Raw genomic sequence first — 137945 nt, 5'->3', positions numbered from 1 at the left:
GGTGATGATAATGGTGGTGATGATGATAGTGATGGTGATTATGATTATAATGATGGTGATGATGATAATGGTGGCGATGATAATGGTGGTGATGATGTTGGTGATGATGATGGTGGTGATGATGATAGTGATGGTAATGATGGTGGTGATTATGATAGTGATGGAGATGATGATAGTGATGGTGATGATAATGGTGGTGATGATGATTGTGATGGTGATGATAATGATAGTGATGGTGATGATGATAATGGTGGTGGTAATGGTGGTGATGATGTTGGTGATGATGGTGGTGATGATGATAGTGATAGTGATGATAGTGATGGTGATGATGATAGTGATGGTGATGATGGTGGTGATAATGATAGTGATGGTGATGATGATAGTGATGGTGATGATAATGGTGGTGATGATAATGATGATAGTGATGGTGATGATGGTGGTGATGATGATAGTGATGGTGATGATGATAATGATGGTGATGATAATGGTGGTGATGATAATGGTGGTGATGATGGTGATGATGATAGCCATGGTGATAATTATAATGATGGTGATGATGATAATGATGGTGATGATAATGGTGATGATAGTGATGGTGATGATGTTGGTGATGATGATAATGATGGTGATGATGGTGGTGATGATGATAGTGATGGTGATGATGGTGGTGATGATGATAGTGATGTTGATGATGGTGGTGATGATTATAATGGTGGTGGTGATGATGATAGTGATGGTGATGATGGTGGTGATTATTATGATAGTGATGTTGGTGATGATAATGGTGGTGATTATGATAGTGATGGTGATGATAGTGATGGTGATGATAATGGTGGTGATGATGATAGTGATGGTGATGATGTTGGTGATAATGATAGTGATGGTGATGATGGTGGTGATGATAGTGATGGTGATGATGATAATGGTGGTGATGGTGATAGTGATGGTGATGATAATGGTGGTGATGATGATAGTGATGGTGATGATGGTGGTGATTATGATAGTGATGGTGATGATAGTGATGGTGATGATAATGGTGGTGATGATGATAGTGATGGTGATGATGTTGGTGATGATGCATTGATGGTGATGATAGTGATGGTGATGATGGTGGTGATGATGATAGTGATGGTGATGATGGTGGTGATGATAGTGATGGTGATGATAATGGTGGTGATAGTGATTGTGATGATGATGATAGTGATGGTGATGATGATCATCGAGGTGATGATAATGGTGGTGATGATGATAGTGATGATGTTGGTGATGATGATAATGATGGTGATGATGGTGGTGATTATGAGAGTGATGGTGATGATGAAAATGGTGGTGATGATAATGGTGGTGATGATCATGATAGTGATGGTAATGATGTTAGTGATGATAATGATGGTGATGATGGTGGTGATTATGATAGTGATGGTGATGATGAAAATGGTGATGATCATGATAGTGTTGGTGATGATAGTGGTGATTATGATGGTGATGATAATAGTGATGGTGATGATAATGGTGGTGATGATGATAGTGATGGTGATTATGATTATAATGATGGTGATGATGATAATGGTGGCGATGATAATGGTGGTGATGATGTTGGTGATGATGATGGTGGTGATGATGGTAGTGATAGTGATGATGATAGTGATGGTGATGATGATAGTGATGGTGATGATGGTTTTGATTATGATAATGATGGCGATGATGATAGTGATGGTGATGATGATAATGGTGGTGATGATAATGATGATAGTGATGGTGATGATGGTGGTGATGATGATAGTGATGGTGATGATGATAATGATGGTGATGGTGATGATGATAATGATGGTGATGATAATGGTGATGATGATAGTGATGGTGATGGTGTTGGTGATGATGATAATGATGGTGATGATGGTGGTGATGATGATAGTGATGGTGATGATGGTGGTGATGATGATAGTGATAGTGATGATGGTGGTGATGATGATAATGGTGGTTGTGATGATGATGATAATGATGGTGATGATGGTGGTGATTATGATAGTTATGTTGATGATAATGGTGGTGATTATGATAGTGATGGTCATGATAGTGATGGTGATGATAATGGTGGTGGTTATGATGATAGTGATGGTGATGATGATAGTGATGGTGATGATGGTGGTGAAGATAGTGATGGTGATAATGGTGGTGATGATGATAGTGATGGTGATGATAATGGTGGTGATGATGATAGTGATGGTGATGATGTTAGTGATGATGATAGTGATGGTCATGATAGTGATGGTGATGATGGTGGTGATGATGATAGTGATGGTAATGATGGTGGTGATTATGATAGTGATGGTGATGATAGTGATGGTGATGATAATGGTGGTGATGATGATAGTGATGGTGATGATGATGATAGTGATGGTGATGATGATAATGGTGGTGGTGGTGGTAATGGTGGTGATGATGTTGGTGATGATGGTGGTGATGATGATAGTGATAGTGATGATAGTGATGGTGATGATGATAGTGATGGTGATGGTGGTGATTATGATAGTGATGGTGATGATGATAGTGATGGTGATGATAATGGTGGTGATGATAATGATGATAGTGATGGTGATGATGGTGGTGATGATGATAGTGATGGTGATGATGATGATGATGGTGATGATAATGGTGGTGATGATAGTGATGGTGGTGATGATGGTGGTGATGATAGTAATGGTGATTATTATAATGATGGTGATGATGATAATGATGGTGATGATAATGGTGATGATGAGAGTGATGGTGATGATGTTGGTGATGATGATAATGATGGTGATGATGGTGGTGGTGATGATAGTGATTGTGATGATGCTGTTGATGATGATAGTGATGTTGATGATGGTGGTGATGATGATAATGGTGGTGGTGATGATGATAGTGATGGTGATGATGGTGGTGATTATGATAGTTATGTTGATGATAATGGTGGTGATTATGATAGTGATGGTGATGATTGTTGTGATGATGATAGTTATGGTGATGATGATTATAGTGAGGGTAATGATAATGGTGGTGATGATGATAGTGATGGTGATGATGTTGGTGATGATGATCGTGATGGTGATTATAGTGATGGTGATGATGGTGGTAATGATGATAGTGATGGTGATCATGGTGGTGATTATGATAGTGATGGTGATGATGATTGTGATGGTGATGATAATGTTTATGATGACAGTGATGGTGATGATAGTGATGGTGATGATGGTGGTGATGATAGTGATGGTGATGATGGTGGTGATGATGATAATAATGGTGATGATGGTGGTGGTGATGTTGGTGATGATGATAGTGATGGTGATGATGGTGGTGATGATGTTAGTGATGGTGATGATGGTGGTGATGATGATAGTGATGGTGATGATGATAATGGTGGTGATGATAATGGTGGTGATGTTGATGATGATTGTTATGGTGATGATGATAATGGTGGTGATGATGATGGTGGTGATGATGATAGAGATGGTGATGATGTTTGTGATGATGATAGTGATGGTGATGATGGTGGTGGTGGTGGTGATGATGATAGTGATGGTGATGATAATGGTGGTGATGATGATAGTGATGATAATAATGGTGGTGATGATAGTGATGGTGATGATAATGGTGGTGATGATGATAGTGATGGTGATGATGTTGGTGATGATGATAGTGATGGTCATGATAGTGATGGTGATGATGATAGTGATGATGATAATGGTGGTGATGATAATGATGATAGTGATGGTGATGATGGTGGTGATGATGATAGTGATGGTGATGATGATAATGATGGTGATGATAATGGTGGTGATGATGTTAGTGATGATGGTGGTGATGATGATAGTGATGGTGATTATGATAGTGATGGTGATGATGATTGTGATGGTGATTATAATGGTTATGATGACAGTGATGGTGATGATAGTGATGGTGATGATGGTGGTGATGATAGTGATGGTGATGATGGTGGTGATGATGATAATAATGGTGATGATGGTGGTGGTGATTATGACAGTGATGATGATGATGAAAATGGTGGTGATGATAATGGTGGTGATGATGATAATGTTGGTGATGATGATAGTGATGGTGATGATGGTGGTGATGATGATAGTGATGGTGATGATGGTGGTGATGATGATAGTGATGGTGATGATGATAATGGTGGTGATGATAATGGTGGTGATGATGATGATTGTTATGGTGATGATGATAATGGTGGTGATGATGATGGTGGTGGTGATGATGATAGTGATGGTGATGATGATAATGGTGGTGATGATGATAGTGATGGTGATAATGGTGGTGATGATGATAGTGATGGTGATGATAATGGTGGTGATGATGATAGTGATGGGGATGATGTTGGTGATGATGATAGTGATGGTCATGATAGTGATGGTGATGATGGTGGTGATGATGATAGTGATGGTGATGATGGTGGTGATTATGATAGTGATGGTGATGATGATAATGATGATGATAATGGTGGTGATGATAATGATGATAGTGATGGTGATGATGGTGGTGATGATGATAGTGATGGTGATGATGATAATGGTGGCGATGATAATGGTGGTGATGATGTTGGTGATGATGATGGTGGTGATGATGGTAGTGATAGTGATGATGATAGTGATGGTGATGATGATAGTGATGGTGATGATGGTTTTGATTATGATAATGATGGCGATGATGATAGTGAAGGTGATGATGATAATGGTGGTGATGATAATGATGATAGTGATGGTGATGATGGTGGTGATGATGATAGTGATGGTGATGATGATAATGATGGTGATGATGATAATGATGGTGATGATAATGGTGATGATGATAGTGATGGTGATGGTGTTGGTGATGATGATAATGATGGTGATGATGGTGGTGATGATGATAGTGATGGTGATGATGGTGGTGATGATGATAGTGATAGTGATGATGGTGGTGATGATGATAATGGTGGTTGTGATGATGATGATAATGATGGTGATGATGGTGGTGATTATGATAGTTATGTTGATGATGATAATGGTGGTGATTATGATAGTGATGGTCATGATAGTGATGGTGATGATAATGGTGGTGGTGATGATGATAGTGATGGTGATGATGATAGTGATGGTGATGATGGTGGTGAAGATAGTGATGGTGATAATGGTGGTGATGATGATAGTGATGGTGATGATAATGGTGGTGATGATGATAGTGATGGTGATGATGTTGGTGATGATGATAGTGATGGTCATGATAGTGATGGTGATGATGGTGGTGATGATGATAGTGATGGTAATGATGGTAGTGATTATGATAGTGATTGGTGATGATAGTGATGGTGATGATAATGGTGGTGATGATGATAGTGATGGTGATGATGATGATAGTGATGGTGATGATGATAATGGTGGTGGTAATGGTGGTGATGATGTTGGTGATGATGGTGGTGATGATGATAGTGATAGTGATGATAGTGATGGTGATGATGATAGTGATGGTGATGGTGGTGATTATGATAGTGATGGTGATGATGATAGTGATGGTGATGATAATGGTGGTGATGATAATGATGATAGTGATGGTGATGATGGTGGTGATGATGATAGTGATGGTGATGATGATAATGATGGTGATGATAATGGTGGTGATGATAGTGATGGTGGTGATGATGGTGATGATGATAGTGATGGTGATTATTATAATGATGGTGATGATGATAATGATGGTGATGATAATGGTGATGATGAGAGTGATGGTGATGATGTTGGTGATGATGATAATGATGGTGATGATGGTGGTGGTGATGATAGTGATTGTGATGATGCTGTTGATGATGATAGTGATGTTGATGATGGTGGTGATGATGATAGTGATAGTGATGATGATAGTGATGGTGATGATGAGTGATGGTGATGATGGTGGTGATTATGATAGCGATGGTGATGATGATAGTGATGGTGATGATGATAATGGTGGTGATGATAATGATGATAGTGATGGTGATGATGGTGGTGATGATGATAGTGATGGTGATGATGATAATGATGGTGATGATAATGGTGGTGATGATAATGGTGGTGATGATGGTGATGATGATAGTGATGGTGATGATGATAATGATGGTGATGATAATGATGTTGATGACAATGGTGATGATGATAGTGATGGTGATGATGTTGGTGATGATGATATGATGGTGATGATGGTGGTGATAATGATAGTGATGGTGATGATGGTGGTGATGATGATAGTGATGGTGATGATGGTAGTGAAGATGATAATGGTGGTGGTGATGATGATAGTGATGGTGATGATATTGGTGATTATGATAGTGATGTTGATGATGATAATGGTTGTGATTATGATAGTGATGGTGATGATAGTGATGGTGATGATAATGGTGGTGTTGATATGATGTTGATGATGTTGGTGATGATGATAGTGATGGTGATGATGGTGGTGATGATGTTGGTGATGATGTTGGTGATGATGATAGTGATGGTGATGGTAATGGTGGTGATGATGATAGTGATGGTGATGTTAGTGATGATGATAGTGATGGTGATGATAGTGATGGTGATGATGGTGTTGATGATGATAGTGATGGTGATCATGGTGGTGATTATGATAGTGATGGTGATGATGATAGTGATGATAATGGTGGTGATGATGATAGTGATGGTGATGATGTTGGTGATGATGACAGTGATGGTGATGATACTGATGGTGATGATGGTGGTGATGATGATAGTGATGATGGTGGTGATGATAGTGATGGTGATGATGATAATTATGGTGATGATGATAGTGATGATGATAGTGATGGTGATGATGATAATGGTGGTGATGATAATGGTGGTGATGATGATAGTGATGGTGATAATTATAATGATGGTGATGATGATGATAATGATGGTGATGATAATGGTGATGATGAGAGTGATGGTGATGATGTTGGTGATGATGATAATGATGGTGATGATGGTGGTGGTGATGATAGTGATTGTGATGATGCTGGTGATGATGATAGTGATGTTGATGATGGTGGTGATGATGATAATGGTGGTGGTGATGATGATAGTGATGGTGATGATGGTGGTGATTATTATAGCTATGTTGATGATGATAATGGTGGTGATTATGATAGTGATGGTGATGATTGTGGTGATGATGATAGTTATGGTGATGATGATTATAGTGAGGGTAATGATAATGGTGGTGATGATGATAGTGATGGTGATGATGTTGGTGATGATGATCGTGATGGTGATGATAGTGATGGTGATGATGGTGGTAATGATGATAGTGATGGTGATCTTGGTGGTGATTATGATAGTGATGGTGATGATGATTGTGATGGTGATGATAATGGTTATGATGACAGTGATGGTGATGATAGTGATGGTGATGATGGTGGTGATGATAGTGATGGTGATGATGGTGGTGATGATGATAATAATGGTGATGATGGTGGTGGTGATTATGACAGTGATGGTGATGATGAAAATGGTGGTGATGATAATGGTGGTGATGATGATGGTGATGATGTTGGTGATGATGATAGTGATGGTGATGATGGTGGTGATGATGATAGTGATGGTGATAATGGTGGTGATGATGATGATAGCGATGGTGATGATGATAATGGTGATGATGATAGTGATGATGATGATAGTGATGGTGATGATGATAATGGTGGTGATGATGATGGTGGTGATGATGATAGTGATGGTGGTGATGTTGGTGATGATGAAAATGGTGGTGATCATGATCGTGATGGTGATGATGGTGGTGATGATGATAGTGATGGTGATAGATGGTGGTGATGATAGTGATGGTGATGATGATAATGGTGGTGATGATGATAGTGATGGTGATGAATGTGGTGATGATGATAGTGATGATGGTGGTGATGATGATAGTGATAGTGATGATAGTGATGGTGATGATGATAGTGATGGTGATGATGGTGGTGATAATGATAGTGATGGTGATGATGATAGTGATGGTGATGATAATGGTGGTGATGATAATGATGATAGTGATGGTGATGATGGTGGTGATGATGATAGTGATGGTGATGATGATAATGATGGTGATGATAATGGTGGTGATGATAATGGTGGTGATGATGGTGATAGTCATGGTGATAATTATAATGATGGTGATGATGATAATGATGGTGATGATAATGGTGATGATAGTGATGGTGATGATGTTGGTGATGATGATAATGATGGTGATGATGGTGGTGATGATGATAGTGATGGTGATGATGGTGGTGATGATGATAGTGATGTTGATGATGGTGGTGATGATTATAATGGTGGTGGTGATGATGATAGTGATGGTGATGATGGTGGTGATTATTATGATAGTGATGTTGGTGATGATATTGGTGGTGATTATGATAGTGATGGTGATGATAGTGATGGTGATGATAATGGTGGTGATGATGATAGTGATGGTGATGTTGTTGGTGATATTGATAGTGATGGTGATGATGGTGGTGATGATAGTGATGGTGATGATGATAATGGTGGTGATGGTGATAGTGATGGTGATGATAATGGTGGTGATGATGATAGTGATGGTGATGATGGTGGTGATTATGATAGTGATGGTGATGATAGTGATGGTGATGATAATGGTGGTGATGATGATAGTGATGGTGATGATGTTGGTGATTGATGACATTGATGGTGATGATAGTGATGGTGATGATGGTGGTGATGATGATAGTGATGGTGATGATGGTGGTGATGATAGTGATGGTGATGATAATGGTGGTGATAGTGATTGTGATGATGATGATAGTGATGGTGATGATGATATTCGAGGTGATGATAATGGTGGTGATGATGATAGTGATGATGTTGGTGATGATGATAATGATGGTGATGATGGTGGTGATTATGATAGTGATGGTGATGATGAAAATGGTGGTGATGATAATGGTGGTGATGATCATGATAGTGATGGTAATGATGTTAGTGATGATAATGATGGTGATGATGGTGGTGATTATGATAGTGATGGTGATGATGAAAATGGTGATGATCATGATAGTGTTGGTGATGATAGTGGTGATTATGATGGTGATGATAATAGTGATGGTGATGATAATGGTGGTGATGATGATAGTGATGGTGATTATGATTATAATGATGGTGATGATGATAATGGTGGCGATGATGATAATGATGGTGATGGTGATGATGATAATGATGGTGATGATAATGGTGATGATGATAGTGATGGTGATGGTAGTGATAGTGATGATGATAGTGATGGTGATGATGATAGTGATGGTGATGATGGTTTTGATTATGATAATGATGGCGATGATGATAGTGATGGTGATGATGATAATGGTGGTGATGATAATGATGATAGTGATGGTGATGATGGTGGTGATGATGATAGTGATGGTGATGATGATAATGATGGTGATGATGATAATGATGGTGATGATAATGGTGATGATGATAGTGATGGTGATGGTGTTGGTGATGATGATAATGATGGTGATGATGGTGGTGATGATGATAGTGATGGTGATGATGGTGGTGATGATGATAGTGATAGTGATGATGGTGGTGATGATGATAATGGTGGTTGTGATGATGATGATGATAATGATGGTGATGATGCTGGTGATTATGATAGTTATGTTGATGATAATGGTGGTGATTATGATAGTGATGGTCATGATAGTGATGGTGATGATAATGGTGGTGGTGATGATGATAGTGATGGTGATGATGATAGTGATGGTGATGATGGTGGTGAAGATAGTGATGGTGATAATGGTGGTGATGATGATAGTGATGGTGATGATAATGGTGGTGATGATGATAGTGATGGTGATGATGTTAGTGATGATGATAGTGATGGTCATGATAGTGATGGTGATGATGGTGGTGATGATGATAGTGATGGTAATGATGGTGGTGATTATGATAGTGATGGTGATGATAGTGATGGTGATGTAATGGTGGTGATGATGATAGTGATGGTGATGATGATGATAGTGATGGTGATGATGATAATGGTGGTGGTGGTAATGGTGGTGATGATGTTGGTGATGATGGTGGTGATGATGATAGTGATAGTGATGATAGTGATGGTGATGATGATAGTGATGGTGATGGTGGTGATTATGATAGTGATGGTGATGATGATAGTGATGGTGATGATAATGGTGGTGATGATAATGATGATAGTGATGGTGATGATGGTGGTGATGATGATAGTGATGGTGATGATGATAATGATGGTGATGATAATGGTGGTGATGATAGTGATGGTGGTGATGATGGTGGTGATGATAGTAATGGTGATTATTATAATGATGGTGATGATGATAATGATGGTGATGATAATGGTGATGATGAGAGTGATGGTGATGATGTTGGTGATGATGATAATGATGGTGATGATGGTGGTGGTGATGATAGTGATTGTGATGATGCTGTTGATGATGATAGTGATGTTGATGATGGTGGTGATGATGATAATGGTGGTGGTGATGATGATAGTGATGGTGATGATGGTGGTGATTATGATAGTTATGTTGATGATAATGGTGGTGATTATGATAGTGATGGTGATGATTGTTGTGATGATGATAGTTATGGTGATGATGATTATAGTGAGGGTAATGATAATGGTGGTGATGATGATAGTGATGGTGATGATGTTGGTGATGATGATCGTGATGGTGATTATAGTGATGGTGATGATGGTGGTAATGATGATAGTGATGGTGATCATGGTGGTGATTATGATAGTGATGGTGATGATGATTGTGATGGTGATGATAATGTTTATGATGACAGTGATGGTGATGATAGTGATGGTGATGATGGTGGTGATGATAGTGATGGTGATGATGGTGGTGATGATGATAATAATGGTGATGATGGTGGTGGTGATTATGACAGTGATGGTGATGATGAAAATGGTGGTGATGATAATGGTGGTGATGATGATGGTGATGATGTTGGTGATGATGATAGTGATGGTGATGATGGTGGTGATGATGTTAGTGATGGTGATGATGGTGGTGATGATGATAGTGATGGTGATGATGATAATGGTGGTGATGATAATGGTGGTGATGATGATGATGATTGTTATGGTGATGATGATAATGGTGGTGATGATGATGGTGGTGATGATGATAGAGATGGTGATGATGTTTGTGATGATGATAGTGATGGTGATGATGGTGGTGGTGGTGGTGGTGATGATGATAGTGATGGTGATGATAATGGTGGTGATGATGATAGTGATGATGATAATGGTGGTGATGATAGTGATGGTGATGATAATGGTGGTGATGATGATAGTGATGGTGATGATGTTGGTGATGATGATAGTGATGGTCATGATAGTGATGGTGATGATGGTGGTGATGATGATAGTGATGGTGATGATGGTGGTGATTATGATAGTGATGGTGATGATGATAGTGATGATGATAATGGTGGTGATGATAATGATGATAGTGATGGTGATGATGGTGGTGATGATGATAGTGATGGTGATGATGATAATGATGGTGATGATAATGGTGGTGATGATGTTAGTGATGATGGTGGTGATGATGATAGTGATGGTGATTATGATAGTGATGGTGATGATGATTGTGATGGTGATTATAATGGTTATGATGACAGTGATGGTGATGATAGTGATGGTGATGATGGTGGTGATGATAGTGATGGTGATGATGGTGGTGATGATGATAATAATGGTGATGATGGTGGTGGTGATTATGACAGTGATGGTGATGATGAAAATGGTGGTGATGATAATGGTGGTGATGATGATAATGTTGGTGATGATGATAGTGATGGTGATGATGGTGGTGATGATGATAGTGATGGTGATGATGGTGGTGATGATGATAGTGATGGTGATGATGATAATGGTGGTGATGATAATGGTGGTGATGATGATGATTGTTATGGTGATGATGATAATGGTGGTGATGATGATGGTGGTGGTGATGATGATAGTGATGGTGATGATGATAATGGTGGTGATGATGATAGTGATGGGGATGATGTTCGTGATGATGATAGTGATGGTCATGATAGTGATGGTGATGATGGTGGTGATGATGATAGTGATGGTGATGATGGTGGTGATTATGATAGTGATGGTGATGATGATAATGATGATGATAATGGTGGTGATGATAATGATGATAGTGATGGTGATGATGGTGGTGATGATGATAGTGATTGTGATGATGATAATGGTGGCGATGATAATGGTGGTGATGATGTTGGTGATGATGATGGTGGTGATGATGGTAGTGATAGTGATGATGATAGTGATGGTGATGATGATAGTGATGGTGATGATGGTTTTGATTATGATAATGATGGCGATGATGATAGTGAAGGTGATGATGATAATGGTGGTGATGATGATAGTGATGGTGATGATGATAATGATGGTGATGATGATAATGATGGTGATGATAATGGTGATGATGATAGTGATGGTGATGGTGTTGGTGATGATGATAATGATGGTGATGATGGTGGTGATGATGATAGTGATGGTGATGATGGTGGTGATGATGATAGTGATAGTGATGATGGTGGTGATGATGATAATGGTGGTTGTGATGATGATGATAATGATGGTGATGATGGTGGTGATTATGATAGTTATGTTGATGATGATAATGGTGGTGATTATGATAGTGATGGTCATGATAGTGATGGTGATGATAATGGTGGTGGTGATGATGATAGTGATGGTGATGATGATAGTGATGGTGATGATGGTGGTGAAGATAGTGATGGTGATAATGGTGGTGATGATGATAGTGATGGTGATGATAATGGTGGTGATGATGATAGTGATGGTGATGATGTTGGTGATGATGATAGTGATGGTCATGATAGTGATGGTGATGATGGTGGTGATGATGATAGTGATGGTAATGATGGTAGTGATTATGATAGTGATGGTGATGATAGTGATGGTGATGATAATGGTGGTGATGATGATAGTGATGGTGATGATGATGATAGTGATGGTGATGATGATAATGGTGGTGGTAATGGTGGTGATGATGTTGGTGATGATGGTGGTGATGATGATAGTGATAGTGATGATAGTGATGGTGATGATGATAGTGATGGTGATGGTGGTGATTATGATAGTGATGGTGATGATGATAGTGATGGTGATGATAATGGTGGTGATGATAATGATGATAGTGATGGTGATGATGGTGGTGATGATGATAGTGATGGTGATGATGATAATGATGGTGATGATAATGGTGGTGATGATAGTGATGGTGGTGATGATGGTGATGATGATAGTGATGGTGATTATTATAATGATGGTGATGATGATAATGATGGTGATGATAATGGTGATGATGAGAGTGATGGTGATGATGTTGGTGATGATGATAATGATGGTGATGATGGTGGTGGTGATGATAGTGATTGTGATGATGCTGTTGATGATGATAGTGATGTTGATGATGGTGGTGATGATGATAGTGATAGTGATGATGATAGTGATGGTGATGATGAGTGATGGTGATGATGGTGGTGATTATGATAGCGATGGTGATGATGATAGTGATGGTGATGATGATAATGGTGGTGATGATAATGATGATAGTGATGGTGATGATGGTGGTGATGATGATAGTGATGGTGATGATGATAATGATGGTGATGATAATGGTGGTGATGATAATGGTGGTGATGATGGTGATGATGATAGTGATGGTGATGATGATAATGATGGTGATGATAATGATGTTGATGACAATGGTGATGATGATAGTGATGGTGATGATGTTGGTGATGATGATAATGATGGTGATGATGGTGGTGATAATGATAGTGATGGTGATGATGGTGGTGATGATGATAGTGATGGTGATGATGGTAGTGAAGATGATAATGGTGGTGGTGATGATGATAGTGATGGTGATGATATTGGTGATTATGATAGTGATGTTGATGATGATAATGGTTGTGATTATGATAGTGATGGTGATGATAGTGATGGTGATGATAATGGTGGTGTTGATAGTGATGTTGATGATGTTGGTGATGATGATAGTGATGGTGATGATGGTGGTGATGATGATGGTGATGATGTTGGTGATGATGATAGTGATGGTGATGGTAATGGTGGTGATGATGATAGTGATGGTGATGTTAGTGATGATGATAGTGATGGTGATGATAGTGATGGTGATGATGGTGTTGATGATGATAGTGATGGTGATCATGGTGGTGATTATGATAGTGATGGTGATGATGATAGTGATGATAATGGTGGTGATGATGATAGTGATGGTGATGATGTTGGTGATGATGACAGTGATGGTGATGCTACTGATGGTGATGATGGTGGTGATGATGATAGTGATGATGGTGGTGATGATAGTGATGGTGATGATGATAATTATGGTGATGATGATAGTGATGATGATAGTGATTGTGATGATGATAATGGTGGTGATGATAATGGTGGTGATGATGATAGTGATGGTGATAATTATAATGATGGTGATGATGATGATAATGATGGTGATGATAATGGTGATGATGAGAGTGATGGTGATGATGTTGGTGATGATGATAATGATGGTGATGATGGTGGTGGTGATGATAGTGATTGTGATGATGCTGGTGATGATGATAGTGATGTTGATGATGGTGGTGATGATGATAATGGTGGTGGTGATGATGATAGTGATGGTGATGATGGTGGTGATTATTATAGCTATGTTGATGATGATAATGGTGGTGATTATGATAGTGATGGTGATGATTGTGGTGATGATGATAGTTATGGTGATGATGATTATAGTGAGGGTAATGATAATGGTGGTGATGATGATAGTGATGGTGATGATGTTGGTGATGATGATCGTGATGGTGATGATAGTGATGGTGATGATGGTGGTAATGATGATAGTGATGGTGATCTTGGTGGTGATTATGATAGTGATGGTGATGATGATTGTGATGGTGATGATAATGGTTATGATGACAGTGATGGTGATGATAGTGATGGTGATGATGGTGGTGATGATAGTGATGGTGATGATGGTGGTGATGATGATAATAATGGTGATGATGGTGGTGGTGATTATGACAGTGATGGTGATGATGAAAATGGTGGTGATGATAATGGTGGTGATGATGATGGTGATGATGTTGGTGATGATGATAGTGATGGTGATGATGGTGGTGATGATGATAGTGATGGTGATAATGGTGGTGATGATGATGATAGCGATGGTGATGATGATAATGGTGATGATGATAGTGATGATGATGATAGTGATGGTGATGATGATAATGGTGGTGATGATAATGGTGGTGATGATGATAGTGATGGTGGTGATGTTGGTGATGATGAAAATGGTGGTGATCATGATCGTGATGGTGATGATGGTGGTGATGATGATAGTGATGGTGATAGATGGTGGTGATGATAGTGATGGTGATGATGATAATGGTGGTGATGATGATAGTGATGGTGATGAATGTGGTGATGATGATAGTGATGATGGTGGTGATGATGATAGCGATGGTGATGATGATAATGGTGATGATGATAGTGATGATGATGATAGTGATGGTGATGATGATAATGGTGGTGATGATAATGGTGGTGATGATGATAGTGATGGTGGTGATGTTGGTGATGATGAAAATGGTGGTGATCATGATTGTGATGGTGATGATGGTGGTGATGATGATAGTGATGGTGATAGATGGTGGTGATGATAGTGATGGTGATGATGATAATGGTGGTGATGATGAGAGTGATGGTGATGAATGTGGTGATGATGATAGTGATGGTGATCATGATGATGATAGTCAGGGTAATGATAATGGTGGTGATGATGATAGTGATGGTGATGATGTTGGTGATGATGATCGTGATGGTGATGATAGTGATGGTGATGATGGTGGTGATGGTCATGATAGTGATGGTGATGATGGTGGTGATTATGATAGTGATGGTGATGATGATAGTGATGGTGATGCTAATGGTGGTGATGATGATAGTGATGATGTTGGTGATGATGACAGTGATGGTGATGATGTTGGTGATAATGATAATGATGGTGATGGTGGTGATGATTATGATAGTGATGGTGATGATGATGATAGTGATGGTGATGATGATAATGGTGGTGATGATAATGGTGGTGATGATGATAGTGATGGTGATGATATTGGTGAAAATTATAATGATGGTGATGATGGTGGTGGTGATTATGATAGTGATGGTGAGGATGATAATGGTGGTGATGATAATGATGGTGGTGATGATGATAGTGGTTATGATAGTGGTGGTGATAATGGCGATGGTGATGATGATGGTGATGATGATAGTGGTGGTGATGATGACGAAGGTGATGGTGATGGTGATGATAATGGTGGTCGTGACGATGACGATGGGTCTCTGTTAGTCTCTGTGTATCTCTATGGGTCTATGTATCTCTTTCGGTCTCTATGTATCTCTATGGGTCTCTGTTAGTCGCTGTGTGTCTCTATGGGGTCTATGTATCTCTATGGGTCTCTATTAGTTGCTGTGTATCTCTATGTGGTCTATGTATCTCTATGGGTCTCTATGTATCTCTATGGGTCTCTGTTAGTCTCTGTGTATCTCTATGGGGTCTATGTATCTCTATGGGTCTCTATGTGTCTCTATGGGTCTCTGTTAGTCGCTGTGTATCTCTATGGGGTCTATGTATCTCTATGGATCTCTATGTATCTCTATGAATCTCTGTTAGTCTCTGTGTATCTCTATGGGGTCGATGTCTCTGTATGGGTCTCTATGTATCTCTATGGGTCTCTGTTAGTCGCTGTGCATCTCTATGGGGTCTATGTATCTCTATGGGTCTCTATGTATCTCTATGAGTCTCTGTTAGTCTCTGTGTATCTCTATGGGGTCGATATATCTCTATTGGTCTCTATGTTTCTCTATGGGTCTCTGTTAGTCTCTGTGTATCTCTTTGGGGATTATGCATCTCTATGGGTCTCTATCTATTTCTTTGGGTCTCTGTTAGTCTCTGTGCATCTCTATGGGGTCTATGTATCTCTATGGGTCTCTTTTTATCTCTATGGGTCTATGTTAGTCGCTGTGTATCTCTATGGGTCTGTATGGGTCTATGCATCTCAATGGGTCTATGCTAGTCGCTTTGTATCTCTATGTATCTCTATGGGTCTCTACATATCTCTTTGGGTCTCTGTTAGTCGCTGTGTATCTCTATGGGGTTTATGTATCTCTTTGGGTCTCTATATATCTCTATGGGTCTATGTTAGTCTCTGTGTATCTCTATGGGGTCTATGTATCTCTATGGGTCTCTATATATCTCTATGGATCTCTGTTAGTCTCTGTGTATCTCTATGGGGTCTATGTATCTCTGTGGGTCTCGACGTATCTCTATGGGTCTATGTTAGTCGCCGTGTATCTCTATGGGTCTGTATGGGTCTATATATCTCAATGGGTCTATGTTAGTCGCTGTGTATCTCTATGTATCTCTATGGGTCTCTACGTATCTCTTTGGGTCTATGTTAGTCGCTGTGTATCTCTATGTATCTCTATGGGTCTATGTTAGTCTCTATGTATCTCTATGGGTCTATGTTGGTCTCTGTGTATCTCTATGCGTCTCTATGTATCTCTATGGGTCTCTACATATATCTATGTTAGTCGCTGTGCATCTCTATGTATCTCTATGCATCTCTCTGTATCTCTATTGGTCTCTACGTATCTCTATGGGTCTGTGTTAGTTGCTGTGTATCTCTATGCATCTCTATGCATCTCTATGTATCTCTATGCGTCTCTATGTATCTCTATGGGTCTATATATCTCTATGGGTCTATGTTAGTCGCTGTGTATCTCTATGTATCTCTATGGGTCTCTACGTATCTCTTTGGGTCTATGTTAGTCGCTGTGTATCTCTATGGGTCTATGCTAGTCTCTATGTATCTCTATGGGTCTATGTTAGTCTCTATGTATCTCTATGCGTCTCTATGTATCTCTATGGGTCTCTACGTATCTCTATGTGTCTATGTTAGTCGCTGTGTATCTCTATGTATCTCTATGCGTCTCTCTGTATCTCTATGGGTCTCTACGTATCTCTATGTGTCTGTGTTAGTCGCTGTGTATCTCTATGTATCTCTATGCGTCTCTATGTATCTCTATGGGTCTCTACGTATCTCTATGGGTCTGTGTTAGTCGCTGTGTATCTCTATGTATCTCTATGGGTCTCTACGTATCTCTATGTGTCTATGTTAGTCGCTGTGTATCTCTATGTATCTCTATGGGTCTCTACTTATCTCTATGGGTCTATGTTAGTCGCTGTGTATCTCTATGGGGTCTATGTATCTCTATGGGTCTCTACGTATCTCTATGGGTCTGTGTTAGTCGCTGTCTATCTCTACGGGGTCGATATATCTCTATGGGTCTCTATGTATCTCTATGGGTCTATGTTAGTCGCTGTGTATCTCTATGGGTCTGTATGGGTCTATGTATTTCTATGGGTCTATGTTGGTCTCTGTGTATCTCTATGCGTCTCTATGTATCTCTATGGGTCTCTACATATCTCTATGGGGTCTATGTATCTCTATGGGTCTCTACGTATCTCTATGTGTCTATGTTAGTCGCTGTGTATCTCTATGTATCTCTATGCGTCTCTCTGTATCTCTATGGGTCTCTACGTATCTCTATGGGTCTGTGTTAGTCGCTGTGTATCTCTACGGGGTCTGTGTATCTCTGTGGAATGTAAAAGTGGCATCACAGTTCTCAGTGAGTTCTAACGTGTGGGAGAAAGATAGTGTTCCAGACGGACGCAGCAGCAGCAGCATCTGAAAATGCCATGCGATGATTCTGCTGCTGATGATAATGCTGCTGATAATGCTGATGATAATGCTGATGATGATGCTGCTGATGATGACGCTGATGATAATGCTGATGATGCTGCTGATAATGATGATGCTGATAATACTGCTGATGATGCTGCTGATACTGATGATGCTGCTGCTGATGATGCTGATGATGACGCTGCTGCTGATCATGCTGATGATGACGATGATGCTGCTGATGACGATTGTTCGGCGGTTAGCAGCTGTTGTGGGTAGAAACGTGACGCCAGGCTTCTCTCTGGAGGCAACGCGTTCATTGATGTAACGACAACCATAACGACTGCGATAGCCGTGACACTCACCGCAACATTACGGGGTACCGCCCCGTCACCCGACAGCCTAAGGGAGGTACATCTTCCCTTCTAGCGTGCCCCTACAAACTCCGGGCTTGGCTCTCATGGGTCACTCTGCTACGGGAGCTAAGAGAGGCTAACCCGACCCGACCTATAGCCAGGTTGCTGGTCCCACCACCGGTCCACTAGAACCCGGCTGTGACAAGAGCCTCTGTTGAGGGTACTCAGGTTGCTGGTTCCACCACCGGTCCGCTACATCCCGGCTGTGACCAGAACCTCGGTTGAAGGTACCCAGGGTACTGGTCCCAACCAGTGGTTCGCTACAACCTGGCTGTGACCAGAACCTCGGTTGAGGGTACTCAGGTTGCTGGTCTCAACCACTGGTTCACTACATCCCGGCTGTGACAAGAGCCTCTGTTGAGGGTACTCAGGTTGCTGGTTCCACCACCGGTCCGCTACATCCCGGCTGTGACCAGAACCTCGGTTGAGGGTACTCAGGTTGCTGGTTCCACCCGCTGGTCCGCTATAACCCGGCTTTGACAAGCGCCTCGGTTGAGGGTACCCAGGGTACTGGTCCCAACCAGTGGTTCGCTACAACCCGGCTGTGACCAGAGCCTCGGTTGAGGGTACTCAGGTTGCTGGTCTCAACCACTGGTTCACTACATCCCGGCTGTGACCAGAACCTCGGTTGAGGGTACCCAGGGTACTGGTCCCACCACCCGCTGGTCCGCTAGAACCCGGCTGTGACCAGAACCTCGGTTGAAGGTACTCAGGTTGCTGGTTCCACCCGCTGGTTCACTACATCCCGGCTGTGACCAGAACCTCGGTGCTGGTATCGTCTTCAGGCGTCTTCAGGTCTTGAGTGGACGAACTCTGCCGGTCCCGTTGAGAGGGCCGGCTTTTATACACAAGTTGGGGATTGCCCCGCCCCTAACCACGCCTTCTCCAGAACCTTCCAGAAGTCTCTGGAAGGGTCTGGGATGAACCGTTGGGCCCTATCCCCCAGCCCCCACCCCTGGGGGGTCTGGGGTCTCCACCCCCCCGGTCACGGGGTACCCGGGAGGGGGAGGGGGGAGGTTTACCGCAGGTCAACCACTTACAACTCCCGCTCACTCTCTCGGCTGCCCCCTATCGGCCTGTGAGGGTGGTGACCATAAGAATACCCACAATGCCTTGGTAAACAGCCATGAGGTCACTAACAGCACTTGCCTCGAAAGGCTGCGTGTGTGTGTTCACGTGTGTGTGTGTTCACGCGTGTGTGTGTTCACGTGTGTGTGTTCGTGTGTGTGTGTCTGTGTTCACGTGTGTGCGTGTCCGGCAAAACGACCCCCTACCTCCTCGTGAGTTGCGGACAGTAACGCTGTGGTGAGCAATGCCGTGGGGAGAGCGACAATTTCAATTCGCCATTCCCCTTATGGTGATTGTAGTCACCACAGTGGCCAAACGGGGGCTCTGAATGGGTGCGAGGGGCTGGTAACACCTCCACCTTGAATTAATTTACCACTAAACCACGAATTAAAATATCAAACGAAGCTTGTGCTGGAGGCCCCGGGGGGACAGGCATCTATGACGTCTCCTGGCCAAACACCAATTGGCGGAGCCAGGAGATTGAATCTCTACCCTCGGGGTTCCTCCAGAAACAGCAAAAAGCCACTTCGTGTGGCCACGTGGAGTGTTTCGAACGCTCGCTGCGGAGGAGAGGCTGCCACTCCTCTGTCGGGAGCTGGACCATTACTGCCTGGATCTCTGTGGCATTCAGGAGATCCGGTGGACCGGCTCTAGCTCCTGCCACCATGAGGGGTGGACAGTCCTCTACTCGGGGCAGCAGACTGCCAAACAACAGGGAGTGGCTCTTCTTTTGAACAAAAGAATGAGGGGGGCGTGGGAGCGTGGCAGTGAGGTGTGGGAAGCTGTAAGCCCCAGGCTACTTTGGGTTCGCCTTCCCATCTACCAGAGGCGAGGATTGGTGGTCGTGGTTACTTATGCCCCCACCGAAGATGAACATCCGTGGAGGGATGCAGGCAAGGCCGATGAGTCAGATGCCTTCTATGACCTCCTGTCACAGGTGCTGGCTAAAGTGGCCCCTCAGGATAGTCATCCTGTTGGGTGACTTCAATGCCCGAGCTGGTCATGATGCTGGCATCTGGTCTGGAGTGATTGGAGGGCATGGGCCAGATCAGCTCAATAACAACGGTAGGAGGCTGCTAGATTTTTGTGCAGCCCATGGGCTTGCAATTACCAACACACTGTTCCGGCATCAGCACAACCACGCAACATCATGGATGCATGCCGGGTCCAAGCAAGAACATCAGCTGGACTACAAAGTGACAGACCAGCGGATGTGGGCCTATGTCCTTAACACCAGGACCTACCGTGGAGCTGATCTGCCCACTGACTATCCGCTTGTCATCTGTAAGATGCGCCTGCCATTCTTCCACTCCGGTGGTGGGTGTACACCCAGGACTCCATTCAAACCCACAGTGGTCTGGTCTCAACTAGCTGATGAAAGTTGCAAGCTAGAATTTCATCATTACTTGCGGCTGGGGTTGGCATCGTCCCCCACTCCTCCTGATGTCGAGGGGAAATGGGCGAGGTTTAAGACTGTGGCTCATGCAGCTGGAATGGCTGCGTTTGGTATACGGTCCAGACCTCCCCAGAGACCCTGGCTTACAGAGGCGTTCAGGATGGTTGAGAAAAAGCGACAGACCCACTCTCATCGTCTACAGAATCCCACGTCAGAGAATGAGGAGGCTATCCGCAGCCTTCGCTCGGAGGTTTGGAGAGCCGTGAGGCGCTGCAATGATGGGTGGTGGTCGCGGATTGCTGAGGAGATGGAATCTGCCTCAGTGGCCCGCAATCACAAAATCTCTATTTAACTTCATTAAAAAAGTAACCTGCAGAACCACGCCGATTACCATCATTAGGGGAAAGAACGGTGATCCAATCTTCGTCCTCCTGGTGGAGAGGAAATCCCTCAGCCTGGAAAACATCATGGGGCAAAGTGGGGATGACCCTGCTGAGGCTGCGGTGCCTCAAATATTGGAGGAAGAAGTCGCCCCCTTTGAGTGACTGGCTGAGGTGCCATCTGTTGAGGAAGTACTGAAGGCGATCCAGAGTCTGAAACCAGGAAAAGGCACCGGGCAGAGATGATCTCCCAAGCGAAATGCTCAGGGAGGGTCGTTTGTGCACAGACTGCCCTATATGACATCATAACAACAATCTGGACCACTGGACGGGTTCCACAGGATTGGAAGGATGCCCTGGTGGTCCCCCTCTTTAAGAAGGGGGACCGCACAGACTGTAACAACTACAAGGACATCTCACTTCTCAGCGTGCTGGGCTAAACGAGCGCGGTACGGGCTAGAGAGGAGATGGAGTGATGTGATACAGGAGGACGTGGAGCTGAGTGGACTTGCCGATGACTGGTACCAGCGGTGTCAAGATCGGCCTCTGTGGAGGAGGCTCGTGAAGGACGCTGCTACTGGGCAGTTGGAGGCAGTCGCCCTCCAACAACAACAACGGAGGGCGGAGGAGCGACGCTCACAACAACGAGCGGAGCGCCGGGTGGCTAAAGCACAGCAAGTTGGCACAGTAGGGGGCATAGGTGGTGCATCAGCCAGTCAGTCGACCGTGGCACCTGGGTCTATCCCGTGACCTCCTGCCAGCGGGCGTTCGACACTTCACGTGGCCTCAAGGTGCACATGGCCTGGCACAAGCGTAGCGTGGTGACGTCACCGCCACTTAGTGGCGAATGGCGGTTGTTGTGTGCACGTGTGTGTGTGTTCACGTGTGTGTGTGTGTGTGCACGTGTGTGTGTAAATCTATATGTACCCTAGAAATAGCTGACTGCATCACCCTCTCATCTTAAGTGATTAAATACAGGACAGAGGAGTGTGTGTGTACGCGTGTGTGTGTGTAGGCGTGTGTGTGTGTAGGCCTGTGTGTGTGTGTGTACACGTGTGTGTGTGTACACGTGTGTGTGTGTAGGCGTGTGTGTGTGTAGGCCTGTGTGTGTGTGTAGGCGTGTGTGTGTGTAGGCCTGTGTGTGTGTACACGTGTGTGTGTGTAGGCGTGTGTGTGTGTAGGCGTGTGTGTGTGTACGCGTGTGTGTGTGTAGGCGTGTGTGTAGGCGCGTGTGTGTGTGTAGGCGTGTGTGTGTGTAGGCGGGTGTGTGTGTAGGCGGGTGTGTGTGTAGGCGTGTGTGTGTGTAGGCGTGTGTGTGTGTGTAGGCGTGTGTGTGTGTAGGCGTGTCTGTGTGCTGGCCACCCACCCCATCGTGTGCCACAGTGCCGGTAGCCTTCATAGGTGCTCGCTAACAGCACTTGCCCCAAGTCTGTTAGAGGCTACACGGGGGATCTTTGTCTGTGTATAGGCGCTGCTACTCGCTACTAACAGCACTTGCCCCAAGTATGTTAAAGGCTACACGGGGGATCTTTGTCTGTGTATAAGCGCTGCTACTTGCTACTAACAGCACTTGCCCCTACAGTCTGTTAGAGGTTACACGGGGGATCTTTGTCTTTGTACGTTGATTTTGATGATCTCATTTTACAAGAGTGAGTGGGTGAGATGGTGACCGAGGGATTGAAAGAGTGGGTGAGTTGGTGAGATGGTGGATGAGTGAGTGAGTGGATGAGTGGGTGAGTGAGATAGTGGGCTAGTAAATGAGTGGATGAGCGAATGAGTGTGTGAGTTGGTGAGATGGATGGTGGGTGGGTGAGTGGGTGAGTAACTTTTGGACCACCCTGTATAATAACAACCCCTATGTGTACTGACTTTTGGACCACCCTGTATAATAATAACAACATCCCCTATGTGTCCTGACTTTTGGGCCACCCTGTATAATAACAACCCCTATGTGTCCTGACTTTTGGACCACCCTGTATAATAATAACATCCCTTATGTGTCCTGACTTTTGGACCACCCTGTACAATAACAACCCCTATGTGTCCTGACTTTTGGATCGCCCTGTATAATAATAACAACATCCCCTATGTGTCCTGACTTTTGGGCCACCCTGTATAATAACAACATCAACCCCTATGTGTCCTGACTTTTGGGCCACCCTGTTTAATAACAACAACAACCCCTATGTGTCCTGACTTTTGGGCCACCCTGTATAATAACATCAACCCCTATGTGTCCTGACTTTTGGGCCACCCTGTATAACAACAACAACCCCTATGTGTCCTGACTTTTGGGCCACCCTGTATAAGAATAATAATAACAACCCCATACGTGTCCTAACTTTAGAAAGTGACGATTGCATTTTACTTATGGCTCGCTGTACATTCGCTAATAATAGCACTTGCCCCAACAGCCTGCGTGAGGCTACACGGGGGATCTTTGTCCTTGTGTTACGCATCTTAATTGCAATGTTAAAATAGAAGCGATGCGTCACCACCACCACCACCGTCGTCATCGTCATCGCCACCGCCGCCGCCACGACTGAATCGAGTGGTTAAATAGAGCCAGCAGCATCATCAGCATCATCATCATCAACATCATCAGCAGTAGTAGCATCATCATCATCAGCAGTAGCATCATCATCAGTAGCGGCATCTTCATCATCATCAGTAGCAGCAGCATAATCATCAGCAGTAGCAGCAGCAGTAGCATCATCATCATCAGCAGTAGCAGCATCATCATCAGCAGTAGCAGCATCATCAGCAGCAGTAGCAGCATCATCATCAGCAGTAGTAGCTGTAGCAGAAGCAGCAGCATCAGCTTCATCATCAGCAGAAGCAGCATCATCATCAGCAGCAGTAGCATCATCATCAGCAGTAGCAGCATCATCAGCAGCATCATCATCATCAGCATCATCATCATCAGCAGTAGCAGCATCATCATCAGCAGCAGTAGCTGGATCATCATCAGCAGTAGCAGCATCATCATTAGCAGCAGTAGCAGCATCATCATCGGTAGCAGCATCATCAGCAGTAGCATCATCATCAGCAGCATCATCATCAGCAGCAGTAGCAGCATCATCGTAATCAGCAGCAGCATTATTCTCCCTCCCCTCCCTCTCTCTATGACCCAGTGTATCATCATCATCATCATCTGCATCATCATCAGCAGTATTATCAACATCATCATCAGCATCATCATCAGCAGCAGTATCATCAACATCATCATCAGCAGTATCATAATCATTATCGCACGGCGCTTTCAGATGCTGCTGCTTCTGCGTCCGTCTGGAACGCTCTCTTCCTTGCCGACATGAGGACGCCGCTGGGAGCTGTGATTCCACTTGTACATCTTCATAATCATTCTCGTCATCATCATCATCTACATTGACAAACTCGTTTCTTTACAACAAGAGATTATAACGAGATTATAATAGCATTCTCACAGAATTCTAGCGAGATTCTAACAGGATAATAACGAGATTATAACAGGATTTTAATAAGATTGTCACAAGATTATAACAGGATTATAACGGGATTTTAATAAGACTCTCACAAGATTCTCACAAGATTATAACAGGATTATAACGGGATTTTAATAAAATTCTCACAATATTCTCACAAGATTATAACAGGATTATAACGGGATTTTAATAAGATTCTCACAAGATTCTCACAAGATTCTAACAGGATTATAACGGGATTTTAATAAGATTCTCACAAAATTCTCACAAGATTATAACAGGATTATAACGGGATTTTAATAAGATTCTCACAAGATTCTCAAAAGATTATAACATGATTATAACGGGATTATAACGGGATTTTAATAAGATTCTCACAAGATTCTCACAAGATTATGACAGGATTATGACGGGATTTTAATAAGATTCTCACAAGATTATAACAGGATTATAACGGGATTTTAATAAGATTCTCACAAGATTCTCACAAGATTATGTTAAGATTCTCGCAAGATTCTAACAAGATTCTAAGAATGTTCTAGCAAGATTATAACGGGATTTTAATAAGATTATAATAAGATTCTAACAAGATCATAACAAGATTTTAACAAGATTATAATAAGATTCTAACAAAATGATAACAAGATTATAACAAGATTTCAATAAGATCATAATGAGATTTTAACAAGATCATAACAAGATTTTAACAATATTCTAACAAGATTTAACAAGATTCTAACAAGACCATAACAAGATTCTAACAAGATCATAACAAGATTCTAACAAGATCATAACAAGATTTTAACAAGATTATAACAAGATTATAACAAGATTTCAATAAGATCATAATAATATTTTAACAAAATCATAATAAGATCATAACAAGATCATAACAAGATTTTAAAAAGATTATAGCAAGATTATAACAAGATTTCAATAAGATCATAACAAGATTCTAACAAGATCATAACAAGATTTTAACAAGATTATAATAAGATTCTAACAAAATGATAACAAGATTATAACAAGATTATAACGGGATTTTAATAAGATTCTCACAAGATTCTCACAAGATTATAACATGATTATAACGGGATTATAACGGGATTTTAATAAGATTCTCACAAGATTCTCACAAGATTATAACAGGATTATGACGGGATTTTAATAAGATTCTCACAAGATTATAACAGGATTATAACGGGATTTTAATAAGATTCTCACAAGATTATAACGGGATTTTAATAAGATTCTCACAAGATTATAACAGGATTTTAACGGGATTTTAAGAAGATTCTCACAAGATTATAACAGGATTATAACGGGATTTTAATAAGATTCTCACAAGATTCTCACAAGATTATGTTAAGATTCTCGCAAGATTCTAACAAGATTCTAAGAATGTTCTAGCAAGATTATAACGGGATTTTAATAAGATTATAGTAAGATTCTAACAAGATCATAACAAGATTTTAACAAGATTATAATAAGATTCTAACAAAATGATAACAAGATTATAACAAGATTTCAATAAGATCATAATGAGATTTTAACAAGATCATAACAAGATTTTAACAATATTCTAACAAGATTTAACAAGATTCTAACAAGATCATAACAAGATTCTAACAAGATCATAACAAGATTTTAACAAGATTATAACAAGATTATAACAAGATTTCAATAAGATCATAATAATATTTTAAGAAAATCATAACAAGATCATAACAAGATCATAACAAGATTTTAACAAGATTATAGCAAGATTATAACAAGATTTCAATAAGATCATAACAAGATTCTAACAAGATCATAACAAGATCATAACAAGATTCTAACAAGATCATAACAAGATTTTAACAAGATTATAATAAGATTCTAACAAAATGATAACAAGATTATAACAAGATTTCAATCAGATCATAATGAGATTTTAACAAGATCATAACAAGATTTTAACAAGATTTTAACAATATTCTAACAAGATTTAACAAGAGTCTAACAAGATCATAACAAGATTCTAACAAGATCATAACAAGATTTTAACAAGATTATAACAAGATTATAACAAGATTTCAATAAGATCATAATAAGATTTTAACAAAATCATAACAAGATCATAACAAAATTTTAACAAGATTATAGCAAGATTATAACAAGATTTCAATAAGATCATAACAAGATTCTAACAAGATCATAACAAGATCATAACAAGATTTTAACAAGATTATAACAAACTTCTAACAATATTCTAACACGGCAATTTGAATGGTTGTGTGCAGTTTCTGGTCACCAAGGCATTCCACAGCGCGATCCCTCCCCCCATTCCGTGCCACATTTAATAAATTAATGTCTACTTACGTTAATTGGTGTTTTAAGAGAACACGTTTAATGATCGTCGTCACGTGGACATGAAAAGCAATCCAAGTAATCTAAGTCAACCAGATGCATGCAAGTTACGCTTGCTAATTAACACGTCCCATACAAGCTGCTGCTACTGATGATGATCATAATGATGATGATCATGATGATGATGGTTATGATGATGATTATGATGATCATGATGATGATGATCATGATGAAAAACCGGAGGAACCGGAAGACCTGGAGACAAATAGAAGCAGCGATCACCACGGGGAGAGAGAGAGAGAGACACTCAAACTCCAAATATACAGCAGCAGCAGGCGTCAGGGTCGCGATCGAACCCACGACCTCCTGCACACCAGGCGAGGTAGTCAACATCTCCTAGCCACTTTGGCGGGGTAGTTACGAAGGCGTGGCTGACTATGTTAAGTAGGAGAGGGGGGCGTGGCCTGATGGGGTATGCTAATTACGAAGGCGTGGCTGACTATGCTAAGTAAGATGGAGAGTGGCTTAGCGGTGCATGCTAATCAATGGGCGTGACTGGCTATGCTAAGTAGGAGCGGGGGGTGTGGCTCGGCGGTGTATGCTAATTAAGGGGCGTGGCTGGCTATGCTAAGTACGAGCGGGGGGGGAGTGGCTCGGCGGATTATATGCTAATTAAATCTTGACTTAAAGCTTTCGTGACTGCAGGAATTCATATTATTGAGTCTTTCGGTAAAGTAACGTAGATAGTAATCTAGATTGTTATTTTTTGTTAAATAACAAATTGTTATTTTTTTGTTATTTCCTAGAACTTATCTCCGTGACTTTACGAGCGGGAGGAGGAGGAGGGGGCGTGGCTTGGCGGTGTATATGTTAAGCGCGGGCGTGGCTACACGAGAGGGGCGTTGCTACACGAGAGGGGCGTGGCTACATGAGAGGGGCGTGGCTACACGAGAGGGGCGTGGCTACACGAGCTTGGCGTTTTGATTTAAAGCTTTCGTGACTTTACCGAAAAAACTAAGAATATGAGCTTGGCGTTGTTACACGAGAGGGGCGTGGCTAATCGAGAGGGGCGTGGCTAATCGAGAGGGGCGTGGCTAATCGAGAGGGGCGTGGCTAATCGAGAGGGGCGTGGCTAATCGAGAGGGGCGTGGCTACACAAGGGGGGGAGGGGCATGACGTCAGTGGAGATCAAGCGGTTCGCAAAGAGTTAACAGTGGAGCTGGGAGATGAGGTGAGTGGTGGTGGTTGTTGTGGTGGTGAGGCTGTGGTGGTGGTGAGGCTGTGGTGGTGGTGAGGGTTCTTATGGTAGGAACTTGCTGTGTCCGTGTGTGTGTGTGTTTTTACCGTAGTAATTTTTTTGTGTACACGCGCGGAAAACTTTGAAACCGCTAAAGTGTTGAGAGAGAGAGAGCGGGAGGAGGAGGAGGAGGATTACATGGCCGCTTTGCCTCCACGTGGTGTGGGTAGGGGTGGTGTGGGTAGGGGTGTGTAGGGGTGGTGTGTGTAGGTGTGTGTAGGGGTGGTGTGTGTAGGGGTGGTGTGTGTAGGGGTGGTGTGTGTAGGGGTGGTGTGTGTAGGGGTGGTGTGTGTAGGGGTGGTGTGTGTAGGGGTGGTGTGTGTAGGGGTGGGTAGGGGTATGTAGGGGTGGTGTGTGTAGGGGTGGTGTGTGTAGGGGTGGTGTGTGTAGGGGTGGTGTGTGTAGGGGTGGTGTGTGTAGGGGTGGTGTGGGTAGGGGTGTGTAGGGGTGGTGTGTGTAGGGGTGGTGTGTGTAGGGGTGGTGTGGGTAGGGGTGAGTGGTGTAGGGGTGGTGTGGGTAGGGGTGGTGTGTGTGTGTGTGTGTAGGTGTGTGTGTGTGTAGGGGTGAGTGTGTGTAGGGGTGAGTGTGTAGGTGTGTGTGTGTAGGTGTGTGTGTGTAGGTGTGTGTGTGTAGATGTGTGTAGATGTGTGTGTAGGTGTGTGTGTGTAGGGGTGAGTGTGTAGGTGTGTGTAGGTGTGTGTGTGTAGGTGTGTGTAGATGTGTGTGTGTGTAGGTGTGTGTGTGTAGGGGTCAGTGTGTAGGGGTGAGTGTGTAGGTGTGTGTGTGTAGGTGTGTGTAGATGTGTGTGTGTGTAGGTGTGTGTGTGTAGGGGTGAGTGTGTAGGTGTGTGTGTGTAGGGGTGAGTGTGTAGGTGTGTATGTAGGGGTGTGTGTGTAGGTGTGTGTGTGTAGGTGTGTGTATGTAGGGGTGTGTGTGTAGGTGTGTGTGTGTGTGTAGGGGTGCGTGTGTGTGTGTGTGTAGGGGTGAGTGTGTGGGTGTGTGTGTAGGTGTGTGTGTGTAGGTGTGTGTAGGTGTGTGTGTCTAGGTGTGTGTAGGTGTGTGTGTGTAGACGTGTGTAGCCTGTAACAGACTGTTCTGGCAAGTGCTGTTAGTGTACACGCACACACGTGTAAACTCACCTACATATGTGTGTGTCACTGAGTGTGTCACTGAGTGTGTGTGTCACCATGTGTGTCATTCTGTGAGTGTGTCACTGTATGTGTCACCGTGTGTGTCACTGAGTGTGTCTGTCAATGTGTCCGTGTGTGTCACTGAGTGTATGTGTCACTGTGTGTGTCATTGTGTGAGTGTGTCAATGTGTGTGTCTGTGTCACTGTGTGTGTCATTGTGTGTGTGTGTCACTGTGTGTGTCATTGTGTGTGTGTGTCACTGTGTGTGTCATTGTGTGTGTGTCACTGTGTGTGACATTGTGTCATTGTGTTTGTGTGTCACTGTGTGTGTAATTGTGTGTGTCACTGTACGTGTCACTGTGTGTGTCACTGTGTGTGTCACTGTACGTGTCACTGTGTGTGTCACTGTGTGTCACTGTGTGTCATTGTCTGTGTGTCACTGTGTGTGTCACTGTGTGTGTCACTGTGTATGTGTCACTGTGTGTGTCACTGTGTGTGTCACTGTGTGTGTGTCACTGTGTGTGTGTCTGTGTGTGTCTGTGTGTGTCACTGTGTGTGTGTCACTGTGTGTGTGTGTGTGTCACTGTGTGTGTGTGTGTCACTGTGTGTGTGTGTCTGTGTGTCATTGTGTCACTGTGTGTGTTTCTCTATGTGTCACTGTGTCACTGTGTGTGTTTCTCAATGTGTCACTCTGTGTGTCACTGTGTCACTGTGTCTGTGTGTCACTGTGTATGTGTCACTCTGTATGTGTCTCTGTGTGTCACTGTGTCACTGTGTGTGTGTCACTGTGTGTGTGTCACTGTGTGTCACTGTGTGTGTGTCACTGTGTATGTGTCACTGTGTCATTGTGTCTGTGTGTCTGTGTGTGTGTGGGGAGCGGTGGTGCAGCGGTTAGCGCTACGCTGCGCTACGAACCTGACGACCCGGGTTCGATTCCCTCTCACGGCCAACTCCACCGGTGACGATTATCCTGAACCGGTCCAGGGCCTCCCCTAGGTCGACTCAGCCTCAAATGAGTACCTGGTGTGGTGTGCAGTAAGCATCGACACTCGGGGAGAGACAAAGGCGGCCGGGCGTGGTGGTGCTGGCCACCCACCCCCTCGTGGGCCACAGCGCCGGTAGCCTTCATAGGCGCTGCTCGCTAACAGCACTTGCCCCTAGAGCCTGTTAGAGGCTACACGGGGGACCTTTGTCTGTATATAGGTGCTGTTGCTACTCGCTAACAGCACTTGCCCCTACAGCCTGTTAGAGGCTACACGGGGGATCTTTGTCTGTGTATAGGTGCTGCTACTCGCTAACAGCACTTGCCCCTACAGCCTGTGAGAGGCTACACGGGGGATCTTTGTCTGTGTATTGGTGCTGCTGCTACTCGCTAACAGCACTTGCCCCAACAGTCTGTTAGAGGCTACACGGGGGATCTTTGTACAGTACAGGACTGTGTGTGAACATGCCCAGGCATGTTCGTGTGTGGGTGAGTAGCGGGGTGAGTGGGTGGGTGAGTGAGTGGGTGAGTGAGTAGTGGGTGAGTGAGTAGCTGGGTGAGTGAGTAGCGGGGTGAGTGAGTGGGTGAGTGAGTGGGTGAGCGAGTAGTGGAGTGAGTGGGTGGGTAGCGGGTTGAGTGGGTGGGTGAGTGAGTAGGTGAGTAAGTAGCGGTTTGAGTGGGTGAGTTAGTGGGTGAGTGGATGGGTGAGTGAGTAGCGGGATGAGTGAGTGGGTGAGTAGCGGGGTGTGTGAGTGGGTGGGTGGGTGAGTGAATAGTGGGGTGAGTAAGTAGCGGGTTGAGTGGGTGAGTGAGTAGCGGGGTGAGTGAGGGCGTGAGTGAGTGAGTAGGTGAGTGAGTAGCGGGGTGTGTGAGTAGGTGAGTGAGTAGCGGGGTGTGTGCGTGAGTGGGTGGGTGAGTGGGTGGGTGAGTGAGTAGCGGGGTGAGTGAGTGGGTGAGTGAGTAGCGGGGTGAGTGAGTGCGTGAGTCGTGGGGTGATAGGGTGAGTGAGTGGGTGAGTGAGTGAGTTGCGGGGTGAGTGAGTAGCGGGGTGAGTGGGTGAGTGAGTAGCGGGGTGAGTGAGTGGGTGAGTGAGTGAGTGGGTGAGTGAATCAGTGGTTGAGTGAGTAGCGGGGTGAGTGCGTAAATGAGTGGGTGAGTGAGTGGGTGGGTGAGTGAGTAGAGGGGTGTGTGAGTGAGTGGGTGAGTAGTGGGGTGAGTGGGTGGGTGAGTGGGTAGTGGGGTGAGTGAGTGGGTGGGTGAGTGAGTGAGTAGCGGGGTGTGTGAGTAAGTGGGTGAGTAAGTGGGTGAGTAGTGGGGTGAGTGGGTGGGTGAGTGAGTGGGTGGGTGAGTGAGTGAGTGGGTGAGTGAGTAGCGGGGTGTGTGAGTGCGTGAGTGAGTGCGTGGGTGAGTGCGTGGGTGAGTGAGTGGGTGAGTGAGTGGTTGGGTGAGTGAGTAGCGGAGTGAGTAGCGGAGTGAGTGAGCGAGTGGGTGAGTGAGTCAGTGGTTGAGTGAGTAGCGGGGTGAGTGAGTAAGTAGCGGGGTGAGTGAGTAGCGGAGTGAGTGAGTGGGTGGGTGAGTGAGTAGCGGGGTGTGTGAGTGAGTGGGTAAGTGGGTGAGTAGCAGGGTGAGTAGTGGGGTTAGTGGGTGGGTGAGTGAGTAGTGGGGTGAGTGAGTGGGTGAGTAGCAGGGTGAGTAGTGGGGTTAGTGGGTGAGTGAGTGAGTAGTGGGGTGAGTGAGTGGATGGGTGAGTGAGTAGCGGGGTGTGTGAGTGCGTGGGTAAGTGGGTGAGTAGCAGGGTGAGTAGTGGGGTGAGTGGGTGGGTGAGTGAGTAGTGGGGTAAGTGGGTGGGTGAGTGAGTAGTGGGGTGAGTGGGTGGGTGAGTGAGTAGCGGGGTGAGTGGGTGGGTGAGTGAGTAGCGGGGTGAGTGAGTGAGTGGGTGAGTGAGTGGGTGAGTGAGTAGCAGGGTGAGTGGTGGGTGAGTGGGTGAGTGAGTGGGTGAGTGAGTAGCGTGGTGAGTAGCATGGTGAGCGCGAGTTGGTAGCAGGAATTCTGTATCTCTGGGCAAGTCAAGGCATGACCGGGCGATTGCGTGTGTGTGTGTCTGTCTGTGTGTCTCTCGGACACAGAGACACACAGAGACATTCAGACAGAGACACACACACAGAGACACACACACAGAGACACACACACAGAGGCACACAGACAGAGACACACAGCCAGAGACATACACACACAGAGACATACACACACAGAGACACACATACACAGAGACACACATACACAGAGACACATACACATACACACACAGAGACACACATACACAGAGACAGACACACACAGACACACGCACACAGACACACACAGACACGGAGACACACACAGGGAGACACAGACACACACACAGACACACACACAGACACACACACAGACACACACACAGACACGGAGACACACACACAGACACACAGCCACGGAGACACACACAGACACAGAGACACACACAGACACAGAGACACACACAGACACAGAGACACACAGACACACACAGACACACGCACACAGACACACACAGAGACACAGACATACACAAAGACAGACAAAGATCCCCCGTGTAACCTCGAACAGCCTGCAGGGGCAAGTGCTGTTAGCGAGTAGCAGCAGCACCTATACACAGACAAAGATCCCCCGTGTAGCCTCTAACAGGCTGTAGGGGCAAGTGCTGTTAGCGAGTAGCAGCAGCACCTATACACAGACAAAGATCCCCCGTGTAGCCTCTAACAGGCTGTAGGGGCAAGTGCTGTTAGCGAGCGGCACCTGTGAAGGCTACCGGCGCTGTGACACACGAGGGGGTGGGTGGGTGGCCAGCAACCACCACGCCCGGCCGCCTTTGTCTCTCCCCCACAGCGGCGATGTTCGCTACAACACACCGCTTACACCGGGTGCTCATTTGAGGCTGAGTCGACCTAGGGGTGGCCCAAGATAATCGTCACCGGTGGTGTTGGTGGCGGCTGTGGTGAGTGGGAATGGAAACTCTGCTCTCTGCGGGGGTTCGCAGCTCGTCGCTGCTAACCGCTGCGCCACCGCTCCCCCGAACGGCAAAGTGAGGGTATCGGGGAGACAAAGGCGGCCGGGCGTGGTGGGGCTGGCCAGCCACCCCCTCGTGTGTGCCATAGTGCCGGTAGCCTGCGTAGCTGCTGCTGCTGCTACTAACACTGCACTTGCCACAGCAGTCTGTTAGAGGCTACACGGGGTGGGGGGGGATCTCTGTATTTGTGTGTCTCTGTGTGTGTGTGTGTGTGTCTGTGTCTCTGTGTGTCTGTGTGTGTCTGTGTGTGTGTCTGTGTGTGTGTCTGTGTGTGTCTCTGTGTGTCTCTGTGTGTGTGTGTCTCTGTGTGTGTGTGTCTCTGTCTGTGTGTCTCTGTGTGTGTGTGTGTCTTTGTGTGTGTGTCTCTGTGTGTCTCTGTGTGTCTCTGTGTGTCTGTGTCTGTAGGATCACGTGTGTCTCTATGTGTGTGTCTGTGTCTCTGTGTGTGTGTCTCTGTGTGTGTCTGTGTCTGTAGGATCACGTGTGTGTCTGTGTGTCTGTGTCTCTGTGTGTCTCTGTGTGCGTGTGTGTCTCTGTGTGTCTCTGTGTGTCTGTGTCTGTGTGTCTGTGTGTGTGTCTCTGTGTGTCTGTGTGTCTCTGTGTGTCTGTGTGTCTGTGTCTCTGTGTGTCTCTGTGTGTGTCTGTGTCTCTGTGTGTGTGTGTCTGTGTGTCTCTGTGTGTCTGTGTGTGTCTGTGTCTCCGTGTGTCTGTGTGTGTGTCTCTGTGTGTCTCTGTGTGTCTGTGTCTCTGTGTGTCTCTGTGTGTGTCTGTGTCTCTGTGTGTCTGTGTGTGTGTGTCTCTGTGTGTGTCTGTCTGTGTCTCTGTGTGTGTGTCGCTGTGTGTCTCTGTGTCTGCAGGATCACAACGTGTGTCTCCGTGTGTTTGTCTGTGTCTCTGTGTGTGTCTGTGTGTGTGTGTGTCTCTGTGTGTCTGTGTGTCTGTGTGTCTGTAGGATCACAAAATGTGTATCTGTGTGTCTCTGTGTGTCTGTGTCTCTGTGTGTCTCTGTGTCTGTAGGATCACAATGTGTCTCTGTGTGTCTCTGTGTGTCTGTGTGTGTCTCTGTGTCTGCAGGATCACAATGTGTGTCTCTGTGTGTCTGTGTGTCTCTGTGTCTGTAGGATCACAATGTGTGTCTCTGTGTGTCTGTGTCTCTGTGTGTCTCTGTGTCTGTAGGATCACAACGTGTGTCTCTGTGTGTCTCTGTGTGTCTCTGTGTCTGTAGGATCACAATGTGTGTCTGTGTGTCTCTGTGTGTCTGTGTCTCTGTGTGTCTCTGTGTCTGCAGGATCACAATGTGTGTGTCTGTGTCTTTGTGTGTGTCTGTGTCTCTGTGTGTCTCATGTGTGTCTTTGTGTCTCTGTGTGTCGCTGTGTGTCTGTCTCTGTGTCTGCAGGATTATAATGTGTGTGTCTGTGTCTGTGTGTGTCTGTGTCTGTGTGTGTGTCTGTGTGTGTGTCTGTGTGTGTGTCTGTGTGTGTGTCTGTGTGTGTGTGTCTGTGTGGGACTGCAGGATCACAATGGGGGTGCTGTCCCAGGGTTCAAGACTGAGGAGGGTGTGGAGCTGGATTTTCATAATTGCTTCTGTCTCGGTAAAACACCACAACAACAACCGCCATTCGCCACTAAGTGGCGGTGACGTCACCACGACACTTGTGCCAGGCCATGTGCACCTTGAGGCCACGTGAAGTGTCGAACGCCCGCTGGCAGGAGGTCACGGGGCAGACCCAGGTGCCACGGGTCGACTGACTGAGATGACTGGCTGATGCACCACCTGTGCCCCCTACTGTGCCAACCTGCTTTCCTTTAGCCACCCGGCGCTCCGCTCGTTGTTGTGAGCGTCGCTCCTCCGCCCTCCGTTGTTGTTGGAGGGCGACTGCCTCCAACTGCCCAGTAGCGTCCTTCACGAGCCTCCTCCACAGAGGCCGATCTTGACACCGCTGGTACCAGTCATCGGCAAGTCCACTCAGCTCCACGTCCTCCTGTACCACATCACTCCATCTCTTCTCTAGCCCGTGCCGCGTCCGTTTAGCCCCCCGATCCGGCTGAACAAAAGCTGTTTAGGCATGCTGTGGCTGGGTATGCGGGCTACATGACCCAGCCAACGCAGCCTTGCCTGCCGGAGGAGTTTACCGATCGGACTTTGCCCAGATCTTTCAAGGATTTGTGAGCTCCTCACACAATCCAGCCTGGTTAAACCAAAGATGGATCGTAGGCAGGCCAGCCTAAATGATTCTAACCGTCGAAGATGTTCCATTAGGGGGGTCCACGTTTCGCAAGTGTAGAGAGGGGAGGGAATGACTGTGGCCGAGAAGACCCGAAGCTTCGTGCGGAGCGACAGACCAGGTAGCTTCCACACAGCGTTACGCAACCAATGAAAAGATAATCCCGCTCGACTGATTCGGAGTGAGACCTCTGCTGTTAAACCGGAGCCGGTCATGAGCACACTGCCCAGGTATGGGAAACTCTCCACTCTCTCCACAACTGCCCCATCACCGATTGGGAGTTGTGGGGGTGGAGTGTCCGATGGTACAAAATACCCAGGCAGGTGCTTAGTTTTGGTGGGGCTGATGGTAAGGCCCCACGTCTTAGTGGCACACTTCAGGTTCAGCAGCAGCGTCTCCAACTCCTCCTCTGAGTGAGCAGCAATTACCAAATCATCGGCATACATAACGTGGTTGCCAATAGGGAGCCATCCCTTGACCGCACCCGGGCATCGATCAGCCTCCCATTATATCTGTACCAGTTGGAAATTCCTCCGGTACAGCTATTGAAGGCTTCACGAACTACGTGGTCGAAATAGATGTTAAATAATGTGGGAGCCAGAGGACATCCCTGTCGCACCCCAAGGTGCACAGGGAATGGCTCTGACTCCCGGCCACGTAGTTTTACCTGGGCTCGCTCACCATCATGAAGGTCCTTAATGATCGTCAGGTACTCCAAAAGCACGAAGAACAACCCAGAGCCCAGGCCTACTGATGGTATCATAGGCCTTGACCAGGTCAATAAAGCAGAGATGTAGGTCTTGTTGGAATTCCCTACACCTCTGCTGTAGCAAACGGACAGAAAATATGGAATCTGTGCAGGACCACCTTTTCCTGAAACCGCATTGGGGCTCTGCAAGCCTCTCCTCAGCGTGCCTGGCAAGACGATGTTGAATAATCCTTGCCAGGACCTTTCCCGGCACTCTGAGGAGTGAGATGCCCCTGTAGTTGTTACACTCTGTGCGGCCCCCCTTCTTAAAGAGGGGGACCACCACCAGGGCATCGTTCCAATCCTGCAGAACCCGTCCAGTGGCCCAGACTGTTATGATTTCATGTAGGGCAGTCTGTGCACAAACGCCACCCTCCCTCAGCATTTCGCTTTGGAGATCATCTCTGCCCTGTGCCTTTCCTGGTCTCAGACTCTGGATTGCCTTCAGTTCTTCCTCAACAGATGGCACCTCAGCCAGCCACTCACAAGGGGTAAATTCCTCCTCCAATATTTGAGGCATCGCAACCTCAGCAGGGTCATCCCCACTTTGTGCCACGATGTTTTCCAGGCTGAGGGATTCCCCCACCCCCAGGACCTCTGCAAACCTGTTCCTGGGGGTTGAAGATTGGATCACCGTTCTTTCCCCTAATGATGGTAATAGGTGAGGCACTGCAGGTCACTTTTTTGATGGAGTTAAATAGAGATTTGTGATCACGGGCCATTGAGGCAGACTCCATCTCCTCAGCAACCCGCGACCACCATCCATCCTTGCAGCGCCTCATGGCTCTCCGAACCTCCGAGCGAAGGCTGCGGTAAGCCTCCTCATCCTCTGACGAAGGGTGCTGTAGACGATGAGAGTGGACCTGTCGCTTTTTCTCAACCATCCTGAACACCTCCTCTGTCAGCCAGGATCTCTGGGGAGGTCTGGACCTTGTACCCAAAGCAGCCATTGCAGCTGCATGAGTCACAGTCCTAAACCTCGCCCATTTACCCTCGACATCAGGAGGAGTGGGGGACGATGCCAACCCCAGCCGCAAGCGATGATGAAATTCTCGCTTGCAACTTTCATCAGCTAACTGAGACCAGGCCACCTTACAGTGAGGGAAAAAGTATTTGATCCCCTGCTGATTTTGTACGTTTGCCCACTGACAATGATATGATCAGTCTATCATTTTAATGGTAGGTTTATTTGAACAGTGAGAGACAGAATAACAACAACAAAAATCCAGGTAAACGCATGTCAAAAATGTTATAAATTGATTTGCATTTTAATGAGGTAAATAAGTACTTGACCCCTCTGCAAAACATGACTTAGTACTTGGTGGCAAAACCCTTGTTGGCAATCACAGAGGTCAGACGTTTCTTGTAGTTGGCCACCAGGTTTGCACACATTTCAGGAGGGATTTTGTCCCACTCCTCTTTGCAGATCTTCTCCAAGTCATTAAGGTTTCGAGGCTGACGTTTGGCAACTCGAACCTTCAGCTCCCTCCATAGATCTTCTATGGGATTAAGGTCTGGAGACTGGCTAGGCCACTCCAGGACCTTAATGTGCTTCTTCTTGAGCCACTCCTTTGTTGCCTTGGCCCTGTGTTTTGGGTCATTGTCATGCTGGAATACCCATCCACGACCCATTTTCAATGCCCTGGCTGAGGGAAGGAGGTTCTCACCCAAGATTTCACGGTACATGGCTCCGTCCATCGTCCCTTTGATGCGGTGAAGTTGTCATGTCCCTTAGCAGAAGAACACCCCCAAAGCATAATGTTTCCACCTCCATGTTTGACGGTGGGGATGGTGTTCATGGGGTCATAGGCAGCATTCCTCCTCCTCCAAACACGGCGAGTTGAGTTGATGCCAAAGAGCTCCATTTTGGTCTCATCTGACCACAACACTTTCACCCAGTTGTCCTCTGAATCATTCAGATGTTCATTGGCAAACTTCAGACGGGCATGTATATGTGCTTTCTTGAGCAGGGGGGACCTTGCGGGCGCTGCAGGATTTCAGTCCTTCACGGCGTAGTGTGTTACCAATTGTTTTCTTGGTGACTATGGTGCCAGCTGCCTTAAGATCATTGACAATATCCTCCCGTGTAGTTCTGGGCTGATTCCTCACCGTTCTCATGATCATAGCAACTCCACGAGATGAGATCTTGCATGGAGCCCCAGGCCGAGGGAGATTGACAGTTCTTTGTGTTTCTTCCATTTGCGAATAATCGCACCAACTGTTGTCACCTTCTCACCAAGCTGCTTAGCAATGGTCTTGTAGCCCATTCCAGCCTTGTGTAGGTCTACAATCCTGTCCCTGATATCCTTGGAGTGCTCTTCGGTTTTGGCCATGGTGGAGAGTTTGGAATCTGATTGATTGCTTCTGTGGACAGGTGTCTTTTATACAGGTAACAAGCTGAGATTAGCAGCACTCCCTTTATGAGTGTGCTCCTAATCTCAGCTCGTTACCTGTATAAAAGACACCTGGGAGCCAGAAATCATTCTGATTGAGAGGGTGTCAAATACTTATTTCCCTCATTAAATGCAAATGAATTTATAACATTTTGGACATGCGGTTTTCTGGATTTTTTTGTTGTTATTTTGTGTCTCAATGTTCAAATAAACCTACCATTAAATTTATAGACTGATCATTTCTTTGTCAGTGGGCAAACGTACAAAATCAGCAGGGGATCAAATATTTTTTCCCTCACTGTCGGTTGGAATGGGGCCCTGGGTGTACACCCACCACTGGAGTGGAAGAATGGCAGGCGCATCTTACAGATGAGTAGTCGATGGTCAGAGGGCAGATCAGCTCCACGGTAGGTCCTGGTGTCAAGGACATGGGCTCGCATCCACTGGTCCGTCACTATGTGGTCCAGCAGATGTTCTTGCTTGGACCCAGCATGCATACATGATGTTGTGTGGATGCGCCGATGCCGGAACAGCGTGTTGGTAATTACAAGCCCATGGGCTGCACAAAAATCTAGCAGCCTCCTACCGTTGTTATTGAGCTGATCTGGCCCATGCCCTCCAATCACTCCAGACCAGGTGCCAGCATCATGACCAACTCGGGCATTGAAGTCACCCAACAGGATGACTCTATCCCGAGGGGCCACTTTAGCCAGCACCTGTGACAGGAGGTCATAGAAGGCATCTGACTCATCGGCCTTGCCTGCATCCCTCCACAGACACACATAGAGACAGACACACACAGACACACACACACGTGCACTAACGCTTTCCCCGTGTCTCCCACTCCCTCTGTCTCTCCCCCCCCCCACCGTGTCTCCCACACCCCCCCATGTCTCCCACCCCCCCCCGTGTCTCCCACCCCCCCCCATGTCTCCCACCCCCCCCCCCCGTGTCTCCCACCCCCCCCCCCCCCCCCGCGTGTCTCCCAGGTCCGTGTTGCTGTGTGCCGTGAGTGTTCCGAGTCGGAGTTCCGGAATTTGCAGGGAGTCTGCACGGAGTGCATGAAGTGTGCTCCAGGCACTGAGCTATCTCAGGTGATACACACACAGTGACACACACACAGTGGCACACACACACACACAGTGACACACACACAGTGATACACACACACACACACAGTGACACACACACAGTGATACACACACAGTGATACACACACAGTGACACACACACAGTGATACACACACACAGTGACACACACACAGTGACACACACACAGTGACACACACACACAGTGATACACACAGTGACACTCACACACAGTGATACACACACAGTGACACACACACAGTGACACACACACAGTAACACTCACACACAGTGATACACACACAGTGACACACACAGTGATACACACACAGTGATACACACACAGTGACACACACACACACAGTGATACACACACACAGTGATACACACACACAGTGATACACACAGTGACACACACAGTGACACACACACAGTGATACACACACAGTGATACACACACAGTGATACACACACAGTGATACACACAGTGACACACACAGTGACACACACACACACAGTGACACACACACAGTGATACACACACAGTGACACACACAGTGACACACACAGTGACACACACACAGTGATACACGCACAGTGGCACACACAGTGATACACACAGTGACACACACACAGTGACACACAGTGACACACAGTGACACTCACACAGTGACACACACACAGTGATACACACACAGTGATACACACACAGTGACACACACACACACAGTGATACACACACACAGTGACACACACACACAGTGACACACACACACAGTGACACACACACACACACACAGTGGCACACACACAGTGACACACACACACACACAGTGGCACACACACAGTGGCACACACACAGTGATACACACACAGTGATACACACACAGTGACACACACACAGTAACACACACAGTAACACACACAGTGATACACACACAGTGGCACACACAGTGATACACACACAGTGATACACACACAGTGGCACACACACAGTGACACACACACAGTGACACACACACAGTGACACACACGCACACACACAGTGATACACGCACAGTGATACACACACAGTGATACACACACAGTGATACACACACAGTAACACACAGTGACACACACGCACACACACAGTGATACACGCACAGTGATACACACACAGTGATACACACACAGTAACACACACAGTGACACTCACACACACAGTGATACACACACAGTGATACACACACAGTGATACACACACAGTGATACACACACAGTAACACACACAGTGACACTCACACACACAGTGACACTCACACACACAGTGATACACACACAGTGATACACACACAGTGATACACACAGTGACACACACGCACACACACAGTGATACACGCACAGTGGCACACACACAGTAACACACACAGTGACATGCACACACACAGTGACACACACACAGTGACACACACACAGTGACACACACACAGTGACACACATACAGTGATACACACAGTGACACACACACAGTGACACTCACACACACAGTGACACACACACAGTGACACACACACAGTGACACTCAACAACAACAACAACCGCCATTCGCCACTAAGTGGCGGTGACGTCACCACGACGCTTGTGCCAGGCTATGTGCACCCTGAGGCCACGTGAAGTGTCGAACGCCCGCTGGCAGGAGGTCACGGGGCAGACCCAGGTGCCACGGGTCGACTGACTGAGATGACTGGCTGATGCACCACCTGTGCCCCCTACTGTGCCAACCTGCTGTGCTTTAGCCACCCGGCGCTCCGCTCGCTGTTGTGAGCGTCGCTCCTCCGCCCTCCGTTGTTGTTGGAGGGCGACTGCCTCCAACTGCCCAGTAGCATCCTTCACGAGCCTCCTCCACAGAGGCCGATCTTGACACCGCTGGTACCAGTCATCGGCAAGTCCACTCAGCTCCACGTCCTCCTGTACCACATCACTCCATCTCTTCTCTAGCCCGTGCCGCGCCCGCTTAGCCCCCTCAATCCGGCCAAACAAAAGCTGTTTCGGCATGCGGTGGCTGGGCATGCGGGCTACATGACCCAGCCATCGCAGCCTTGCCTGCCGGAGGAGCTCACCGATGGGACCCTGCCCAGATCTTTCAAGGATTTGTGAGCTCCTCACACAATCCAGTCTGGTTAAACCCAGGATGGATCGTAGGCAGGCCAGCCTAAATGTTTCTAACCGGCGAAGATGTTCCATTAGGGGGGTCCACGTTTCGCAAGCGTAGAGAAGGGAGGGAATGACCGTGGCCGAGAAGACCTGAAGCTTAGTGCGGAGCGACAGACCAGGTAGCTTCCACACAGCGTTACGCAACCGATGAAAAGATATTGCCGCTCGACTGATTCGGAGTGAGACCTCTGCTGTTAAACTGGAGCCAGTCATAAGCACACTGCCCAGGTATGGGAAACTCTCCACTCTCTCCACAACTGCCCCATCACCGATTGGGAGTTGTGGGGGTGGAGTGTCCGATGGTACAAAATACCCAGGCAGGTGCTTAGTTTTGGTGGGGCTGATGGTAAGGCCCCACCTCTTAGTGGCACGCTCCAGTCTCAGCAGCAGCGTCTCCAACTCCTCCTCTGACTGAGCAGCTATTACCAAGTCATCAGCATACATAACGTGGTTGAGCAATAGGGAGCCATCCCTTGACCGCACCCGGGCATCGATTAGCCTCCCATTATATCTGTACCATATGGAGATTCCCCCGGTACAGCTATTGAAGGCTTCACGAACTACGTGGTCAAAATAGATGTTAAATAATGTGGGAGCCAGAGGACATCCCTGTCGCACCCCAAGGTGTACAGGGAATGGCTCTGACTCCCGGCCACGTAGTTTTACCCGGGCCCGCTCACCATCATGAAGGTCCTTAATGATCGTGAGCAGAGGGTCAGGTACTCCAAAAGCACGAAGAACGACCCAGAGCCCAGGCCTACTGATGGTATCATAGGCCTTGACCAGGTCAATAAAGTGACACTCACACACAGTGACACACACACAGTGACACACACACAGTAACACACACAGTGACACACACGCACACACACAGTGATACACGCACAGTGACACACACACAGTGACACACACACAGTGACACACACATAGTGACACACACACACAGGGATACACGCACAGTGGCACACACACAGTGATACACGCACAGTGATACACACACACACACGGTGATACACACACGGTGATACACACAGTGGTACAACAACAACCAACAACCGCCATTCGCCACTAAGTGGCGGTGACGTCACCATGACGCTTGTGCCAGGTCATGTGCACCTTGAGGCCACGTGAAGTGTCGAACGCCCGCGGGCAGGAGGTCACGGGGCAGACCCAGGTGCCACGGGTCGACTGATTGAGATGACTGGCTGATGCACCATCTGTGCCCCGTACTGTGCCAACTTGCTGTGCTTTAGCCACCCGGCGCTCCGCTCCTTGTTGTGAGCGTTGCTCCTCCGCCCTCCGTTGTTGTTGGAGGGCGACTGCCTCCAACTGCCCAGCAGCGGCGTCCTTCACGAGCCTCCTCCTCCACAGAGGCCGATATTGACACCGCTGGTACCGGTCATCGGCAAGTCCACTCAGCTCCACGTCCTCCTGTACCACATCACTCCATCTCTTCTCTAGCCCGTGCCGCGCCCGTTTAGCCCCCTCGATCCGGCTGAACAAAAGCTGTTTCGGCATGCGGTGGCTGGGCATGTGGGCTACATGACCCAGCCATTGCAGCCTTGCCCGCCGGAGGAGCTCACCGATGGGACCTTGCCCAGATCTTTCAAGGATTTGTGAGCTCCTCACACAATCCAGCCTGGTTAAACCCAGGATGGATCGTAGACAGGCCAGCCTAAATGTTTCTAACCGGCGAAGATGTTCCATTAGGGGGGTCCACGTTTCGCAAGCGTAGAGAAGCGAGGGAATGGCCGTGGCCGAGAAGACCTGAAGCTTAGTGCGGAGCGACAGACCAGGTAGCTTCCACACAGCGTTACGCAACCAATGAAAAGATATTGCCGCTCGACTGATTCGGAGTGAGACCTCTGCTGTTAAATTGGAGCCGGTCATAAGCACACTGCCCAGGTATGAGAAACTCTCCACTCTCTCCACAACTGCCCCATCACCGATTAGGAGTTGTGGGGGTGGAGTGTCCGATGGTACAAAATACCCAAGCGCAGGTGCTTAGTTTTGGTGGGGCTGATGGTAAGGCCCCATCTCTTAGTGGCACGCTCCAGTCTCAGCAGCAGCGTCTCCAACTCCTCCTCTGAATGAGCAGCTATTACCAAATCATCGGCATACATAACGTGGTTGAGCAATCGGGAGCCATCCCTTGACCGCACCCGGGCATCGATCAGCCTCCCATTATATCTGTACCAAATGGAGATCCCCTCGGTACAGCTATTGAAGGCGTTACGAACTATGTGGTCAAAATAGTTGTTAAATAATGTGGGAGCCAGAGGACATCCCTGTCGCACCCCAAGGTGCACAGGGAATGGCTCTGATTCCTGGCCACGTAGTTTTACCCGGGCCCGCTCACCATCATGAAGGTCCTTAATGATCATGAGCAGGGGGTCAGGGACACCAAAAGCACGAAGAACAACCCAGAGCCCAGGCCTACTGATGGTATCATAGGCCTTGACCAGGTCAATAAAGCAGAGATGTAGGTCTTTCTGGAATTCCCTACACCTCTCCTGTAGCAGACGGACAGAAAATATGGCATCTGTGCTGGACCGCCCTTTCCTGAAACCGCATTGTGGCTCCGCAAGTCTCTCCTCAGCGTGCCTGGCAAGGCGATGTTGAATAATCCTTGCCAGGACCTTTCCCGGCACACTGAGGAGTGAGATGCCCCTGTAGTTGTTACAGTCTGTGCGGTCCCCCTTCTTAAAGAGGGGGACCACCAGGGCATCCTTCCAATCCTGCGGAGCCCGTCCAGTGGTGCAGTCTGTCATATAGGGCAGTCTGTGCACAAACGCCACCCTCCCTCAGCATTTCGCTTGGGAGATCATCTCTGCCCTGTGCCTTTCCTGGTCTCAGACTCCGGATTGCCTTCAGTACTTTCTCAGCAGATGGCACCTCAGCCAGCCACTCACAGGGGGTGACTTCTTCCAATATTTGAGGCACCGCAGCCTCAGCAGGTTCATCCCCACTTTGTGTCATGATGTTTTCCTGGCTGAGGGGTTTCCCCTCCCCCAGGACCTCACAGAAATGCTCAGCAAATCTACAAACCTGTTCCTGGGGGTTGGAGATTGGAACACCGTTTTTTCCCCCTAATAATGGTAATAGGTGTGGCGTTGCAGATTACTTTTTTGATGGAGTTAAATAGAGATTTGTGATCGCGGGCCACTGAGGCAGACTCCATCTCCTCAGCAACCCGCGACCACCACCCATCCTTGCAGTGCCTCACGGCTCTCCGAACCTCCGAGCGAAGGCTGCGGTAAGCCTCCTCATTCTCTGACGTGGGATTCTGTAGCCGATAACAGTGGGCCTGTCGCTTTTTCTCAACTATCCTGAACACCTCTGCTGTCAGCTAGGGTCTATGGGGAGGTCTGGACCGCGTACCCAAAGCAGCCATTGCAGCTGCATGAGTCAAAGTCCTAAACCTCACCCATTTAACCTCGACATCAGGAGGAGTGGGGGACAATGCCAACCCCTGCCGCACGCGATGATAAAATTCTCGCTTGCAACTTTCATCAGATAAATGAGACCGGGCCACTTTAGCTTGGAATGGGGTCCTGGGTGTACACCCACCACCAGAGTGGAAGAATGGCAGGCGCATCTTACAGATGACTAGTCGATGGTCAGAGGGCAGATCAGCTCCACGGTAGGTCCTGGTGTCAAGGACATGGGCTCGCATCCGCTGGTCCGTCACTATGTAGTCCAGCAGATATTCTTGCTTGGACCCGGCATGCATCCATGATGTTGTGTGGATGCGCTGATGCCGGAACAGCGTGTTGGTAATTACAAGCCAATGGGCTCCACAAAAATCTAGCAGCCTCCTACCGTTGTTATTGAGCTGATCTGGCCCATGCCCTCCAATCACTCCAGACCAGGTGCCAGCATCATGACCAACTCGGGCATTGAAGTCACCCAACAGGATGACTCTATCCCGAGGGGCCACTTTAGCCAGCACCTGTGACAGGAGGTCAATAAAGGCATCTGACTCATCGGCTTTGCCTGCATCCCTCCACAGATGTTTGTCTTCGGTGGGGGCATAAGTAACCACGACCACCACTCCTCGCCTCCGGTTGATGGGAAGGCGAGCCCAAAGTAGCCTGGGGCTTACAGCTTCCCACACCTCACCGCCATGCTCCCACGCCCCCCTCATTCTTTTGTTCAGAAGAAGAGCCACTCCCTGTTGTTTGGCAGTCTGCTGCCCCGAGTAGAGGACGGTCCACCTCATGGTGGCAGGAGCCAGAGCCGGTCCACCGGACCTCCTGAATGCCACAGAGATCCAGGCGGTACCGGTCCAGCTCCCGACAGAGGAGTGGCAGCCTCACCTCAGCAGCGAGCGTTCGAACATTTCACGTGGCCACACGAAGTGGCTTTTCGTTGTTTCTGGAGGAGCCCCGAGGGTAGAGATTCAATCTCCTGGCTCCGCCAATTGGGGTTTGGCCAGGAGACGTCATAGACACCTGTCCCCCCGGGGCCTCCGGCACAAGCTTATTAGTTACATATTTAAGTCGTAGTTTAGTGGTAATTAATTGAAGGTGGAGAGGTTACCAGCGCCTCGCACCCGTCCAGAGCTCCCGTTTAGCCCCTGTGGTGGTCACAGATGCCATGAGGCGTGGAGCCAATCGGAAGTTGACCTCCCCCCAAAGCACTGTCCACGACAGAGTTTCCCGTCCGGCACCGCGAGGAGGTAGGGGGTTGTTTTGCCGGACACATTGATACACACACAGTGATACACACACAGTGTGACACACACAGTGGTACATCTGGTGATAGCCAGCAGTCGCTTTTGAAAACGAGCAACATAGTTCAGTGGGACCTTACACACCTGGTAACTGTAAATAATAGTTCTCTATGAGTATGGGTCTCTGAGTATGAGTCTCTGTGGGTCTCCATAAGTGTGGGTCTCTGTGGGTCTCTATGAGCATGGGTCTCTATGAGTGTGGGTCTCTGTGGGTCTCTGAGTATGAGTCTCTGTGGGTCTCTATAAGTGTGGGTCTCTGTGGGTCTCTATGAGTGTGGGTCTCTAATAGTGTGGGTCTCTATGAGTGTGGGTCTCTCTGGGTCTCTATGAGTGTGGGTCTATTTGAGTGTGGGTTCTGTGGGACTCTATGAGTATGGGTCTCTGTGGGTCTCTATGAGTGTGGGTCTCTGTGGGTCTCTATGAGTGTGGGTCTCTGTGAATCTCTATGAGTGTGGGTCTCTGTGGTGTCTATGAGTGTGGGTCGCTATGAGTGGGTCTCTGTGGGTTTCTGTGTGTGTGTCTCTGTGGGTCTTTATAAGTGTGGGTCTCTCTGGGTCTCTATGAGTGTGGGTCTCTGTGGGTGTCTATGAGTGTGGGTCTCTGTGGGTCTCTATGAGTATGGGTCTCTGTGGGTCTCTGTGGGTGTCTGAGTGTGGGTGTCTGTGAGTGTGGGTCGCTGTGGGTGTCTATGAGTGTGGGTCTCTATGAGTGTGGGTCTCTGTGGGTCTTTATGAGTGTGGGTCTCTGTGGGTCTTTATGAGTGTGGGTCTCTGTGGGTCTCTATGAGTGTGGGTCTCTGTGGGTGTCTATGAGTGTGGGTCTCTGTGGGTGTCTATGAGTGTGGGTATCTATAATGTGTGTCGCTGTGGGTGTCTATGATTGTGGGTCTCTGTGGTACTCATTTGAGGCTGAGTCGACCTAGGGGAGGCCCAGGACCGTTTCAGATAATCGTCACCGGTGGTGTTGGCCGTGAGCGGGAATCAAACCCGGGTCGCCGGGTTCATAGCGCAGCGTAGCGCTAACCGCTACACACACACCCACACACACAGATACACACAGACCCACACACACAGATACACACACGCACACACACCCACACCCACACACACCCACACACACAGATACACACACACCCACACACACCCACACACACACACACACCCACACACAGAGATACACACACACCCACACACACAGATACACACACACCCATACACGCACACACCCACACACACACACACCCACACACACAGATGCACACACACCCACACACACAGATGCACACACACCCACACACACAGATACACACACACCCACCCACACACACACCCACACACATACACACACACACACACCCACACACACAGATACACACACACACACACAGACACCCACACACACACACCCACACACACAGATACACACACACAGACACACACACACTCACACACACATACACACACACCCACACACACACACACACCCACACACACAGATACACACACACCCACACACACACACACACCCACACACACAGATACACACACACCCACACACACAGATACACACACCCAAACACACACACCCACCCACACAGACACACACACACACACCCACACACACACACCCACACACACACCCACACACACCCACACACACACACACACACACCCCCACACACACAGATACACACACACCCACACACACACCCACACACACACCCACACACACACACACACAGACACACACACACCCACACACACAGACACACACCCACACACACAGACACACACAGACACACACAGATACACACACACAGACACACAGATACACACACACCCACACACACAGATACACACACGGACACACACACCCACACACACACCCACACACACCCACACACACACACCCACACACACAGATACACACCCACACACACACACCCACACAGACACACACCCACACACACAGATACACACACACAGACACACACACACCTACACGCGACAAGATTCCTGGGATAAGGCCTGAGGCTTGGGAGGATCAGTAGAGAAGCTTTCATGTGGGTGAAGTCGGCGCACGCGTGTGTGTGTGTACGTGTGTATGTGCGGGGAAAAAACGGTGATCCAATCTCCGACCCCCAGGAACAGGTTTGCAGATTTGCTGAGCATTTCTGTGAGGTCCTGGGGGAGGGAAAATCCCTCAGCCAGGAAAACATCATGGCACAAAGTGAGGATGACCCTGCTGAGGCTGCGGTGCCTCAAATATTGGAAGAAGTCACCCCCTGTGAGTGGCTGGCTGAGAGAGGTGCCATCTGTTGAGGAAGTACTGAAGGCGATCCAGAGTCTGAGACCAGGAAAGGCAGCGGGCAGAGATGATCTCCCAAGCGAAATGCTGAGGGAGGGTGGCGTTTGCGCACAGACTGCCCTAGATGACATCATAACAACAGTCTGGACCACTGGACGGGTTCCGCAGGATTGGAAGGATGTCCTGGTGGTCCCCCTTTTTAAGAAGGGGGACCGCAAAGACTGTAACAACTACAGGGGCATCTCACTCCTCAGTGTGCCGGGAAAGGTCCTGGCAAGGATTATTCAACATCGCCTTGCCAGGCACGCTGAGGAGAGGCTAGCGGAGCCCCAATGCGGTTTCAGGAAAGGGCGGTCCTGCACAGATGCCATATTTTCTGTCCGTCTGCTACAGCAGAGGTGTAGGGAATTCCAACAAGACCTACATCTCTGCTTTATTGACCTGGTCAAGGCCTATGATACCATCAGTAGGCCTGGGCTCTTGGTGTTCTTCGTGCTTTTGGAGTACCTCACGATCATTAAGGACCTTCATGATGGTGAGCGAGCCCAGGTAAAACTACGTGGCCGGGAGTCAGAGCCATTCCCTGTACACGTTGCGGTGCGACAGGGATGTCCTCTGGCTCCCACATTATTTAACATCTATTTTGACCACGTAGTTCGTGAAGGCTTCAATAGCTGTACCGGGGGAATCTCCATATGGTACAGATATAATGGGAGGCTGATCGATGCCCGGGTGCAGTCAAGGGATGGCTCCTTATTGCTCAACCACGTTATGTATGCTGATGATTTGGTAATAGCTGCTCATTCAGAGGAGGAGTTGGAGACGCTGCTGCTGAGACTGGAGCGTGCCACTAAGAGGTGGGGCCTTACCATCAGCCCCACCAAAACTAAGCACCTGCCTGGGTATTTTGTACCATCGGACACTCCACCTCCACAACTCCCAATTGGTGATGGGGCAGTTGTGGAGAGAGTGGAGAGTTTCCCATACCTGGGCAGTGTGCTTATGAATGGCTCCAGTTTAACAGCAGAGGTCTCACTCCAAATCAGTCGAGCGGCAATATCTTTTCATCGGTTGCGTAACGCTGTGTGGAAGCTACCTGGTCTGTCGCTCCGCACTAAGCTTCAGGTCTTCTCGGCCACGGTCATTCCCTCCCTTCTCTACGCTTGCGAAACGTGGACCCCCCTAATGGAACATCTTCGCCGGTTAGAAACATTTAGGCTGGCCTGCCTACGATCCATCCTGGGTTTAACCGGACTGGATTGTGTGAGGAGCTCACAAATCCTTGAAAGATCTGGGCAGGGTCCCATCGGTGAGCTCCTCCGGCAGGCAAGGCTGCGATGGCTGGGTCATGTAGCCCGCATGCCCAGCCACCGCATGCCGAAACATCTTTTGTTTGGCCGGATTGAGGGGGCTAAGCGGGCGCGGCACGGGCTAGAGAAGAGATGGAGTGATGTGGTACAGGAGGACGTGGAGCTGGGTGGACTTGCCGATGACTGGTACCAGCGGTGTCAAGATCGGCCTCTGTGGAGGAGGCTCGTGAAGGATGCTACTGGGCAGTCGGAGGCAGTCGCCCTCCAACAACAACGGAGGGCGGAGGAGCGACGCTCAGAACAACGAGCGGAGCGCCGGGTGGCTAAAGCACAGCAGATTGGCACAGTAGGGGGCACAGGTGGTGCATCAGCCAGTCATCTCAGTCAGTCGACCCGTGGCACCTGGGTCTGCCCCTTGGCACCTGGGTCTGCCCCGTGACCTCCTGCCAGCGGGCGTTCGACACTTCACGTGGCCTCATGGTGCACTTAGCCTGGCACAAGCGTCGTGGTGACGTCACCGCCACTTAGTGGCGAAGGGCGGTTGTTGTTGTGTGTGTGCGTGTACGTGTGTGTGTACGTGCGTGTGTGTACGTGCGTGTGTGTACGTGCGTGTGTGTACGTGCGTGTGTGTACGTGTGTGTGCGTGTACGTGTGTGTGCGTGTGTGCGTGTGTGTGTGTGCGTATGTGGTGGGGAGCGGTGGTGTAGCGGTTAGCACTTCGCTGCGCTACAAACCCGGCGAACCGAGTTCGATTCCCGCTCACGGCCAACATCACTGGTGGCGATTATCTGAACCGGTCCTGGGCCTTCCTTAGGTCGACTCAGCCTCAAATGAGTATCCCGGTGCGGTGTGTAGTAAACATCGCCATTGGGGAGACAAAGGCGGCCGGGCGTAGTGCTGGCCACCCACCCCCTGGTGTGCCGTGCCGTGCCAGCCTTCATAGGTGCGCGCTAACAGCACTTGCCCCTATAGTTTGTTAAGGCTATACGGGAGATCTTTGTCTTTGTATTTTTGTGTGCGTGTGTGCTTGTGTGTGTGTGTATATGGGTCTGGCAAAACAACCCCCTACCTCCTCGCGGTGCAGGACGGGCAACTCTGTCGTGGACAGTGCTGTGGGGGGAGGGACAATTCCGATTGGCTCCTCCCCTCGTGGCGTCAGTGACCACCACAGGGGCTAAACGGGGGCTCTGGACGGGTGCGAGGGGCTGGTAACCCCTCCACCTTCAATTAATTACCACTAAACTACGACTAAAATATGTAACTAATAAGCTTGTGCCGGAGGCCCCGGGGAGACACTCATCTATGACGTCTCCTGGCCAAACCCCAATTGGCGGAGCCAGGAGATTGAATCTCTATCCTCGGGGCTCCTCCAGAAACAACGAAAAGCCACTACGGATAGCCTCGTGGATTGTTCGAACGCTCACTGCGGAGGAGAGGCTGCCACTCCTCTGTCGGGAGCTGGACCGGTACCGCCTGGATCTCTGTGGCATTCAGGAGGTCCGGTGGACCGGTTCTGACTCCTGCCACCATGAGGGATGCACAGTCCTCTACTCGGGACAGCAGACTGCCAAATAATAGGGTGTGGCTCTTCTTTTGAACAAAAGAATGAAGGGGCGTGGGAGCGTGGCGGTGAGGTGTGGGAAGCTGTAAGCCCCAGGCTACTTTGGGCTCGCCTTCCCATCAACCGGAGGTGAGGAGTGGTGGTCGTGGTTACTTATGCCCCCACCGAAGACGAACATCCTTGGAGGGATGCGGGCAAAGCCGATGAGTCAGATGCCTTCTATGACCTCCTGTCACAGGTGCTGGCTAAAGTGGCCCCTCGGGATAGAGTTATCTTGTTGGGTGACTTCAATGCCCGAGTTGGTCATGATGCTGGCACCTGGTCTGGAGTGATTGGAGGGCATGGGCCAGATCAGCTCAATAACAACGGTAGGAGGCTGCTAGATTTTTGTGCAGCCCATGGGCTTGTAATTACCAACACGCTGTTCCGGCATCGGCACATCCACACAACATCATCGATGCATGCCGGGTCCAAGCAAGAACATCTGCTGGACTACATAGTGACGGACCAGCGGATGCGAGCCCATGTCCTTGACACCAGGACCTACCGTGGAGCTGATCTGCCCTCTGACCATCGACTAGTCATCTTTAAGATGCCCCTGCCATTCTTCCACTCTGGTGGTGGGTATACACCTAGGACCCCTTTCCAACCTAAAGTGGCCTGGTCTCAGTTATCTGATGTAAGTTGCAAGCGAGAATTTTATCATCGCTTGCAGCTGGGGTTGGCATCGTCCCCCACTCCTCCTGATGTCGAGGGTAAATGGGTGAGGTTTAGGACTGTGACTCATGCAGCTGCAATGGCTGCTTTGGGTACGCGGTCCAGACCTCCCCAGAGACCCTTGCTGACAGAGGAGGTGTTCAGGATGGTTGAGAAAAAGCGACAGGCCCACTGTCATCGGCTACAAAATCCCACGTCAGAGAATGAGGAGGCTTACCGCAGTCTTCGCTTGGAGGTTCGGAGAGCCGTGAGGCGCTGCAAGGATGGGTGGTGGTCGCGGGTTGCTGAGGAGATGGAGTCTGCCTCAGTGGCCCGCGATCACAAATCTCTATTTAACTCCATCAAAAAAGTAACCTGCAGCGCCACACCTATTACCATCATTAGGGGAAAAAACGGTGATCCAATCTACGACGCCCAGGAGCAGGTTTGCAGATTTGCTGAGCGTTTCTGTGAGGTCCTGGGGGAGGGAAAATCCCCCAACCAGGAAAACATCGTGGCACAAAGTGAGGATGACCCTGCTGAGGCTGCGGTGCCTCAAATATTGGAAGAAGTCACCCCCTGTGAGTGGCTGGCTGAAGTGCCATCTGTTGAGGAAGTACTGAAGGCGATCCGGAGTTTTAGACCAGGAAAGGCAGTGGGCAGAGATGATCTCCCAAGCGAAATGCTGAGGGAGGGTGGCGTTTGTGCACAGACTGCCCTACATGACATCATAACAACAGTCTCGACCACTGGACGGGTTCCGCAGGATTGGAAGGATGCCCTGGTGGTCCCCCTCATTAAGAAGGGGGACCGCACAGACTGTAACAACTACAGGGGCATCTCACTCCTCAGTGTGCCGGGAAAGGTCCTGGCAAGGATTATTCAACATCGCCTTGCCAGGCACGCTGAGAAGAGGCTTGCGGAGCCCCAATGCGGTTTCAGGAAAGGGCGGTCCGGTACAGATGCCATATTTTCTGTCCGTCTGCTACAGCAGAGTTGTAGGGAATTCCAGCAAGACCTTCATCTTTGCTTTATTGACCTGGTCAAGGCCTATGATTCCATCAGTAGGCCTGGGCTCTGGGTTGTTCTTCGTGCTTTTGGAGTACCTGACCCTCTGCTCACGATCATTAAGGACCTTCATGATGGTGAGCGGACCCGGTTAAAACTACGTGGCCGGTAGTCAGAGCCATTCCCTGTACACCTTGGGTTGCAACAGGGATGTCCTCTGGCTCCCACATTATTTAACATCTATTTTGACCACGTAGTTCGTGAAGCCTTCAATAGCTGTACCGGGGGAATCTCCATATGGTACAGATATAATGCGAGGCTGATCAATGCCCGGGTGCGGTCAAGGGATGGCTCCCTATTGCTCAACCACGTTTTGTTTGCCGATGATTTGGTAATAGCTGCTCATTCATAGGAGGAGTTGGAGACGATGCTGATGAGACTGGAGCGTGCCACTAAGAGATGGGGCCTTACCATCAGCCCCACCAAAACTAAGCACCTGCCTGGGTATTTTGTGCCATCGGAAACTCCACCCCCACAACTCCCAATCGGTGATGGGGCAGTTGTGGAGAGTGTGGAGAGTTTCCCATACCTGGGTAGTGTGCTTATGATCGGCTCCAGTTTAACAGCATAGGTCTCACTGCGAATCAGTCGAGCGGCAATATCTTTTCATCGGTTGCGTAACTCTGTGTGGAAGCTACCTGGTCTGTCGCTCCGCACTAAGCTTCAGGTCTCCTCGGCCACGGTCATTCCCTCCCTTCTCTACGCTTGCGAAACTTGGACCACCCTAATGGAACATCTTCGTCGGTTAGAAACATTTAGGCTAGCCTGCCTACGATCCATCCTGGGTTTAACCAGGGTGGATTGTGTGAGGAGCTCACAAACCCTTGAAAGATCTGGGCAAGGTCCCATCAGTGAGCTCCTCCAGCAGGGAAGGCTGCGTTGGCTGGGTCATGTAGCCCGCATGCCCAGCCATTGCATGCCGAAACAGCTTTTGTTCGGCGGGATCGAGGGGGCTAAATGGGCGCGGCATGGCCTAGAGAAGAGATGGAGTGATGTGGTACAGGAGGACGTGGAGCTGAGTGGACTTGCCAGTGACCAGTACCAGCGGTGTCAAGATCGGCCTCTGTGGAGGAGGCTCGTGAAGGACGCTACTGGGCAGTTGGAGGCAGTCGCCCTCCAACAACAACGGAGGGCGGAGGAGCGAAGCTCACAACAACGAGCGGAGCGCCGGGTGGCTAAAGCACAGCAGGTTGGCACAGTAGGGGGCACAGGTGGTGCATCAGCCAGTCATCTCAGTCATCTCAGTCAGTCGACCCGTGGCACCTGGGTCTGCCCCGTGACCTCCTGCCCACGGGCATTCGACACTTCACGTGGCCTCAAGGTGCACATGGCCTGGCACAAGCGTCGTGGTGACGTCACCGCCACTTAGTGGCGAATGGCGGTTGTTGTTGTTGTGTATATGGGGAGCGATAGTGTAGCGGTCAGCGCTACCCTGCGCTATGAACCTGGCGACCCGAGTTCGATTCCCGCTCATGGCCAACACCACCGGTGTCTCTGTGGGTCTCTATGACTGTGGGTCTCTGTGGGTCTCTATGAACGTGAGTCTCTGTGGGTCTCTATGAGTATGGGTCTCTTTGGGTCTCTGAGTATGGGTCTCTGTGGGTCTCTGAGTATGGGTCTCTGTGGGTCTCTATGAGTATGGGTCTCTGTGCGTCTCTATGGGTCTCTGGAAACACGCGTTTAGAGTATTCATCTGCTGCTCTAAATGTCCACGTGATGATGATGATGACAGTTTTAGTTTAGACTCGGCCTCAAATGAGTACCTGGCGTGGCGTGTCGTGGACATCGCCCCCCCCCCCCGCCTCACCAGCAGTGCGGACGAGGCCTTCACGTGCAGGCTTCGTGCGTGGCCTGCCCCTCGTGTAGCTACAAGGAGGCCTGGGGCCTACAACGTTGCCTCTCTGTCTCTGTGTGTCTCTCTGTCTGTCTCTCTGTGTGTCTCTCTGTGTGTCTCTGTCTATCTCTCTGTCTCTGTGTGTCTCTGTCTGTCTCTCTGCGTGTCTCTCTGTCTGTCTCTGCGTGTCTCACTGTCTGTCTCTGTGTGTCTCTCTGTCTCTGTGTGTCTCTGTGTGTCTCTGTGTGTCTCTCTGCGTGTCTCTCTGTCTGTCTCTGTGTGTCTCTCTGTGTGTCTCTCTGTCTGTCTCTGTGTGTCTCTCTGTGTGTCTCTCTGTCTGTCTCTGTGTGTGTCTCTGCGTGTCTCTCTGTGTCTGTGTTTCTGTGTGTTGTCCCATCAGGAGTGTGTCTCTGTGTCTCTGTGTCTCTGCGCCTGTTGTCCCACCAGGAGTGTGGACGAGGCCTAGGCGTGCAGGCCTCGTGCCTGCCCTGCCCGTCACGTCGCTACAAGGAGGCCTAGGGCCCACAGCGCTGCCTCTCTGTCTGTCTCTCTGTGTGTCTCTGTGTCTCTGTGTCTGTGTCTCTGTCTTTGTGTGTCTCTGTGTGTCTCTGTCTCTGTGTGTCTCTGTGTCTCTGTGTCTCTGTGTGTCTCTGTTTCTGTGTGTCTCTGTGTGTCTGTGTCTCTGTGTCTCTGTGTGTCTGCGCGTGTTGTGTCCCATCCGGAGTGTGTCTCTGTGTCTCTGCGCCTGTTGTTGTCCCACCAGGAGTGTGGACGAGGCCTAGGCGTGCAGGCCTCGTGCCTGCCCTGCCCGTCACGTCGCTACAAGGAGGCCTGGGGCCCACAGCGCTGTCTCTCTGTCTGTCTCTCTGTGTGTCTCTGTGTCTCTGTGTGTCTGTGTCTCTGTGTGTCTCTGTGTGTCTCTGTGTGTCTGTGTCCCATCAGGAGTGTCTCTGTGTCTCTGCGCGTGTTGTTCCACCAGGAGTGTGGACGAGGCCTAGGCGTGCAGGCCTCGTGCGTGCCCTGCCCGTCACGTCGCTACAAGGAGGCCTGGGGCCCACAGCGCTGCCTCTCTGTCTGTCTCTCTGTGTGTCTCTGTGTCTCTGTGTGTCTGTGTCTCTGTCTTTGTGTGTCTCTGTGTGTCTCTGTCTCTGTCTCTGTGTGTCTCTGTGTCTCTGTGTGTCTCTGTCTCTGTGTGTCTCTGTGTGTCTGTGTCTCTGTGTCTCTGCGTCTCTGCGCGTGTTGTCCCATCAGGAGTGTCTCTGTGTCTCTGTGTGTCTGTGTCTCTGTGTCTCTGCGCCTGTTGTGTTCCACCAGGAGTGTGGACGAGGCCTAGGCGTGCAGGCCTCGTGCGTGCCCTGCCCGTCACGTCGCTACAAGGAGGCCTGGGGCCCACAGCGCTGTCTCTCTGTCTGTCTCTCTGTGTGTCTCTGTGTCTCTGTGTGTCTGTGTCTCTGTCTCTGTGTGTCTCTGTGTGTCTCTGTGTGTCTGTGTCCCATCAGGAGTGTCTCTGTGTCTCTGCGCGTGTTGTTCCACCAGGAGTGTGGACGAGGCCTAGGCGTGCAGGCCTCGTGCCTGCCCTGCCCGTCACGTCGCTACAAGGAGGCCTGGGGCCCACAGCGCTGCCTCTCTGTCTGTCTCTCTGTGTGTCTCTGTGTCTCTGTGTGTCTGTGTCTCTGTCTCTGTGTGTCTCTGTGTGTCTCTGTGTGTCTGTGTCCCATCAGGAGTGTCTCTGTGTCTCTGCGCGTGTTGTTCCACCAGGAGTGTGGACGAGGCCTAGGCGTGCAGGCCTCGTGCTTGCCCTGCCCGTCACGTCGCTACAAGGAGGCCTGGGGCCCACAGCGCTGCCTCCTGTGCCTCGACTGCGCCCTGCTGAACCGCGCGCACGCACACAACTGTACGCACACGCACAACGCCGTGTGTGGAGAATGTGTGCAGGGGTACGTAGCGCACACACACACGCTGACACACACACACAGACACCACACACACAGACACCACACACACAGACACACACACACACAGACACCACACACACAGACACACACACACAGACACCACACACACAGACACCACACACACAGACACCACACACACAGACACACACAGACACCACACACACAGACACCACACACACAGACACACACACACAGACACACACACAGACACAGACACCACACACACAGACACACACACACAGACACACACACACAGACACCACACACACAGACACACACACACACACACACGCTGACACACACACACAGACACCACACACACAGACACACACACAGACACAGACACCACACACACAGACACACACACACAGACACACACACAGACACGCACACAACTGTACGCACACGCACAACGCCGTGTGTGGAGAATGTGTGCAGGGGTATGTAGCGCACACACACACACAACAACAACCGCCATTCGCCACTAAGACTCACACACACGCGCAGACACACAGGCACACAACAACAACAACCGCCATTCGCCACTAAGTGGCGGTGACGTCACCACAACGCTTGTGCCAGGACATGTGCACCCTGAGGCCACGTGAATTGTCGAACGCCCGCTGGCAGGAGGTCACGGGGCAGACCCAGGTGCCCCAGGTCGACTGACTGAGATGACTGGCTGATGCACCACCTGTGCCCCCTACTGTGCCAACCTGCTGTGCTTTAGCCACCCGGCGCTCTGCTCGTTGTTCTGAGCGTCGCTCCTCCGCCCTCCGTTGTTGTTGGAAGGCGACTGCCTCCAACTGCCCAGTAGCGTCCTTCACGAGCCTCCTCCACAGAGGCCGATCTTGACACCGCTGGTACCAGTCATCGGCAAGTCCACTCAGCTCCACGTCCTCCTGTACCACATGACTCCATCTCTTCTTTAGCCCGTGCCGCGCCCACTTAGCCCCCTCAATCCGGCCGAAGAAAAGCTGTTTCGGCATGCGGTGGCTGGGCATGCGGACTACATGACCCAGCCATCGCAGCCTTCCCCGCCGGAGGAGCTCACCGATGGGACCTTGCCCAGATCTTTCAAGGATTTGTGAGCTCCTCACACAATCCAGTCTGGTTAAACCCAGGATGGATCGTAGGCACGCCAGCCTAAATGTTTCTAACCGGCGAAGATGTTCCATTAGGGGGGTCCACGTTACGCAAGCGTAGAGAAGGGAGGGAATGACCGTGGCCGAGAAGACCTGAAGCTTAGTGCGGAGCGACAGACCAGGTAGCTTCCACACAGCGTTACGCAACCGATGAAAAGATATTGCCGCTCGACTGATTCGGAGTGAGACCTCTGCTGTTAAACTGGAGCCAGTCATAAGCACACTGCCCAGGTATGGGAAACTCTCCACACTCTCCACAACTGCCCCATCACCGATTGGGAGTTGTGGGGGTGGAGTGTCCGATGGTACAAAATACCCAGGCCGGTGCTTAGTTTTGGTGGGGCTGATGGTAAGGCCCCACCTCTTAGTGGCACGCTCCAGTCTCAGCAGCAGCGTCTCCAACTCCTCCTCTGACTGCTGATGATTTAGCTATTACCAAATCATCAGCATACATAACGTGGTTGAGCAATAGGGAGCCATCCCTTGACCGCAACCAGGCATCGATCAGCCTCCCATTATATCTGTACCATATGGAGATTCCCCCGGTACAGCTATTGAAGGCTTCACGAACTACGTGGTCAAAATAGATGTTAAATAATGTGGGAGCCAGAGGACATCCCTGTCGCACCCCAAGGTGTACAGGGAATGGCTCTGACTCCCGGCCACGTAGTTTTACCCGGGCCCGCTCACCATCATGAAGGTCCTTAATGATCGTGAGCAGAGGGTCAGGTACTCCAAAAGCACGAAGAACGACCCAGAGCCCAGGCCTACTGATGGCATCATAGGCCTTGACCAGGTCAATAAAGCAGAGATGTAGGTCTTGTTGGAATTCCCTACACCTCTGCTGTAGCAGACGGACAGAAAATATGGCATCTGTGCAGGACCGCCCTTTCCTAAAACCGCATTGGGGCTCCGCAAGCCTCTCCTCAGCGTGCCTGGCAAGGCGATGCTGAATATTCCTTGCCAGGACCTTTCCCGGCACACTGAGGAGTGAGATGCCCCTGTAGTTGTTACAGTCTGTGCGGTCCCCCTTCTTAAAGAGGGGGACCACCAAGGCACACAGACACACACAGACACAGACACACACACACACACAGACACCACACACACAGACACACACACACACACGCTGACACACACACACAGACACCACACACACAGACACACACACAGACACAGACACCACACACACAGACATGCACACAACTGTACGCACACGCACAACGCCGTGTGTGGAGAATGTGTGCAAGGGTACGTAGCGCACACACACACGCTGACACGCAGACACACAGACACACGCAGACCCCACACACGCAGACACTCACACAGAAACAAAGATAAAGATCCCCCGTGTAGCCTCTAACAGGCTGTAGGGGCAAGTGCTGTTAGCGAGTAGCAGCAGCACCTATACACAGACAAAGATCCCCCGTGTAGCCTCTAACAGGCTGTAGGGGCAAGTGCTGTTAGCGAGTAGCAACAGCACCTATACACAGACAAAGATCCCCCGTGTAGCCTCTAACAGGCTGTAGGGGCAAGTGCTGTTAGCGAGCAGCGCCTATGAAGGCTACCGGCGCTGTGGCACACGAGGGGGGTGGGTGGCCAGCAACCACCACGCCCGGCCGCCTTTGTCTCTCCTCCAGTGGCGATGTTTGCTGCACACAGCACCACGTACTCATTTGAGGCTGAGTCGACTTAGGGGAGGCCCGGGACCGGTTCAGGATAATCGTCACCGGTGTTGGCCGTGAGCGGGAATCGAACCCGGGTCGCCAGGTTCGTAGCGCAAGCGTAGCGCTAACCGCTGCACCACCGCTCCCCCAGTGGCGATGTTTACTACACGCACACACACACACACACACGCACGCACACACACGCACACACACACACACACGCACACACGCACACACACGCACACGAGCACACACGCACACACGCACACACGCACACACACACACGCACACACGCACACACATGCACACGAGCACACACGCACACACGCACACACGCACACACGCACACACACACACGCACACACGCACACACACACACGCACACACGCACACACACACACGCACACACGCACACGCACACACGCACACACACACACGCACACACACACACACACACACGAGCACACACACACGCACACACACACACAAGAGCACGCGCACGCACGCACGCACGCACACACACACGGATTGTTGTTGTTGATTGTTGTTGTTGTCTTCGTTAAGGTTTTATCGGAAGACCCGGCTGGGCGGATTCCAGGACTCGGAGTGCGTGTCCTGTGCCAGCTCCCCGCCTGCAGACCGCACGCAGTGTGAGACATCATCATCCTCATCAGTGTCATCATCATTATCATCATCAGTGTCATCATCATTATCATCATCAGTGTCATCATCATTATCATCATCAGTGTCATCATCATCATCATCAGCAGTGTCATCATCATCAGCAGCAGTGTCATCATCATCAGCAGTGTCATCATCGTCAGCAGTGTCATCCTCATCATCATCATCAGCAGTGTCATCATCATCATCAGCAGTGTCATCATCATCATCAGCAGTGTCATCATCGTCAGCAGTGTCATCCTCATCATCATCATCAGCAGTGTCATCATCAGCAGCAGTGTCATCATCATCATCATCAGCAGTGTCATCATCATCAGCAGTGTCATCCTCATCATCATCATCAGCAGTGTCATCATCATCATCAGCAGTGTCATCATCATCAGCAGTGTCATCATCATCAGCAGTGTCATCATCAGTGTCATCATCATCATCAGTGTCATCATCATCAGTGTCATCATCATCAGCAGTGTCATCCTCATCATCAGCAGTGTCATCATCAGCAGTGTCATTGTCAGCAGTGTCATCATCATCTGCAGTGTCATCATCATCAGTGTCATCATCATCATCAGTGTCATCATCATCATCAGCAGTGTCATCATCCTCATCAGCAGTGTCATCATCATCAGCAGTGTCATCATCCTCATCAGCAGTGTCATCATCATCAGCAGTGTCATCATCATCATCAGTGTCATCATCATCAGCAGTGTCATCATCATCATCTGCAGTGTCATCATCATCTGCAGTGTCATCATCAGCAGTGTCATCATCATCATCATCAGTGTCATCATCATCATCTGCAGTGTCATCATCATCTGCAGTGTCATCATCATCAGTGTCATCATCATCAGTGTCATCATCATCAGTGTCATCATCATCATCTGCAGTGTCATCATCATCTGCAGTGTCATCATCATCAGTGTCATCATCATCAGTGTCATCATCATCAGTGTCATCATCATCATCAGCAGTGTCATCATCATCATCAGTGTCATCATCATCAGTGTCATCATCATCAGTGTCATCATCATCTGCAGTGTCATCATCATCATCATCAGTGTCATCATCCCCACCGTGTCTCCCCCTCCCCCCCCCAGGCGGACAGCGTGGCTCTCTCACCGTGTCTCCGTGGTGCGTGTCTCTCTCACCGTGTCTCTCTCACCGTGTCTCCGTGGTGCGTGTCTCTCTCACCGTGCCTCTCTCACCGTGTCTCTCTCACCGTGTCTCCGTGGTGCGTGTCTCTCTCACCGTGCCTCTCTCACCGTGTCTCTCTCACCGTGCCTCTCTCACCGTGTCTCTCTCACCGTGTCTCTCTCACCGTGTCTCTCTCACCGTGTCTCTCTCACTGTGTCTCTCTCACCGTGTCTCTCTCACCGTGTCTCTCTCACCGTGCCTCTCTCACCGTGTCTCTCTCACCGTGTCTCTCTCACCGTGTCTCTCTCACCGTGTCTCTCTCACTGTGTCTCTCTCACTGTGTCTCTCTCACCGTGTCTCTCTCACCGTGTCTCTCTCACCGTGTCTCTCTCACCGTGTCTCTCTCACCGTGTCTCTCTCACCGTGTCTCTCTCACCGTGTCTCTCTCACCGTGTCTCTCTCACCGTGTCTCCCTCACCGTGTCTCTCTCACCGTGTCTCTCTCACCGTGTCTCTCTCACCGTGTCTCCCTCACCGTGTCTCCCTCACCGTGTCTCTCTCACCGTGTCTCCCTCACCGTGTCTCTCTCACCGTGTCTCTCTCACCGTGTCTCTCTCACCGTGTCTCTCTCACCGTGTCTCTCTCACCGTGTCTCCCCCCCCTCCCCCTCCCAGGCGGACAGCGTGTCTCCGTGGTGCGTGTCTCTCTCACCGTGTCTCTCTCACCGTGTCTCTGTGGTGCGTGTCTCTCTCACCGTGTCTCTCTCACCATGTCTCCATGGTGCGTGTCTCTCTCACCGTGTCTCTCTCACCGTGTCTCCCTCACCGTGTCTCTCTCTCACCGTGTCTCTCTCACCGTGTCTCCGTGGTGCGTGTCTCTCTCACCGTGTCTCTCTCACCGTGTCTCTCTCACCGTGTCTCTCTCACCGTGTCTCTCTCACCGTGTCTCCGTGGTGCGTGTCTCTCTCACCGTGTCTCCCCCACCGTGTCTCTCTCACCGTGTCTCTCTCACCGTGTCTCTCTCACCGTGTCTCTCTCACCGTGTCTCTCTCACCGTGTCTCCGTGGTGCGTGTCTCTCTCACCGTGTCTCTCTCACCGTGTCTCTCACCGTGTCTCTCTCACCGTGTCTCCGTGGTGCGTGTCTCTCTCACCGTGTCTCTCTCACCGTGTCTCCGTGGTGCGTGTCTCTCTCACCGTGTCTCTCTCACCGTGTCTCTCTCACCGTGTCTCTCTCACCGTGTCTCTCTCACCGTGTCTCTCTCACCGTGTCTCTCTCACCGTGTCTCTCTCACCGTGTCTCTCTCACCGTGTCTCTCTCACTGTGTCTCCGTGGTGCGTGTCTCTCTCACCGTGTCTCTCTCACCGTGTCTCCTCCCCCAGGCGGACAGCGTGTTTCCGTGGTGCGTGTCTCCGTGGTGCGTGTCTCTCTCACCGTGTCTCTCTCACCGTGTCTCTCTCACCGTGTCTCTCTCACCGTGTCTCCCCCCCCTCCCCCTCCCAGGCGGACAGCGTGTCTCCGTGGTGCGTGTCTCTCTCACCGTGTCTCTCTCACCGTGTCTCCGTGGTGCGTGTCTCTCTCACCGTGTCTCTCTCACCGTGTCTCCCTCACCGTGTCTCTCTCACCATGTCTCCCTCACCGTGTCTCTCTCACCGTGTCTCTCTCACCGTGTCTCTCTCACCGTGTCTCTCTCACCGTGTCTCTCTCACCGTGTCTCCGTGGTGCGTGTCTCTCTCACCGTGTCTCTCTCACCGTGTCTCTCTCACCGTGTCTCTCTCACCGTGTCTCTCTCACCGTGTCTCCGTGGTGCGTGTCTCTCTCACCGTGTCTCTCTCACCGTGTCTCTCTCACCGTGTCTCTCTCACCGTGTCTCTCTCACCGTGTCTCCGTGGTGCGTGTCTCTCTCACCGTGTCTCTCTCACCGTGTCTCTCTCACCGTGTCTCTCTCACCGTGTCTCTCTCACCGTGTCTCTCTCACCGTGTCTCTCTCACCGTGTCTCCGTGGTGCGTGTCTCTCTCACCGTGTCTCCCCCACCGTGTCTCTCTCACCGTGTCTCCTCCCCCAGGCGGACAGCGTGTTTCCGTGGTGCGTGTCTCCGTGGTGCGTGTCTCTCTCACCGTGTCTCTCTCACCGTGTCTCTCTCACCGTGTCTCTCTCACCGTGTCTCTCTCACCGTGTCTCTCTCACCGTGTCTCTCTCACCGTGTCTCTCTCACCGTGTCTCTCTCACCGTGTCTCCGTGGTGCGTGTCTCTCTCACCGTGTCTCTCTCACCGTGTCTCCTCCCCCAGGCGGACAGTGTGTTTCCGTGGTGCGTGTCTCCGTGGTGCGTGTCTCTCTCACCGTGTCTCTCTCACCGTGTCTCTCTCACCGTGTCTCTCTCACCGTGTCTCTCTCACCGTGTCTCTCACCGTGTCTCTCTCACCGTATCTCTCTCACCGTGTCTCCCCCCCCTCCCCTTCCCAGGCGGACAGCGTGTCTCCGTGGTGCGTGTCTCTCTCACCGTGTCTCTCTCACCGTGTCTCCGTGGTGCGTGTCTCTCTCACCGTGTCTCTCTCACCGTGTCTCTCTCACCGTGTCTCTCTCACCGTGTCTCCCTCACCGTGTCTCTCTCACCGTGTCTCTCTCACCATGTCTCTCTCACCGTGTCTCTCTCACCGTGTCTCTCTCACCGTGTCTCCGTGGTGCGTGTCTCTCTCACCGTGTCTCTCTCACCGTGTCTCTCTCACCGTGTCTCTCTCACCGTGTCTCTCTCACCGTGTCTCCGTGGTGCGTGTCTCTCTCACCGTGTCTCTCTCACCGTGTCTCTCTCACCGTGTCTCTCTCACCGTGTCTCTCTCACCGTGTCTCCGTGGTGCGTGTCTCTCTCACCGTGTCTCTCTCACCGTGTCTCTCTCACCGTGTCTCTCTCACCGTGTCTCTCTTACCCTGTCTCCGTGGTGCGTGTCTCTCTCACCATGTCTCTCTCACCGTGTCTCCGTGGTGCGTGTCTCTCTCACCGTGTCTCTCTCACCGTGTCTCTCTCACCGTGTCTCTCTCACCGTGTCTCCGTGGTGCGTGTCTCTCTCACCGTGTCTCTCTCACCGTGTCTCTCTCACCGTGTCTCTCTCACCGTGTCTCCGTGGTGCGTGTCTCTCTCACCGTGTCTCTCTCACCGTGTCTCTCTCACCGTGTCTCTCTCACCGTGTCTCTCTCACCGTGTCTCTCTCACCGTGTCTCCGTGGTGCGTGTCTCTCTCACCGTGTCTCCCCCACCGTGTCTCTCTCACCGTGTCTCTCTCACCGTGTCTCTCTCACCGTGTCTCTCTCACCGTGTCTCCGTGGTGCGTGTCTCTCTCACCGCGTCTCTCTCACCGTGTCTCTCTCACCGTGTCTCTCTCACCGTGTCTCCCTCACCGTGTCTCTCTCACCGTGTCTCTCTCACCGTGTCTCTCTCACCGTGTCTCTCTCACCGTGTCTCTCTCACCGTGTCTCTCTCACCGTGTCTCCGTGGTGCGTGTCTCTCTCACCGTGTCTCTCTCACCGTGTCTCTCTCACCGTGTCTCTCTCACCATGTCTCCGTGGTTCGTGTCTCTCTCACCGTGTCTCTCTCACCGTGTCTCTCTCACCGTGTCTCTCTCACCGTGTCTCTCTCACCGTGTCTCCGTGGTGCGTGTCTCTCTCACCGTGTCTCTCTCACCGTGTCTCTCTCACCGTGTCTCTCTCACCGTGTCTCTCTCACCGTGTCTCTCTCACCGTGTCTCTCTCACCGTGTCTCTCTCACCGTGTCTCCGTGGTGCGTGTCTCTCTCACCGTGTCTCTCTCACCGTGTCTCTCTCACCGTGTCTCTCTCACCGTGTCTCTCTTACCCTGTCTCCGTGGTGCGTGTCTCTCTCACCGTGTCTCTCTCACCGTGTCTCTCTCACCGTGTCTCTCTCACCGTGTCTCTCTCACCGTGTCTCCGTGGTGCGTGTCTCTCTCACCGTGTCTCTCTCACCGTGTCTCCCTCACCGTGTCTCTCTCACCGTGTCTCTCTCACCGTGTCTCCGTGGTGCGTGTCTCTCCCACCGTGTCTCTCTCACCGTGTCTCTCTCACCGTGTCTCTCTCACCGTGTCTCCGTGGTGCGTGTCTCTCTCACCGTGTCTCTCTCACCGTGTCTCTCTCACCGTGTTTCTCTCACCGTGTCTCTCTTACCCTGTCTCCGTGGTGCGTGTCTCTCTCACCATGTCTCCCTCACCGTGTCTCTCTCACCATGTCTCCCTCACCGTGTCTCTCTCACCGTGTCTCTCTCACCGTGTCTCCCCCACTGTGTCTCTCTCACCGTGTCTCTCTCACCGTGTCTCTCTCACCGTGTCTCTCTCACCGTGTCTCTCTCACCGTGTCCCCCCTCCCCCCAGGCGGACAGCGTGTCTCCGTGGTGCGTGTCTCTCTCACCGTGTCTCCCTCACCGTGTCTCTCTCACCGTGTCTCTCCCCCCTCTCCCCCAGGCGGACAGCGTGTCTCCGTGGTGCGTGTCTCCCTCACCGTGTCTCTCTCACCGTGTCTCTCTCACCGTGTCTCCCTCACCGTGTCTCTCTCACCGTGTCTCTCCCCCCCAGGCGGACAGCGTGTCTCCGTGGTGCGTGTCTCCCACGGTGACACGCTGTCCGACGAGCGTGCCGTGACGGGCGTTGTCTGCGGGGTCCTCGCCACCGTCCTTGTGGCCGTCTCCGCCTTCTGCCTCGTCTACTGGAAGCACCACCTGGCCCACAAGCTCGCGCACCACCACCAGCAGCAGCAGCAGCACGAAGGTGAGGGGATACAAAGGCGGCCGGGACAAGCTGGAGGGGCGAAGCAGATGGACGGGGTCGGGCGGAGCGGTCAAGGCCGCTCCCCTCTGCCGCTGCTGCTGCTACTCGCTAACAGCACTTGCCCCTGCGGCCTGTTAGAGGCTACACGGGAGAGCTTTGTCTGTGTATAGGTGCTGCTGCTGCTCGCTAACGGCACTTGCCCCTGCAGCCTGCTAGAGGCTACACGGGGGAGCTTTGTCTGTGTATAGGTGCTGCTGCTACTCGCTAACAGCACTTGCCCCTGCAGCCTGCTAGAGGCTACACGGGGGATCTTTGTCTGTGTATAGGTGCTGCTGCTACTCGCTAACAGCACTTGCCCCTGCAGCCTGCTAGAGGCTACACGGGGGATCTTTGTCTGTGTATAGGTGCTGCTGCTACTCGCTAACAGCACTTGCCCCTGCGGCCTGTTAGAGGCTACACGGGGGATCTTTGTCTGTGTATAGGCGCTGCTGCTACTCGCTAACAGCACTTGCCCCTGCGGTCTGTTAGAGGCTACACGGGGGATCTTTGTCTGTGTATAGGTGCTGCTGCTACTCGCTAACAGCACTTGCCCCTACAGCCTGTTAGAGGCTACACGGGGGAGCTTTGTCTGTGTATAGGTGCTGCTGCTACTCGCTAACAGCACTTGCCCCTGCAGCCTGTTAGAGGCTACACGGGGGATCTTTGTCTGTGTATAGGTGCTGCTGCTACTCGCTAACAGCACTTGCCCCTACAGCCTGTTAGAGGCTACACGGGGGATCTTTGTCTGTGTATAGGTGCTGCTGCTACTCGCTACCAGCACTTGCCCCTTCAGCCTGTTAGAGGCTACACGGGGGAGCTTTGTCTGTGTATAGGCGCTGCTGCTACTCGCTACTAACAGCACTTGCCCCTGCAGCCTGTTAGAGGCTACACGGGGGATCTTTGTCTGTGTGAGTGTGGGGAGCGGCGGGGGAGCGGTTAGAGCACTGAACTGTGCTCTTCCCTCCTTGGTACAGAAGGAACAGATGGAGATTAGTCCACACACTTCTGTAGGAGGGAGTGAGATGGAACAGATGGAGATTAGTCCACACACTCTGCTATAGGAGGGAGTGAGAAGGAACAGATGGAGATTAGTCCACACACTCTGCTGTAGGAGGGAGTGAGATGGAACAGATGGAGATTAGTCCACACACTCTGCTATAGGAGGGAGTGAGAAGGAACAGATGGAGATTAGTCCACACACACTGCTGTAGGAGGGAGTGAGATGGAACAGATGGAGATTAGTCCACACACTCTGCTGTAGGAGGGAGTGAGATGGGACAGATGGAGATTAGTCCACACACTCTGCTGCTGTAGGAGGGAGTGAGAAGGAACAGATGGAGATTAGTCCACACACTCTGCTGTAGGAGGGAGTGAGATGGAACAGATGGAGATTAGTCCACACACTCTGCTGCAGGAGGGAGTGTGAAGGAACAGATGGAGATTAGTCCACACACTCTGCTGTAGGAGGGAGTGCGAAGGAACAGATGGAGATTAGTCCACACACTCTGCTGCTGTAGGAGGGAGTGAGATGGAACAGATGGAGATTAGTCCACACACTCTGCTGCAGGAGGGAGTGAGATGGAACAGATGGAGATTAGTCCACACACTCTGCTGTAGGAGGGAGTGAAATGGAACAGATGGAGATTAGTCCACACACTCTGCTGCTGTAAGAGGGAGTGAGATGGAACAGATGGAGATTAGTCCACACACTCTGCTGCTGTAGGAGGGAGTGAGATGGAACAGATGGAGATTAGTCCACACACTCTGCTGCTGTAGGAGGGAGTGAGATGGAACAGATGGAGATTAGTCCACACACTCTGCTGCTGTAGGAGGGAGTGAGATGGAACAGATGGAGATTAGTCCACACACTCTGCTGTGGGAGCGAGTGAGATGGAACAGATGGAGATTAGTCCACACACTCTGCTGCTGTAGGAGGGAATGAGATGGGACAGATGGAGATTAGTCCACACACTCTGCTGTAGGAGGGAGTGAGAAGGAACAGATGGAGATTAGTCCACACACTCTGCTGCAGGAGGGAGACTCTGAACCTGGTAGCCACGGTAACCACGGTAACCACGGTAACCACGGTAACCGTGGTTTTCACCTCCAGGTGCCGTGGAGGCCCAGGAGGAGGAGCCTGATGACGACGACGCGGGGAGGGAGGAGGAGGAGGAGGCTCGGGCCTTGGCCCCGGGAGAGGGGACCCCCCCGGGAGAGGGGACCCCCCCGGGGAAGAAGGGGACCCCCCCGGGGAGTCGTGGAGACCCCCACGGGGAGGAGTTGCTGCCTCTCAAACCTCCGCACACGGCGCGTGCGTGCGTGTGTTTGTGTGCACGTGTGTGTGTACACGTGTGTGTGTACGCGTGTGTGTGTGTGTACACGTGTGTGTGTGTACACGTGTGTGTGTGTGTGTGTACACGTGTGTGTGTGTGTACACGTGTGCGTGTGTACGCGTGCGTGTGTGTGTGTACACGCGTGTGTGTGTACACGTGTGTGTGTGTACACGTGTGTGCACGTGTGTGTACACGTGTGTGTGTATACGTGTGTGTATACGTGTGTGTGTATACGTGTGTGTACGTGTGTGTATACGTGTGTGTGTATACGTGTGTGTGCACGTGCGCACGTGTGTGTGCACGTGTGTGTACACAGGTGCGTGTACAGGTGTGCGTGTACACGGGTGACGTTTCCTGGCCACACCCCATTTGGCGCAGCCACGAGATTGAATATCTACCCTCAGGGCTCCTCCAGGAACGGCTGAAAGCCAATGCGGGTGGCCACGTGGAATGTTCGAACGCTCACTGCGGAGGAGAGGCTGCCACTCCTCTGTCGGGAGCTGGTCTGGTACCGCCTGGATCTCTGTGGCATTCAGGAGGTCCGGTGGACCGGCTCTGGCTCCTGCCACTATAAGGGGTGGACAGTCCTCTACTCGGGGCAGGAGACTGCCAAACAACAGGGAGTGGATGTACACCCAGGACCCCATTCAAACCCACAGTGGCCTGGTCTCAGCTTATGAAAGTTGCAAGTGGGAATTTCATCATTACTTGCGGCTGGGGTTGGCATTGTCCCCCACTCCTCCTGATGTCGAGGGGAAATGGGCGAGGTTTAAGACTGTGGCTTATGCAGCTGCAATGGCTGCTTTGGGTCCACGGTCCACACCTCCCCAGAGACCATGACTTACAGAGGAGGTGTTTAGGCTGGCTGAGAAAAAGCGACAGGCCCACTCTCATCGGCTACAGCATCCCACGTCAGAGAATGAGGAGGCTTACTGCAGCCTTCGCTCGGAGGTTTGGAGAGCCATGAGGCGCTGCAAGGATGGGTGGTGGTCGCGGGTTGCTGAGGAGATGGGAGTCTGCCTCAGTGGCCCGCGATTACAAATCTCTTTTAACTCCATGAAAAAAGTAACTTGCAGTGCCCACACCTATTACCATCATTAGGGGAAAGAACGGTGATCCAATCTCCGACCCCCAGGGACAGGTTTTCCAGATTTGCTGAGCGGTTCCGTGTGGTCCTGGGGGAGGGGCAATCCCTCAGCCTGGATAACAACGTGGGACAAAGTGGGGATGACCCTGCTGAGGCTGCGGTGCCTCAAATATTGAAATAAGAGTTCAGTTAATTTATTTTGATGGAGCCCTGTGAGCCATTCGGATCTTGAATCGGGTGCAACCACAACAAACAAAAACACGAACAAGAAAAGATCTTAAAGTGACTTTGTGTTGACAGTGCAAACAGAAAATCCATGAAAAAAAACCAGCAAAATATTCCTGAAAAAAGCACCGTACACCAACGCTGTGTGCAAAAAAATCCCAGTGGGATGCAAGTCAAACAACAACAACAACAATCACAAGAAAACTTAGATTAAGGCAATCAGTCTAACGCCGTAATACAACAAAACAAACATGTCCAAACCAAAAAACTTTTCGAAATCACCAAAAAATACAGCCATAATTGCAACGTAACAGTTAACATAGGGACTGACCGAATTTTTACAATAAACTACATAAATAACATGTAACACCAAATCCTAGATTCATAGCTGGCTGCATGAGTTACTCCACAACAACAGAAGCATCAGTCGGAGTATCACATTTTTCAATGCACCTTTAAGATCAGCACGCCAAATCAAAATACAGATAATACTTTGCAGCATCATCCGGAGCGAAACATTTTATTTTATTTTACGCCAATGAATAGCAGTGGCAGCTAGGGGTGTACAACTCCTCTAGAGCAGTTTTGAGAGAAGATCTCATTGGTAGCGATTCAAGTTGCAGTTTATTGGCAATAGCATTCCAGACCCTGGGGGCATCAATAGCAAAGGCCCTTAATCCAGTTTTTGTACGGCAATAGGGAATGTGAAGCTGGTAAATGAGCGAAGAGCTGAGGTCAAATTTATTCTTTGAAACAGAGAGGAGATCCAGCAGGTAGTCTGCGGATACTTTTGTAAGTACATCGTGAATAAATAAGATCTGGTGCACAAGCCGTCGAACATGAAGAGATGTTAAGTTTGACCCAATGTAGAGATCACAGTGGTGAGTCCTATATGGGCAGTTCAATGCAAATCTTAAGGCCGAGTGATAGATGGAATCAAGCTTCTTCAGTACCGTACTTGGGGCTGATTTATACACGATGTCAAGTAGTCAAGGAGAGGCAGTATGGTAGCTTTTATCAATTCCAAACGGAACATTGGGGGGAAGCAGTGCTTGTGTCGATACAGAAAACCAATTTTTATTTTTGTCTTTATACCAATATAATCAATGTGATCTTCAAAATTCAGTTTTGAATCCAGGATGACCCCAAGATACTTATAGATCTTGACTCGCTCTATTTGATAATTATTTAAGGAATGTAATTGGGGAAAAATAACTTTCTGCTTTAGTCCTGGTGAGAAGCATAGCACCTTGGTTTTGGAGGTATTCAGGACTAGTTCAAGAGCAACTAGCTGATGTTGTAGTTTGTTGAAATCACCCTGTGGCTTAGCAATCACGTCATCCAGAGAGCGGCCAGCACTAATCAGTATCGTGTCATCTGCAAAAAGATTTACCCTGGAATGATCCAGGTAAGTGCCCAAGTCATTGACATAAAGAGAGAATAAGAGGGGGCTGGCTGAGGTGCCATCTGTATCCCTGTGAATGTACATCTGTGTATATGTACGTATGTCTCTGTATATCTTTCTCTGTGTATCTCTATGTATCTCTGTATCTCTGTGGGTGTATCTCAATGTAATTCTGTGTGTATCTTATTGTATTTTTGTATCTGTGTGTATGTATCTCTGTGTCTGTGTGTATGTATCTCTGTGTGTCTGTGTGTATGTATCTCTGTGTGTGTATGTATCTCTGTGTGTGTGTGTGACCAGCTCCAGTTTAACAGCAGAGGTCTCACTCCGAATCAGTCGAGCGGCAATATCTTTTCATCGGTTGTGTAACGCTGTGTGGAAGCTACCTGGTCTGTCGCTCTGCACTAAGCTTCGGGTCTTCTCGGCCACGGTCATTCCCTCCCTTCTCTACGTTTGCGAAACGTGGACCCCCCTAATGGAACATCTTCGCCGGTTAGAAACATTTAGGCTGGCCTGCCTACGATCCATCCTGGGTTTAACCAGGCTGGATTGTGTGAGGAGCTCACAAATCCTTGAAAGATCTGGGCAGGGTCCCGTCGGTGAGCTCCTCCGGCAGGCAAGGCTGCGTTGGCTGGGTCATGTAGCCCGAGGGGGCTAAACGGGTGTGGCACGGGCTAGAGAAGGACGTGGAGCTGAGTGGACTTGCCGATGACTGGTACTAGCGGTGTCAAGATTGGACTCTGTGGAGGAGGCTCGTGAAGGATGCTACTGGGCAGTTGGAGGCAGTCGCCCTCCAACAACAACGGAGGGCGGAGGAGCGACGCTCACAACAACGAGCGGAGCGCCGGGTGCCTAAAGCACAGCAGGTTGGCACAGTAGGGGGCACAGGTGGTGCATCAGCCAGTCATCTCAGTCGACCCGTGGCACCTGGGTCTGCCCCGTGACCTGCCAGCGGGCGTTCGACACTTCACGTGGCCTCAGGGTGCACATAGCCTGGCACAAGCGTCGTGGTGACGTCACCGCCACTTAGTGGCGAATGGCGGTTGTTGTTATGTATCTCTGTGTATCTGTGTGTGTGTATCTCTGTGTGTGTGTCTGTGTGTGTGTATGTGTGTCTCTGTGTATGTATATCTGTGTGTGTGTGTATCTGTGTGTGTGTGTCTGTGTGTCTGTGTGTGTATCTCTGTGTGTGTATCTCTGTGTGTGTCTGTGTGTGTGTATCTCTGTGTGTATGTGTGTGTCTGTGTGTTATCAGTGGCCGTGTGCGATGGGCCCTCGAGTCTGCGCTCGCTGCAACCAGACTTCACCACGGCCGCCCCCTGCGCCCACTGCTGCCTGCACCACGGCGGCGCAGACTCCAACCACAACCCCTACCTCCTGGGCAGGTGAGGCCCAGCGTCCAGGGCCCACGGCCCATGTCCCAGGGCCCAGGGTTCAGGCCCAGGGTTCAGGCCTACGTCACAGGTCCCAGGGCTCTGGCCCAGGGCCAGGCCCAGGGCCCCAGGGCCCAGGTGTCCAGGGCCAGGCCTAGGGCCCCAGTGCCCAGGGATCCAGGGCCCCAGGGCCCACTTCACAGGTCCCAGGGCCCACTTCACAGGTCCCAGGGCCCAGGTCCTAGTGCTCAGGCCCAGGGGTCCAGGGCCCAATTTACAGGTCCCAGGGCCCAGTGCCAGGGTCCAGGGCCCCAGGGCCAGACCCAGGGCCAGGGCCCCAGGGCCCAGGTGTCCAGGGCCAGGGCCCCAGGGCCCAGGTGGCCAGGGCCAGGGCCAGACCCCAGGGCCCAGGGCCAGGGCCCCAGGGCCAGACCCCAGGGCCCAGGGCCCACGCCACCACAGTTGGGGCGGCACCCCCAATACATACATGTATTCATTTTTAAAAATATATATTCGCGTACGTTCAAATACATGCGTGTATATTTATAAATGCATGCTATATACGCGCGTGTACAAAATACATTCGGACGATTAATTTTTTTATTCATTTTCAAAACATTTATTTATTTCTCCCCCCCCCCACCCTCCCAATTTACCACCGGCGCAGGACGGTCGCCGCAGGCAATCGGGCGCATCGCGGACGCCCGCGTGGCGGTGGTGGCGGCGGCGGCGGCGGCGGCGGCGGCGGCGGCGAGGACCCCGTCCGCTGTGGCTGCGAGGACCCCGCGAGGGGCGCGGGGGTGGCAGGGGATTGGGGCGTCCGCGGAGCCGCCGGGGGGGGCGCCCGCTGGCGGCTCGCCACGGAACACTCAGAACCCCCTGCCACGGGCTGTGACCTCCCTACCGGCCCCTGCGATGGTGAGTGGGGGGGGGGGGGAGGTGAGAGCACGGACATCATCAGCAGGGCACCACGGTGGCTAGGAGATGTTGACTACCTCGCCTGGTACGCAGGAGGTCGTGGGTGGGTCACCTGGGTGGGTGGGTCACCTGGGTGGGTGGGTCACCTGGTGGGTGGGTCACCTGGTGGGTGGGTCACCTGGTGGGTGGGACATCTGGTGGGTGGGACATCTGTTGGGTGGGACACCTGTGGGTTGGGTCACCTGGTGGATGGGTCACCTGGGTGGGTGGGTCACCTAGGGGATGGGACACCTGTGGTGGGTGGGACACCTGGGTGGGTCACCTGGTGGGTGGGTCACCTGGTGGGTGGGTCACCTGGTGGGTGGGACACCTGGTGGGGTGGGTCACCTGGTGGGTGGGTCACCTGGTGGGTGGGTCACCTGGGTGGGTGGGTCACTTGGTGGGTGGGTCACCTGGGGGGTGGGTCACCTGGTGGGTGGGACACCTGGTGGGTGGGACACCTGGTGGGTGGGTCACCTGGTGGGTGGGTCACCTGGTGGGTGGGACACCTGGGTGGGTGGGTCACCTGGTGGGTGGGTCACCTGGTGGGTGGGACACCTGGTGGGTGGGACACCTGGTGGGTGGGTCACCTGGGGGTGGGTCACCTGGTGGGTGGGTCACCTGGTGGGTGGGTCAACTGGGTGGGTGGGTCACCTGGTGGGTGGGTCACCTGGTGGGTGGGACACCTGGTGGGTGGGTCACCTGGTGGGGTGGGACACCTGGGGGGTGGGTCACCTGGGTGGGTGGGTCACCTGGGTGGGTGGGACACCTGGGTGGGTGGGTCACCTGGGTGGGTGGGTCACCTGGTGGGTGGGACACCTGGTGGGTGGGACACCTGGTGGGTGGGTCACCTGGTGGGTGGGACACCTGGTGGGTGGGTCACCTGGGTGGGTGGGACACCTGGGTGGGTGGGTCACCTGGGTGGGTGGGACACCTGGGTGGGTGGGTCACCTGGGTGGGTGGAACACCTGGTGGGTGGGTCACCTGGGTGGGTGGGTCACCTGGGTGGGTGGGTCACCTGGTGGGTGGGTCACCTGGGGTGGTGGGTCACCTGGTGGGTGGGTCACCTGGGTGGGTGGGTCACCTGGTGGGTGGGTCACCTGGGTGGGTGGGTCACCTGGTGGGTGGGTCACCTGGTGGGTGGGTCACCTGGTGGGTGGGTCACCTGGTGGGGTGGGTCACCTGGTGGGTGGGACACCTGGGGGTGGGACACCTGGGTGGGTGGGACACTTGGGGGGTGGGTCACCTGGTGGGTGGGTCACCTGGGTGGGTCACCTGGTGGGTGGGTCACCTTGGGGGTGGGACACTTGGTGGGTGGGTCACCTGGTGGGTGGGTCACCTGGTGGGTGGGACACTTGGTGGGTGGGTCACCTGTTGGGTCACCTGGTGGTTGGGTCACCTGGGGGGTGGGACACCTGGTGGGTGGGACACCTGGTGGGTCACCTGGTGGGTGGGTCACCTGGGGGGTGGGTCACCTGGGGGGTTGGTCACCTGGGGGGTGGGACACTTGGGGGGTGGGTCACCTGGTAGGTCACCTGGTGGGTCACCTGGGGGGTGGGTCACCTGGTGGGTGGGTCACCTGGTGGGTGGGTCACCTGGGGGGTGGGTCACCTGGTGGGTGGTCACCTGGTGGTTGGGTCACCTGGGGGGTGGGTCACCTGGTGGGTGGGACACCTGGTGGGTGGGACACCTTGTGGGTGGTCACCTGGTGGGTTGGTCACCTGGGGGGTGGGTCACCTGGTGGGTGGTCACCTGGTGGGTGGGTCACCTGGGGGGTGGGTCACCTGGTGGGTGGGACACCTGGTGGGTGGGACACCTTGTGGGTGGTCACCTGGTGGGTGGGTCACCTGGGGGGTGGGTCACCTGGTGGGTGGTCACCTGGTGGGTGGGTCACCTGGGGGGTGGGTCACCTGGTGGGTGGGACACCTGGTGGGTGGGACACCTTGTGGGTGGGTCACCTTGTGGGTGGGTCACCTGGTGGGTGGGTCACCTGGGGGGTGGGTCACCTGGGTGGTGGGTCACCTGGTGGGTGGGATACCTGTGGGGTGGGTCACCTGGTGGGTGGGTCACCTGGTGGGTGGGTCACCTGGGTGGGACACCTGGTGGGTGGGTCACCTGGTGGGTGGGACACCTGGTGGGTGGGTCACCTGGTGGGTGGGTCATCTGGTGGGTGGGACACCTGTGGTGGGTGGGTCACCTGGGTGGGTGGGTCACCTGGTGGGTGGGACACCTGGGTGGGTGGGTCACCTGGTGGGTGGGTCATCTGGTGGGTGGGTCACCTGGGGGGTGGGACACCTGTGGTGGGTGGGACACCTGGGGGGGTGGGTCACCTGGGTGGGTGGGTCACCTGGTGGGTGGGTCACCTGGGTGGGTGGGTCACCTGGTGGGTGGGTCACCTGGTGGGTGGGTCACCTGGTGGGTGGGTCACCTGTGGGTGTGGGTGACCAGCTGAGCTCAGCAAGTCACGTGGTGCCGCTGTGCGTGAACCCTTCCCCTACCCTCCAATTCCCAGACTCTCTACACAAGGGTCACGTGACCCCGCCGGGCATGCTGGGTAGAGGTGCCGCTGCCGCCCCTCTGCTGTGCTCCCAGCATGCACCCCTCCCGGCCTGCCACTGTGAGGGCTGCCCAATGGGCAGGCTCGCCGTTGGGGTCAGAGGTCGAGCACCAGCCAATCAGGAGGTGAGGTCACTGTGTGGTGAGTCTATGGGTCTCTGTGTGATGAGTCTATGGGTCTCTGTGTGATGAGTCTATGGGTCTGTGTGATGAGTCTATGGGTCTCTGTGTGGCGAGTTTATGGGTCTATGTGTGGTGAGTGTATGGGTCTCTGTGTGATGAGTCTGTGGGTCTCTGCATGATGAGTCTATGGGTCTCTGTGTGATGAGACTATGGGTATCTGTGTGGTGAGTCTATGGGTCTCTGTGTGATGACTCTGTGGGTATCTGTGTGATGAGTCTATGGGTCTCTGTGTGATGAGTCTGTGGGTCTCTGTTTGATGAGTCTATGGGTCTCTGTATGATGAGTCTGTGGGTCTCTGTGTGATGAGTCTGTGGGTCTCTGTGTGATGAGTCTGTGGGTCTCTGTGTGATGAGTCTATGGGTCTCTGTGTGGTGAGTCTATGGGTCTCTGTGTGGCGAGTCTATGGGTCTCTGTGTGGCGAGTCTATGGGTCTCTGTGTGGCGAGTCTATGGGTCTCTGTGTGGCGAGTTTATGGGTCTAAGTGTGATGAGTCTATGGGTCTCTGTGATGAGTTTATGGGTCTTTGCGTGGTGAGTCTATGGGTCTCTGTGTGGTGAGTCTGTGGGTATCTGTGTGATGAGTCTATGGGTCTCTGAGTCTCTCTGTTTGTTTTTCAGATTAGAGTTGACCTCTGATCGCTGGGTCCACGCCACGTCCAGTGAAGAAAGAGGATTAGAAGAGGTTGTTACCCTTTTTAGCTTCGTCCGTCCGTCACGCGGGAGGAGGGGTGATGGTGGTGGTGGTTACAGAGATGCCCGGTGATGATGATGATGGTGGTAGTGATGGTGGTATCAAAGCCAAGATGTGGCGGGAAGTTGTGTGGCTGTCGGGGACTCACTCACTCAGCCATTCACTCAGCCAGCCAGTCATTCACTCAGCTACTCACTCACTCAGCCACTCACTCAGCCAGCCACTCACTGAGCCACTCACTCAGTCATGCACTTGCTCACCTCAGCCACTTACTCACCCACTTACCCACTCACTCATCCACTCTCTCCGCCAGCCACTCACTCAGCCAGCCACTCACTCAGTCAGCCACTGCCTTACTCAGCCAGCCACTCACTCACCCACTTACCCACTCACTCACTCAGCCAACTCACTCAGCCACTCTCCGTCAGCCACTCACTCAGCCAGTCACTCAGCCAGCCACTCGCTCAGCTATCCACTCGCTGAGCCACTCACTCACTCATGCACTTACCTACTCACTCAGCTACCCACTCAACCGCTCACTCACACACTCACTCACTCAGCCACTCACTCACTCAGCCACTCTCTGCCAGCCACTCACTCAGCCAGCCACTCACTCAGTCAGCCACTCCCTTAGCTAGCCACTCACTGAGCCACTCACTCATGCACTCACTTACTCACCCACTTACCCACTTACTCAGCCACTCAGCCACTCATCCACTCACTCAGCCAGCCACTCACTCACGTACCTACCCAATCACTCAGCCACTCAGCCAGCCACTCAGCCAGCCACTCACTCACGCACCTACCCACTCACTCAACCACTCACTCAGCCACTCATCCACTCACTTAGCCAGCCACTCACTCAGCTACTCACTCAGCCACTCACTCAAACACTCACTCACTTATCCACTCACTCAGCTACTCAGCCACTCGCTCACGCACCTACCCACCCACTCAGCCACTCACTCACTCAGCCACTCACTCACGCACCTACCCACTCACTCAGCCACTCATTCACTCAGCCACTCACTCACTCAGCCACTCACTCACGCACCTACCCACTCACTCGGCCACTCACTCGGCCACTCACTCAGCCACTCACTCACGCACCTACCCACTCACTTAGCCACTCAGCCACTCACTCACTCAGCCACTCACTCACTCGGCCACTCACTCACTCGGCCACTCACTCACTCGGCCACTCACTCACTCGGCCACTCACTCACTCGGCCACTCACTCACTCAGCCACTCACTCACGCACCTACCCACTCACTCATCTACTCACTCAGCCACTCACTCACTCAGCCACTCACTCACTCAGCTACTCACTCACTCAGCTACTCACTCACTCAGCCACTCACGCACCTACCCAAGCACAGCAGTCAACCCATTGCACCTGGGTCTGTGCCGTGACCTCCTCATGCACCTAGCCTGGCACGGCAGTGCAACCCATGGCACCTGGGGCCTGCCGCGTGACCTCCTGCCAGCAGAGAGCCTTTCCACATTTCACGTGCACCTAGCCTGGCGCAAGCGCCGTGGCGACGTCGCCGCCACTAAGTGTTGTTATTGTGTACGTGTCGCGCGTGTGTGTGTGTACGTGTCGCGCGTGTGTGTGTACGTGTCGTGTGTGTGTGTACGTGTTCGCGCGCGTGTGTGTGTACATGTCGTGTGTGTGTGTGTACGTGTCGTGTGTGCGCGTGTGTGTGTACGTGTCGTGTGTGCGCGTGTGTGTGTGCGTGCGTGTGTGTGTGTACGTGTCGTGTGTGCGTGGGGAGCGGTGGTGCAGCGGTTAGCGCTATGAGCCCGGCGACACGGGTTCGATTCCCGCTCACGGCCAACACCACCGGTAACGATTATCTGAACCGGTCCTGGGCCTCTCCTAGGTCGACTCAGCCTCAAATGAGTTGCCTGGTGCGGTGTGCAGTTAAGCATCAGCCACTTGGGGAGAGACAAAGGCGGCCGGGCGTGGTGGTTGCTGGCCACCCACCCCCCTCGTGTGCCACAGCGCCGGTAGCCTTCACAGGCGCTGCTCGCTAACAGCACTTGCCCCTACAGCCTGTTAGAGGCTACACGGGGGACCTTTGTCTTTGTTAACCCCTGCGTTGGCGGGGTGGGGGGGGGCGGTGGAGCGGTGGTGCAGCGGTTAGCGTGCACCGCGCCACCGGTACCAGCGGGTGACCTTTGGTCTGGGCCTCCCCTAGGTGGACTCAGCCTCAAATGAGTAGTACCTGGGCCACGATGCGTAGTCGATATCGATGGGGGGGGGGGGGGGAGAGAGACAAAGGTGGCCGGGCGTACGTGGTGCTGCAGCTGCTGCTACTCGCTGACAGCACTTGCCCCAAAAGGTTTGTTAAGGCTGCACGGGGGATCTTTGTCTTTGGCCCCGTGTGTGTGTACACGTGCCGTGTGTGTGTGTTGCGTGTGTACGTTAAGATGTCGATTTCACAGTGAATAAAGTGTTGATGTTTATAGTTCTTCGGTTTCGGGTTTGATTTACAGCCTACGGGCAGTGTTGAGTCCATGGAGCAGCGTTGAGTCTATGGTGCAGTGTTGAGTCCATGGTGCAGCGTTGAGTCTATGGTGCAGTGTTGAGTCTATGGTGCAGTGTTGAGTCTATGGTGCAGTGTTGTGTCTGTGGTGCAGTGTTGAGTCTATGGTGCAGCGTTGAGTCTATGGTGCGGTGTTGAGTCTATGGTGCAGTGTTGAGTCTATGGTGCAGTGTTGTGTCTATGGTGCAGGGTTGAGTCTATGGTGCAGTGTTGAGTCTGTGGTGCAGTGTTGAGTCTATGATGCAGTGTTGTGTCTGTGGTGCAGGGTTGAGTCTATGGTGCAGTGTTGTGTCTGTGGTGCAGTGTTGAGTCTATGATGCAGTGTTGTGTCTGTGGTGCAGTGTTGAGTCTATGGTGCAGTGTTGTGTCTGTGGTGCAGCGTTGAGTCTATGATGCAGTGTTGTGTCTGTGGTGCAGGGTTGAGTCTATGGTGCAGTGTTGTGTCTATGGTGCAGTGTTGTGTCTATGGTGCAGTGTTGTGTCTATGGTGCAGTGTTGTGTCTATGGTGCAGTGTTGTGTCTATGGTGCAGTGTTGTGTCTTTGGTGCAGCGTTGAGTCTATGGTGCAGTGTTGTGTCTGTGGTGCAGCGTTGAGTCTATGGTGCAGTGTTGAGTCTATGGTGCAGTGTTGTGTCTATGGTGCAGTGTTGCGTCTATGGTGCAGTCTTGAGTTTATGGTGCAGTGTTGAGTCTATGGTGCAGTGTTGTGTCTATGATGCAGTGTTGTGTCTGTGGTGCAGGGTTGAGTCTATGGTGCAGTGTTGTGTCTGTGGTGCAGTGTTGAGTCTATGATGCAGTGTTGTGTCTGTGGTGCAGTGTTGAGTCTATGGTGCAGTGTTGTGTCTGTGGTGCAGCGTTGAGTCTATGATGCAGTGTTGTGTCTGTGGTGCAGGGTTGAGTCTATGGTGCAGTGTTGTGTCTGTGGTGCAGTGTTGTGTCTATGGTGCAGTGTTGTGTCTATGGTGCAGTGTTGTGTCTATGGTGCAGTGTTGTGTCTATGGTGCAGTGTTGTGTCTGTGGTGCAGCGTTGAGTCTATGGTGCAGCGTTGAGTCTATGGTGCAGTGTTGTGTCTGTGGTGCAGCGTTGAGTCTATGGTGCAGTGTTGAGTCTATGGTGCAGTGTTGTGTCTATGGTGCAGTGTTGCGTCTATGGTGCAGTCTTGAGTTTATGGTGCAGTGTTGAGTCTATGGTGCAGTGTTGAGTCTATGATGCAGTGTTGAGTCTGTGGTGCAGTGTTGAGTCTATGGTGCAGTGTTGAGTCTATGGTGCAGTGTTGAGTCTAGGGGCAGTATTGAGTCTATGGTGCAGTGCTGAGTCTATGATGCAGTGTTGAGTCTATGGTGCGGTATTGCGTCTATGGTGCAGTGTTGAGTCTATGGTGCAGTGTTGAGTCTATAGGCAGTGTTGAGTCTATGGTGCAGTGTTGAGTCAATGATGCAGTGTTGAGTCTATGGTGCAGTGTTGAGTCTATGGTGCGGTGTTGAGTCTATGGTGCGGTGTTGCGTCTATGGTGCAGTGTTGCGTCTATGGTGCAGGGTTGAGTCTATGGTGCAGTGTTGAGTCTATGGTGCAGTGTTGAGTCTATGGCGCAGTGTTGAGTCTATGGTGCAGTGTTGAGTCTATGATGCAGTGTTGAGTCTATGGTACAGTGTTGAGTCTATGGTGCAGTGTTGAGGCTATGGTGCAGTGTTGAGTCTAGGGGCAGTGTTGAGTCTATGGTGCAGTGCTGAGTCTATGGTGCAGTGGTGAGTCTATTATCCAGTGTTGAGTCTATGGTGCGGTGTTGCGTCTATGGTGCAGGGTTGAGTCTATGGTGCAGTGTTGAGTCTATGGTGCAGTGTTGTGTCTATGGTGCAGTGTTGTGTCTGTAGTGCAGTGTTGAGTCTATGGTGCAGTGTTGAGTCTATGGTGCAGTGTTGAGTCTATGGTGCAGTGTTGTGTCTGTGGTGCAGCGTTGAGTCTATGATGCAGTGTTGTGTCTGTGGTGCAGTGTTGAGTCTATGGTGCAGTGTTGTGTCTGTGGTGCAGTGTTGAGTCTATGGTGCAGTGTTGAGTCTATGGTGCAGCGTTGAGTCTATGGTGCAGTGTTGAGTCTATGGTGCAGTGCTGAGTCTATGGTGCAGTGTTGAGTCTATGGTGCGGTGTTGAGTCTATGGTGCGGTGTTGCGTCTATGGTGCAGGGTTGAGTCTATTGTGCAGTGTTGAGTCTATGATGCAGCGTTGAGTCTATGGCGCAGCGTTGAGTCTATGGTGCAGTGTTGAGTCTATGGTGCAGTTTTGAGTCTATGATGCAGTGTTGAGTCTATGGTGCAGTGTTGAGTCTATGGTGCAGTGTTGAGTCTATGGTGCAGGGTTGAGTCTATGATGCAGTGTTGAGTCTATGGTGCAGCGTTGAGTCTATGATGCAGCGTTGAGTCTATGGTGCAGCGTTGAGTCTATGGTGCAGCGTTGAGTCTATGGTGCAGTGTTGAGTCTATGGTGCAGTGTTGAGTCTATGGTGCAGTGTTGAGTCTATGGTGCAGTGTTGAGTCTATAGGCAGTGTTGAGTCTATGGTGCAGTGTTGAGTCTATGGTGCGGTGTTGCGTCTATGGTGCAGTGTTGCGTCTATGGTGCAGGGTTGAGTCTATGGTGCAGTGTTGAGTTTATGATGCAGCGTTGAGTCTATGGCGCAGCGTTGAGTCTATGGCGCAGCGTTGAGTCTATGGTGCAGTGTTGAGTCTATGGTGCAGTGTTGAGTCTATTTTGCAGTGTTGAGTCTATGATGCAGTGTTGAGTCTATGGTGCAGTGTTGAGTCTATGGTGCAGTGTTGAGTATATGGTGCAGTGTTGTGTCTATGGTGCAGTGTTGAGTCTATGGGCGGTGTTGAGTCTATGGGCAGTGTTGAGTCTATGGTGTAGTGTTGAGTCTATGGTGCAGTGTTGTATCTATGATGCAGTGTTGAGTCTATGGTGCAGTGTTGAGTCTGTGAAGCAGTGTTGAGTATGATGCAGTGTTGAGTCTATGGTGCAGTGTTGAGTATATGGTGCAGCGTTGAGTCTACGGTGCAGTGTTGTATCTATGGTGCAGTGTTGAGTCTGTGGTGCAGTGTTGAGTCTATGGTGCAGTGTTGAGTATATGGTGCAGTGTTGAGTCTTTGGTGCAGTGTTGAGTCTATGGTGCAGTGTTGAGTATATGGTGCAGCGTTGAGTCTACGGTGCAGTGTTGTATCTATGGTGCAGTGTTGAGTCTGTGGTGCAGTGTTGAGTCTATGGTGCAGTGTTGAGTATATGGTGCAGTGTTGAGTCTTTGGTGCAGTGTTGAGTCTATGATGCAGTGTTGAGTCTATGGTGCAGTGTTGAGTCTATGGTGCAGTGTTGAGTCTATGGTGCAGTGTTGAGTCTATGGTGCAGTGTTGAGTCTATGGTGCAGTGTTGTGTCTATGGGCAGTGTTGAGTCTATGGGCGGTGTTGAGTCTATGGGCAGTGTTGAGTCTATGGTGTACTGTTGAGTCTATGGTGCAGTGTTGTATCTATGATGCAGTGTTGAGTCTATGGTGCAGTGTTGAGTCTGTGAAGCAGTGTTGAGTATGATGCAGTGTTGAGTCTGGTGCAGTGTTGAGTCTATGGTGGAGTGTTGAGTCTATGGTGCAGCGTTGTGTCTATGGTGCAGTGTTGTGTCTATGGTGCAGTGTTGAGTCTATGGTGCAGTGTTGTATCTATGGTGCAGTGTTGAGTCTGTGGTGCAGTGTTGAGTCTATGGTGCAGTGTTGAGTATATTGTGCAGTGTTGAGTCTATGGTGTAGTGTTGAGTCTATGGTGCAGTGTTGTATTTATGATGCAGTGTTGAGTCTATGGTGCAGTGTTGAGTTTATCGTGCAGTGTTGAGTCTATGGAGCAGGGTTGAGTCAATGGTGCAGTGTTGTGTCTATGGTGGAGTGTTGAGTCTATGGTGCAGTGTTGAGTCTATGGTGCAGTGTTGAGTCTATGGAGCAGGGTTGAGTCTATGGTGCAGTGTTGAGTTTATGGTGCAGTGTTGAGTCTATGGGCGGTGTTGAATCTATGGGGCAGGGTTGAGTCTATGCTGCAGCGTTGAGTCTATGCTGCAGCGTTGAGTCTATGCTGCAGCATTGAGTCTATGTGAGCCTTTAACATTGGAGTCTTTCGAAGCCTTTATTTAACATTGGAGTCTCTGTTCAGTTTTCAGTTGCATGTATTTGGTAAAGCCCTGTGAGCCATGCGGCTCTGGACTCGGGTGCAACCGCAACAGACAAAAACATGAACAAGAAAACATCTTAAAGTGACTACGCACAACAGAAAAATTCAGGAAAAAAACAGCAACGTCTTCCAGAAAAAGCACCGCGTATCAACGCTGTCTGCAAAAATCCCAGAGGGATGCATGTCAAACAACAACAACAACCGTAAGACAATTTAGATGAAAGTTATCAGTCTAACTCAACAAACAAACGTGGCTAAACCAAAACGTTTTCGAATTCTTCAAAATAAAGCTATAAAAACAATGTAACATTGGTCATAGGAACTGTGATTCAAATTTAACAATAAACGATATACACATAACATGCACGGCCAAACTTTGCAGCCATAGCTGGCAGCATGAGTCACTCCATATCAGAAGAATTATCAGTAGGAGTTCAGTCTATGGGAGCCTTTAACATTGAAGTATATGGGCGCCTTTAACATTGAAGTCTATGGGAGCCTTTAACATTGAAGTCTATGGGAGCCTTTAACATTGAAGTCTATGGGAGCCTTTAACATTGAAGTCAATGGGAGCCTTTAACATTGAAGCCTATGGGAGCCTTAAACATTGAAGTCTATGGGTACATTAAACATTGAAGTCTATGGTAGCCTTTAACATTGAAGTCTATGGGAGCCTTTAACATTGAAGTCTATGGGAGCCTTTAACATTGGAGTCTATGGGAGCCTTTGACATTGGAGTCGATGGGAACCTTGAACATTGAAGTCTATGGGAGCCTTTAACATTGGAGTCTATGGGGGACCTTTAACAATGAAGTCTATGGGAGCCTTTAACATTGAAGTCTATGGGAGCCTTTAACATTGAAGTCTATGGGAGCCTTTAACATTGAAGTCTATGGGAGCTTTTAACATTGAAGTCTATGGGAGCCTTTAACATTGAAGTCTATGGGCGCCTTTGACATTGAAGTCAATGGGAGCCTTTAACATTGAAGTCTATGGGAGCCTTTAACATTGGAGTCTATGGGAGCATTAAACATTGAAGTCTATGGGAGCCTTTAACATTGGAGTCTATGGGAGCCTTTAACATTGGAGTCTATGGGAGCCTTTAACATTGAAGTCTATGGGAGCCTTTAACATTGAAGTCAATGGGAGCCTTTAACATTGAAGCCTATGGGAGCCTTTAACATTGAAGTCTATGGGTACATTAAACATTGAAGTCTATGGGAGCCTTTAACATTGGAGTCTATGGGGGACCTTTAACAATGAAGTCTATGGGAGCCTTTAACATTGAAGTCTATGGGTACATTAAACATTGAAGTCTATGGTAGCCTTTAACATTGAAGTCTATGGGAGCCTTTAACATTGAAGTCTATGGGAGCCTTTAACATTGGAGTCTATGGGAGCCTTTGACATTGGAGTCGATGGGAACCTTGAACATTGAAGTCTATGGGAGCCTTTAACATTGGAGTCTATGGGGGACCTTTAACAATGAAGTCTATGGGAGCCTTTAACATTGAAGTCTATGGGAGCCTTTAACATTGAAGTCTATGGGAGCCTTTAACATTGGAGTCTATGGGAGCCTTTAACATTGAAGTCTATGGGAGCCTTTAACATTGAAGTCAATGGGAGCCTTTAACATTGAAGCCTATGGGAGCCTTTAACATTGAAGTCTATGGGTACATTAAACATTGAAGTCTATGGGAGCCTTTAACATTGGAGTCTATGGGGGACCTTTAACAATGAAGTCTATGGGAGCCTTTAACATTGAAGTCTATGGGTACATTAAACATTGAAGTCTATGGTAGCCTTTAACATTGAAGTCTATGGGAGCCTTTAACATTGAAGTCTATGGGAGCCTTTAACATTGGAGTCTATGGGAGCCTTTGACATTGGAGTCGATGGGAGCCTTTAACATTGGAGTCTATGGGGGACCTTTAACAATGAAGTCTATGGGAGCCTTTAACATTGAAGTCTATGGGAGCCTTTAACATTGAAGTCTATGGGAGCCTTTAACATTGAAGTCTATGGGAGCCTTCAACATTGAAGTCTATGGGAGCTTTTAACATTGAAGTCTATGGGAGCCCTTAACATTGAAGTCTATGGGCGCCTTTGACATTGAAGTCAATGGGAGCCTTTAACATTGAAGTCTATGGGAGCCTTTAACATTGGAGTCTATGGGAGCCTTTAACATTGGAGTCTATGGGAGCATTAAACATTGAAGTCTATGGGAGCCTTTAACATTGAAGTCTATGGGAGCCTTTAACATTGGAGTCTATGGGAGCCTTTAACATTGAAGTCTATGGGAGCCTTTAACATTGAAGTCAATGGGAGCCTTTAACATTGAAGCCTATGGGAGCCTTTAACATTGAAGTCTATGGATACATTAAACATTGAAGTCTATGGGAGCCTTTAACATTGGAGTCTATGGGGGACCTTTAACAATGAAGTCTATGGGAGCCTTTAACATTGAAGTCTATGGGAGCCTTTAACATTGAAGTCTATGGGAGTCTTGAACATTAAAGTCAATGGGAGCCTTTAACATTGAAGTCTATGGGAGCCTTTAACATTGAAGTCTATGGGAGCCTTTAACATTAACGTCTATGGGCGCCTTTAACATTGAAGTCTATGGGAGCCTTTAACATTGAAATCAATGGGAGCCTTTAACATTGAAGTCTATGGGAGCCTTTAACATTGGAGTCTATGGGAGCATTAAACATTGAAGTCTATGGGAGCCTTTAACATTGAAGTCTATGGGAGCCTTTAACATTGAAGTCTATGGGAGTCTTGAACATTGAAATCAATGGGAGCCTTTAACATTGAAGTCTATGGGAGCCTTTAACATTGGAGTCTATGGGAGCATTAAACATTGAAGTCTATGGGAGCCTTTAACATTGAAGTCTATGGGAGCCTTTAACATTGAAGTCTATGGGAGCCTTTAACATTGAAGTCTATGGGAGCTTTGAACATTGAAGTCTATGGGAGCCTTTAACATTGGAGTCTATGGGAGCTTTGAACATTTAAGTCTATGGGAGCTTTGCACATTGAAGTCTATGGGAGCCTTTAACATTGAAGTCTATGGGAGCCTTTAACATTGAAGTCTATGGGAGCCTTTAACATTGAAGTCTATGGGAGCCTTTAACATTGAAGTCTATGGGCGACCTTTAACAGTGAAGTCTATGCGAGCCTTTAACATTGAAGTCTATGGGAGCTTTAAACATTGGAGTCTATTGGAGCCTTTAACATTGAAGTCTATGGGGAGCCTTTGACATTGAAGTCTATGGGCGCCTTTAACATTGGAGTCCACGGGAGCCTTTAACATTGAAGTCTATGGAAGCCTTTAACATTGAAGTCTATGGGAGCCTTTAACATGGAAGTCTACGGGAGCCTTTAACATTGAAGTATATGGGAGCCTTTAACATTGAAGTCTATGGGCGCCTTTAATATTGAAGTCTATGAGAGCCTTTAACATTGAATTCTATGGGAGCCTTTAACATTGAAGTATATGGGAGCCTTTAACATTGGATTCTATGGGCGCATTTAACATTGGAGTCTATGGGCGCCTTTAACATTGAAGTCTATGGGAGCCTTTAACATTGAAGTATATGGGAGCCTTTAACATTGAAGTCTATGGGAGCCTTTAACATTGAAGTATATGGGAGCCTTTAACATTGGAGTCTATGGGAGCCTTTAACATTGAAGTCTATGGGAGCCTTTAACATTGAAGTCTATGGGAGCCTTTAACATTGGAGTCTATGGGAGCTTTAAACATTGGAGTCTATTGGAGCCTTTAACATTGAAGTCTATGGGGAGCCTTTGACATTGAAGTCTATGGGCGCCTTTAACATTGGAGTCCACGGGAGCCTTTAACATTGGAGTCTATGGGAGCCTTTAACATTGGAGTCTATGGGAGCATTAAACATTGAAGTCTATGGGAGCCTTTAACATTGAAGTCTATGGGAGCCTTTAACATTGAAGTCTATGGGAGCCTTTAACATTGAAGTCTATGGGAGCTTTGAACATTGAAGTCTATGGGAGCCTTTAACATTGGAGTCTATGGGAGCTTTGAACATTTAAGTCTATGGGAGCTTTGCACATTGAAGTCTATGGGAGCCTTTAACATTGAAGTCTATGGGAGCCTTTAACATTGAAGTCTATGGGAGCCTTTAACATTGAAGTCTATGGGAGCCTTTAACATTGAAGTCTATGGGCGACCTTTAACAGTGAAGTCTATGCGAGCCTTTAACATTGAAGTCTATGGGAGCTTTAAACATTGGAGTCTATTGGAGCCTTTAACATTGAAGTCTATGGGGAGCCTTTGACATTGAAGTCTATGGGCGCCTTTAACATTGGAGTCCACGGGAGCCTTTAACATTGGAGTCTATGGGAGCCTTTAACATTGAAGTCTATGGAAGCCTTTAACATTGAAGTCTATGAGAGCCTTTAACATTGAAGTCTATGGGAGCTTTTAACATTGAAGTCTATGGGAGCCTTTAACATTGAAGTCTATGAGAGCCTTTAACATTGAAGTCTATGGGAGCCTTTAACATGGAAGTCTACGGGAGCCTTTAACATTGAAGTATATGGGAGCCTTTAACATTGAAGTCTATGGGCGCCTTTAATATTGAAGTCTATGAGAGCCTTTAACATTGAATTCTATGGGAGCCTTTAACATTGAAGTATATGGGAGCCTTTAACATTGGATTCTATGGGCGCATTTAACATTGGAGTCTATGGGCGCCTTTAACATTGAAGTCTATGGGAGCCTTTAACATTGAAGTATATGGGAGCCTTTAACATTGAAGTCTATGGGAGCCTTTAACATTGAAGTATATGGGAGCCTTTAACATTGGAGTCTATGGGAGCCTTTAACATTGAAGTCTATGGGAGCCTTTAACATTGAAGTCTATGGGAGCCTTTAACATTGGAGTCTATGGGAGCTTTAAACATTGGAGTCTATTGGAGCCTTTAACATTGAAGTCTATGGGGAGCCTTTGACATTGAAGTCTATGGGCGCCTTTAACATTGGAGTCCACGGGAGCCTTTAACATTGGAGTCTATGGGAGCCTTTAACATTGAAGTCTATGGGAGCTTTTAACATTGAAGTCTATGGAAGCCTTTAACATTAAAGTCTATGGTCGCCTTTAACATTGAAGTATATGGGAGCCTTTAACATTGAAGTCTATGGGCGCCTTTAACATTGAAGTATATGGGAGCCTTTAACATTGAAGTCTATGGGCGCCTTTAATATTGAAGTCTATGAGAGCCTTTAACATTGAAGTCTATGAGAGCCTTTAACATTGAAGTCTATGGGAGCCTTTAACATGGAAGTCTACGGGAGCCTTTACCATTGAAGTCTATGGGCGCCTTTAATATTGAAGTCTATGAGAGCCTTTAACTTTGAAGTCTATGGGAGCCTTTAACATTGAAGTATATGGGAGCCTTTAACATTGAAGTCTAGGGGAGCCTTTAACATTGGATTCTATGGGCGCCTTTAACATTGGAGTCTATGGGCGCCTTTAACATTGAAGTCTATGGGAGCCTTTAACATCGAAGTATAATGGAGCCTTTAACATTGAAGTCTATGGGAGCCTTTAACATTGAAGTATATGGGAGCCTTTAACATTGGAGTCTATGGGAGCCTTTAACATTGAAGTCTATGGGAGCCTTTAACATTGAAGTCTATGGGAGCCTTTAACATTGGAGTCTATGGGAGCCTTTAACATTGAAGTCTATGGGAGCCTTTAACATTGGAGTCTATGGGCGCCTTTAACATTGAAGTCTATGGGAGCCTTGAACATTGAAGTCTATGGGAGCCTTTAACATTGAAGTCTATGGGAGCCTTTAACATTGAAGTCTATGGGCGCCTTTAACATTGAAGTCTATGGGAGCCTTTAACATTGAAGTCTATGGGAGCTTTTAACATTGGAGTCTTTGGGCGCCTTTAACATTGGAGTCTATGGGCGCCTTTAACATTGAAGTCTATGGGAGCCTTTAACATTGAAGTCTATGGGAGCCTTTAACATTGAAGTATATGGGAGCCTTTAACATTGGAGTATATGGGCGCTTTTAACATTGGAGTCTATGGGCGCCTTTAACATTGAAGTATATGGGAGCCTTTAACATTGAAGTCTGTGGGAGCCTTTAACATTGAAGTATATGGGAGCCTTTAACATTGAAGTCTACGGGAGCCTTTAACATTGGAGTCTATGGGAGCCTTTAACATCGAAGTCTACGGGAGCCTTTAACATTGAAGTCTACGGGAGCCTTTAACATTGGAGTCTATGGGAGCCTTTAACATCGAAGTCTACGGGAGCCTTTAACATTGAAGTCTACGGGAGCCTTTAACATTGGAGTCTATGGGAGCCTTTAACATTGAAGTCTATGGGCGCCTTTAACATTTAAGTGGAGTTTGAAGGTGCAGCTTCACCCCCCCCCCCAATAAACTGCAGTCATGGACTCGTCCACGAGAGGGCATCTCGCGTGCCGTGCACGGCAGCGACATCGGCAGGGCCAGGCTCGAGGCCAATGCGCTCGGCAGCGCCCAGCCCAACGAGGGTCCCCACACTTAGCAGGGTAGTGGGGGGCCCTTACAACTGTGGGATGGTTGGTGGTGGTGGTGAAGGGCCCTACCAACTATGGGATGGGGGGGTTTTGGGCCATACCAACTGTGGGATGGTTGGTGGTGGTGAAGGACCCTACCAACTATGGGATGGGGGGGGGGGGATCCCTTTCAACTATGGGAAGGGGGGGGGGTGGTTGGTCATACCAACTGTGGGATGGGGTGGGGGGCATACCAACTGTGGGATGGGGTGGGGGGTATACCAACTGTGGGATGGGGTGGGGGGCATACCAACTATGGGATGGGGGGATCCCTTCCAACTATGGGAAGGGGGGGTGGTGGGCCATATCAACTGTGGGATAGGGTGGGGGGCATACCAGCTATGGGAAGGGGGGGGCATACTAACTATGAGAAGGGGGGGGAGTGGTGGGCCATACCAACTGTGGGATGGGGTGGGGGGCATACCAACTGTGGGATGGGGTGGTGGGCCATACCAACTATGGGAAGGGGTGGGGGGCATACCAACTATGGGATGGGGTGGTGGGCCATACCAACTATGGGAAGGGGTGGGGGGCATAACAACTATGGGATGGGGTGGTGGGCCATACCAACTATGGGAAGGGGGGGAGTGGTGGGCCATACCAACTGTGGGATGGGTGGAGGGCATACCAACTATGGGATGGGGTGGTGGGCCATACCAACTATGGGAAGGGGGGGGAGTGGTGGGCCATACCAACTGTGGGATGGGGTGGTGGGCCATACCAACTGTGGGATGGGGTGGTGGGCCATACCAACTGTGGGATGGGGTGGTGGGCCATACCAACTGTGGGATGGGGTGGGGGGCATACCAACTATGGGAAGGGGGGGGGGTGGTGGGCCATACCAACTGTGGGATGGGGTGGTGGGCCATACCAACTGTGGGAAGGGGGGGTGGTGGGCCATACCAACTATCGGATGGGTGGGTGGTGGGCCATACCAACTGTGGGATGGGGTGGGGGGCATACCAGCTATGGGAAGGGGGGGATGGTGGGCCATACCAACTATGAGAAGGGGGGTGGTGGGTCATACCAACTGTGGGATGGGGTGAGGGCCATACCAACTGTGGGATGGGGTGGTGGGCCTTACCAACTATGGGATGGGTGGGTGGTGGGCCATACCAACTATCGGATGTGGGGGGGGGGGGTGGCCGGCCCTACCAACTATGGGATGGGGGGGCATACCAACTGTGGGATTGGGGGGGAGTGTGGGCCATACCAACTGTGGAATTGTGGGGGGGGGGGGGAGTGTGGGCCATACCAACTGTGGGATGGGCCCTATTTTTTTTTATTTCAGCTTTACTTAACCAGGCAAAAAAAAAAAAAAAACTCCCTTTAGGTTAAAAAGACAACATTTTTTTTTGCAACAGGGACCTGGAAAGAAATCAGCAAAAATAAATCACCGCGCGCACACACACACACGATACGACATAGTACAATCTCAAACATTAAAAACAACGGTCAATAAGATTTTATTCTATCAAGAGCTTTGTGACATCAGACAGTGATACCCTCCACTCCAGGGACGTGCGGTCAGGGGAGGCAGGGGGAGGCAGAGCCTCACCTGTCACACTCCAATGAAAAATAACTGTCACGAAAAGTAAAAAAAGAAAGAATAATCAAATGAAATAAATATTAACATTTTTGCCACTGATCTGTGTTATAAATGTCATTTCTGTACGATTCCAATCGTTTTTTAAGTCAAAATCGCCCAATTTGCGGAGCTCCGCTACAAATGACGAGAGGTGAGGCAGCGACGAGCTCAGCCTCCCCTCTGATTGCGCAACCCCTCAGTAACTTGATGGAGCGCGGGCAATAAGCGGGTGCCTGTTACTATCTCAGTACGTCAACCAATGTGATGTTTGTAGACCCCTTAATTTCATGTCCTCGTCTTCCATACTCCAGGTTAACTTATTTCACGTACTACGTGTATAAAGATGTTTAGGCCCGCCGCTCTCGTCATGAAACTGCAATGAAAAAGCACCGGGGGAGGCAGCTATCACATCTGCCTCACCGAGGGGGGACGTGTCTAACACGCCCCCTTCAGTGAGGCCACGCCCCCTTATTGAGGCCACGCCCCCTCAGTGAGGCCACGCCCCGCGCCCCCCTTCAGTGTGTGAATCTGGCTCTGACACGAGGCTGTGCCTCCCCAGCCAATGACCTCACCGCACGTCACTGGTCGACTCTCCAGTTTTAAAATCGTTCGTAATTCATTGCAGGCCCAAGGGGCATGGTCGGAAAATTAAAAATTCTCCCCATCTTAGGCCTTGCCCCAGGAACTGGCAATGATAGCACCGACTGAGAACGGAGGCTGTGTGGATTGCGATGTTTTTGATTGCTGTGGTGTTACATGTTCTTTACGTAGTTTATTGTTTAAAAAATTCGGTCACAGTTGCCATGATCACTGTTACATTGCATTTATGGCTTTATTTTGGTGATTTCTAAAAGTTTTTTGGCTTGGCCATGTTTTTGTTTATTGTAGTACGGAGTTAGACTGATGGCCTTAATACAATTCTAGATTTGAAGCTTTCGTGACTGCAAGGATCCACACTCTTTGGTTCTATTCGGTAAAGTCACGTAGTAGGTGAAAAATAAAACAACAAAAATCACGACGTTTCGGCCACAACACAAGCGGCCTTCATCAGGTGAAGGGACCAGGCTGTCTCGAGGACAGCGCTGGAGTGAAGACAGACCGGTCCCTTCACCTGATGAAGGCCGCTTGTGTTGTGGCCGAAATGTCGTGATTTTTGTTGTTTTATTTTTCACCTACGTGACTTTACCGGATAGAACCAAAGAGTATGGCCTTAATCAGTTTAACATGTAGGCTTTCGCGACCAATATTATTCATAATAAAGGTTTTTGGGTTAGATCGCGTTTATTTATAAATGTGTCGTAACCCTCCACCACCCGACACGGCCAATCAGCAAAAAAAAAGTGTCACGTTGACAAAAGACAATTCACTACTTTAGCCCACCGGTGTGTTGAAGAGTGAATCCACAACATTTACAGTTTGAGTACGACGTTTCGCTGGTAAATACATCCAGCATCATCGGGCAATTCGCCAGAATGGTAAAGCCCTCGCTTGCTCCCGGTTTTATATAGAGCAGCAGGGTGACGTCATCATTTAACTCATATCAGGTGCAGTGATTAGACTTGTCTTGTGGTTGTTGTTGTTGTTTGACTTTGCATCCCACTGGGATTTTTTCACACAGCGTTGGTGGTGTACGGTGCTATTTCAGGAATAATTTGATGGGGTTTTTTCCCCATGGATTTTCTGTTTGCACAGTCAACACAAAGTCACTTTAAGACGGCCGCTTGTGTTGTGGCCGAAACGTCGTGAGAATTTTATCGTGTTATTTTATTATTTTATTCTCATTCTCTACGTGACCTTACCCAAAGAACCAAAGGATATCACTCTAAGATGTTTTTTTCTTGTTCATGTTTTAGATTTTTTTTGTTTGTTGCGGTTGCACCCGATTCAAGAGCCGAGTGGCTCACAGGGATATACCAACATAAATGAAACAACTATGAAACTAAACTATGCTGTGAACGAAGATGCGTAGGCGGGGGTAGGGCAAGTCACTGCCTTAGGGGCCGTCCATAAATGACGTCACGCACCTAGGGGAGGCGGGGTCAGACATTGGTGACGATTTGTGACGAGGAGGTGGTGGGGGGAGGGGGTTTGAGAAATGTGACGTCACATCAAAATTGCGCAACTTTATAAATAAATATGGACAACACGTTCCACTTAAATTTCGACTTAAAGCTTTCGTGACTGCAAGGATTCATCTGCTTTGGTTCTTTGGGTAAAGTCACCACCACGTAGAATGAGAATAAAAATAATAAAAATAACACGTTAAAATTCTCACGACGTTTCGGCCACAACTCAAGAGTACGGCCGCTTGCGTTTGTGGCCGAAACGTCGTGAGAATTTGATTGTGTTATTTTTTATTATTTTATTCTCAGTCTAAGTGGTGGTGACTTTACCGAAAGAGCCGAAGAAGACGTTCCGCTTTATTAAATAGACTTTTTTTTAAAAATAAATGTTTTCTCCTACAACATCAGAGTGCAGCGCCACGTTAAATACGCAACTACAAAGACAATAGTTTAAAGCGATTTGAAGCACGTTTTATTTTTTGGGGGGGGGGGGCAGAGCTTTGTGACGTCATATTTGAGGGGGGGGGGTCTGACTTTTTGGGACACATCCCCCCCATATTCAAATATGCTCAAAATGTTCCCCTCCCCTGCAATATATTGATATGAAATAGATTTCTGTTTATATGATTGTGGTTGTTACTTCATTAATCCCTCATCTCTCTAACCATTACATACAATGAAACAGGATGAGGTAAAATAAATAAATAAAAAACAGAGCAATGTAAATACAATAACACTCTATTCTTTGCTCTTTCGGTAAAAAGAGCTAAGAATATGAATTACTGCAGTCACGAAAGCTTTAAATAAAAATTACAATAACACCGTTTAGACCAGGGGTTGGCAAATTTTTTGACTCGCGGGTCACAATGGGTTCTAAAATTTGACAGAGGGGCCGGGCCATGGAACAGATGGACGGAGTGTTTGTGTGAACTAATAATAAATGACGTGTTAAAAATCATTACGTGAAATGATTTGGCCTTTAACAGGTGGCAAAGCATTTATTTGCAAGGCAATTGAACGAATTGCACGAACATGAACAATTCAAAAACACGTCGAAACTCCCGGTCAAAGTGCGCCATCTAATGGGGAAATTTGGGCATTACAGGAGAAAGGTAAAATGTAATTTAATAATATTTGTACAAGTTCGGCGGGCCGGATTAAAAAGCCCAACGGGCCGTGTACGGCCCGGGGGCCGTACTTTGCCCACGTCTGGTTTAGACGTTATTTTAAAACAAAAGTAAGAAATCCATCCCATGTGTTAGTGAATTTTTAAAAAAATATTCTAGGCAGGAAATGGCAGGAAATTCCTCTTCAAATTTAGATTTTTTTTTGGGGGGGGACCCCCTAAAATAATTTGGTCCCCCCCCAATGCTGACTTTATGGCTACGGACTTGGCACAGATCACTCGGTCCGCTGTGGCTTGGTCCCGCCTCTGGTAGCGCGCCCAAATATTTAGTGGCAAATATTTTTTCGTACCACTTTAGTGTGAACAACTTTAGCGTGAACGCGTAGTTCATTTTGATTCGTACGTTGATTTTCTTTTTTTTGTTGTCCGACTTTAAGTGAACGAAAACGACACAAATTCGCCCGTCTTCTCGTTGAAAAGAGGCACGTTTCAAAATATCGCTGACCTGGTCACGGAGGTGGGGGGTGGGGGTGACTTTGTGCTGCCACCCCCCCCCGGGACACCCCCCCCTTCCTCCCCTACCCCCTCGTTCTGTAATGGGCCCCGTTGAGTGGGAGGGGAGGGGGTCCAGGGTGGGTACAGGGGGGTACGGGGGTGGGAGGAGGGGGAGTGGGAGGAGTTAGAGGAGTGGGAGGCATTAGAGGAGTTAGAGGAGTGGGAGGAGTTAGAGGAGTGGGAGGAGTGAGAGGAGTGGGAGGAGTTAGAGGAGTTAGAGGAGTGGGGGGAGTGGGAGGAGTGGGAGGAGTGAGAGGAGTGAGAGGAGTGGGAGGAGTGGGAGGAGTTAGAGGAGTGGGAGGAGTTAGAGGAGTGGGAGGAGTTAGAGGAGTGGGAGGAGTGGGAGGAGTGAGAGGAGTTAGAGGAGTGAGAGGAGTGAGAGGAGTGGGAGGAGTGAGAGGAGTGGGAGGAGTGGGAGGAGTGGGAGGAGTTAGAGGAGTGGGAGGAGTTAGAGGAGTGGGAGGAGTTAGAGGAGTGGGAGGAGTTAGAGGAGTGGGAGGAGTGGGAGGAGTGAGAGGAGTTAGATGAGTGAGAGGAGTGAGAGGAGTGGGAGGAGTGAGAGGAGTGGGAGGAGTTAGAGGAGTGAGAGGAGTGGGAGGAGTGGGAGGAGCTAGAGGAGTGAGAGGAGTGAGAGAAGTGGGAGGAGTGAGAGGAGTGGGAGGAGTGAGAGGAGTGAGAGGAGTGGGAGGAGTGAGAGGAGTGGGAGGAGTGAGAGGAGTGAGAGGAGTGGGAGGAGTGAGAGGAGTGAGAGGAGTGGGAGGAGTGGGAGGAGTGGGAGGAGTGAGAGGAGTGAGAGAAGTGGGAGGAGTGAGAGGAGTGAGAGGAGTGGGAGGAGTGAGAGGAGTGGGAGGAGTGAGAGGAGTGGGAGGAGTGAGAGGAGTGAGAGGAGTGGGAGGAGTGAGAGGAGTGAGAGGAGTGGGAGGAGTGGGAGGAGTGGGAGGAGTGAGATGAGTGGGAGGAGTGGCGAGTGTAGGGGCGGGCCCGTGTGAGTGGGGAGTGAGGAGGGAGCGAGGGGGGGAGATTGAGGAGGGAGCGAGGGGCGGAGCGAGGGGGGGGAGTGAGGGGGGAGTGAGGCAGGGGGAGGGGGGAGCGAGGGGGGGGGGAGCGAGGGAGGGGGAGCGAGGGGGGGGAGCGAGGGGGGGGAGCGAGGGGAGGGAGCGAGGCAGGGGGAAGTGAGGGGGAGGGGGGTGTGAGGGGGAGGGGGGTGTGAGGGGGAGTGAGGCAGGGGGGAGCGAGGGGGGGGCGTGAGGGGGGGGCAAGGGAGGGAGTGAGGCAGGGGGAGGGGGGAGAGAGGGAGGGAGTGAGGGGGGGCAGGGGAGGGAGTGAGGCAGGGGGAGGGGGGAGCGAGGGGGGGAGTGAGGTGGGGGGAGGGGGGAGTGAGGGGGGAGTGAGGGGGGGGAGTGAGGGGGGGCAGGGGAGGGAGTGAGGCAGGGGGAGGGGGGAGCGAGGGGGGGGAGTGAGGGGGGGCAGGGGAGGGAGTGAGGCAGGGGGAGGGGGGAGCGAGGGGGGGAGTGAGGTGGGGGGAGGGGGGTGTGAGGGGGAGTGAGTCAAGGGGGGAGCGAGGCAGGGGGAGGCGAGGGGGAGGGAACGAGGGGGGGGGGAGTGATGGGGGGGGAGTGAGGCAGGGGGAGGCAGGGGGAGGGGGGAGTGAGGGGGAGGAGCGAGGGGAGGGAGTGAGGCAGGGGGAGGGGGTTGTGAGGGTGGGGGGTGATGCAGGGAGGGGCTTGTGAGGGGGAGGAGCGAGGGTGGGTGGTGATGCAGGGGGAGGAGCGAGGGGGGAGGAGCGAGGGTGGGGGGTGATGCAGGGGGAGGAGCGAGGGTGCGAGGGGGGAGGAGCGAGGGTGGGGGGTGATGCAGGGGGGAGGAGCTTGTGAAGGGGTTGTGAGGGGGAGGAGCGAGGGTGGGGAGTGATGCAGGGAGGGGGTTGTGAGGGTGGGTAGTAAGGCAGGGGGAGGAGCGAGGGTGCGAGGGGGGGAGGAGCGAGGGTGCGAGGGGGGGAGGAGCGAGGGGAGGGAGGGGGGAGGAGCCAGTGTGGGGGGGGGGGTGATGCAGGGGGCGGGGCTTATGAGGGGGTTGTGAGGGGGGAGGCCTCCGCCCCCTGTGCCCGCCATGGCGTCTCGCGTGAAGCGGCGTCGAAAGAGCGACAGGCCTCAGCGGATCTTAGGTGCGTCCCCGTGTCTCTGCTGCGGCTGTCCAGGCCCCCTTTGTCTCTCTGTCTCGCTCGCCTGTCTCCACCACCCCCTCATCGCGTGTCTCTCTCCGTGCGTCTCCGTGTGTCCCCCGTCCCGTGCCTCCGTTCTCATTGTCTAGTGAAGGCCCGAGCGGCCATGGCGGCCGTGGGCTGAGGGAGGCCACAGAGGCCGCCTTTGTCTCTCGTCGCCTTCGTCTGTCTCCTCTCAGTGTCTCTGTGTGTCTCAGTGTCTTCTCTCAGTGTCTCTGTGTCTCTCAGTGTCTCCTCTCAGTGTCTCCGTGTGTCTCTCAGTGTCTCTGTGTCTCTCAGTGTCTCCTCTCAGTGTCTCTCAGTGTCTCTGTGTGTCTCTGTGTCTCTCGTCGCCTTCGTCTGTCTCCTCTCAGTGTCTCTGTGTGTCTCGTCGCCTTCGTCTGTCTCCTCTCAGTGTCTCTGTGTGTCTCTCAGTGTCTCCGTGTGTCTCTCAGTGTCTCGGTGTGTCTCTCAGTGTCTCTCAGTGTCTCTGTGTGTCTCTCAGTGTCTCTGTGTGTCTCTCAGTGTCTCCTCTCAGTGTCTCCTCTCAGTGTCTCCTCTCAGTGTCTCCGTGTCTCTCAGTGTCTCCTCTCAGTGTCTCTGTGTCTCTCAGTGTCTCCTCTCAGTGTCTCTCGTCGCCTTCGTCTGTCTCCTCTCAGTGTCTCCGTGTGTCTCCGTGTGTCTCCGTGTGTCTCTCAGTGTCTCCGTGTGTCTCTGTGTGTCTCTCAGTGTCTCTGTGTGTCTCTCAGTATCTCCGTGTGTCTCTCAGTGTCTCTCAGTGTCTCAGTGTCTCCGTGTGTCTCTCAGTGTCTCCGTGTGTCTCTCAGTGTCTCTCAGTGTCTCTGTGTCTCCGTGTGTCTCTCAGTGTCTCCGTGTGTCTCTCAGTGTCTCTGTGTGTCTCTGTGTGTCTCTCAGTGTCTCCGTGTGTCTCTCAGTGTCTCCGTGTGTCTCTCAGTGTCTCTCAGTGTCTCTGTGTGTCTCTCAGTGTCTCTGTGTGTCTCTGTGTGTCTCCGTGTGTCTCTCAGTGTCTCCGTGTGTCTCTGCGTGTCTCTGTGTGTCTCCGTGTGTCTCCGTGTGTCTCTCAGTGTCTCTGTGTGTCTCTCAGTGTATCTCAGTGTATCTGTGTCTCTCAGTGTCTCCGTGTGTCTCCGTGTGTCTCTCAGTGTCTCCGTGTGTCTCTCAGTGTCTCCTCTAAGTGTCTCTGTGTGTCTCCGTGTGTCTCTCAGTGTCTCTCAGTGTCTCCGTGTGTCTCCGTGTGTCTCTCAGTGTCTCCCAGTGTATCTCAGTGTCTCTGTGTGTCTCTGTGTGTCTCTCAGTGTCTCCCAGTGTATCTCAGTGTCTCCGTGTGTCTCCGTGTGTCTCTCAGTGTCTCCTCTCAGTGTCTCTGTGTGTCTCCGTGTGTCTCTCAGTGTCTCTCAGTGTCTCCGTGTGTCTCCGTGTGTCTCTCAGTGTCTCTCAGTGTCTCCGTGTGTCTCCGTGTGTCTCTCAGTGTCTCCGTGTGTCTCTCAGTGTCTCTGTGTGTCTCTGTGTGTCTCTCAGTGTCTCCGTGTGTCTCTCAGTGTCTCTCAGTGTCTCTGTGTCTCTCAGTGTCTCCGTGTGTCTCTCAGTGTCTCCGTGTGTCTCCGTGTGTCTCTCGTCGCCTTCGTCTGTCTCCTCTCAGTGTCTCCGTGTGTCTCCGTGTGTCTCTCAGTGTCTCCGTGTGTCTCTCAGTGTCTCTCAGTGTCTCTGTGTGTCTCTGTGTGTCTCTCAGTGTCTCTGTGTGTCTCCGTGTGTCTCTCAGTGTCTTTGTGTGTCTCTCAGTGTCTCTGTGTGTCTCTCAGTGTCTCCTCTCAGTGTCTCCTCTCAGTGTCTGTCTCTCAGTGTCTCTGTGTGTCTCTCGTCGCCTTCGTCTGTCTCCTCTCAGTGTCTCCGTGTGTCTCCGTGTGTCTCTCAGTGTCTCTCAGTGTCTCCGTGTGTCTCCGTGTGTCTCTGTGTGTCTCTCAGTGTCTCCTCTCAGTGTCTCCGTGTGTCTCTCAGTGTCTCCGTGTGTCTCCGTGTGTCTCTCAGTGTCTCTCAGTGTCTCCGTGTGTCTCCGTGTGTCTCGCAGTGTCTCTCAGTGTCTCCGTGTGTCTCTCAGTGTCTCCGTGTGTCTCTCAGTGTCTCTCAGTGTCTCCGTGTGTCTGTGTCTCTCAGTGTCTCTGTGTCTCTCAGTGTCTCAGTGTCTCCTTTCAGTGTCTCCGTGTGTCTCCGTGTGTCTCTCAGTGTCTCTGTGTCTCTCAGTGTCTCCGTGTGTCTCTCAGTGTATCTCAGTTTATCTGTGTCTCTCAGTGTCTCTGTGTCTCTCGTCGCCTTCGTCTGTCTCCTCTCAGTGTCTCCGTGTGTCTCTCAGTGTCTCTCAGTGTCTCTGTGTGTCTCCCAGTGTCTCTCAGTGTCTCTGTGTGTCTCCGTGTGTCTCGCGTCGCCTTCGTCTGTCTCCTCTCAGTGTCTCCGTGTGTCTCCGTGTGTCTCCGTGTGTCTCTCAGTGTCTCCGTGTGTCTCCGTGTGTCTCTCAGTGTCTCTCAGTGTCTCCGTGTGTCTCTCAGTGTCTCTCAGTGTCTCTCAGTGTCTCCGTGTGTCTCTCAGTGTCTCTCAGTGTCTCTCAGTGTCTCCGTGTGTCTCTCAGTGTATCTCAGTGTATCTGTGTCTCTCAGTGTCTCTGTGTCTCTCAGTGTCTCCGTGTGTCTCTCAGTGTCTCCGTGTGTCTCTGTGTCTCTCAGTGTCTCCGTGTGTCTCTCAGTGTCTCTCAGTGTCTCTGTGTGTCTCTCAGTGTATCTCTGTGTCTCTCAGTGTCTCCGTGTGTCTCTCAGTGTCTCCGTGTGTCTGTGTCTCTCAGTGTCTCCGTGTGTCTCTCAGTGTCTCTCAGTGTCTCTCAGTGTCTCCGTGTGTCTCCGTGTGTCTCTCAGTGTCTCTCAGTGTCTCTGTGTGTCTCTCAGTGTATCTCAGTGTCTCTGTGTGTCTCTCAATGTCTCCGTGTGTCTCCGTGTGTCTCTCAGTGTCTCCGTGTGTCTCTGTTTCTGTGTGTCTCTCAGTGTCTCTCAGTGTCTCTCAGTGTCTCTGTGTGTCTCTCAGTGTCTCTCAGTGTCTCTGTGTTCTCTCAGTGTCTCTGTGTGTCTGTCAGTGTCTCTCAGTGTCTCTCAGTGTCTCTCAGTGTCTCCGTGTGTCTCTCAGTGTCTCTCAGTGTCTCCGTGTGTCTCCGTGTGTCTCTGTGTCTCTCAGTGTCTTCGTGTGTCTCTCAATGTCTCAGTGTCTCCGTGTGTCTCTGTGTCTCTCAGTGTCTCTGTGTGTCTCTGTGTGTCTCTCAGTGTCTCAGTGTCTCCGTGTGTCTCTCAGTGTCTCTCAGTGTCTCTCAGTGTCTCTGTGTGTCTCTGTGTGTCTCTCAGTGTCTCCGTGTGTCTCTCAGTGTCTCCGTGTGTCTCTGTGTGTCTGTCAGTGTCTCCGTGTGTCTCTCAGTGTCTCTGTGTGTCTCTCTGTGTCTCTCAGTGTCTCTGTGTGTCTCTCAGTGTCTCTGTCTCTCTCAGTGTCTCCGTGTCTCTCTGTGTGTCTCTCAGTGTCTCTCAGTGTCTCCGTGTGTCTCTCAGTGTCTCTGTGTCTCTCAGTGTCTCCGTGTGTCTCTGTTTCTGTGTGTCTCTGTGTGTGTCCGTGTGTCTCTCAGTGTCTCTGTGTGTCTCCGTGTGTCTCCGTGTGTCTCTCAGTGTCTCCGTGTGTCTCTGTGTGTCTCCGTGTGTCTCCGTGTGTCTCTCAGTGTCTCTCAGTGTCTCTGTGTGTCTCCGTGTGTCTCCGTGTGTCTCTCAGTGTCTCTGTGTGTCTCTGTGTGTCTCCGTGTGTCTCTCAGTGTCTCCGTGTGTCTCCGTGTGTCTCTCAGTGTCTCCGTGTGTCTCTCAGTGTCTCCGTATGTCTCCTTGTGTCTCCGTGTGTCTCTCAGTGTCTCCGTGTGTCTCCGTGTGTCTCTCAGTGTCTCCGTATGTCTCCTTGTGTCTCCGTGTGTCTCTCAGTGTCTCCGTGTGTCTCCGTGTGTCTCCCTGTGTCTCTCAGTGTCTCTGTGTGTCTCCTTGTGTCTCCGTGTGTCTCTCAGTGTCCCCGTGTGTCTTTGTGTGTCTCCGTGTGTCTCTGTATCTCTCAGTGTCTCCGTGTGTCTCTGTGTGTCTCCGTGTGTCTCTCAGTGTCTCTGTGTGTCTCCGTGTGTCTCTCAGTGTCTCTGTGTCTCTCAGTGTCTCTCAGTGTCTCTGTGTGTCTCCGTGTGTCTCTCAGTGTCTCCGTGTATCTCCTTGTGTCTCCGTGTGTCTCTCAGTGTCTCCGTGTGTCTCTGTGTGTCTCCGTGTGTCTCTGTCTCTGTGTGTCTCTGTCTCTGTGTGTCTTTGTCTCTGTGTCTCTCTGTCTCTGTGTATCATTGTTTCTCAGTGTCTCTCAGTGTCTCTCAGTATCTCTGTGTCTCTCTGTCTCTGTGTGTCTCTCTGTCTCAGTGTCTCAGTGTCTCTCCCTGTCCCCCCGTCTCTCTCTGTCTCTCCGTGTCTCTGTCTCCGTGTGTCTCTGTGTCTCAGTGTCTCAGTGTCTCCGTGTGTCCCAGTGTCTCTCTGTGTCTCCGTGTGTCCCAGTGTCTCTCTGTGTCTCCGTGTGTCTCTCAGTGTCTCTCAGTGTCTCCGTGTGTCTCTCAGTGTCTCTCAGTGTCTCCGTGTGTCTCTCAGTGTCTCAGTGTGTCTCTGTGTGTCTCCGTGTGTCTCTCAGTGTCTCTCAGTGTCTCCGTGTGTCTCCGTGTGTCTCTCTGTCTCTCCGTGTGTCTCTCAGTGTCACTCTGTGTCTCTCTGTCTCTGTGTCTTTCTGTCTCTCTGTGTCTCTGTGTCTCTCTGTGTCACTCTGTGTCTCTCTGTCTCTGTGTCTCTCAGTGTCTCTCAGTGTCTCCGTGTGTCTCTGTGTGTCTCCGTGTGTCTCTGTGTCTCTCAGTGTCTCCGTGTGTCTCTCAGTGTCTCCGTGTGTCTCAGTGTCTCTATGTGTCTCTGTGTCTCCGTGTGTCCCCGTGTCTCCGTCTCATTGTCCACAGTGAAGGCCCCAGCAGCCATGACGGCCGCGGGCAGAGAGAGGCCACAGACAGTGTCCCGTCCGCCTTTGTCTCTCCGCGCCCTTGTCTATGTCTCTGTGTCTCTCAGTGTCTCTGTGTCTCTCAGTGTCTCTGTGTCGTGTCTCTGTGTCTCCGTGTGTCTCTCCGCGCCCTTGTCAGTGTCTCAGTATCTCTGTGTCTCTGTGTGTCGCTGTGTCTCTCTGTCTCTCTGTCTCAGTGTCTCTGTGTCTCCGTGTGTCTCTGTTTCTGTGTGTCTCTCAGTGTCTCTCAGTGTCCTCGTCTGTCTCCTTTCAGTGTCTCCGTGTGTCTCCGTGTGTCTCCTTGTGTCTCCGTGTGTCTCGGTGTCTCTCAGTGTCTCCGTGTGTCTCTGTGTGTCTCCATGTGTCTCTCAGTGTCTCCGTGTGTCTTTGTGTGTCTCCGTGTGTCTCCGTGTGTCTCTCAGTGTCTCCGTGTGTCTCTGTGTGTCTCCGTGTGTCTCTCAGTGTCTCTCAGTGTCTCCGTGTGTCTCCGTGTGTCTCTCAGTGTCTCCGTGTGTCTCCGTGTCTCTCTCAGTGTCTCCGTGTGTCTCCTTGTGTCTCCGTGTGTCTCTCAGTGTCTCCGTGTGTCTCCGTGTGTCTCCCAGTGTCTCCGTGTGTCTCCTTGTGTCTCCGTGTGTCTCTCAGTGTCTCCGTGTGTCTCCGTGTGTCTCTCAGTGTCTCCGTGTGTCTCCGTGTGTCTCTCAGTGTCTCCGTGTGTCTCTGTGTGTCTCCGTGTGTCTCCCAGTGTCTCCGTGTGTCTCCTTGTGTCTCTGTGTGTCTCTCAGTGTCTCCGTGTGTCTCCGTGTGTCTCTCAGTGTCTCCGTGTGTCTCTCAGTGTCTCCGTATGTCTCCTTGTGTCTCCGTGTGTCTCTCAGTGTCTCTCAGTGTCTCCGTGTGTCTCCGTGTGTCTCTCAGTGTCTCCGTATGTCTCCTTGTGTCTCCGTGTGTCTCTCAGTGTCTCTCAGTGTCTCCGTGTGTCTCCCTGTGTCTCTCAGTGTCTCTGTGTGTCTCCTTGTGTCTCCGTGTGTCTCTCAGTGTCCCCGTGTGTCTTTGTGTGTCTCCGTGTGTCTCTGTATCTCTCAGTGTCTCCGTGTGTCTCTCAGTGTCTCCGTGTGTCTCTCAGTGTCTCTCAGTGTCTCCGTGTGTCTCCGTGTGTCTCTCAGTGTCTCCGTGTGTCTCCTTGTGTCTCCGTGTGTCTCTCAGTGTCTCCGTGTGTCTCTTTGTGTCTCCGTGTGTCTCTGTGTCTCTCAGTGTCTCCGTGTGTCTCTCAGTGTCTCCGTGTGTCTCTGTGTCTCTCAGTGTCTCCGTGTGTCTCTCAGTGTCTCCGTGTGTCTCAGTGTCTCTCTGTGTCTCTCAGTGTCTCTCAGTATATCTGTGTCTCTCTGTCTCTGTGTGTCTCTCTGTCTCAGTGTCTCAGTGTCTCTGTGTCTCTCCGTGTCCCCCCGTGTCTCTCTGTCTCTCCGTGTCTCTGTCTCCGTGTATCTCTCTGTCTCAGTGTCTCAGTGTCTCTGTGTCTCTCCCTGTCCCCCCGTGTCTCTGTCTCTCCGTGTCTCTGTCTCCGTGTGTCTCTATGTCTCCGTGTGTCTCTATGTCTCCGTGTGTCTCTGTGTCTCCGTGTGTCCCAGTGTCTCTCTGTGTCTCAGTGTCTCTGTGTCTCAGTGTCTCCGTGTGTCCCCGTGTCTCCGTCTCATTGTCCACAGTGAAGGCCCCAGCAGCCATGACGGCCGCGGGCAGAGAGAGGCCACAGACAGTGTCCCGTCCGCCTTTGTCTCTCCGCGCCCTTGTCTGTGTCTCAGTGTCTCTGTGTGTCTCAGTGTCTCTCAGTGTCTCTGTGTCGTGTCTCTGTGTCTCCGTGTGTCTCTCCGCGCCCTTGTCAGTGTCTCAGTATCTCTGTGTCTCTGTGTGTCGCTGTGTCTCTCTGTCTCTCTGTCAGTGTCTCTGTGTCTCCGTGTGTCTCTCTGTCTCTCAGTGTCTCTGTGTCTCTCCGTGTCCCCCCGTGACTCTCTGTCTCTCCGTGTCTCTGTCTCCGTGTATCTCAGTGTCTCTGTGTCTCCGTGTGTCTCTCTGTGTCTCTCTGTCTCTCTGTGTGTCTCTCTGTATCTCAGTGTCTCTGTGTCTCCGTGTGTCTCTCTGTGTCTCTCTGTGTCTCTCTGTGTCTCTCTGTGTCTCAGTGTCTCTGTGTATCCGTGTGTCCCCGTGTCTCCGTCTCTCATTGTCCACAGTGAAGGCCCCAGCAGCCATGACGGCCACGGGCAGAGACAGGGAGGCCACAGACAGTGTCCCGTCCGCCTTTGTCTCTCCGCGCCCTTGTCTGTGTCTGTGTCTCTCATTGTCTCTGTGTCTCTGTGTGTCGCTGTGTCTCTCCGTGTCTCTGTCTCTCAGTGTCTATCAGTGTCTTTGTGTCTGTGTGTCTCTCTGTGTCTCTCTGCCTCTCAGTGTCTCTGTGTCGTGTCTTTGTGTGTCTCTGTGTCTCCGTATATCTCTCTATGTCTCTGTGTCTCCGTGTGTCTCTGTCTCTCTCTGTCTCTGTGTCTCCGTGTGTCTCTTTGTGTCTCTGTGTCTCAGTGTGTCTCTGTGTCTCCGTGTGTCTGTCTCCGTGTCTCTCTGTGTCTCCGTGTGTCTCTGTGTCTCTCTGTGTCTCAGTGTGTCTCTGTGTCTCGCTGTCCCCGTGTCTCCGTCTAATCGTCTGAGGGTTGTGAAGGCCCCAGGCAGCCATGGAGCGGCCGTGGGGGGGAGAGAGACAGGGAGACAGGCCACAGACAGCACCCCGTCCACCTTTGTATCTCCCTACCCTCATCTTTCTGTCTCGGCCGTGTCCTTGTCTCGGCCGTGTCCCTGTCTCGGCCTGTCTCAGTGTCTCAGTGTCTCTGTGTGTCTCAGTGTCTCTGTGTGTCTCAGTGTCTCTCTGTGTCTGTCTCAGTGTCTGTGTGTCTCAGTGTCTCTCTGTCTCAGTGTCTGTGTGTCTCAGTGTCTCTCTGTCTCAGTGTCTGTGTGTCTCAGGGTCTTTCTGTGTCTGTCTCAGTGTCTGTGTGTCTCAGTGTCTCTCTGTCTCAGTGTCTGTGTGTCTCAGGGTCTTTGTGTCTCAGTGTCTCTCTGTCTCAGTGTCTGTGTGTCTCAGGGTCTTTGTGTCTCTGTCTCGCTGTCTCTGTGTCTCTCTGTCTCTGTCTCAGTGTCTCTCTGTCTCAGTGTCTCTGTGTGTCTCAGTGTCTCTCTGTGTCTGTCTCAGTGTCTGTGTGTCTCAGTGTCTCTTTGTCTCAGTGTCTGTGTGTCTCAGGGTCTGTGTGTCTCTGTATCGCTGTCTCGCTGTCTCAGTGTCTCTGTGTGTCTCAGTGTCTCTGTGTGTCTCAGTGTCTCTCTGTGTCTGTCTCAGTGTCTGTGTGTCTCAGTGTCTCTCTGTCTCAGTGTCTGTGTGTCTCAGGGTCTTTGTGTCTCTGTCTCGCTGTCTCTGTGTCTCTGTTTCTGTCTCAGTGTCTCTCTGTCTCTGTGTGTCTCAGTCTCTGTGTGTCTCAGTGTCTCTCTGTGTCTGTCTCAGTGTCTGTGTGTCTCAGTGTCTCTTTGTCTCAGTGTCTGTGTGTCTCAGGGTCTGTGTGTCTCTGTCTCGCTGTCTTGCTGTCTCTGTGTCTCTCTGTCTCTGTCTCAGTGTCTCTGTGTGTCTCAGTGTCTCTGTGTGTCTCAGTGTCTCTCTGTGTGTCTCAGTGTCTCTCTGTGTCTGTCTCAGTGTCTGTGTGTCTCAGTGTCTCTCTGTCTCAGTGTCTGTGTGTCTCAGGGTCCTTGTGTCTCTGTCTCGCTGTCTCGCTGTCTCGCTGTCTCTGTGTCTCTCTGTCTCTGTCTCAGTGTCTCTCTGTCTCAGTGTCTCTGTGTGTCTCAGTGTCTCTGTGTGTCTCAGTGTCTCTGTGTGTCTCAGTGTCTCTCTGTATCTGTCTCAGTGTCTGTGTGTCTCAGTGTCTCTCTGTCTCAGTGTATCTGTGTGTCTCAGTGTCTCTCTGTGTCTGTCTCAGTGTCTGTGTGTCTCAGTGTCTCTCTGTCTCAGTGTCTGTGTGTCTCAGGGTCTGTGTGTCTCTGTCTCGCTGTCTCGCTGTCTCTCTGTCTCTGTGTCTCTCTGTGTCTCTGTCTCAGTGTCTCTCTGTGTCTGTCTCAGTGTCTGTGTGTCTCAGGGTCTCTCTGTCTCGCTGTCTCTGTGTCTCTCTGTGTCTCTGTCTCAGTGTCTCTGTCTCAGTGTCTCTGTCTCAGTGTCTGTGTGTCTCAGGGTCTCTCTGTCTCGCTGTCTCGCTGTCTCGCTGTCTCGCTGTCTCTCTGTCTCAGTGTCTCTCTGTCTTAGTGTCTCTCTGTCTTAGTGTCTCTGTGTGTCTCAGTGTCTCTCTGTCTCTGTCTCAGTGTCTGTGTGTCTCAGGGTCTGTGTGTCTCTGTCTCGCTGTCTCTGTGTCTCTGTGTCTCTCTGTCTCAGTGTCTCTCTGTTTCAGTGTCGCTGTCTCTCTGCCTCAGTGTCTCAGTGTCGCTCTGTCTCAGTGTCTGTCTCTGTGTCTCTCAGTTCCCACGTCTCCGTGTCTCCGTTTATCTGTATCACGGTGTCCCCCCGTGTCTCATCCCTGTCTCCATATCCCCGTGTCCCCCCGTGTCTCGTGGTCCCTGCGTCTTGTCCGTGCGTTCCCCTTGTCTCTCCTTATCCCCATGTCCATTTGTCTTCATGTCCCCGTGTCTCCTGGGCTCCGTGTCCCCCGTGTCTCCGTGTCCCCCGTGTCTCGGTGTCCCCCGTGTCTCGGTGTCCCCCGTGTCTCATCCCCGTATTCTCTTGTGTCTCTGTATCCCCCTTTGTCTCCGTGTCTCCATGTCCCCGTGACCCTTGTCTTCGTGTCCCCGTTATCTCTTTGTCCCCGTGTCTCCGTAGCCCCCCGTGCCTCGTTGTCCCCCGTGTCCCTGTGCCTCCGTGTCTCGTCGTCCCCTGTGTCTCAGTGTCCCCCGTGTCTCGTTCCCGTGTCTCAGTGTCCCCCGTGTCTCGTTGTCCCCCGTGTCTCGTTCCCGTGTCTCGTTGTCCCCGTGCCTCTTCCCCCGTGTCTCAGTGTCCCCGTGTCTCGTTGTCCCCCGTGTCTCTGTGCCTCCGTGTCTCGTCCCCCGTGTCTCGTTGTCCCCCGTGTCTCAGTGTCCCCCGTGTCTCGTTCCCGTGTCTCGTTCCCGTGTCTCGTTCCCGTGTCTCGTTCCCGTGTCTCGTTGTCTCCCGTGTCTCGTCCCCCGTGTCTCGTCCCCGTGTCTCTTCCCCCGTGTCTCAGTGTCCCCGTGTCTCGGTGGTGTCCCCCGTGTTTCTGTGCCTCCGTGTCTCGGTGTCCCCGTGTCCCCCGTTGTCCCACGTGTCTTGTTGTCCCCCGTGTCTCGTCCCCCGTGTGTCTCGTTGTCCCACGTGTGTCTCAGTGTCCCCCGTGTGTCTCGTCGTCCCCCGTGTCTCGTCGTCCCCCGGGTGTCTCGTTGTCCCACGTGTGTCTCAGTGTCCCCCGTGTGTCTCGTCGTCCCCCGTGTCTCGTCGTCCCCCGGGTGTCTCGTTGTCCCACGTGTGTCTCAGTGTCCCCGTGTCTCAGTGGTGTCCCCCGTGTCTCGTCGTCCCCCGTGTGTCTCGTTGTCCCACGTGTCCTCTCCCCCTCCCCGTCTCCGACGCGGCTCAGCATGCGAAGCCGCTTCCGTAATTCCGACTCGTTCACGCAGAGGCTCGCGAGCTCCACCGGCGGACAAGAGGGGGGTGATGGGGGAGTTGCGCAACTTCCGGGAGCGCTCGTGGGTGAACAGACCCCCCGCCCCCCCCGGTTCCCATCCTTGGCCGGCCCTCCGACCCCCCCCCCCCCCCGCTCCGGATGCCCCTAAGGCAGCGGTCCCCAAACTTTTTTTTTGTTTGGCATCGGCGGGGGGGGGGGGACCGGTTTCGCGGAAGACAATTTTTTTTCACGGACCGGGTAAAGGGGTTGGGGCGAGGGAGTTCATCGTCAGGGCGAGGGAGTTCATCGTTGGGGCGAGGGAGTTCATCGTCAGGGCGAGGGAGTTCATCGTCAGGGCGAGAGTTCATCGTCGGGGCGAGGGAGTTCATCGTCGGGGCGAGGGAGTTCATCGTCAGGGCGAGAGTTCATCGTCGGGGCGAGGGAGTTCATCGTCTGGGCGAGGGAGTTCATCGTTGGGGCGAGGGAGTTCATCGTTGGGGCGAGGGAGTTCATCGTTGGGGCGAGGGAGTTCATCGTCAGGGCGAGGGAGTTCATCGTTGGGGCGAGGGAGTTCATTGTTGGGGCGAGGGAGTTCATCGTCAGGGCGAGGGAGTTCATCGTTGGGGCGAGGGAGTTCATCATTGGGGCGAGGGAGTTCATCGTTGGGGCGAGGGAGTTCATCGTCGGGGCGAGGGAGTTCATCGTTGGGGCTGGGGAGTTCATTGTTGGGGCGAGGGAGTTCATCGTTGGGGCTGGGGAGTTCATCGTTGGGGCGAGGGAGTTCATCGTTGGGGCGAGGGAGTTCATCGTGGGGGTGAGGGAGTTCATCGTTGGGGCTGAGGAGTTCATCGTCAGGGCGAGGGAGTTCATCGTTGGGGCGAGGGAGTTCATCGTTGGGGCGAGGGAGTTCATCGTGGGGGCGAGGGAGTTCATCGTCGGGGCGAGGGAGTTCATCGTTGGGGCGAGGGAGTTCATCGTTGGGGCGGGGGAGTTCATCGTTGGGGCGAGGGAGTTCATCGTTGGGGCGAGGGAGTTCATCGTTAGGGCGAGGGAGTTCATCGTCAGGGCGAGGGAGTTCATCGTCAGGGCGAGGGAGTTCATCGTCGGGGCGAGGGAGTTCATCGTTGGGGCGAGGGAGTTCATCGTTGGGGCGAGGGAGTTCATCGTTGGGGCTGGGGGAGTTCATCGTTGGGGCGAGGGAGTTCATCGTCAGGGCGAGGGAGTTCATCGTCGGGGCGAGGGAGTTCATCGTTGGGGCGAGGGAGTTCATCGTGGGGGTGAGGGAGTTCATCGTGGGGGTGAGGGAGTTCATCGTTGGGGTGAGGGAGTTCATCGTTGGGGCGAGGGAGTTCATCGTGGGGATGAGGGAGTTCATCGTGGGGGTGAGGGAGTTCATCGTTGGGGTGAGGGAGTTCATCGTTGGGGCGAGGGAGTTCATCGTGGGGGTGAGGGAGTTCATCGTCGGGGTGAGGGAGTTCATCGTTGGGGCTGGGGAGTTCATCGTTGGGGCGAGGGAGTTCATCGTTGGGGCGAGGGAGTTCATCGTTGGGGCGAGGGAGTTCATCGTTGGGGTGAGGGAGTTCATCGTTGGGGCGAGGGAGTTCATCGTTGGGGCGAGGGAGTTCATCGTTGGGGCGAGGGAGTTCATCGTTGGGGCGAGGGAGTTCATCGTTGGGGCTGGGGAGTTCATCGTTGGGGCGAGGGAGTTCATCGTTGGGGCGAGGGAGTTCATCGTGGGGGTGAGGGAGTTCATCGTTGGGGCGAGGGAGTTCATCGTTGGGGCGAGGGAGTTCATCGTTGGGGCGAGGGAGTTCATCGTCAGGGCGAGGGAGTTCATCGGTGGGGCGAGGGAGTTCATCGTTGGGGCGAGGGAGTTCATCGTTGGGGCGAGGGAGTTCATCGTCAGGGCGAGGGAGTTGATCGTTGGGGCGAGGGAGTTCATCGTTGGGGCGAGGGAGTTCATCGTTGGGGCGAGGGAGTTCATCGTTGGGGCGAGGGAGTTCATCGTCAGGGCGAGGGAGTTGATCGTTGGGGCGAGGGAGTTCATCGTCGGGGCGAGGGAGTTCATCGTTGGGGCGAGGGAGTTCATCGTTGGGGCTGGGGGAGTTCATCGTTGGGGCTGAGGAGTTCATCGTTGGGGCGAGGGAGTTCATCGTCGGGGCGAGGGAGTTCATCGTTGGGGCGAGGGAGTTGATCGTTGGGGCGAGGGAGTTCATCGTCGGGGCGAGGGAGTTCATCGTTGGGGCTGGGGAGTTCATCGTTGGGGCGAGGGAGTTCATCGTTGGGGCTGGGGAGTTCATCGTTGGGGCGAGGGAGTTCATCGTCAGGGCGAGGGAGTTCATCGTTGGGGCGAGGGAGTTCATCGTGGGGGTGAGGGAGTTCATCGTTGGGGCGAGGGAGTTCATCGTCAGGGCGAGGGAGTTCATCGTTGGGGCGAGGGAGTTCATCGTTGGGGCGAGGGAGTTCATCGTTGGGGCGAGGGAGTTCATCGTTGGGACTGGGGAGTTCATCGTTGGGGCGAGGGAGTTCATCGTTGGGGCGAGGGAGTTCATCGTAAGGGCGAGGGAGTTCATCGTGGGGGCTGGGGGAGTTCATCGTTGGGGCGAGGGAGTTCATTGTTGGGGCGAGGGAGTTCATCGTTGGGGCGAGGGAGTTCATCGTTGGGGCGAGGGAGTTCATCGTCAGGGCGAGGGAGTTCATCGGTGGGGCGAGGGAGTTCATCGTTGGGGCGAGGGAGTTCATCGTTGGGGCGAGGGAGTTCATCGTCAGGGCGAGGGAGTTGATCGTTGGGGCGAGGGAGTTCATCGTCGGGGCGAGGGAGTTCATCGTTGGGGCGAGGGAGTTCATCGTTGGGGCTGGGGGAGTTCATCGTTGGGGCTGAGGAGTTCATCGTTGGGGCGAGGGAGTTCATCGTCGGGGCGAGGGAGTTCATCGTTGGGGCGAGGGAGTTGATCGTTGGGGCGAGGGAGTTCATCGTCGGGGCGAGGGAGTTCATCGTTGGGGCTGGGGAGTTCATCGTTGGGGCGAGGGAGTTCATCGTTGGGGCGAGGGAGTTCATCGTCGGGGCGAGGGAGTTCATCGTCAGGGCGAGGGAGTTCATCGTTGGGGCGAGGGAGTTCATCGTTGGGGCGAGGGAGTTCATCGTTGGGGCGAGGGAGTTCATCGTTGGGGCGAGGGAGTTCATCGTTGGGGCTGGGGGAGTTCATCGTCAGGGCGAGGGAGTTCATCGTTGGGGCGAGGGAGTTCATCGTTGGGGCGAGGGAGTTCATCGTCAGGGCGAGGGAGTTCATCGTTGGGGCGAGGGAGTTCATCGTTGGGGCGAGGGAGTTCATCGTTGGGGCGAGGGAGTTCATCGTTGGGGCGGGGGAGTTCATCGTCAGGGCGAGGGAGTTCATCGTTGGGGCGAGTGAGTTCATCGTTGGGGCGAGGGAGTTCATCGTTGGGGCGAGGGAGTTCATCGTTGGGGCGAGGGAGTTCATCGTTGGGGCTGGGGAGTTCATCGTTGGGGCGAGGGAGTTCATCGTTGGGGCTGGGGGAGTTCATCGTCAGGGCGAGGGAGTTCATCGGTGGGGCGAGGGAGTTCATCGTCGGGGCGAGGGATTTCATCGTCGGGGTGAGGGAGTTCATCGTTGGGGCGAGGGAGTTCATCGTCGGGGTGAGGGAGTTCATCGTTGGGGCGAGGGAGTTCATCGTCGGGGCTGGGGAGTTCATCGTTGGGGTGAGGGAGTTCATCGTTGGGGTGAGGGAGTTCATCGTTGGGGCTGGGGAGTTCATCGTTGGGGACTACACTATACACTACTAGTACACTACACTATACACTACACTATGCACTACACTACTATACACTACACTACACTATACACTACTATACACTACACTACTATACACTATACTACTATACACTACACTACTATACACTACACTATACACCACTACTATACACTACACTACTATTCACGACACTACTACACACTACACTTCTATACACTACACTTCAATACACTTCACTATACACTACACTACCATACACGACATTACTATACACTACACTATACACTACACTATACACTACACACTAGTGCTGTACTAGTGACGAATTGGCCACCGTTCTGCTTACGTGACAACCATTACTAGTTGGCTTGTCGGGTGGTGGCGGGCTTTAACGACACAACATTTACATATCCACGCGATCTAACCCAAACACACAAAAAAAAAACCTCTTATCATCGTAACTGTTTTCATCGCCGCGAAGAGAGCCCCCCACTCCCTCCGCCCCCCCCCCCACTCCGTGTTTGTAAGCCCAGTTTAGCACTGAGGAGGCTTTCGTGCTAAACACGGGGGCCTTTTTTTAAGGGTTAGATCGGGGCAAGTCAAGATAGTCCCCCCGACTTAAGATGGTCCGACTCACGATATTTCGATCTTCTTATACGACAAAATTGTAAGATATTTTGAATTTCGCGCGGCAGGCAAATGCAGCAGCGTACGAGGTACTGTAACTAACTATTAAATTGCTGTAACTAACTATTAAATTGCATTATGAGACCTCCTTTGCCAGAAACAAGATATAGGAATAGGTTTTACCCTTTTAACTGGCACAAAAACTGACACCTTTATTCAAGGCATCGTGTTTGCAATAACCACAACACAAGCAGTCAAAATGCAAACAAAAAAAGACAACTCCGATAGTGATATTGGCACTGTCCTTGAATTTGATTGGTCCACACCAGAGACGGCTTTTCTTAGAGCCCTTAGTCTCCACTGGTGTTGGACCAGAAGACGCCGAAAGGCGTACAACTCAAAAACAGCGCACCATCAGAGTCTCTGATAGTGCGCTGTTACTCTATATTAAATTGCAGTTAACTATTAAATTGCAGTTCGTATAGGTAGGCTAAGAATTTACCTCGTTTTTTAAAAAAATATTCTTGGTTCTTTCGGTAAAGTCACCACCGCGTAGAAGGGAAGCAATAATGTAATAAAAAATATGAAACAATAAAAAAACGCCACTTTTTTCAAATTTTCTTGCTGTGGTTTTCACACCTGATGATGATTGCTTGTGTTGCAGTCGAAACGTCGTGATAATTTTTTTTATTTTTTTAAATTATTTTGTTGTTTGCCTTATACGCGACTTTACCGAAAGAACCAAGAATACTAACAACTCCTTACTAACAACTCCTTACTTATTAACAACTCCTTACTTACTAACGACTCAAATTTTATTTGTTTATCTTCTTGCTGTGGTTTTCACACCTGATGATGATTGCTTGTGTTGCAGTCGAAACGTCGTGATAATTTTTAAAGTATTTTTATTATTTTATTGTTTCCCTTGTACGTGACTTTACCGAAAGAACCAAGAATACTAACAACTCCTTACTTAATAACAACTCCTTACACCTCCTTACTTACTAACAACTCCTTACTTACTAACAACTCAAATTTTTTTTGCTGTGGTTCTCACACCTGATGATGATGATTGCTTGTGTTGAAGTCGAAACGTCGTGATAATTTTATTTATTATTTTATTGTGTCCCTTCTACGTGGTGACTTTACCGAAACAACCAAGAGTGTGAATCCCTGCAGTCACGAAAGCTTTAAATCAAAAGCTACAGCACGTTCGCCTTTTGTTTGTCGAACCTCTGGGTCTAACGCTGTTTGAGAATGGGCTCTAAAGAAAGCCATCTCTGGTGTGTGAGCCAATCAGTTTCAAGGACAATACATGATTGTCATATACTGCCAGAGAGTGTTTTTTCGTTTGCACGTTCACAAGCATGTGTGGTTAATGCAGCGACATGCTTGCTTGAAAAAGGTTTCTGTTTTGGCGTTTTAGCATCTTAACATAACTGTTTTATTATGGCCAGAAAAGGTAACACCTATTGTTATATTTTCATACCGGCGAGGAGGATTTCATGTTGTAGCTGCTCCACCCCGAGCTCTCAATGTCCTGATGGTGGCATTGCCTTTGTGCTGTCCGCCTTTTGGCGTCGTCCTCTGGGTCTTACGCCGTTTGAGACTAGGCTCTAGAGAAAGCCGTCTCTGGTGTGTGAACCAATCAAGTTTCAAAGACAATGCATCATCACATACTATCGGAGCATGTTTATTGTTTGCACGTTCGCCACAAGTATGTGTGGTTGATGCAGCGACATGATTCCTTGCATAAAGTTTCTGTTTTTGGGTGTTTTAACATCTTTAACACAACTGTTTTATAATATGCCAGAAAGGGTAACACCTATTCCTATAAGAGCAATGGTACTGCCGCGGGCAGGCTGGGTGCTGGCCAAAACGTGCGGTTGGTAATCCTGACGTACCAATCGGGCGATGAGACTGAAGCTCAGCTTGGGCAAGATGCAAGCTGGGTTGTAGGGCACAGCAAAACTGATCGCAGGTCAAGACAGGGCAGGTGTGGTGGCAGTGCGGATTCTTCTAGTAGCACAAGTAGCGACACATTCTACTTATCAGTGTCATACTATCCTAGTAACACAAGTAGCGACACATTCTACTTCTCAGTGTCTTATTATCCTAGTAACACAAGTAGCGACACATTCTACTTATCAGTGTCATACTATCCTAGTAACACAAGTAGCGACACATTCTACTTATCAGTGTCTTACTATCCTAGTAGCACAAGTAGCTGCACATTCTCCTTATCAGTGTCTTACTATCCTAGTAGCACAAGTAGCTACACATTCTACTTATCACTGTCTTACTATCCTAGTAACACAAGTAGCTACACAGTCTACTTATCAGTGTCTTACTATCCTAGTAACACAAGTAGCTACACATGCTACTTATCAGTGTCTTATTATCCTAGTAACACAAGTAGCTACACATTATACTTATCAGTGTCTTACTATCCTAGTAACACAAGTAGCTACACATTCTACTTATCAGTGTCTTACTATCCTAGTAACACAAGTAGCTACACATTCTACTTATCAGTGTCTTACTATCCTAGTAGCACAAGTAGCTACACATTCTACTTATCAGTGTCTTACTATCCTAGTAACACAAGTAGCTACACATTCTACTTCTCAGTGTCTTACTATCCTAGTAACACAAGTAGCTACACATTCTACTTATCATTGTCTTACTATCCTAGTAGTACAAGTAGCTACACATTCTACTTATCAGTGTCATACTATCCTAGTAGCACAAGTAGCTACACATTCTACTTATCAGTGTCTTACTATCCTAGTAACACAAGTAGCTACACATTCTACTTATCAGTGTCATACTATCCTAGTAGCACAAGTAGCTACACATTCTACTTATCAGTGTCTTACTATACTAGTAACACAAGTAGCGACACATTGTACTTATCACTGTCTTACTATCCTAGTAACACAAGTAGCTACACATTCTACTTATCAGTGTCATACTATCCTAGTAGCACAAGTAGCGACACATTCTACTTATCAGTGTCATACTATCCTAGTAGCACAAGTAGCTACACATTCTACTTCTCAGTGTCTTACTATCCTAGTAGCACAAGTAGCTACACATTCTACGTATCAGTGTCTTATTATCCTAGTAACACAAGTAGCTACACATTCTACTTATCATTGTCTTACTATCCTAGTAGCACAAGTAGCTACACATTCTACTTATCAGTGTCTTATTATCCTAGTAACACAAGTAGCTACACATTCTACTTATCAGTGTCTTACTATCCTAGTAACACAAGTAGCTACACATTCTACTTATCAGTGTCTTACTATCCTAGTAACACAAGTAGCGACACATTCTACTTCTCAGTGTCTTACTATCCTAGTAACACAAGTAGCTACACATTCTACTTATCAGTGTCTTATTATCCTAGTAGTACAAGTAGCTACACATTCTACTTATCAGTGTCTTACTATCCTAGTAGCACAAGTAGCTACACATTCTACTTATCAGTGTCTTACTATCCTAGTAACACAAGTAGCTACACATTCTACTTATCAGTGTCTTATTATCCTAGTAACACAAGTAGCTACACATTCTACTTATCAGTGGTCTTACTATCCTAGTAGCACAAGTAGCTACACATTATACTTATCAGTGTCTTACTATCCTAGTAGCACAAGTAGCGACACATTGTACTTATCAGTGTCTTACTATCCTAGTAGCACAAGTAGCTACACATTCTACTTATCAGTGTCTTATTATCCTAGTAACACAAGTAGCTACACATTCTACTTATCAGTGTCTTACTATCCTAGTAGCACAAGTGGCTACACATTCTACTTATCAGTGTCTTACTATCCTAGTAATACAAGTAGCTACACATTCTACTTATCAGTGTCTTATTATCCTAGTAACACAAGTAGCTACACATTCTACTTCTCAGTGTCTTACTATCCTAGTAGCACAAGTAGCTACACATTCTACCTATCAGTGTCTTATTATCCTAGTAACACAAGTAGCTACACATTATACTTATCACTGTCTTACTATCCTAGTAACACAAGTCGCTACACATTATACTTATCAGTGTCTTATTATCCTAGTAGCACAAGTAGCTACACATTCTACTTATCAGTGTCTTACTATCCTAGTAACACAAGTAGCTACACATTCTACTTATCAGTGTCTTATTATCCTAGTAACACAAGTAGCTACACATTCTACTTATCATTGTCTTACTATCCTATTAACACAAGTAGCTGCACATTCTACTTATCAATGTCTTACTATCCTAGTAGCACAAGTAGCTACACATTCTACTTATCAGTGTCTTACTATCCTAGTCACACAAGTAGCTATACATTCTACTTATCAGTGTCGTACTATCCTAGTAACACAAGTAGCTACACATTCTACTTATTGTCTTATTATCCTAGTAACACAAGTAGCTACACATTCTACTTATCAGTGTCTTACTATCCTAGTAACACAAGTAGCTACACATTCTACTTATCACTGTCTTACTATCCTAGTAACACAAGTAGCTACACATTCTACTTCTCAGTGTCTTATTATCCTAGTAACACAAGTAGCTACACATTCTACTTATCACTGTCTTATTATCCTAGTAACACAAGTAGCTACACATTCTACTTATCACTGTCTTATTATCCTAGTAACACAAGTAGCTACACATTATACTTATCACTGTCTTATTATCCTAGTAACACAAGTAGCTACACATTCTACTTATCAGTGTCTTACTATCCTAGTAACACAAGTAGCTGCACATTCTACTTATCATTGTCTTACTATCCTAGTAGCACAAGTAGCTACAAATGCTACGGGCCCCACACTTTAAAGGGCCCCCCGCGCTAAGCGCTTTCAAGCTATCAATTCCAGTTCGGTGATTCTGCACTTGCTCTATTACTGTAGTACTATACTACTATACCGTCCTTGGACTTGTACAAACGACCGGGTGTTCAAGGTTCGCGATTTGTCGTATTCTCTGGGCTGTGTAGCAAATGAAAAAATACAATTACTTCACTGTGCAAGTTAAACATTTACGCGTTTTGTTATTTTATTTAGGGCCCCTTTATAACATCATGCGCTACAGGCCCCGCACTCGCTTCATCCGGCCCTGTGTGGTGGTGGGAAAGTCGGATGGCGGTTAATGTTGACGAGCCAATCAAGAGATGAGATGTATTGGGCTCGAGTCAAGATGCAGCTTGGGTAGATCCAGGGAAACAGCAGCAGCTCAGGCGGGTCAAAATGGACACTGGGCATAGGTCTTGGTGTTCCCTGTATATCCTTGTCCCCTGTATCCCCACAACCCACCCTACCCACCCTACCCACCCCTGTCACTACCGCACCACCAGAGCTTGCCGCGTGCGTGGACGGGGAGTGGCGGGACGACGACGGAGGCCACGATGATGACGACGACGACGAGGTGGTGGTGGAGGAGGAGGTGGAGGAGGTGGAGGAGGAGGGGGGGAGGAGGAGGAGGAGGAGGGGCGGAGACGGAGGCGAGGTGGGGGAGCGAGCCGCCGCCGTGGTCCCCGGCGCCGGCGACGCCGCCGCCGCCCCGCGCTTCGCCCAACGCTTCCCCACCGCGCCCCCCTCCCCCTCCTCTCCGCCACCGCCTCGACCGCCAACCGCGTGCGGCGTCCGTGGAGCTGAGGGTGAGCTGCCTGCAACACCCCCCAACACCCCCCCTCCCCCCCCTGCGGTCGGTCGGTCGGTCGGTCGGTCGCCTCGCCGAGTACGCGGGAGGTCGTGGGTTCCATCCCGACCCTTTCAGACGCCCGTGGCAACCTCATTGCCGATATCTTGAACGGCTCCCCCTATGGGGTGCTAAATGAAAAGGTGCAAACCAGAGTTCCGTCATCTGGCCCTTCGTCCTCGCCAGATATCTCAATAGCGCCGGGAAACCTCCTTTCATCAGTCGACTGGCAAGTCCTTTTACGGCCCTTGGATCCGACCAGCTACCGATTGTGTTGACCCTTAATGCCGCCCAAGCCTTCACAAACTCCTACAATCCGCTCGTATGACAACTTAAAAAAAAGCCAACTGGCCACTTTTTGCTTCGGAATCAGAAGCACTATTCGCCGACAACATCAACCGTATCCACACATCCGCGCGCGACTCTGAAAAGATTTTCAGAAACATCATCGCAACTGCCACCAAGCGCACCGTCCCAGCGGGTTGCTACAAGCAACATCTTCCCTGCCTCCTTAAAGAAGCCTCAACGCTAATAAACCTACGAAATACTCTTGAGGACTGAAAATCTTACATCGCCACAAATCCCAGCCTTCAATATTGAAATCGCAAAGCAAATCAATTGAGCCGAAACAGAACGCTGGCACGAGTTTGTTGAATCTTTTGACCATCGCCAAAACTCGTGAAAACTTTGGAAGACCATCAAATCCTTAGATGGACACTTCAAAGCACCACCCAATTGTGCAATCAATTTCAATGACAAATCCGTCTTGAACAAGAATAACATGGCCAACCACTTCCAACAAACTTTTCTCATCAGTCGTCCCACACTCTTCCAATAAATCCGCCCGTCAAAAAAATCCGTCAAATCAAGGAACTACCTGTAAGTGGCGCCCCCCAATTGACTCTTGAAGAGGTGAAACTACTCATTGGTTTTTTCGGTAAAGTCACGTATGTAGAAATACAATAAAATTATATTAAAACAAAAAAACAATCACGACGTTTCGGTCACAACGCAAGCGATCTTCATCAGGTGTCAAGAACAAATCACGGAGGTAAATACAAACACAAAAAGATGAGAGACGAGAATTCAACAAACCTGAAAAAACATTATGTGAAGCACATCCAGTCAGGCCAACAACACAGTTAGACACTTCCTGGCGGACCACGAATTTCAGAAGTGTTAAATTTCGTGTTCAACCTTTATTTTGGTATAGCCCTGTGAGCCATCCGGATCTTGAATCCGGTGCAACCACAACAAACAAAAAAACAAAAACCATCAAAAAAGCCAAAAATTATTCCGCAATTGTCCCTGATGGCATAGCTATGCCCCATCTCAAACACCTCGGGCCCCCTTGGCATAAAGTTTCTCGCCTCCACCATTAGCGCCTCACTCCCAGTGCAAACCTCATTCCGGCCATCTGTAAATCATCGACAATCATCCCACTTCCAAAACCCCGCAAATGCCTCAATCGAGCAACGTCCTACAGGCCGATTTCCCAACTTTGCCCATCAATCAAGATTGTAGAGGCCCCCATCCTTCCAATCATCACCACCAACTTACCTCCATCATCTCACCAACATGGCTTTCGCCCCGCGCACTCAACAGCAACAGCTCTTCTCAGCCCAACCACCCAAATTGCAAACGGTTTCACTGAAAAAAAGCCCCCATCCCGCACTAGCGTCACTTCCCTTGACCTTACAAAGGCTTTGACACCGTTGACCAACTCGCGCTCATCAACATCATTCAGGGTTGTACGCGACCATCAGGCCTTGTCTGCTGGCTTACAAATTACCCAAGGGGCCGCCAATCACGAAACTCTCTTTCGTGATATTCAATCCTCACGAAACGTTAATGCAGGAATACCCCAAGGTTTGCAGGAACACCCCAAGGTTCCATAACATCCCCAGCGCTGTTCAAAGCCCACCTCCATGATCTGCCAACTCCTCCAAAAGGAGTACAAATAGTCAGCTATGCCGACGACATCACAGTTTACACTTCTAATCAAAATATACCCAAAATGGAAAACTCCCATCAACTCCGATCTAAAACGGCTCAGCACTTCCCTAGCCAATAGATCGCTTCTACTCTCAACATCCAAATCAACAGTCACCCTTTTCACGCCTGATCCTCATCAAGCCAACTTACATCCCAACGGCGTAATCAACAACCAACGCCTCCCACTAGCAAAAACCCCAAAAATTCTAGGTGTAACTTTTGACACCATGGTTAGCTTCGCTCAACACGGCAGAAACATCCACGCAAAAGTTAACAAACGAAATAACGTCTCACGAGCTTTAGCCCCGGCACATCTTGGGGTCAACAAAAGGAGACTGTACTCCTAACCCACAAAGCCATTGGACGACCCATCACCAAGTATGCCAGTCCCATTTGGTGCCCAAACCTCTCCTCCACAGGTTACCAAAAGCTCCAAACCTCCCAAAACCAGGCACTTCGCCTAGCTACAGGATGCCACCTCATGGCGCCCATTGACCATCTCCACCAAGAAACCAAAGTTCTTCTGATTCAAGAACACTGCAAGCTTCACACCGATCAGTATCCGGCTTCATGCCACTCGACAACGCATCCTTGCACAAAGCTACTCAAAGCCCCCCCCCCCCTGCACCTGCTAGGAAAATGAAATCCACCTTGCTTTCCGCTTCAGCTCTGCCAGCGTGCAATCTACTTTAAACGCTCTTCCACCAAATGGCACCACCAAATCAATGTTGAACCACTTGCTGCGCACTGCTGCTACCGTGCACTGCCTGAACGCCGACAAGCCCAATGTCGTGCTTAGGGGGTTGGGCCCCCCACACTCATAGCAGACGACGAAAAATCCTATGACCCGGGCAACTCGCACAAAACTAGCTCAACTCCTTTCAGGTTACTGCTGCTCCATGCTGGCCGATTGCCAAAATCGAATCGACCCAAATGTCCCAAACTGCTGCTGCCCTTTGTGCCAAGCAACGCCAGAAGACGTCTCCCATTTTCCCAGTTGCCCAAAAATGTAATCGATTGGTCTCTTGGCTGAACCCTTCCAAAGTGGCGACACCACGCCACCTATAAACAGTGCGAGGAACAACAACAATTACAACGACGGTGACGACGGCGATGATGACGACGGTGTTGGCGGTGTTGGCGGCGATGAAGGCGATGACGACGGTGACCTCTGACCCCCCACCCCCCCACACAGAGCGGTCCCCGTTCCCCAGCCGCCTGTCCGTACCTTCGGCTCCGCGCCAACTCCGCCGCACCGGCCGCCACCCCGCCTCCGCCGCGCTCCGCCCGGCCTCTCCGCGGCGTCTCAACCGCGACGACGGCGACGACGAGCAGCAGCAGCAGGACGACGACGACGACGCGGGGGAGGACGACGACGAGGAGGAGGACGACGAGGAGGAGGAGGAGGACGAGGGGGCGGCGGGGGGGGGAGGCGGCGGCGGCGGCGGCGCCTCCGCGGCCGCCGCCCCGCCGCGCGACTTCGCCGCGCTGTGCGAGTTGGTGCTGCGCCACCTCGTCCACTCGGCCTGCTCCTCGGCTCTCGCGGCCGCCGGCGCCGGCGTCCGCCCCGCCTCGGCGGCCGCCGGCCGTCGAGGGGGGGCGGCCGGTTCCGCCGGCGCCGCCGCCCGCTGCCCGTGCCGGTGCCGCCGCTGCTGCTGCTCCGTCGCCGCCGCCGGCGCCGCCGCCGCCGAGCCGGCCGGCGGGCGGCGGCCGCCCCCCCGGCGGTGGCGGCCGCCGCCGCCGGGGCCGGAGCGTCCCGGCGGGACGCTCCGGCACGGCGGAGGAGGGCTGCCGGCGGCGGGGAAGGAGTCTCTGTCGTCGCGCGTCTCCTACGACCGCGGCGCGTCGGCGTTCTGCTGCCGAGTGTGCGGCTACCGCAGCGGTGACTACAGCATCGTGTGCGACCACCTGGCCACCACGCACAACAACAACAACAACAACAACGGCAACAACAACAACAACCGCCGGCGGCACGGCCGGCAGGAGGAGGAGGACGACGCCGGCGGTGGCGGCGGCAAGTACGTCGCCCTGGACCTCGAAGACGTTGATGACGACGACGACGACGACGGAGGCGGCGGAGGCGGCGGAGGCGGCGGAGGCGGCGGAGGCGGCGGAGGCGGCGGAGGCGGCGGAGGCGGCGGGCCGCTGCGGTGCGGGGAGTGCGGCTTCTGGGCGCGCGACGCGAGCGCCCTGGAGGACCACGTGACCTCGCGGCACGCCGCCCACCTCTACTACGAGCGGGCGGCGTCGCCGGCGGCAACGGCGCGGGGGGGGCGGAGGCGGCCGTCGCCCGCGGCGACGGACGGCGTCGGCGAGCGGGAGGGGGAGCCGCCGGCGGGCGAGGGGGCGGCGTCGGCGCGGCTCAACCGCCGCCGCGGCTCCCGTCGCCGGGCGCGGCCCCCGCCGCGCCATCGCCACGGCGACGACGGCGGCGGCTACGGCGGCTACGGCACAGCCAACGGCTCCCTCCTCGTCGTCGTCGGGGAGGACGACGACGAGGAGGACGACGAGGAGCGGCGGCGGCGGGAGGAGGAGGAGGAGGAGGTCGGAGGGGTTTGTGTGAAGGAGGAGGGGGTCGTGTTCCCCGAGCGCCGCCGAGACTTCTTCAGCTCCATCCGGCTGGAGTCACGCGGCAACGCCGACGACGCCGCCGCCGCCGCCGCCGGCGATGAGGCGAAGGGCGGCGGCGGTAACGGCGGGAGACTCCACAACGGCTCCGCGTCGTCGCCGCCGGCGTTCCTCGTCGGCGAAGACAGCGACAGCTACTACGTCGGTGACGGGGACCCCGACGAGGTGGGGGAGGAGGAGGAGGAGGAGGAGGGGGAGGCGGGGGGCGGGGGGGAGTTGGACGACGACGACGACGAGGAGGACGACGAGGAGGAGGAGGACGACGACGACGACGATATCGGCGAAGGGCACGAGTGCCTGGCCTGCGCCTGCCGCTTCCTGGACGAGGCGGCGCTCCTCCAGCACCTGGCCTCGGCGCACGCCGGCCAGGCCCCGGCGGCGGCGGCGCCGCCGGGGCCTCCACCGCCGGCGGCACCGGAGGGGGAGCGCGGCCACCGCGGGCCGGGCGCCGGGCGTGCCAGGCCGGCGAAGGGGAAGCGGACGGCGCTGGAGGAGGGCGAGATCCCGTACGAGGTGATCTCGCGCGCCAGCGAGTGGCTGGTGGAGACCGAGCTGCTGTGGGGCGGCGCCGACGCCGGTTCCGCCGCCGCCGCCGCCGGCGTCGCCGCGCCGACGCCGCCGCCGCCGCCGGCCGCGCCGGCGCCCCGGCGCGACAAGCCGCCGTGGCGCGTGCGACCGCGCCAGGCCAAGAAGGCCCACGTGTGCGCCACGTGCGGCAAGGCCTTCGCGAGGCCTTCGAAGCTGCGGAGGCACGCCGCCACCCACGGCTCCGGCTCCGGCGTCGCCGCGGGCGACGGTCGCGGCGGCGCCGGTGGCGCCAGCGGCGCCGGCGGCCAGTGGCAGAAGCCGCAGCAGCGGCAGCAGCAGCTCTGCCTCAACCGTGCGGAGAGTCGGGCGGAGGCGACCGAGCCGGACGGCGACGTCGCCGAGCGGGCGTGGGCGGACGCCGGCGGCGACGGCCGGGGCCGCCGGCTCCACCGCGCCGGCGCCGGCGGCGGCGGCGGCGTCTCGCCGGCGACGTCGTCGGCGTCCAAGCGGCGGCACAAGCGCCTGCTGCGCTGCGAGCAGTGCGAGCACACGACGTACGACGCTTCGGGCATGCGCCGGCACGTGGTGTCGGTGCACACCAAGAACTACCCCCACGTGTGCCCCGTGTGCGGCAAGGGCGCCCGTCGGCCGTGCGAGCTCAAGCGCCACCTGCTGCGGGCGCACCAGGGTGGCGCCGGCGCCTCGTCCGCCCTGCCGTCCAGCAACAGCAACAACAGCAGCAACAACAACAACAACGTCAACAACAACGTCGTCGACAACGACAACGACGACGCTCGCGACGGTGACGGCGGAGCCGGCGACGGCGGTGATGGCGGCGGCGGCGGCACGCTCTAGCGCCCGCCGGGCCTCGGTGGACGATTGCTGTGGGTGGGTGGGGTGGGTGGGGTGGGTGGGGTGGGTGGGTGGACGGCGAGGGTGCGGGCAGAGGGGTTCGCGAGGTGACGGACGGAGGGGGGTGAGCTTGGACGTACCCCACGTAGGACTTCTTTCGCACCGTACACAGCTGATCGGAGGGGAGCAACGGTGGTGGTGGTGGTGATAATGATGATGGTGGTGGTGGTGGTGATGATGATGGTGGTGGTCGTGATGATGGTGGTGGTGGTGGTGATGATGATGATGGTGGTGGTGACGATGGTGGTGACGATGGTGGTGGTGGTGATGATGATGGTGGCGACGATGATGATGATGGTGGTGGTGATGATGATGGTGGTGGCGATGATGATGATGATGATGGTGGTGGCGGTGGTGGTGATGATGATGGTGGTGGCGATGATGATGGTGGTGGTGCCACGCTGTAGCGCCCTCCCCACCCCCCCCCCCCGGTGCAGCGTGGAGGACGGACAGACGGACAAGATGGGACTGCGGGATCACTCGGTCGGACAGGCGCACGGTGAACGGAGAGACGGATCGGCTGGATGCTCGGAGGTGCAACTGTCCACGACGGCAGCCTGATGGACAGGACAGGCCACAGAGGGCGGGGGTCAGATGGACACCAGCACACGGAGCTGTCCCTGCCACCTGCTGGCTTTCTCCCGCTCATCAAATTCGCTCCGTGGGAAATCGACTCGCTCCCGTTCTCTCCCTCGCTCTCTCCCTCGCTCTCTCCCTCGCTCTATCCCTCGCTCTCTCCCTCGCTCTCTCCCTCGCCCTCTCCCTCGCCCTCTCCCTCGCCCTCTCGCCCTCTCCCCCTCGCTCTCTCCCTCGCTCTCTCCCTCGCCCTCTCCCTCGCCCTCTCGCCCTCTCCCCCTCGCTCTCCCGCTCTCCCGTTCTCTCTCCCTCGCCCTCTCTCTCTCTGTCCGTGCCGTGTGCTCTCGCGTGAACATTGAACCGCCGATACCAGGCAAGGCGCAGTGCAGACCGCACTCGATCTGTGTGCCCCACGGCCACTGGGTCGGTCTGCTATTCTCACACGTGGTGTGACTCACCCGCGCGGGGGGGGGGGGGGGGGGTGAGACTCGCCCGCGCGGGGGGGGGGGGGGTGAGACTCGCCCGCCCGGGGGGGCGACCGCTGACACGGCTCGAGTCGCGAATCTTCGGCAGAAACGGGACCGGAAAAATTAAAGCGGCGGAGACTTTTTTGTTTTTCGAATAATATATTTGTCGAACGTTGTCAAAACATTTTTTTTAGTTTTTTTTTTTTACACCCTACGTTCTATACACGCGCGTCAAGAGGCATTTTATTATTTACTTTTTTGAAATAAATCTGGAGGTTCGTGAAGTCCCGGTGCCGCCCCTCCCCCCCCCCCCCTTCGCAATCTGTTGTGCGCCGACGGCCGGGACGGCCTCGGTTCGACCGGTGTGGCGGTGCCGTGAGACGGTGAGGCGGTGGTGTGGCGGTGCCGTGAGACGGTGTGGCGGTGGTGTGGCGGTGCCGCGAGACGGTGTGGCGGTGCCGTGAGACGGTGAGGCGGTGGTGTGGCGGTGCCGTGAGACGGTGTGGCGGTGGTGTGGCGGTGCCGTGAGACGGTGAGGCGGTGGTGTGGCGGTGCCGTGAGACGGTGAGGCGGTGGTGTGGCGGTGCCGTGAGACGGTGTGGCGGTGCCGCGAGACGGTGAGGCGGTGCCGTGAGACGGTGTGGCGGTGCCGTGAGACGGTGAGGCGGTGGTGTGGCGGTGCCGTGAGACGGTGTGGCGGTGCCGTGAGACGGTGTGGCGGTGCCGTGAGACGGTGTGGCGGTGCCGTGAGACGGTGTGGCGGTGCCGCGAGACGGTGTGGCGGTGCCGCGAGACGGTGACTCCCCTCGCATTTTCCGGAGCGGACCGTTGGGAGGTGGTGTGGTGGAGGTGGAGGAGGAGGTGGAGGTGGTGGAGGAGGTTGAGGTGGTGGAGGAGGTTGAGGTGGAGGAGGAGGTTGAGGTGGTGGAGGGGAGGCAGCATCAGTCACGATGATGTTTTCATCCTGATGCGATGATTAAGGGTCTCTGTGTGAGTCTGGGTCTCTGTGTGAGTCTATTGGTCTCTTGTGTGATGAGTCTATGGGTCTTTGTGTGAGTCTATGGGTCTCTGTTTTAGTCTATGGGTCTCTGTGTGATGAGTCTATGGGTCTCTGTGTGATGAGTCTATGGGTCTCTGTTTGAGTCTATGGGTCTCTGTTTGAGTCTATGGTACTCTGCGTGAGAGTATGGTACTCTGCGTGAGTCAATGGGTCTCTGCGTGAGTCTGGGTCCTCTGTGTGCGTCTGTGAGTATGGGTGTCTAGGCTGCTGCACTCTATAGTGGAATGTTGATGGGTAATGTATAACGTGACATACAGTACAGTGTGCAGTCGTGGTTGATAAATAGTGCAGCGTGGTGCAATTTGGTGTGTGTGTGTGTGTGCGGCAAAACAACCCCCTACCTCATTGGTGCCGGACGGCAACCCTGTGGTGAGCAGTGCCATGGGGGGGGGGGGAGGGTCAATTTCGATGGGCCATTCCCCTCATGGCGTTTGTAGCCTCCACAGCGGCCAAAGGGGGCTCCGGACGGGTGGGAGAGGGTCGTAACCCCTCCACCTTCAAATAAACTACCGCTAAACCACGGAAATAATATCAAACGAAGCTTGTGCCAGAAGCCACTGAGGGACAGGCATCTATGACGTCTCTTGGTCAAACCCCATTTGGCGCAGCCAGGAGATTGAATCCTCACCCTCGGGGCTCCAGAAACAACAAAATGCCACTTCGGGTGACCACGTGGAATGTTCGAACGCTCGCTGCGGTGGAGAGGCTGCCACTCCTCTGTCGGGCGCTGGACCGGTACCGCCTGGATCTCTGGTATTCAGGAGGTCTGGTGGACCGGCTCTGGCTCCTGCCATCATGAGGGGTGGACAGTCCTCTACTCGGGGCAGGAGACTACCAAACAACAGGGAGTGGCTCTGCTTCTGAACAAAATAATGAAGGGGGTGTGGGAGCGTGGTGGTGAGGTGTGGGAAGCTGTATGCCCCAGGCTACTTTGGGCTCGCCTTCCCATCAACCCGAGGCGAGGAGTGGTGGTCGTGGTTACTTATGCCCCCACCGTAGATGAAGATAAGTGGAGGGATGCAGGCAAGGCCGATGAGTCAGATGCCTTCTATGACCTGTCAGGTGCTAGCTAAAGTGGCCCCTCGGGATAGTCATCTTGTTGGGCGACTTCAATGCCTGAGTTGTCATGATGCTGGCACCTGGTCTGGAGTGATTGGAAGACATTGGCCAGATCAGCTCGATAACAACGGCAGGAGGCTGCAAGATTTTTGTGCAGCCCATGGGCTTGTAATTACCAACACGCTGTTTTGGCATCGGTGCATCCACACAACATCATTAATGCATGCCGGGTCCAAGCAAGAACATCTGCTGGACTACATAGTGATGGAACAGCAGATGCGGGCCCATGTCCTTGACACCAGGGCCGACCGTGGAGCTGATCTGCCCACTGACCATCGACTAGTCATCTGTAAGATGCGCCTGCCATTCTTCCACTCCGGTGGTCGGTGTACACCCAGGACCCCATTCAAACCCACAGTGGCCTGGTCTCAGCTAGCTGAAGAAAGTTGCAAGCAAGAATTTGAACGTCGTATGCGGCTGGGGTTTAGGACTGGCTCGTGTAGCTGCAATGGCTGCATTGGGTTCACGGTCCAGACCTCCCCAGAGACCGTGGCTGACAGGAGGTGTTTCGGCTGACTGAGGAAGAGCGACAGGCCCACTCTCAGCATCCCAGATCAGAGAATGACGAGGCTTACTGCAGCCTTTGCTCGGAGGTTCGGAGAGCCATGGTTAGTGGTCGCGGGTTTGCTGAGGAGGTGGAGTCTGCCTTAATGGCCCGCGATCACAAATCGCTATTTAACTCCAAAAAGTTACTTGTAGTGTATAGTGCCACACCTATCACCATCAGGGGAAAAAACGGTGATCCCATGTCCGACCCCCAGGAAGAGGTTTGCAGATTTGCTGAGCATTTCTGTGAGGTCCTGGGGGAGGGGAAATCCCTCACCCTGGAAAACAACATGGGACAAAGTGGGGATGACCCTGCTGAGGCTGCAGTGCCTCAAATATTGGAAGAGGAAGTCACCCCCTGTGAGTGGTTGGCTGAGGTGCCATTCGTTGAGGAAGTACTGAAGGCCATCCAGAGTCTTGAGACCAGGAAAGGCACTGGGCAGAGATGACCTCCCAAGTGAAATGCTGAGGGAGGGTGGCGTTTGCACAGACTGCCCCATATGACATCATTACAACAGTCTGGACCACTGGAGGGGTTCACAGGATTGGAAGGATGCCCTGGTGGTCCCCCTCTTTTAGAAGGGGGACTGCACGGACTCACAACTATAGGGGCTACATCATTAGACCTCCTTTGCCAGTACCAAAATGTAATAAGGGGTTTTTCCCCCTTTTTTTTCTGGCACCAAAACTGAAACCTTCTTACGAGGATTCATGTAACTGCATTAACCACAATACCTGCAGTCAAAATGCAAACAAAAAACATACCATGATATATGCATTGTCCTTGAAACTGATTGGTCCACACCAAGGGACGGCTTTCAGTTTCAAGGACAATGCATATATTATCATAGTATGTTTTTTGTTTGCATTTTGACTGCAGGTATTGTGGTTAATGCGGTAACATGAATCCTTGTAAAAAGGTTTCAGTTTTGTTGCCAGAAAAAAGGGGAAAACCCCTATTATAACTATAGGGGCATCTCACTCCTCAGTGTGCCGGGAAAGGTTCTGGCAAGGATTATTTAACATCGCCTTGCCAGGCACGCTGAGGAGAGGCTTGTGGAGCCTCAATGTGGTTTCAGGAAAGGGCGGTCCTGCACATATGCCATATTTCCTGTCTCTGCTACAGCAGAGGTGTAGGGAATTCCAACAAGACCTACATATCTGCTTTATTGACCTGGTCAAGGCCTATGATACCATCAGTAGGCCTGGTCTCTGGGTTATTCGTGCTTTCGGAGTCCCTGACCCTCTGCTCACGATCATTAAGGACCTTCATGATGGTCAGCGGGCCCGTGTAAAATTACGTAGCTGGAAGTTGGAGCCATTCCCTGTTCACCTTGGGGTGCGACAGGGATGTTCTCTGGCTCCCACATTATTTAATATCTATTTTGACCAGATAGTTCATGAAGCCTTCGACGGCTATACCGGAGGAATTGCCATCTGGCACAGATACAATGGGAGGCTGATCAATGCCCGGGTGTGGTCAACTGATGGCTCCCTATTGGTCAACCACGTTATGTATGCTGATGATTTGGTAATTGCTGCTCACTCAGAGGAGGAGTTGGAGACGCTGCTGCTGAACCTTGATCGTGCCACTAAGAGGTGGGGCCTTACCATCAGCCCCACCAAAACAAAGCACCTGCCTGGGTATTTTGCACCATCGGACACTCCACCCCACAACTCTCAATTGGTGATGGGGCAGTTGTGGAGAGAGTGGAGAGTTTTCCATACCTGGGCAGTGCTCATGAACCGGTTCCGGTTTGACGGCAGAGGTCTCACTCCGAATCAGTTGAACGGCATTATCTTTTCATCGGCTGTGTAACGCTATGTGGAAGCTACCTGGTCTGTCGCTCCACACGAAGCTTCGGGTCATCTCGCCCACGGTCATGCCCTCCCTTCTCTATGCTTGCGAAACGTGGACCCCCCCCCTAATGGAGCATCTTCGCCGATTAGAAACATTTAGGCTGGCCTGCCTACGAACCATCCTGGATTTAACCAGGCTGGGTTGTGTGAGGAGCTCACAAATCCTTGAACGATCTTGACACATTCCCATCAGTGAGCTCCTCCGGCAGGCAGGGCTGCGTTGGCTGAATCGAGTAGCCCGCATGCGCAGACACCGCATGCGCAAGCAGCTTCTGTTTGGCCGTATACAGGGGGCTGAACGGGCACGATATGGGCTGGAGAAGAGATGAAGTGATGCGGTACGGTAGGATTTGGAGCTGAGTGGACTTGCCCACGACTGGTACCAGCGGTGTCAAGATCGGCCTCTGTGGAAGATGCTGCTTCTGGGCGTTTGGAGGCAGTCACCCTCCAGCAATAACGGAGGGCAGAGAGGAGCGACGCTCACAACAACGAGCGGAACGCCGGGCGGCTAAAGCACAGCAGGTTGGCACAGTAGGTTGCACAGGTGGTGCATCAGCCAGTCATCTCAGTCATCTCGCTCATCTCAGTCATCTCACACATCTCACTCATCTCAGTCATCTCACACATCTCACTCATCTCACTCATCTCAGTCATCTCAGTCGACCCGTGGCACCTGCTGGGTCTCTTCCGTGACCTCCCACCAGAAGGCATTCGTCACTTCACGTGGCCTTAACGTGCACCTAGCCTGGCACAAGTGCCGTGGTGACGTCACCATCACTCAGTGGTTGTTGTGTGTGCCAGTTTGGGGAGCGGTAGTGTCGCGGTTAGTGCACTACGCTATGAACCTTGCGGCCTGAGTTCGATACCCACTGACGTCCAACGCCAGTTACGATTACCTGAACCGGTCCTGTCTCTCCCCTAGGTCGACTCAGCCTCAAGAGTAGTACCTGGTGTGGCGGTGTGTAGTAAACATCTCTAGAACGTGGCGGTCGGGCGTGGTGCTGGCCACCCACCCCCTCGTGTGCCACAGCGACGGTAGCCTTCATAGGCGCTGCTCGCTAACAGCACTTGCCCCTACAGCCCTGTTCGAGGCTACACGGGGGATCTTTGTCTGTGTATAGGTGCTGCTACTCGCTAACAGCACTTGCCCCTACATTCTGTTAGAGGCTACACGGGGGATCTTTGTCTGTGTATAGGTGCTGCTGCTGCTCGCTAACAGCACTTGCCCCTACAGCCTGTTAGAGGCTACACGGGGGATCTTTGTGTATAGGTGCTGCTGCTGCTTCTCGCTAACAGCACTTGCCCCTACAGCCTGTTAGAGGCTACACGGGGGATCTTTGTGTATAGGCGCTGCTGCTGCTACTCGCTAACAGCACTTGCCCCTACAGCCCTGTTAGAGGCTACACGGGGGATCTTTGCCTTTGTGTGTGTATGGGGTGGAGCGGTGGTGCAGCGGTTAGCGCGCTGAACTCTGAACCCCTGGCGACCTGGGATTGATGTTCACGCTGCTCGCTAAAAGCACTTGACCCGACAGCCCATTAAGACTATACGGGGGGGATGGAGATCTTTGCCTTTATCTGCGGATAGAAATTGGACATTAGTATTCTTGGTTCTCCCGGTGAAGTCACGTTGATGGAAAATAAAATAAAATAACAAAATAAAATAGGCAAAAAAATGTTGCTTTTAGTATTTTCAATTGATTACTTGAAAATTGTTTCGATTGAATTTTTTTTATATTAAATTTGACTATTCTATAATTTTATTTTCTATCCACGTTGACTTCACCCGGAAGAACCAACAACGTCTAATTCCTGCCGTCGCGAAAGTTTAAAGTCACAATTTAGGATTTGGTCGTGGCGGTGGTGGCGGTGGAGGAGCAGGAGCAGGAGGAGGAAGGGGAGCAGGGAGCGGTGTGGGTCGGTGCTGTTTCAAGGCCTCTCTTGATGGGAATATTTGGTGGGTACATTTTGTTTTAGGGGGTTCATTTTTTCACCCCGACCCCCGGGGAATTTACGCCCCTCGTCCATGCGGATGAATTTATATGCAAATAGAAGAAGGCTAAAAAAAAAAAAAAACCCCGACCCAAAGGTCGTTCAATATTTATCAAGAGTGGATGGGGTAAATTTATAGGAGCGCGTGATGATTAAGGTGCGTTTGTGCGCGTGCGGGTGGGTGTGGGGTAGTGGTGTATGGCTGGGTCACGTAGCCCGCATGCCCAGCCGCCGAACACCTAAACAGCTTTTGTTCGGCGGGATAGATTGGGCTAGACGGGCGCGGCACGGGCTAGAGAAGAGATGGAGCTGATGCGGTACAGAAGGACGTGGAGGCTGAGTGGACTTGCCGACGACCGGTACCAGCGGTGTCGAGATCGGCCTCTGTGGAGGAGGAGGCTCGTGAAGGACGCCGCTACTGGGCAGTTGGAGGCAGTCGCCCTCCAGCAACAACGGAGGGCGGAGGAGCGACGCTCACAACAACGAGCGGAGCGCCGGGTGGCTAAAGCGCAGCAGGTCGGCGCGGTAGGAGGCACAGGTGGTCCATCGGCCACTCGTCTCGGTCAGTCGACCCGCGGCATCTGCTGGGTCTGCCCTGTAACCTGCCAGCGGGCGTTAAGACACTTCACTTGGCCTCAACGTGCACCTTGCCTGGCACAAGCGCTGTGGTGATGTCACCGCCACTTAGTAGCGAATGGCGGGTGTTGTTGTTGTATGGAGGAGGCTCGTGAAGGACGCTGCTGCTGCTGCTGGGGCAGTTGGAGGCGGTCGCCCTCCAGCAACAACAACAGCCAACGGACGGGCAGAGGAGCGACGCTCGCAACAACGAGCGGAGCGCCGGGCGGCCAAAACGCTGCCGGTCATCTCGGTCGGCCAGACCGTGGCATCTGCCGGGGTTTGGCGTGAAGTTGACAGCACATTTTGGCCGCTTCAGATGGCCCGACATCCTCGTTGTGCCGGAGGGGGGCCGGTTCAGTTAAACCCACGCGTGTGTGAACGGATTCCCCGTCCCGCACTCCTTTGCGTCCGAGCAGCGGAGAGCAAGAGGATTTTACGCCGGTGGACCGATCGGCTTTTCGTTTGGTTAAATTATTCGTATGATGGGACCTCCTTTGACCGGCGCCAAGATACGACGCGACCTGGGCCTTCGCCGTCTTCACTCCGACGCTGTCCTCTGGACAGCACGGTCCCTTCACCTGATGAAGGCCGCTTGTGTTGTTGTGGCCGAAGCGTTGTGATTTTTTGTCGGTTTTTTTTGTTTTACCTTACTACGTGACTTTACCGAATAGAAGCAAAGAGTATGGCTCCTTGCAGTCACGAAAGCTTCAAATGTAGAATATGAGAATAGGCTTCCCCATTTTTTTTCTGGCAACGAAACAGCTGCGTTAAGATGTTAAAGCACCAAACTGAAACCTGTTTTTCTCTACAAGGAATCACGTCACAGCATTCACCGCAATGCTTGTGTTCAGAACGCAAACTGAAAACGTACTCTGATGATACGTGATGCACTGTCTTTGAAACTGATTGGTCCACATCGGAGGCCAACTTTCTTTTGAGACGTCCTCTGGTCGAACGCCGTTTTGAGACGAGCCTCAAAAGAAAGCCGTCTCTGGTGTGGGCCAATCGGTTTCAAAAGACAATGGCGATATATTTTGATTTAAAGCTTTCGTGACTGCGGGGATTCACATTCTTGGTTCTTTCGGTAAAGTCACCACCGTGTAGAAGGGAAACGATAAGATATAAAAATATAAAACAATAAAATTCTCGCGACGTTTGGACTGCAACACAAGCAGCAATCATCATCAGGTGTGAAAACCACAGCAAGAAATAACCGCCACTTGTTTCAAAATTTCTTGCTGTGGTTTTCACACCTGATGATGATTGCTTGTGTGTTGCAGTCGAAACGTCGCGAGAATTTGATTGTTTTATATTTTTTAATTATTTTATTGTTTCCCTTCTACGTGGTGACTTTACCGAAAGAACCAAGAATATAATGCATATATTATCAGAGTACGTGTTTCGTTTGCATTATGACCACAAGCATTGTGGTTAATGCAGACGTGATTCCTCGTAAAAAAAGGTTTCAGTTTGGTGTTTTAACATCTTAACACAGCTGATTTGTTGCCAGAAAAAAAAGGGGAACACCTCTTCTCATAACTTGTTAATTATTGTTGTCCACCCTCCGCTGTGCCCGGGGAGGAACACGGCCAGGAATAACCGAGGCACAGGGGGGCACGGGTCACACTTACAGCACTTGCCCCAACAGTTCGTTAAGGCCATACGGTTGATCTTTGTCTTTTGTGTGTAGTGTAGAGTGTGTGTGGGGTTCCGCAGGATTGGAAGGATGCCCTGGTGGTCCCCCTCTTTAAGAAGGGGGACCGCACAGACTGTAACAACTACAGGGACATCTCACTCCTCAGTGTGCTGGGAAAGGTCCTGGCAAGGATTATTCAGCATCGCCTTGCCACGCGCGCTGAGGAGAGGCTTGCGGAGCCCAAATGTGGTTTCAGGAAAGGGCGGTCCTGCACAGATGCCATATTTTCTGTCCGTCTGCTACAGCAGAGGTGTAGGGAATTCCAACAAGACCTACATCTCTGCTTTATTGACCTGGTCAAGGCCTATGATGCCATCAATTGGTCTGGACTCTGGGTTGTTCTTCGTGATTTTGGAGTCCCTTACTCTGCTCACAATCATTAAGGACCTTCATGATGGTGAGCAGGCCCAGGTGTGACTGATCACACCGAAACCCATAGACCTCTCATAGAGACCCACAGACTCATCACACAGAGACCCATAGACTCATTAGTACACAGAGACCCATAGACTCACCACACACAGACCAATAGACTCATCACACAGAAACCCATAGACCCCTCATAGACACCCACAGACTCATCACACAGAGACCCATAGACACACCACACAGAGACCCACAGACTCATCACACAGAGACCCATAGACACACCACACAGAGCATAGACTCATTAGTACACAGAGACCCATAGACTCACCACACAGCGATCAATAGACTCACCACACAGAGACCCATAGACTCATCACACAGAGACCCATAGACTCATCACATAGAGACCCATAGACTCATCACACAGAGACCCACAGATTCATCACACAGAGACCCATAGACTCACCACACAGAGACCCATAGACTCACACAGAGACCCATAGACTCATTACACAGAGACCCATAGACTCATCACACAAACACCCATAGACTCATCACACAGAGACCCATAGACTCATCACACAGAGACCCATAGACTCATCACACAGAGACCCATAGCCTCATCACACAGAGACCCATAGCCTCATCACACAGAGACCCACAGACTCATCACGCAGAGACCCACAGACTCATCACACAGAGACCCATAGACTCACACAGAGACCCATAGACTCATCACACAGAGACCCATAGACTCATCACGCAGAGACCCGTAGACTCGCCACACAGAGACCCATAGACTCATCACGCAGAGACCCATAGACTCACACAGAGACCCATAGACTCATCACACAGAGACCCATAGACTCATCACACAGAGACCCATAGACTCGCCACACAGAGACCCATAGACTCATCACACAGAGACCCACAGACTCTACCCACTGCAAGCGAAAACCGGTTTCCTACTTTCTGAGCCGGTTAATCGATCATTTGTGCTAACCAAATGAATGTTGAGACGAA

General features: G+C 51.2%; 2 protein-coding genes across 5 annotated transcripts; both read left to right on the top strand.

Moving 5' to 3' along the window:
- The first annotated feature begins 29094 nt into the window (after window positions 1–29094).
- Window positions 29095–81286, top strand: LOC116957172 (uncharacterized). Of its 3 annotated transcripts, none has more exons than XM_076055192.1 (11): window positions 29095–29194; window positions 35971–36049; window positions 40813–40917; window positions 58378–58556; window positions 61951–62036; window positions 67772–67963; window positions 70113–70313; window positions 74308–74437; window positions 75093–75343; window positions 77895–78064; window positions 78744–81286. In XM_076055192.1, the coding sequence occupies exons 1-11, from the start codon at window positions 29190–29192 to the stop codon at window positions 78747–78749; spliced, it is 1404 nt and encodes a 467-aa protein (XP_075911307.1). In that variant the 5' UTR covers window positions 29095–29189; the 3' UTR covers window positions 78750–81286. The 3 variants fall into 3 exon arrangements, with proteins under 3 accessions (XP_075911307.1, XP_075911305.1, XP_075911306.1); XM_076055190.1 differs by having other exon boundaries at window positions 29096–29194; window positions 78739–81286; XM_076055191.1 differs by lacking the exon at window positions 29095–29194 and adding an exon at window positions 29199–29268 and having other exon boundaries at window positions 78739–81286.
- An 18257-nt stretch (window positions 81287–99543) lies between these two features.
- LOC142906759 (uncharacterized) lies at window positions 99544–127947 on the top strand. Of its 2 annotated transcripts, none has more exons than XM_076055189.1 (4): window positions 99544–99650; window positions 120214–120516; window positions 123748–126592; window positions 127058–127947. In XM_076055189.1, exons 1-3 carry the CDS (start codon window positions 99596–99598, stop codon window positions 126561–126563), a joined length of 3174 nt encoding a protein of 1057 aa, XP_075911304.1. In that variant the 5' UTR covers window positions 99544–99595; the 3' UTR covers window positions 126564–126592; window positions 127058–127947. The 2 variants fall into 2 exon arrangements, with proteins under 2 accessions (XP_075911304.1, XP_075911303.1); XM_076055188.1 differs by having other exon boundaries at window positions 123748–126596.
- The last annotated feature ends 9998 nt before the right edge of the window (window positions 127948–137945 follow it).

Source organism: Petromyzon marinus, chromosome 70, assembly GCF_048934315.1.
Source record: "Petromyzon marinus isolate PM22_M1 ecotype Great Lakes invasive population chromosome 70, UKy_Petmar_22M1.pri1.0, whole genome shotgun sequence".
NCBI lineage: Eukaryota > Metazoa > Chordata > Hyperoartia > Petromyzontiformes > Petromyzontidae > Petromyzon > Petromyzon marinus.
Note: the sequence above shows the minus strand (reverse complement) of the source record. Positions and strands in the feature narration are given on the sequence as shown.

What these genes read in the sequence shown, in the direction of transcription:
- LOC116957172 (XM_076055190.1), top strand. An exon ending in GCCTGCAGACCGCACGCAGT is followed by an intron (nt 62,037 to 67,771) that starts GTGAGACATCAT and finishes TCTCCCCCCCAG; the next exon opens with GCGGACAGCGTGTCTCCGTG. An exon ending in AACCCCTACCTCCTGGGCAG is followed by an intron (nt 74,438 to 75,092) that starts GTGAGGCCCAGC and finishes CCACCGGCGCAG; the next exon opens with GACGGTCGCCGCAGGCAATC.
- LOC142906759 (XM_076055189.1), top strand. Translation starts at nt 99,596, where the DNA reads ATGGCGTCTCGCGTGAAGCGGCGTCGAAAGAGCGACAGGCCTCAGCGG. An exon ending in CAGGCCTCAGCGGATCTTAG is followed by an intron (nt 99,651 to 120,213) that starts GTGCGTCCCCGT and finishes CCGCACCACCAG; the next exon opens with AGCTTGCCGCGTGCGTGGAC. An exon ending in CGGCGTCCGTGGAGCTGAGG is followed by an intron (nt 120,517 to 123,747) that starts GTGAGCTGCCTG and finishes CCCCCCACACAG; the next exon opens with AGCGGTCCCCGTTCCCCAGC.